Raw genomic sequence first — 102288 nt, 5'->3', positions numbered from 1 at the left:
GATCCCACTTTAAACTGTAGGTCCAGTCCCGATTAGCCTTACTGTGCATAAAGTGGACTTAAAACACCAACTCAAAACTAGGGAATGTAGCAGCTTACGAAACTTGTGCAGGTAATAAAAGTATTACATCTTCATCCACCGATTTTCGCTTATAACTTTCGACTAAGTCGTTTCCGGACCAGAGTTCCTTATCTCAAATTGATACATATGCCCTTCTCCATCGTTCCTGAAAGTTTGTATCATCAGCCCGGAAACACCCTGTATATGCTGAGTGCCGCTTTAGAGCCTCGGCTTTTAACCCACGTAAGGAGATTTTTAGTTCTGAGAGAGAGGATGTTCATTTTAGTTATGATAAGGGGTTGGATTATACCCCGTATAATGTGACGGAAAATAACCCAAGTGTTGACGCACCCAAAAATTGTATTTCAATCAATCAATATTCGCGATTTTGCAAAAACTGGCAGAATAGTAAGGTAAAAATAAAGGAAATGAGCCGAGTATTTGTTTCTCCCATTTTAATTAATTGCGTATCTCTTCAGGTACTTGGTTAAGCGAGACGTCGAAGAAGAATGATGATAGATGAAACTGATGGACGAGTCCTGTAAATAAAGGGTCACGGATTTGAACTCCTGTGTTTCCTCCTGAACAGGGGCGATTCCTCCATGTTGGAAACACTTCATTTGTACTTATTTAGAGTTCTCTACCTTTTAGGAGTTTCATGCGTGCATACGCATATATGAGCGCAATTTACGTACGATTGCCTAGGTTATCTACTGTCAAGAGTTCACTGCTTTCGCTCGCACCAGCAGCAGCCCAGAGAGGATGGTTACAGGCTTGCTGCCACTCGCTGAGGAACATCGGCGGTCATTCTACAGACAGATGGGTGAGTGGTGGAAGGAGCAGTGAAGAGCAAGGTGGTTGCATAGATCGCTGAGGAACATTGGCGTTCATCCTACAGACAGATGGGTGAGTGGTGGAAGGAGCAGTGAAGAGCAAGGTGGTTGCATAGATCGCTGAGGAACATTGGCGTTCATCCTACAGACAGATGGGTGAGTGGTGGAAGGAGCAGTGAAGAGCAAGGTGGTTGCATAGATCGCTGAGGAACATTGGCGTTCATCCTACAGACAGATGGGTGAGTGGTGGAAGGAGCAGTGAAGAGCAAGGTGGTTGCATAGATCGCTGAGGAACATTGGCGTTCATCCTACAGACAGATGGGTGAGTGGTGGAAGGAGCAGTGAAGAGCAAGGTGGTTGCATAGATCGCCGAGGGCTGAGGAACCAGCAAGTTTTTCCTCAATCAGCGGTGCCAACCCCAGCAAAATGGTACTAAACCAAGCACAGTTTGATCTTTGTTGACACTTTGCACCCTGCTTTTGGCATAATGGTAAAATCTAGCATAATCTGCAAACGCCAGTCCCTAGGAGAGGGAAATCGAATTAAAAGAAAGGTGTTTTCAGGAAACAGAAATAATAAAGTTATATCCAAATCTTATTTCTACTTCACCAGCGGACATGTTTCAAACGAAAGGGAGTATGCCGATTCAGAGAATTTTTTACAACCATGCCACGATCCATTCTCTATATTTTCTTCATCCTGCCCGATTTAGTTCGTCAGGAAATTTAATGGTAGAAAACCTTTTTAAGTTCTATGTTGAACCCATGTCGCTTGTTGCACCATTTTAAACAATTTTGGGAGAAAATTTACACTATTACATTTGTTTTTTATAGGTTCACATTTAAATATTTCATAGTTCTAAGTGAGGAACAAGGGTCCTTGTGCATGAGCCCGCAGCTAACATTCTAAATGCAAAGGATACTACAAGCGTTACGTGTGACTGTAAATGAACGCATTTTTAAAACTTTCCTCAGTTTACCATAACTTCTTCCTACATTCCGAGAGAGCCATGAGTCGCCACTGCTCCTGAATGTGCTCTGAATGCTACTTAAAATCCCATACATATCTAATGCTCCAGCAAAAAATGATGTGATTAAAATGGTGAAGAAGAATCATGCTATCTGTTAATTGCGTGTATTTTGTTTGACCTGTGTCCTGCTCTGAACTTTGGCAGACATGAAACATTCCGTCTGGCACAGATTATTCATGTTGTTTTCAATCTGTTCGTGATTTCATTGAAGACTCGTGTCAATGAAGAGACTTTGAAGTGAAGTTTGAGTGAGTTTGAGAGCAGAAATTCTATAGGTAAGGTTTGTTAGTTTCTGTACGTGCGTGTATAATGCATGTAGATCAGTTGATTATTGTGACGTGCAACTACAATACACTTTGATTGAAGATACAAGGGCTAACCCAAGCATGATATTTACCAGCAGATCTCGTCATCGTTGAGGGATTGTAGTTATAACTCTAACGCTATAAGATTGATTAAAACAGTGCGTCATCTCTGACGTTACTTCCTCGTCACGTAGAAGGAAAGGTATCATGTACTACAAACACACTATAAATTCACAAATTGTTTCAGTAGAGTATTTTTGTGACTCCCACCACAACTTTGATTTCTTGACCAAACGACCACAAAAAGTTAAAAAACTCACTTTCTCTCCCCGTTCCGCGCCTCATTTATTGCGCTGACGACGTTTCACGGGGGCAAAAAGGCAGTGATGAGTGAAAGATGAGCTCTCGTTCTCTCATCCTCCTCATCTTTCTCATCTTTCTCGTTGTTCTCTCATTCTCTTTTTATTCTCCTCTCATCCTCTTATATTTTTTTTTATTCTCTCATTTTTTTATTCTCTTATTTTCTTATTTTTTGAAAGATGAGTGCATCTTATCGTAATTTTCCAAGTCTGGGACCAAATGTTTATATATCGTGACCTACGTAAACCTCTCCTCTCATTCTCTCATTCTCTCATTCTCTTATTTTTTGAAAGATGAGTGCACTTTATCGTAATTTTCCAAGTTTGGGACCAAATGTTTATATATTGTGACCTACGTAAACCTCTTCTCTTATCCTCTTATTCTCTCAATCTCTCAATCTCTCAATCTCTCATTCTCTTATTCTCTCTACCTTTAGAATATTGTCGTCAACATTTTAGAGAGATGAAGTTGGAGTGCTGGAATCAACGGGGCCAAATGTTTATATATATCGTGATCTTCGTAAACCTCTTCTCTCATCCTCTTATTCTCTCAATCTCTCAATCTCTCATTCTCTCATTCTCTCTACCTTTAGAATATTGTCGTCAACATTTTAGAGAGATGAAGTTGGAGTGCTGGAATCAACGGGGCCAAATGTTTATATATATCGTGATCTTCGTAAACCTCTTCTCTCGGGGAGGGAACGATGTACCACACACACATACACACACACACACACACACACACACACACACACACACACACACACACACACACACACACACACACACACGCGCGCGCGCGCGTATGCCTCTTATTATTTCCGTATTGTAACACAAACAAACAAACAAAATAATAATTGTTGTTTTTAGGATGCCTGGCCCCTATATAACCTCACCAGGGATACATGGTAACGGCGAAATCATCACGAGTTTAGATTTGTACTGCGAATGTTGTCAAAAATTTAATCAATGTTGTTTATTCTCGATGCTAGAATCTTACATAGATTATTCTCTAAAAACGAAAATCGATAATCCTATGCCAAGCCCCCCCAAGGCATTCAGGCAATTTCTAATGTTTGCGTGGATAGCGACGCCCGGTAGAATTTTTCCTGTCCCTGTGGAGAAATTGTGTTTCGTCGCTCAATGTAACATTTTCATCACGAACCAAACTATCCACAGCAACCCCTCCCCGAACCCATTCACCTTGCATCCTCTTTCGCCCGAAGAGATTCTATTTTTTTCAGCTTTCCCACGGTTCTGAATGAAGAATCCATCACATCCCTGATAACAATAGAATCAGAGGGGGATGTGGCGGAAGCAAACACAGCAGCATCTTCCGCTTTTTGAGTTTTATACTGGGAATCGTTTGTTTCACACACCACACCCTGACGGGGCGTGGAATAGAGGCCGAGGGGAAATGATCGACAATACATACATGGGTGGAACTATCAACGTCCCGTTTATTGTTATTTGTCCCCCACAGGATATTGTGCATATCACAAAAGTTTTTGTTGAAAAAATATAGCATGAATAAATCAGTCAACAAGGGTTTTATTTGCTAGGATATTGACCATAGCCCTTATTGTGTTTTCACCAAAGAGAGTCGCGTGGAGTAGGGAGGAGAGAAGGAGAAAAAAAAAGAGGAGTTCCTATATAACGTACTAGTTTCTTCTTTTGTACATCATTATCATAGTGAACGTCAATCGTGGCAGTTCAGTATTCTTAATTGTTTGTCTGGCAGTATACATATATATCATCGTGGAAGTTTTAGTGAGCTACAAGTTTTTATTTTGAAGTTTTTCTATCTCTCTTGAAGGGTGAACGTCAATCGTGGGAGTTCAGTATTCTTAATTGTTTGTCTGGCAGTATAGATATATATCATCGTGGAAGTTTTAGTGAGCTACAAGTTTTTATTTTGAAGTTTCTCTCCATCTCTGTTGAAAGGTAAGTTTTTATTTTCATGATATATTAATATTTTTGTTTTGCGTCTGACACACACATATTCAGAGGAGCCATAAAAAATTGACACACACTTACATGTCGTATATTTTTAACCTCCTACAACAGTGCACACACACACACATACATACATACATACATACATACATACATACATACATACATACATACATACATACTGTTTGCGTCTAATATATATGTGGAAGGAAAAAATATCTAGCATTTTTTAACTTTTTTTCCTTCTGTTTCAGTGCACTTTCCACTACCATCACCACAACCCCCCCAAAAAATTTCTCTGTGTATATATAAATAACAGAAGGAAAAAATGGAACCGCAACCAGGTCCCTCCGGTCTTGTGGCATGTCGCAACTGTCGAAAGTTGATTTCTAAACCTAATATTGCTAGGCATTTAAAAAAATGTCGTCTACCAGATCATGATGTCGTAGCCTCGCCGGCAAAAAAATCTCGCACTGATGGGCATGAGGAGGGTGCTTTGAATAAAAGTGCACGCATCATGACTTATAAATCTGGAAGCGATGAAAAGTGTGACTCGAGCATCTTCCTCAACAATGTGAAATCTCTGGTAGTCGATAAATTACGTGATTGCCTCGTCAATGTTGCAATTAAAATTCATCTCGTCTTGACCCTGCTGTATGAGAAAGTTGTCTCGTCCGAGTCAAGCACTTTCAGCTTTTACGTAGGGTGTGAGAGCTTACACGATGACAATAACGAGAATCTTGACGAGATAGTGACACGGCTATTTGAGCACTTGACACAAAAACAAGAAGAGTTTGAAGGTAGAGGAAGTGGATGGAGTCTTTGCGGTCACAACCACATGTTAGAACTTCGAGTCTGCAATTTCAAACCATTACGCAGCACTAAAAAAAAAACAAAAAAACAAAAAAAGCAAAATGCAGTGTTGAACATACAAAGTAATGATCAGAAGAGTTTCCTATGGTCTGTCATCGCCGCATTACACCCGGCTAATAATAATAACCCCCAACGCCTGTCCAATTACAGAGGATACGAGGGGATATACGAGAATATGATGAGAGGAATTTCCTATCCTGTGCCCCTGAATAAGATCAATCAATTTGAAAAAAACTATAGAGAGGAAAAAGGAAAAGATATCAATATTTCTGTGTTTGGGGTTGACGATTGCGACAACATTCGTGTGTTAAGACCTGCGAGAAGCCAGAATAATGTAATTCGACTCTTGCTTGTAGATGGTCGTTATAGTTTGATACGAAATTTCTCAGGATTAGTAGGAAGACAGATCACCAAGAATCGCGATAAGATGGAAATTTGCGATCGGTGTTTGAGAATTTTTCGCGGGGGTAAGAAGATAAAAGAACAGCACAAGTGTTTTGGCTCCGTGAATGCAGAACCCGAAGATGTCATGCCGGAACCCGGAACCAAGATGAAATTTCAGAAACACCAGGCTCTTCTCCACCATCCCGTCGTCCTTTATGCCGACTTTGAAAGCTTCCAAGTTCCCATGACGTCTTGCGACCCTGATCCCTCTACCTCAAGCACGACCCAAATTTTTCACCACGAGCCTTGCAGTTTCTCCATCTACGGAGAAAAATTGAATGATGTCATCTTGTATTGCGGACCTGATGCGGCAAAACATTTTGTTGAGAAGATAGCGGAATGCGCGAGAGAACTTGCACCCAGCCTGAAAGGCTCTTACGTTTCTCCACCTGCTCTCACAACAGAACAACAACAGAGACATGACGCGGCGACAAGATGCGAGGAGTGTAACCAGGCTTTCACCGCCGAAAATTACAAGGTCGTCCACCATAACCACCAGAATGGATTATTTCTAAGCACCATCTGTAATTCGTGCAATCTCAAGATTAAGGAGTCGCATTTTGTTGCCGTGTTTCTGCACTACACGGAGAAGTACGACACACATCTCTTCGTCAAAGAGCTCCACAACATAACTTCTCGAATCAGCATCATCCCGAGAACGAGCGAGAAATATATTGCGGTGAGAGTGTGGATCCCTCTCCAAGAAGGAGGAAGCGTGGAAGTGCGAATCCTGGACTCTTACAATTTCCTGTCCTCCAGCCTCGCAAGCCTTGCATCTCAACTTGGCGATGAAGATCTTGTGGCCACCAAGCAAAAATGTTTTTCGGGGAGAGATGAGAATTTGAATCTGTTGCGTCGCAAGGGTGTCTACCCCTACGAGTACGTCAACAATTTCGACAAATTTGACGAGACGGAACTTCCACCCCGGGAGGTATTTTATTCTTCTCTCACGGAGGACGTCTGTTCCGAAGAGGACTACGAACACGCTCGTAGTGTGTGGACGGCATTCAATTGCCAAACTTTTCGCGATTATCACGATCTTTATCTGAAATTGGACGTGACACTTCTGATGGATATTTTCGAATCGTTTCGTAAGAGATGCATCGCGATATACAAGTTGGATCCTGCGTATTTCTTCACCACGCCGGGATTGACTTGGGAATCGATGATGAAATACACCAACATGGAACTGGGACTTATTGCAGAGAAGGAACAGTATGCTTTCATGGAGAGTGCGATACGGGGTGGCATCGTCCAATGTCCCCGACGCCATGCTCAGGCAAACAATCCTCATACGCCTGGTTACGATGCATCGAAGCCCAACACCTACATTGTCTACTGGGATGTCAACAACCTGTACGGCCACTCCATGTCCCAGTGTCTTCCCATCAGCGACTACGGGTGGATGACCGAAGAGGAACTCTCCTGCGAAGATTTTCTCAACTGGAGCGAAGATAATGAATGGGGCTGTTTCTTGGAAGTGGATCTCGATTATCCCGAAACGCTTCACGAGAAACATCACGGATTGGCCCTGGCCCCCACCAAGGAGAAGCCACCTGGAGGATCGGAGCCAAAACTCATACTAAGCATGGAGAACAAGCGGAATTACGTTCTGCACTACCGACTCCTCCAATTTTACATAAGTCACGGCTTGCAGTTGAAGAAAGTTCATAGAGGATTGAAGTTCCGACAGAGCAAGTGGCTCGAACCGTACATAGCCGAGAACACGCGCCGCAGAGCGCAATCGACATCGCCTGCAGACAAGGATCTGTACAAACTGTTCAATAACGCCATCTACGGCAAGACGATGGAGAACGTGCGTAATTACATCGACGCAACGTTGGTCACGGACGAAAAGAAATTTGAGAAGATCGTCGCGTCACCCTACTTCAAAAACTTCACTATTTTCGACGAGAATCTAGTATTTGTTGAGAGGAACAAGAAGCAAGTGATGCTCAACAAGCCGATTGCCATAGGTGCCACCGTCCTTGAACTATCAAAATTGCACATGTACCAATCGTACTACGGTCAGTTTCAACCTTTTTATGGAGATAACATCCAAATATGTTACATTGACACGGATAGCTTCATTTTTCTAATCCAAACACCAAGCCTCGAACATGATCTGACTAAGATGAAGCATCTGTTTGATTTTAGCAACTTACCATCAGGCCATCACTTACATTCGGCAGAAAACAAAATGACGATTGGAAAGTTCAAAGATGAAGCGGCTGGTAATTACAGCAGGGAATTTGCGGGGCTTCGTGCCAAAATGTACTGTGTAAAGATTACAGAAGAAAAAGAGATCAAGAAGGCGAAGGGGGTAGGAAAAATAAGTACCAGCAAATTTAGCATGCAAAACTACAAAGAATGCCTTTTTCATGGTAAAAGGCAACTTAGCACCGATCATCGCATTGCAAGTAAATTGCATGATTTGTACACGACGCGCGTAACCAAGGTCGCATTGGATGGCAGAGACAACAAGTTACGCGTTCTCGATTGTCAAATCCACACGCGAGAGTGGGGGCACTACAATAAAAGCGATAAATGTGACGTGTGTTAACCGTAACCCCATAGTCATGAAGTCCACTGTGTTTTTGAAGAAGAATGGCAGACGGAGGAAAAGAATAAAAGAGGGAGCCCTCGGGCGATGAAAAATAAGAGTTGAATTTAATGAGCCTCGGTTTGAGTGGGCTTAACAACATAATAACAGGTTGCAACTTTTCATCGCCCGAGGGCTCCCTCTTTCATTCTCTTCCTGCGTATGTTTTGAAGAATAGCAAAAAAGCACGATGTGTTAAATAACTAACAAGAACAATGAATCTCTTTGGTTTTCGCAAACAAAGCAACATGGACACTGCAGCACCAAATTCCAATAACCTCTTACCTTCCGTGTTATCTAAACTCAGCGGTTTGTTAATCATTCACCTCAACAGCATTTGGACGGAAATAAATAACGATGTGGGCAAGATGTTTTATGTTTTTAATAACAATTTACATTTCTATGAAATTCCGATCGACGGGAAACTTCAAATCACCGTGAATCCGGAAAACGCAGGCGAAATCAAAATTTCTACCGGCAAGAACATTTTTCGAATGAAGCACGACAAGCTACTTTCTAACATGTCGTACGATGTGTCTGCAGGAGATTATCTTTACGTGGAACTCCTAGGAGATTACGACAAACTTATTCCTCTCTTCGTAGAATTACGAATCGTCTATCCTATTATAAATAACCGTTAACCAAAATGCCTAACGACATTTTCGGCAACACTAAGCGTGTAGACCATGCAGAAGAGATTCTCATGCTGGACGTTCGAGTTAAGAAGTTGAGGACCGATTTGATCGCTTTGCAGGAGACCTTAAACAAAAGTTTAGAGTCTGAGATCGCTACGCTCCAAACGCAATGTCTCGATCCCATTCTGAAAATCGATTCCGAACTGAAAACACTGATAAAAAATTATGTTGACGTACCTTCTTACGACAACATTCAAAATATACAGTTGAGCATGGATTCGCTTCAAAATGATTTGGCCAAATTACAGCAATTTCAATCGAAAAATGAAGATTTGGAAAAATTGAAACTCGAAATCGAAGAGCGAACTTCCGCAATAGAAAAGAATTTCTCTGAACTTCAAACCGTCGTGAACGATATTGATATAGAACGCTTGCAGGTCGTTGTTTCTAAATTACAAGAAGAATTCACTGGCACGTTGGGAGAAATCAAATCCAAGTTGCAGACTTTGGAAGATACAATGACGAACCTACCATCGTCGGACGAACTGCAGGTCATCGGTAAAAGCGTCGCGAACATAAAAATTCAACTGGAGGCTTATCAAGATTTCGAACACATTCAAACCACCATCGCTACGCTTCAGGCGTCCTTGGAATTGATCAACGAAGAAATTAAAAATATTCACGCTGAAGCAAGTGTGTTGACGAGCATTCAAGACACGTTGAGCACTGTTCAGCAGAAGATCGAATATTTAGAAAATTTGAACGTCGAAACGAATCTCGCTCATTTTCATCACGTACTGGACAACATACAGGGTGACTTGGAATCGTTACGAACGAGCGTGCCTTCAAGTGAAGATTTGGAAAAATTGAAAACGGCGGTGACGGCACTATCCGATTCGAGTGACATCAAAAGTTCATTGAGCGATCTCGAGAGTAAAGTGGCCAATCTCCCCACCTCCAAAGAATTACACGCTTTGAAAAGGAACATATCACGTATGCTGAAACGACTGGAAACGGAAACAGCGAACGTGGAACAGATTCGAGACGAACTTGCTTCGCTGGTGTCGACGCTGCCCACTTCGCAGAGCGTCGCCGACCTTCACACGCAGTTTACAGAGATGCGAATCATCGTGAACGATCTTACCGAGAAGAGCTCGAAATTGAATCAAATCGAGAACCTTCAGAACATTGTCGTCAACATCAGAAATCAAGTTGGAGTGCTGGAATCAACGCAGGAATCGACGCTGGCCTCTTTCGGTGCCAAGTTGCAAGAACTCAACGAAAGCTACAAGCAGTTGAACGTGGAAGTGAAAATCAAACCGTCATTTTCTACCGTAACGGATACCATAGTCGAGCATTTGGTGCCCGTACAAAACACACTGGGTCAGCTTCACAGCAACCTCGTTAGCATCGATACTAAATTCGCTAAACTGCATTCTCTGCAAGCCATCGAAATCAACAGCGTTCCCAATCAACAGAGAATCTCCACCTTCGTCGAAGGTAACAAACTGTACATGCTACATCCTTATCATCCGTACTACAAGTTTCTCCTCGATGGCACGATTCAGATAAACGAATTTTCGTACTGGTCTCACGGCAGAAAAGCTAGCGTTCCCACCATGACTTTGATATCGAATCGTGGTGTCCAGAAAGCAGGAAACATTCCTCTGGCGCGTTGGAACGAAACGCGCAACATATATGAAATACACGAAGACGAAGATCTTACTGTTTTCGACGTGAGTGCCGGCGATAAGCTGATCATTCAAAACACGAGCGAAGTGCCACCCTCTTTGAATCCCATCACGCTTGTGCTTCTTTTGAAACGTAATCTCTAAAAATAATAAAAAATGTCTAGGCAAGCCATCGTCCAAGAATTACATAAACCTGCACGCCGCAACTACGAACGTTTGGCTGTGGTAACCAAGGGAATCGACGACCTCTGGGAAAGCGACCTCGTCGAAATGAGTAGCGGCAAGTTAAAAAACGTGCATAAATTGAACAAGGGCAACAAGTACCTCCTCACCGTCATAGACACATTTTCGAAATTCGCATGGGCTCTACCTTTGAAGGCGAAAACAGGAACGTGCGTCACGGAAGCATTCAAGACAATTTTTCGCGAAAGCGGCGGCAGACGACCTCGGTTTCTGCACACGGACAAAGGGAAGGAATTTTACAATGCCGTATTCCAAAAGTTTATTCGGAAACACAACGTTCATCATTACTCGACCTTCAGTGACGTCAAGGCCAGCATTGTGGAAAGATTCAATCGCACTCTGAAATCGCGCATGTGGTCACGTTTCACGCTTCAGGGAAGCTACAAGTGGGTCATCATTCTTCCGGAACTTGTTAACGACTATAATCACACACGGCACGCAACGATAGGCATGAAGCCAGCTGACGTTACCAGGTCTGACGAGCAACATTTAATTTCTAGCGTTTACTGTCCAAAGTACACGCCCACGACAAAAAAAGCTAAATACAAAATTGGAGAACAGGTGAGGGTCAGTAAATTGAAGCGAACGTTCGACAGGGGTTTTACACGAAACTGGAGTACTGAACTTTTTACCGTGGTTCGAGTTCTACCTGGGAACCGTCACACGTATATAATAAAAGACAGTGGCGGTGAAATTTTATTGGGGCGCTTCTACGAGGAGGAACTCTCTAAAACTAAATACCCTGACACGTACCTTATCGAAAAAGTTTTGCGCAAGAGAGGCAACAAACTTTTGGTGAAATGGCTGGGACTTCCGGAAACAAGTTGGATCGATTCAAACGAAGTGATTCTATGAGTACGTGGAATGTTGTGAAACGTTTACCTAATTCGGAAAGTGGAAGGAAGAAAAAAAACGGCGAGTTGCTCCCCGACAGCATCCGCTGTCTGATCGTAGGACCTTCGGGGTGTGGAAAAACGACACTGCTCGTGGACAATTTTCTCCTTGCACCGAATTGGTTAGATTGGAAGAACAGGCACCTGTACGTGTTCTCGAAAAGTTTAGAGCAATCCAAATACCAGCAACTGATGAAACTGTACGATGGTCTGGACATTGCAACGTTCGCCTCGGAAATAAAACCACTCGACGATTGTCGTGAAAATTCAGTCGTTGTGTTCGACGATGCCATCCTGGAAAATCAAAATGAAATTCGCAACTTTTTCACGCAAGGTCGTCACAAAGGAATGGATTGCTTCTACCTAGCTCAAACGTTTTCCAAAATTCCAAAACAGTTAGTACGCGACAACGCTAATTTCATATGTTTGTTTCGTCAAGATCACACCAACCTCAAGCATGCGTACGATGACTACGTAGGCGGAGACATGAACTACAATCAATTTTCGGAAGGCTGCTGCTCTACTTGCTGGAACGGTGACGATTTCGGATTCGCTACGATCGACATGACGAGGAAACCCAACGACGGAAAATACAGAAACAAAATCAACGACTTTCTAAACGTTGCAACGTTGTGAGAAACGACATATATAAATAACGTCATGACGAAACGAAAAATCGAAGACGAAAATCTTAAGCTTCGCGATTACCTCGCAAAACGCTTCAAAGGTTGGAAATCCGAAAATCGCGGATTCTACGAAGAGAAGAAACGTCAGGATCAACCTGTGATCGATGCCATCAGCGGTCTAGGTAAAGAAATTAAAAGTGTCACGGAACAAAATAAAAATTTGATTAACGAACTCGTACCGCTCGCAGCTAAAAGTTACGCTGTACCCACGCCTATTTCAAGCATTCCTTCGACGCCGTTCGAACTGAAGGATGCACCGGCACGACGTCGAGCTATTGGTAGCACGTCCTCGTCTTCGGATAAAATTGAGTTGGGGCCTTTGGCACGAGACTACCTGAGTACGGGGAAATTCGACAAGGATGAAGTGTTCGGATTGTATCCCAGTATGGAAACCAGCGAAGGCGGCGGTGTGGTGTGGAAGATTGGGAAATCGAAGGTGACCTTCGAAGGCAACGACATTAAAGTCAATTTAGGCGACAAGGATAGTTGGAACAGGTATCCGGGTACGGTGGGACTGTGGGAACTCGTTGCCAAAAAGCAGCCGAAAGATTACACCGACGAAGATTACCAGAGTTACAAGGAAATTCTAATCATGACGGATGCCTTGTACCAAAACAACGACGCCTCGCAGAATAGGGTGAAATCGAGCAGCGGCGAGAAGTACAGGAATCTCATCAAACCGATTTGGAACCAGGTCAAAACAGGCAGCGGGGTCAAACGCTACAACACGTTACCCAAAGAATTCGTTTGGGTGGACGACGTGAGGAAACTCGTGGACCGATTGTTGGTGATAGCCGGCGAAGAAAATGCAGGCAACCGTAATTTCTACAACGAGAAGGTTGGCATCGTGGACATGATCAGCACGAAACTTTCCAACTTCATCGTGAACGACGACAAGGGCATAGGTTACCTCATCAAAATCATCAACACGCTGCCTCCGAAATTTTGGAACGTGGCCGAAGGAAAGGGGCTTGTGAACGACATCATCAACAAGTTACCTTTCGAGATGCATCTACCTGGCTACCAGTACTGCGGACCGGGTACCAAACTCGAGAAAAGATTGGAGAGAGGAGACAAGGGTGTGAATCCGTTGGACGCAGCATGCAAAGATCACGACATCGCCTACAACACCACGCAGACGGATCTGAATGCACGTCACGAAGCAGACAGAAAGTTAGAGCACGCAGCTTTCGAAAGATTCGTCAGCAGAGACGCATCGTTGGGTGAACGGGTCGCCGCACTGGGTACCACCATCGCCATGAACACGAAACAAAAATTGGGGTGGGGTATATAAATAACATACAGTAAAAAAATAAACATGTCTCGTATAACTGATTTGCCGCACGAACTACTATCTAAAATATTCAAAAAGGTAGTTAACGGAGATGTTAATAAACTTCTGATCATAGCTAGAACGACGCCGGAATTTCGCATCCCTTGTGAAATGGTTCTCAAGGACCATCTTCGGGAGATCAGCGGCCTGAGGTGCAGTGATCTCAACATTCTGCTTTCGGCTGCAGGGGAGAAATTAAACGAGAGGTCGGAGGAACTGCACGAGGCGATGCAGGGAAGAAGACGGTATACTGATGATTGGTACAAGTCTATGCAGGAGAAGGAAGATATCATTACGCACATCATCGCGTTTTCCGAAGCACGGACTTTCTTCCTCTGTTAAAAAATAATAATATATACGCATCAAAAAAACTTGATATATAAATAACGCACATCGTGAAAAATATAATCTTCGGTATATATAAATAACACACATGGTGAAAAAAAAACAATTAAATTTCCCTAACACACACACTGAAAATTTCTCTTCTTCAATATGACAACTGAAAAAATAAGTGATCTCCAAGCATTAAAACAAATGCTAAATTTGTCAGTCGAGTATGTAAAAATTCGGGAATTGGAAGTCGACAAACCTTACACGATAACTTCCGGTTCAATCGTTTCTACCCAGTATGGTCCCAAGGTACGCCTGTTGCTCAACGCACAATACAGTTTATTTTTACCAGATCGATACGCTAACATGTTATCGGACGAGAAGCTATCTATTTTAATCGAGAACAAAACTCGAATCGTGTACAAGGGGACAAAGGAACTTCTTGGCAAGAAAACAAAGCACGTAATAGAATTTGTGTAGCGACTGCGAGGCCTTGAAAATATATAAATAACATACCGTAAAAACTACACAAGAAAAAATCTCAGAATATATATAAATAACATACTGCGAAAATAACGCATAGAGCATCAACATGAAGCCCAAGGGTGTCGTGTACCAGATACCATACTCCAATCTGAAAAATCTAGGTGCCCTTGATGGGTTACTCACCAAGAAACAACGCGAGAAGAAACGTTCTTGCTTGTCGAAAGGACATGGAATGAAATTACTGCTCAGCACACCTCAATTGAAAAGATTGCAGCGTTCGCGGAAACAGCAAAAGATCGGAGGTTTCATATTCAGCATCCCGGCCATCCTAGCAGCATTGGGGGCCGTTGGAAGTTTGGCCGGTGGAAGTGCCGCCATCGCGAAAACCGTCATCGACTCGAAGAAGAACAAAGCCGAGTTGGAAGAACAGAAACGTCACAACCTGGCCATGGAGAAGAAGGGGAAGGGCGTGATGAAGAAGTTTAAAAAAAAGAAACAGAAGCACTCACCAACCGAGACATTGAATCTCTGATCGAACCGTTACGAATCAAATACTTCAGAGGAGTTTTCATGTCCGACTCGTTACCTTCAAGCGTTAAAAGAAGAGAATGCGGAGTAGTCAACTTGGACGGTCAAGAAAATCCAGGCACGCATTGGATATGTTACCACAAAAACGACAATGATAAAGCATTCGTTTTCGATTCTTTCGGAGGTGTTCCACCTACAAATTTAATTCATTATCTGAAAACGAACAAAACCTCCATATACTACAACGACGAACGCATTCAAGATTTCGGAGACGTGAACTGCGGTCATCTCTGCCTCTCCGTGCTCGCGTTTCTCTCTAAAATAAATAACCCTACGATCGAGGATTTCCAGAAAGCATTGTGGAACCTCAAACAGCATCACTAGGATGGGCGTGTTCCATCTCACGAGTGAATCTTCAATCTTGAAACTCACGCTGCACGACGACATTGTCTATCCTAAATCCGTGGCTCTGCGTGCATTCTACAGCATGTACCTCATACCTAATGTTACGCAGCACAACAACAAAATTAGCGTAGGAAGCGAACACATCGTCGTCACACCAGGCCAATACAATCTCTCCACTTTGCAAGCTCAGTTACCCAAAGGCACGTATCTTTCTCAAAATTCGGTCACGCACAGAGTGGAAATCCTATCCGCGACGGAGACTGTGGACCTGGGCACCATAGGAGAACTTTTAGGTTTCGAGAACAACACAAAACTCGAAGCTGGCATCAAGCACACAGCAACCAACATTCCTAAATTCTTGGCCATAGAGACTCTGAACGTACACTGTAACGTGGCCGAAGGCATGATCACGAAATCTTCGGACGGATTGTTAGGAAGTCACAAACAAACGGGAATCATCGCCACGTTCAAACCAAGTTCCGAGTTCATGGAACCGATCATCTACACGCCCTCTTCGCCGATCTATTTTCCAGTATGTCGCAACCGCATAGACGACATAGAGTTGGTGGTGACGAACGAGAAAGGAGACGTGGTGGATTTCGCAGGTGCCACTACGACGGCCATCGTGGAGATCAACGTATAATAAATAACACACATAGTGAAATGGAGCAAATCGAAAGTTACGAATTGCAATCTTTCCCTCCCAACCGTCGCACGTTCGCCAATCTGAACGAAGCGAACAGGGAGATCGAATACGACGTTGACGTAGGCGATGGGTTTATTCATCCTCACAGAGCAGACCTCTACCTTCAATTCGACGTGGTGAAGAAAGAAAGCGAAGACGCGTTTCCCGCAGCAGCAAACTTGATACTCGTGGACAACTTCGTGCCTCACCTGTTCTCGCAGGTGGAGGTGAGGAAACACAACACCGTCATCGACAGAATAGATTATCCAGGCATCACGTCGACGGCAGTGGGAACGTTAAAATTATCCAAAACGGACGCAGCGTACTACCAGGCGGGAGGATTCGAAGCGGGGACCAAAATATCGACGAAAAGTCACACAGTGCTCTTTCCCATGCGTCTGCTTCCGGGATTCTTCTCCGATTACAAGGAGATCATGTGGAAGGGAGGACTGAGAGTAACGTTTCGAAGAGCGGCCAACGATAACAACGCAATAATGCGATACACCAACTTGAATGCCGACGGCACGCCGATAGCTAACACTTTACCCGAAGCAGCCAAGTGCATCATCCGAAGCATGGAATTGAGAATGCCAGTGGTGGAATACGAAACAAACTACGCCCTCAAGTACAAAGCGGAGATCTTGAAAAGTCCGCAGGTACCGATTCACTTTCACGGTTACCAGTGCGTGCAGAAGATGGCGACGGGAAGTCACATGGAATTCGACGTGACGACGCAGTTCAACAACATACAGTTCGACATGCCAGATTTCGTCGTAGTGCTCTTTCAGACCGGGAGGGACAAGAATCAGGAAAAAGATTCCAGCAAATTCGACGACTGCAAGATCAAGAACGTATATCTCAAGAACGGAAGGAACGAAGTGTTCCCGCGCGAGAATTACAACCTCGACATGACCAAAAACGATTATCTCAAACTTTACGAAGCGTTTTCGGCTTACAAACGCGTGACCGAGGGAAGTGTGGACATGTACTACACGCCCAGCGAGTTCAAAACACGGAGACCCATGACCGTCATCAACACATCTAAGAGAAAGAAGGTTGTGGTCAACGATCGAACCAACATCAAGGTCGTCTGCGAGTTCCACGATGCCTTGCCCGAGGATACCCTATGCAGTGTCATCCTGATTGCAGAGAAGTCCTTCGCCTACGACGTGAAGAATGAGAGGGTCACAGAGCAGTTTTAACAAGTTTTTATCATCTATTTTCTTGCACAATAAGAAATTTTCTGCACTAGCACAATCAGTTACAATGGCACAATACGAATTTCACTAGTTCAGATTAGTTACAATGTCTTTTTGCACTATAGCACGAGAGACAATCAGAAAATTTGCACAAAAAAAAATTGTTGTTGTTTTTACACGTGAAAATTAACAATAAAATTTCTTTTTTTATCGTTTCAGATGCTGTCGAAACATCAAAAACACATACACACACACTAGAAAAAAAAGCATGCAACTTTATTTGTAACACGCACATATTCTCCATCTTCATCAAGAAAATATTATAATAAACATAATTATTTTTATCTATATCTCACAATAAAACTCTATATCCAAAAAATATCACAACATCAAATAACACTAGAGTCGTTAGTACACGTTGCATGCATTACGGAGGTCCTCTGTAGGGTTTCATGGAAGTTTGGGGGAAAAAAAAAACACGTGAAACCCTACAGAGGTGCGGTTATCTAGAGCCGTAGCCGTTAGAACCTTTTTGGGTTGGGCACCACGCACCCTGGCGAGTTAGGGGCCAGGTATTCTAAAAAACAACAATTATTATTTTGTTTGTTTGTTTGCGTCACAATACATACGCGCGCGCGCGTGTGTGTGTGTGTGTGTGTGTGTGTGTGTGTGTGTGTGTGTGTGTGTGTGTGTGTATGGTACATCGTTCCCTCCCCGAGAGAAGAGGTTTACGAAGGTCACGATATATATAAACATTTGGGTCCCGGACTTGGAAAATTACGATAAGATGCACTCATCTTTCAAAAGATTAGAAAATGAGAAAATAAGAGGATGAGAAGATGGGAGGAGAGGTTTACGAAGATCACGATATATATAAACATTTGGCCCCGTTGATTCCAGCACTCCAACTTCATCTCTAATGTTGACGACAATATTCTAAAGGTAAAAAGAGAATGAGAGAATGAGAGATTGAGAGATTGAGAGATTGAGAGAATAAGAGGATAAGAGAAGAGGTTTACGTAGGTCACAATATATAAACATTTGGTCCCAAACTTGGAAAATTACGATAAAGTGCACTCATCTTTCAAAAAATAAGAGAATGAGAGAATGAGAGAATGAGAGGAGAGGTTTACGTAGGTCACGATATATAAACATTTGGTCCCAGACTTGGAAAATTACGATAAGGTGCACTCATCTTTCAAAAAATAAGAAAATAAGAGAATAAAAAAATAAGAGAATAAAAAAAAGATGAGAAGATTAACAGGAGAATAAAAAGAGAATGAAAGAACAATGAGAAAGATGAGAAAGATGAGAAGGATGAGAGAATGAGAGCTCATCTTTCACTCATCACTGCCTTTTTGCCCCCGTGAAACATCGTGAGCGCAATAAATGAGGCGCGGAACAGGGAGAGAAAGTGAGTTTTTCAACTTTTTGTGGTCGTTTGGTCAAGAAATCAAAGTTGGCCTCAGAAGTACAAATACTATCTACTTGTTTCACTGACCTTAAGATGAGAACAAAATAACCAATGTAGTGTTGTAAGAAAAGGTGGGGTAGGGGGAGAATTCGCCCTCTTGTTGCTTAGCAAGAGGGGCCATATGTTTGATCTATGTAATATCCCGATTCTTCCAGACTATTTCCTGGAATTTCCCTCCCACTGGAAACATTGAAATACCATAATGGCTATAACTGCTATCCATGTTTAAGATAGAACCAAAGTACGATTAAAATTAGGAAATTACATGACTTAATTGTTTCGTGACAATTTTGATTAACGATATAAATACAATTAAGAATAATGCTAAAATATTTTTCAAAACTGCTAAAGAGATAGGTTTGGAAGTTAACAAAGAGAAAACTAAATATATGCTTACAGGCCGAAACCAAGTGTTAGGTAATAATCAAAATCTAATTATTGATAACAACTCGTTTGAAACAGTTTCCAAATTCAAATACTTAGGAGTAATATTAACAAATGAAAATTATATTAAAGACGAAATAAAAAGTAGGCTTAATTCAGGAAATGCATGTTACTTCTCTCTTCATAAACTTTTGTGTTCTCGTTTAATATCTAAGAAACTAAAAGTTAAAATATACAAAACAGTAATTTTGCCTGTAATATTATGTGGATGTGAAACTTGGTCCCTTACATTGAAAGAGGAACATAAATTAAGAGTATTTGAAAATAAGATCCTTAGGAAAATATTTGGACCTAAAAGAGATTAGGAGACAGGTGAGTGGAGAAGGTTACATAATTTAGAACTACATAATTTGTATTCATGTCCAGACATTATTAGAATGATTAAATCAAGAAGACTTAGGTGGGCAGGCCATGTGGCACGAATGGGGGAGAAAAGAGGAGTTCACAGGATTCTTGTTGGGAAACCTGATGGTAAGAGACCTATAGGAAGGCCAAGACGAAGATGGAGGGACAACGTTGAGATGGACCTAAAGGAAATCGGTAGGGATGGAAAAGAGTATATAGATCTTGCTCAGGATAGGGACAGATGGAAGGCCTGTGTTGCTGCAGCCATGAACCTTCGGGTTTAAGAAGGCTAGAGAATTTGTTAGTTAGTTAGTAATGCTGAATGCATTTTATGTTGTTTTTTCCTGGGTACAGTTTCTGAACTAGGACTTCCTGAGTTGGGAAAAGCCTTTCGGTACAGGGTCAGGCCGTCCCCGATAGCGCAGTGGCAGTGGCGTGCGGTGACATTTAAACTAGGGTACGCAACATGGGCCAACCGAAATGAATTATGGGAGCCAGAACCCCCCTCCCCTCCCTGGCCATCATGTTATTCAGAAAATAACTTTTTTCTACAATTTTATAATGGGAAATTTCTCATCCTTGTATCAATATCCAAATGTAACGAGGTAAAATATATGTATGATATTTTATACTCGCAAATATATTCTGATAGTAGCTACGTAGAGTCCAAGAATTCAACTTCGATTATTTCCTTCATGCAGTGCGATGAACATTGACCGGGAAGGAAATGGCTCAATCATTTTCCGTCCTTTCAAATTTCATGTAATAAATTTGATAAATCTCAGTATCCTCTACTATTTCACACCTTTCGCAGAGGAAACCAACGAATAAGGCCAACAATAAATTTTTACTGTTTTTCTACTCAGTCAATTACTCTGTAGAGATATTTTTTCTTCTTCTCAAAAATCAAAATGCCTAATATACTGCTTACCATCCTTCACAACTCCTGCCTGAAACAATTTTTCCAAATCAGAAACACACCTTCCATTTCGGATTGTTTACACTTTTTTCGTAAATTCCGAAAATCCCTTCTCCAGTATGTCATCAATAACTCCCGGTCCCCCTATTATATCACTTCACAGCACCGCCAAACAGTAGAGATCCTGTAATGTAAATAATATGAACGAAACACTCGCTGCAAATTTCACACGACAGAAGAAAGCAAAAGTCAACCTCCCACGGTACGTTGTGTCCGGTCCTTCTATGCCCGAAAACCACGCGTTCTTGTGGACGAATGAATCGGAGTTGCCAGTCGACAAAGTATTTTGTAGAAGGGAGATAATTAAGGACAAGTAGAAAATACGTCAGCATACATCCCAGAACACTTCAAAAGCTAAACTACCGTACATCAATTTGCAATGTCTGGCGGGAGGGAGGGGGCTCATTCGAATCCCATTGTAAGCATTGTGTTTTATTATGTTTTTCTTTTATCATTCATTCATATCGTTGGGTCAACAATCAACACCCATGCTATGGAACTCAAAGGAAATGTTGATCCCGAAAGGAGATAAACAGATACTCTCATACTCTGAGAATTGTGCGAAACTTGCAATTCTTCACATATTTTCCCCTCGACACAGTGACAGTCCATTCTGGTCCTCACCTCCCTATACGAAAAAAAAACTTGGTAGTGTAACTTTAATAATAATAATAATCCTTTGCGCTACAGCCCATGAAGGGCCTTGGCTTACCTACCGACTGCCGGTCTCCCTCCCACACTTTCCTTCGTCACCTCTAAGCGTGGAGATCTGCAACCAGTATTGGAATAGTCGGGGGGTCGGCCCGACGTATCCCCAGCCGTTGTTGTAGGTCTTCTCGACCGGGTTACCGCTCACTCACTCGGAGCTTTCCAATTTCCTCACGATGATGGGTTGCCACCGGCCCTATACGTAGGCCGAATAAATTCCGACCAGAGCCGGATTCGAACCTACGCCGTCCCGCAGCGAACGATCTCAAGACGAGTGAACGCCTTAACCCGCTCGACTACGGAGGAGGACAGTGTAACTTTAACCTCACATAAATATTTAATATGTGATATACGCGTATATTAAATATGATCTTCCACCACTACATATTCTTGCCCTCCTCTCTGATTCCTGTATCACTTTTTATAATGTATTTTTATTGCAACCCAACAGTGATCTATCTACGCGTGGCTGCTAAATGCTAGTAAGCTAAGCATTCCAGAAAAAAATATGTTGACTACTGTCAACACTGCATACGCTGTCAAAATCTTGGGTACCCTCGATGCTTAGAACCGGGAAAGAAGTGACACAGAGGGTAAGCGCGGGCAGACCCAAACACGTGGTCGGGGCTGATATGAGCCAATGGGGTTACCTTCCGAATTTCTAGGGTACCAAGCAGAATAAACAGCGTCTTTCTGCGGAAATCGGCAGGAACGCGGATCGGGTGGGTGCCGAAGTCACAATCGGGATCATTCGGGACTGCCTTCAGGAAGGCAGCAGCGTGTTCGTGCGGAAATCGGAATTTCTTGCAGTGGAACTGCTTTCGGAGCGATAATTGTTGAATTTTCATGTTCGGGGAAGACGAAAAAATGTTTATTTTTTCTTACTATGTTGTGGGTACGCAGTGCGTACCTTGCGTATCCTGAATGCACGCCGCTGCGCAGTGGTACCGTCGTCGCCTTGTAATCAAGGGGTCTCGGGTTCGATACCCGGTGGACGCACATAGTGGTTCGGATCCCACTTTAAACTGGAGGTTCAGTCCCGATTAGCCTTTCTGTACATAAAGTGGACTTAAAACACCAACTCAACTAGCCAACTCGGTACAGTTTCAGGTCCAGCAAACCATTGCCCAACACATTTGTCTTCGTCCTTCCAGGGAGCCGCAATGCCTGCAGAGGAAGAGGATGCCTACAAGGACCTGATGGAGTCCATCGGCCACTACGGATTCTTCCAGAAGCGCTTCCTCTACCTCTTCAACTGCGTCTTCGTGGCAACGGTCTCCATGCCCTTCATGAACAACCTCATCAGTCTCGATGTGCCCGACCACTGGTGCCACCTACCGGGAAGAAACGGAACTAACTTCACTATCGAACAGTGGAAGAACTTAACATTACCCAGGTATACTTTGCAGTTTGCATGGTCAGAGTCAGGTGCAGATCCACGGGAGTGCCATGGGGCGATCGCCCCTACCAAATGGTTGAACTATTAGCAAACATTATATTCAATCTATGTTGTATTTGTATCTCAGTATCGTTACGTGTAAGCTGTAAGCTATGGTTATCATGGATATTTTGTAACTATTGTAATACCGAATGTCAATTATTATTATTATTTGTTACTAATTCTGTGTTGAAGTCTTCTGATAATAGTATACCTTTGAAAAGAAAATAATAATATCCTTAATGTATATTTTTACATTTTCAAAAGGGGCGGCATGATTCTAGAGAAAATACTCTTGCTTCCTTTTTTTTCACTTTTCGCCGTATCTTTATATCATTACGTATGTCACGACAATGGAAAGATGTAATAATAACGGAAGAAGGTTTTAAACATCCGTCATTGTCCGGGATTCAAACCCAAGAACCGTATAGAATATAATAGAATTGAATAGAATGGTCTTTATTTAAGCAGGCGTGTTTCGGCCTCGTGGGCCGTTCTTACAACCAACCCTTGTCAAAAATACAATAAATGAATAAAAACGAAAAGAAAAAAAACAGATAATGATCATGATAATACAATAAAGATAATTTAAAGATTATACAATTATAAACTAATACATTGAATAGATTAGTATATACACTGTGGAGTAAAGATAAGTAATAAGCCTTCGGTAGTTCAATGTGTGTGCGGGGGGGGGGGGTAGGTTAGGTATGCATTATATGATGTATAAGTGCAGGTGCAATTGTTAACATATAAAGGTTAATGAAGTTGTTGGGACAATAGTAAGTTCTTCACATTTTTCTTAAAACTTTGATGGCAAATAATGTTAGTCAATGGTGCAGGCAGTTTGTTCCATTCCCTGATCCCTGTAACAATGAAGGACTTGTTATATGTGGCGGTTTTATGTTTGGGGATATTTAGATTGTGCTTCTTGCGGATATTATGTTCGGCTGATGTTCTACGAGAACAGATCTTATCGGATAAGTATTTTGGGGAGCCACTCTTAAGTATTTTGTGCATCAAGGTGAGTGTTAAGTATTTTCTTCTATTGTTAATGTTTAGCCAAGAAAGTTTCTTTAAATAGGGGGATACATGTTCCTTTCTGTTTAGCTTAAATATGAAACGTATACAAGAATTCTGAATTTTTTGAAGTTTATAGTTTAGGCCCTGGGATATATTACTGTACACTGGAGTGCAATAGTCTAATGTGGATAGGACGAGTGCTTGCATAAGACGACCTTTAACATTAGCGTCCAGAGTATGTTTTAAATGATACAAAGATTTAAGTTTCCCCATACAGTTTTTCACAATATGTTCACCCTGTGCACGTTAATCCGTATAGACCACGGAGTAGTTCTATACAGGATGTTGCAAAATACCTGTTACAACGCTTGGGAGGTGATTCGACAAGTAAAAACAAGGAAAAAATGCCATGTGAAAAAATGTCGAAATCGGCACCGTTTTCGAGTGACAGGCGTGCGAAAATCGCCTCACACCATGTTTATGGCACAATAACTCAAGAAGGAAGAAAGATATCAATGTCGGAATAAAATAATACAAACAAAATCGTACGTGGCGAATACAATGGTGCATCAATTGAGGCCCAGTGTAAATTGCGCAAGGGGACTCTCAAAGAAAGTGGAGAATCCCCTGATGGAAAATACAAGAAATTTACTACTATCTTCTACATAATGTTGAGATCGGAATGTAGCCAGTAAAATATGGCGACGTATGTCCACATGTCTCACTACTTCTGGGACACCATCCCAAATGGAAAAAAATACGGGAAAATCATAAAAAAACGTTTTCAATCCCTTAATGTTGACACACTACTTTGCAGTACGAAAAACGAAAGTTAAACAATGGCCGCATGTCGTCAGGCTGTACATACGTATACTACAAGAGAGCTCCCCAAAGAAAGTGGATAATCCTCGAAGGAATGAAGACGGAGAATGGCGAGAAAACGCACACAATGGCATGTAACATTTCCAGGCACAGCACATCTGGAAGGGATTCCACTGAGAAGCGCACAGCCTCTGCACATGCAGATCGACGGTATGAAGTACAGCGATATCCAGCATCTTCACTCGCACCTTTCCTAAAGGACACTATGCGGTGCTGATAGGGGCTCACAAACACCGGTATACTCAGAGACTTCGTTGAAAATGTCCGCCATTGACTTGAAGACAAAGATGACATCGGCGAAGCACTGATTGTCTGGTACGCGCAAATTCCTCTTTCATGTCAACAATTGTCCCAGCATCGGCACTAACACGAGCAACGAGATCCTCAGCACTTTCCACGGGGGTTTCATACACGAGCCTTTTCATTTCTCCCCACACAAAGAAATCCAGTGGTGTGAGGTCGGGGGAACGAGGTGGCTACTGTAAAGGTCCACCCCTGCCAATCCAACGATCGCCGAAAATACCGTTGAGTAAGGCCCTGGCTTCCCGGTCGAAACGTGCGGGGGCGCCGTCGTGTTGAAACCAGATACGTTGTCTACCTGCCAGTGGCACGTTTTCCAAAAGTTCAGGCAATACGTCATGTAGAAACAACCGATAATTCCCACCACACAAAGTAGAGGGCAAAATGTACGGGCCTATCAAGTGGTCACCTACTACGCCACACCACACATTCACTGCGAACCTATGTTGATGATGGCGCACAATGATTGCATGCGGATTGTCCATATCCCAGACGTGGCTGTTGTGGCTATTGAACATGCCGTCCCTGGTGAATATTGCCTCATCGGTCCACAAAACTCTTGTTGGGAAATCTGGAATGGCAAGAGTTTGTTGCACGTACCATTGGCAGAAATCCAAGCGTAGAGAAAAGTACGTGGGCAGTATGTAGTGCACCTTATGCAATTTTTTATGGGTGCAACCCCTCCTCTTGAAGAACGCGGAACACATTGCTATGGTGGGTTTGTTGAGTACGAGCAATGACACGTGTGCTGGTGTCAGGACGGACTCGTATCGCGTCCAACACGTCCTCTTCAAATTGCACAGTGCGGGGTCTTCCACAATCCCACCTACGGGCTAGTAGAGATCCAGTTTCACGCAGTCGAGCATCAAGTCTTTGAAAGAGTGCATGTTCTGGTAACCGCCTATTGGGAAAACGTTCGTGATACGAATGCCGTGCTTCACGGCTGTTTCGGTTTGCCTACCCATAAACGAGATGCATATCAGCAAGTTAGTGGGTAGAATACTCCACCATTGTCCTGTTCGAGAACTGCCCAGCAACAGGGGCACTGTCCCTCCGAGTGACGGATCACAACTACCGTGATTAGCACCCACGTAATGTCACACAGGTGTCCACGCAGTTGTTGCAAACCGAGAAAGAACACGGAAATACGTACTCTACGTACAATATTCCTTGGCGCAATTCATCCATACACACACGCCAGACTAAACTCCACGCTGCGAGACGCAGAACAGACAGGAAAAACAACGGTCGACTACACTCTCTACGTAGTATCCACCAACACTAATACGTAACAGGTGACCTACACTCACAGCGCCTCTAGTGGGGCTTTCTGTATCAATTAGTTGAAATCAATCTGAGCGTAATTTGATGGCATAGCGTCATTTTCGAGTGAATTTCCTATTTCCCGAGTGTGGGACGGTGTCCCAGCAGTAGTGAGACATGTGGACATACGTCGTCATTTTTTACTGCCTACATTCCGATCTCAACATTATGTAGCAGATAGTAGTAAATTTCCTGTATTTTCCATCAGGGGATTCTCCACTTTCTTTGAGAGTCCCCTTGCGCAATTTACACTGGGCCTCAATTGATGCACCATTGTATTCGTCAGGCACGACTTTCTTTGTATTCTTTTAATCCGACATTGATATCTTTCTTCCTTCTTGAGTTATTGTGCTTTACACATAGTGTGAGGCGATTTTCGCACGCCTGTCACTCGAAAACGGTGCCGATTTCGACATTTTTTCACATGGCATTTTTTCCTTGTTTTTACATGTCGAATCACCTCCCAAGCGTTGTAACAGGTATTTTGAAACACCCTGTATATAGTTTATAGTGGAGAAAGTGCTCTTTGTGGTGCGGATACTACATTCATTCCTGAACCTAAAACGCCCCAGACCCCACGATTTTTGTCTGTAATGGCGTCATCAAAATGGCGGTCATGACGAAAAATCTATTCCTGATACCTGTTACTTCATTGCAGTTATTTATCATTCATGGCATCTTATTTTCACATATTTTTCAGTTTATAACTATATTATGATTATTAATTAGAAATTAAAAAGACCCATTTTATCACATAATATTAGATATGGTAGCCAATATGTCCACCAGAATTCTAAAAATATTTATTTCAGCTGTGTGATGATCTTTTGGACCAAACCCTATGTTTTCGAGGTTCCAGAACTCAACGGTGGCATCAAATATAGTGTCACACAAAACCCATGAAATAATAATAGTTCACTTTTTAACAATCTGTAAATATACAGGGTGGTTCTAAAGTCCGTTACCATAGGACAACTGCGTTATTAGTGCAGAAGGCGGTAAATGGAAAGAGGTGAAAGTTCTTGGAAATATAAGGTTATAAATATAATGTGCTTGAATTTTCATCGTAGCATGCACCGTTCAGGCTGTACATTGATACGAGCCTTAATGAGAACGGGAATTACCGTTTTGCCATATACTTCGTCCTTAAATGGAGCATTTACTTTACCGCAACACCGTACTGTACTAGGTAAATTGAGAATGATGGCGCATTATTAGAGGTAAAGTAAGAATTGTGAGTGTGTGTATGTGTGTGTGTGTGGGGTGTGTGTGTGGGGTGTGTGTGTGTGTGTGTGTGTGTGTGTGTGTGTGTGTGTGTGTGTGTGTGTGTGTGTGTGTGTGTTAAAATATGGTTAAAATATGTATGTGTAATTATTGATCTAACTTGCTGTGTTAGCCCATTTTTCCTACAATTTTATGGAAATCGTTCAGACCCGTAGCTAGAATTGATCTCCAGGGGTGAGGCTTTGTAAACCAAGTCCATTTTCCAAAAGCTTAACAGTATTAAATGAAGGAAATTATGTACAAATATCATACAAATACTACAGTTTCTTTCTATATCTTCTAAAACATATCTTAAAGTGTTAATTGACTGCTATTGACATAATCCTTTACTACACACTTCATGCTACTTTTGATGATACAGATATTTATATCATGCAAGAAAATGCACAATATTCCATCATAGTGTCTACCATACATTCCACCCCAGCCAAAACAAATAAAACTCCCCTTCGATCCCAAAACTTGGGATCTGTTGACCTTTGACGCAGATGTGGAAGGAATGTAGATGATGATCTCAAAGTCACAGATTTCTGTCCAAACGGGAAACTGAAACAGGAGCAGCGAAGGTACAGATAAAGAAGCTGACCTAGGAAAGAACTTTCTAAAGTCTATAGAATCTTCTAAATATTTTCCACCAGTTAGAGTTCTACCCATAAACAAGATGAAGGAATGTAATAGCTGCTGTTCATGTTCTGTGAATTTATCCTTCACCAAATAGTGAGCAAATATCTGCTGTCTACATTTTCACTCTTCACTGCAAACAAATTATACAAAATAGTTTTACCTAATGTCAGGGGGCTGACGGCAGCCCCATCCCCTGGCCCCTGCCTGGCTACGGGCTTCATGTCTATCAAGTAATTATCCAAATTATCATCAAATTCGTTGCTCTTCTTTCAGTGAAACGGACAACAGGGACCAGTTGGCCTACAGCAAGTGTAGGATGTACGACTTGAATTCCACCTCGCTTGACGACGCGGAACTACAACTGGAAGTCATCAACAGAAGTACTATCGGTTAGTGGCTAAAATTCATCACATAAAGATTAATTGCAGTTTGTAGCGGGACCCGAACCACTTTGTGCCTTCATCGGGTATTGAACCTGGGACTCCTTAATTATAATGCAATGACTTTACTACAATGCCATCAGTGATGCCCAAATAATCAATTTTGCCAGCGGTAACCAATTCCATCATTGAAGTTTCAATCCTTTTACGATAATGATTCTACTGTCTCTTACATGTGGAGGAATTATAGTACGATAATGAAATCTAACGGAAGATTTTCTGCTGAGTACGTATTGATTTCATCTACAACTTCTTTCCAGGCTGCCGTTACGGATGGGAATACGACACCACGTGGTACTCCTCCACCATTCCCTCGTCGGAAGACTGGGTGTGCGAGGACGACATCTACGTGGCTGACACCCTTATGTGGGGGAGGGTGGGATCCATCATTGGAATAGCTATTTTCGGGCACCTGGCGGACAAGTGAGTGATTAAAAAATGTTCTTTATTGTATGGCAGGCTTTTGCTGGTCCAAATAACTGTGTTCCTCAGATTGATCGAGTGGCTAATTGGTGCATAAACCCTCTATTTGCAACCCTCAGCTGATACAGGAACGTACAAGAGGTTGATCTGAATAAGCAAAATACAATAACGAATTAACTCCCTTATCAACAGAGTTTTGAAGTTGATAATCTCAAAAGTTTCAAAATTAGCCTTAGAATTATATTAAACAATAACCCAATAACATGGACCACTTTAGATTTTATCACTCAAAATGCTGACCAAGTCCGAATTTATTGTAAAATAAAACACTATCAACGTAACTTTTCCACTTTCTAACAGGGTCTTATTCAAACATTCATACAAAATGTTAACAAGTATTTTTGTGTGAATCTTTGTCTGAAGAAGATCCTGTTAGAGGGTGGAAAAGTTACGTTGATAGTGTGTTGTTTTACAATAAATTCGGCCTTGGTCAGAATTTTTATTATTATTATTATTTATTATTGTGAAAGTAGGGTTACAATTAAGATTACAATTTTCTTTACATTGATTATTTAACTACAAAAACAGCTTTTTACCCTACATGAATTAATATACAGTTATGCTATTTGTTCATAAGTATACATAAAATGAAATATTATAACTTTATATAGGCCTAATTGAAAAATATAAGAAATAGAATAAAAATAAACATTTTTGCAGCTACGTTATATGAAGGAGGCAATGAGGTAAGTGAGGCAAGGTGTCAGTATTCATAGATTAATGTCCTAATCTGTCGTTTAAATTTGGCCAAATTTCTCTCCTTTCTGCAATTTACAGGCAGTTTATTCCACGCTTTACTTGCCAGAGATGACAGGGATTTTGATCCGTATCTTGCCAATAACATACTGTTGGTGTTATTGGATCGCAGACTGGGATAATGCATATTACTAGATATCATTACTTTGCCCCTTAATAAGTGGTGGTGCGTGTTGATTGCCTGGTGAATTTTTAGTAGAAATGCATATTTTCGCCTAGATTTCAGCGTGGGTAATTGGAGCTCTTCTCTGCTTGCTCGTGAGGTGTGTGTGCCGTATTTCTTATGCTACGAATAGCACAATTTTGCATTTTCTCTAGTTTCGTGGTGTTATTTCTATTAATCCCATAAAGTACAGAGGAACAGTATTCAAGTAACGGCCTAATAAATGCTTTGTAGAACGCTAATTTGTGAGCAAGGTGTAGGGGAAGGTGGGGGACTTTGCAACACTTTTCAGTTTATTTTTTTTTATTCAAAAACTGTTACAGTTGGAACAAGTTACAAATATGCTATGAAATGGTACATCTTTTGGCTACTTAAGAAACAAATATGAAATTTTAATTTTGAACCTCAAGTGAGAAAAGTCTGTTAATTTAAAGCAGGTCCGAGTGTTGCTATGTGCCCCATGCATGGGGTAAGTTGCAACAGTGTTTGGGGTACGTTGCAACAGGGATTATGCGTTGTCTGAATGACACTATTTGCAATCAATGCACACATAATAAGGATTTCTCTCTGCGCACAGCCAATGGGACCACATTTTGCATTGCTTGCACTGCACCCAGTCTTCTTCTTCTTTGTAGGATTCTCCACACACTAAACAGTGATATTCTTTGCAAGAACTTTGGAATAATGTTTTCTTGCACATAATTTTCTTCTTGCCCTTTTCCTTTGCACTACTTTTTTTTGCATCTTCCAAAGCCTTTTTTCAGGTGTGTCTGTTAGAATGGCACTTCGTTTACGTTTACGATTCGTCGTTTTCCTGGGTTCAGCATTTGGGTATGGACGAACATTTTCAGGAGAGAAGAAAACTTTAGGTCTACTCACTACTGAAGACATTTGTGTGCCACTTGGACCCGGCATTTCAATTTGCGAAAGCAAATGTTCATTTTGAACATCACCTGAAGATGATTTAGTTGGCAGTGCATCGCACCTGGCAGTTTGGACTATGTCATCACTATCAGATACGGGAGACCTACTATCTACCTGTGCTGCTGGATTTGGTCGATCTGAAACGAAACACGACGCAAAGTCGCTTTCTTGGAATACCTCAGAATTGAAGGGAAATATTCCTGTTTGAACAAAACCTGATGTTATGTTGGTAGTGGTAACTGTATTAAAAAATGCTGTTTTAACTATCTGTGGAATGTCGTAGATTGTAAGAGTTTTTCCTGGATTATTCTTATGCCAAGAATCAATTGCTCGGCCACACACTTTCTTAAATGGACCAAAAACACTGACATCTAACGGTTGTAGTCGATGCGAACAGTGTGGAGGAAATGACAAAAGGGTAATATTATTATTTTTGCATTCATCTAGAGCTTAGGATTCACCTGAGAAATGAAATGTCGAATGAATTGGACAAACGTTTCCTCAATCATCCAACCTGAACCAGTAACTGCTCCAATGCAGTCTGTTGGGCCATCTCGAATGAAATGGTCCCGAAAGTTCTTACGTGGAAATATTAGCATTGGAGGTATAAAAGTCCCTTGAGCACTAACTGTCACTGCAACTGTCACAAGTTCACCTCTTTCTGCACTGCTCACTATGCCAACCTGTTTTGTTCCTTTTCGAGCTACAACCTTATTTGGTTTCATGACAGTTGTGACACCAGTTTCATCCATGTTCCAAATTCTTGAGGATGAATAATTGTTTCTGGACAGAACTTCGGAAACTTTGTCAAAAAACATGCGCACATTTTCTTTGTTGAAACTGGACATTCGTGCTAAAGAAGTTGATTCAGGAAAGCGTACCGAAAGATCTTTTTTTCTCTGTAGGAATCTCCTGAACCATTCAATACCAGCCATTCCTTTTACAGACCACGATGAAGGAGCACTTATATCAAACTTAACTGCACAGAGATGAGCCAATTTTCGCACTTCCTGTGGCGTTAATCCAAACATAATCTCACTGGAACGCTGCAAGTACATTTTGAAGATATTCTCTTCTTCCTCTGAAAACACTTTCCACGGTTTGTATAAGAATAAATAAGTGAAAATTGAAAATGTGTGTTGGTTACTGAATATAGGACTAAATATATGCGATCACATTTTTCTTTTACTTGAAAATATTGTAAAATTAGTAAACAATACACCGTATTTCGATTTATCACATTCGGGACAGTGAACAATTACATTCAATATCTTATTCAAGCGCTGGTCTGTCATGGGGCAGTTTGTAACATTGTGGGGTTAGTTGCAACATCTGTTGCAACTTGCCTCACCGACATGTTTGATTACGAAAGCTATTCTTGCCTCCACAAAAATTGCATAACATAAAAAGCAATATCACTTTCCACACCTTCAATAAACATGCTTTCAATTTACCACATGTCGCATGCTGTGGTCATTTATAGGATTTGCGTATTAAAAATTGTAAGAGATTCTTAAAAATTACTCACCGTCCTCAAAATTCTTCTTTCTTCCTCCACTCTGACAACATCTGAAAAACTGGTGTAACGAACGGTTCATCAGAGACACCTACCAACGTGTGTTGGAACGACAGTAAGCGCAACGCTGTAGAGCTATCCTACATAACAGAAAAAGCACTGTTGCAACGTGCCCATGTTGCAAAGTGCCCCACTTTCCCCTACATATTTCCAGACAAATTGAAACTGCTTGATTCTAGGTGCTGCACGCGCACACATTTTTTTCACATGTTGTGAAAAGGATAAATTCTTATCTAGTTGCATACCGAGATATTTTAGAGATTCACATGGTTTTATATTGGATTCACCTATTTTAATGTTGTCAATAGCGTATTGTTACTATTTTCACTGGATAGTATTAATACTTGCGTCTTAGGCTCGTTCACTTTCAACATGTTAGATTGATACCACTCAAGAACTTCGGGCATGTTTTTCACAATATTTGCAATTACTTTATCTAATTTGTTTGACGCGCAGTACAGAAGACAGTCATCTGCGTACAAATATAATTCAAAACCAAATTCCCTGTCTGCGATGTCATTCACAAACATATTAAACAGTTTGGAACCTAGAATATATCCCTGTGGTATACCGAGAGGTACATTTAAACTGGTTGATATCGAGTTGCCTACTTTTGTGTCGATACTCCTATTGCATAAATAACTTTCGATCCAGTTGCATGCAGCAGCAAAGAAATTGAATTGCTGAAGTAATTTCTGTATTAATATATTTGGTTGAACACTGTCGAATGCTTTACTGATGTCTAGAGAAATAATGCCTATGTATTGCTTTCCTTTACGATCTAATGTACGTATTTCGCCAGTTATGTAACAGTTCATGGACGAATAATTCTGTCGAGCGATATTTTCTAAAAGCGAACTGTCTGTCTGTCTGTCGATTGTTAGAATGTAAGTATTGTTCTAATTAAGAATCCTGTTTTGTGGTGAAGTTATTGATATGGGGCGATAATTATTTACTTGCGTCGGGGATCCACCTTTAAATATAGGTGTGACCCTTGCGTGTTTTCATGTGTTAAGAAAGATTCCGCTTTTTAAGGATGAATTAATTATATCTGTGAGAGGTTCGACAATCCATGGGGCGAGTAGATATATTATGCGATTACTTATTTCATTGAAATCTGGACCTTTTCTGAGGTTAAGTTTTTGAAGAATTTTCATAACGTCATCACTTGAGACGGGCTTAAAACTGAAGCTGGTTTCTTTATATTTAGCATCTTTTTCATTTTGTTTGTTATTTTCATTTTTCTTTGCCCTTAAATCGTTAGTGAATGTGTTGGATATGTGCTTACCGACGTTAGCAAAGTGGTCTTTGAGGACGTTCGACACCCTCACATCTTCCGTAATTGTTTCATTGTTATGTTCAATAGATGCGATGGATTGCCTTTTGCCATAATTTCCAAGGGCGTCCAGAAGGGGGGCAAGGGGGGAGTGTGCCCCCCTGGAAAATGAAAGTCAACCAAAACTTTTATGTTTTTCACATATAATATAATTTCATTTCAGCCACAATAATATGTGTTAGTTATTGCATGAATATGGTAAAATCAAATTTAAGAAATGTTTTTTGAGGGAACGACACTATTATTTGGGAAAATGTGCCTTGTTTGCCCCCCTGGAAAAAAATGCCTTCCTTGCCCCTCCCTGCAAAAGATCCTGCGGACGTCCATGATCATTTCCAGTTAAGAACCTGAATATCTTGAATTTGTTATTGCCTGAATATTTATCGCAATAGATCTGCGTAAGGATATAATTTTTTCACATCTTTTACTGTATTTGTTACGTAGTTCCTTTAGGTCTTATATTGTTCCCACGTGTAATTATGATTTGAACTACGTGCGCGCTTAAACATCCGGTTCTTGAGTGATATCAATCTAAGAAGACTACCGGTGATCCAGGGGCGCTTGTTGGCCCTAACGCGAAACGTTTTTATTGGCGCATAGACATTAAGATCTTCGGTTATTAATGATTGCAAATATGTTACCTTATCTTTTCATTGTTTAATTAAACATGACAACTAGGCTTAATAGTGTTACTTTTCGATTTTAATAGATAAGCTTGAAGTTTTCATAAGTGACAAATGAGTGACGTACTTTTAATATAGCATCTGAATAAGTCCACACAGTGGGATGATTGGTTCTATTTAGAAAGCCTTAAATATTTTTAAAAATTCAAGAGAAACCTGAGGTGGAAGGGTTGACCCTTTATGAAGGCACCCCAATGTCAACATATCTTCCACGTAGTTAACCCTGGATTACGTTGTTGCAGACTAACGAGGCTCTGGCGTCTGGACTCAGCCAGCATAATTCTCTGTAGGTTTTGTGTTATGTGTTGTCCATGTGTGTTTGTGATTGTCCCTTCACCCATTTCATCTTACCAGCACCATTCATCGTTGTCTTCGCAATAAGCCAAAAGTGGTAGATTAATTGGTTCGTTTAGTTTATTTTACTTCCCCTTTCTGCAACATTTGGCTAATCGGAAAGATAAAGATTAAAGATGAAATGAATGAAGAAAAATCACGAACACATAATTATAACACAAAACACGAGCCCCACGCAGAATGACATTCCCCGTGAGTCCAGAAGCCAGAGCCTCGCTAGTCTGCATAAAAGCAATCCAGGGTTAACCCCTCATAAGTGGTAGATAGGCTAAGTAAGATCAATCCAATATTTAAACTTTCTTGTTTCAATCATGTATAGTAGTTGTATTTGCTATAATACCAGCACAGGAAAGTATGAACCCCCCTCAAGCAGATTTGGCTACACTTAAAACTAGCTCAACATGCCCATATGAGCTTTTTGCTCAAGTGTGGAACCTTGTCTAATCCAAGATTTTTGTAAAAAATGCCCCTCGGAAAGTATGAACCCCCTCAGATTGATTTGCCTATACTTATAAAAGGCACTTCTGTGAGATTGTTGTCCATAAATTTGTTAAAAATATGCCCCTCTTGATATTTTTTTTTGGCCACACTTAAAACTAGGCCACCCACACCCATACACACCCACCTATACACACCTACACCCACCCACACCCACCCAGACATATTTACTTCCGGTCCACTTCCGGTCCACTTCCGGTCCACTTCCGGTTTAAGTTCAATTGGACACCAGCCTCAATTTGTTTATCTAATATTAAAACAATGTAATATGCAGAGACTTTCTAGAATTGCTCTGTGACTCTCTCATTTCTTACATCATAAACATATGATTTTTCACCTATGAGAATAACACTACATATGGTGTCATCAGGTAATGCCTCATGGAATTCACAGATAATTTTAATGTTTGTCCTGTCATTCACCACAACTTGTTTTCTTTTTGAAGTGTTGATTACAAACATGGGTCTCTGTGTTTTGAATTCATCTGGTGTGTAATACATGTCAGTATTGCCAGTAGTGACCCTTTTGTATGCTGTAAATGCCTCATATAATTTGAGGAAATCATCCTTGGAAATGTCTAAATTATAATTTTCTCTAGGAAATACCTCATTTCTGCCATTTTTAAGATATATGTTCTTGATGTTGCAGTTATCAAATCTACTTGAATTTTTTTCCTGATTATTGTGTCTTCCAGTCTGAAACAGTACTACCACAAAATCCGGCATGTCATATTGAATACTGGAGAATGAATTTGTAGCATCAAACTCATAATAAGAACCAGTTGCGGGCTTCTGTACACATTGATATGTATAAAATTGCAGAGGAATCTGTGGATTTTTTATTATATCAGCTTTGTATTTAAGAGCATAACTGGCTTCATATTCAACAACAGGGATTCTTAACTCCATAGTCTGAATAATGCATTTGCCTTCATCAGGTAGGGTATTAGGCAGAGCTTCCCCTGTAGAATTTAATGTACTGTACCTCATCAAAGCATTGTTATCATTTGCAGCTCTTCTAAATGTAATTCTTAAACCACCCTTCCACATAATATCTTTGTAATCTGAGAAGAATCCTGGCAACAGGCGCATCGGGAACAGCACTGTGTGATTTTTAGATAATATTTTCTCACCAGCCTCAAATCCACCTATTTTGTAGTAAGAAGCCTCGGTTTTGGATAATTTTAATGTGGCCAAAGCTGTGGAGGTAATGCCGGGATAATCCACTCTGTTTATAACAACACCATGTTTTCTGATCTCAATTTCAGAGAACAGATGCGGCACAAAATTGTCCACCAATCTTATATTTGAATTTACCGGATAATCTGTTCCATCCAGCTTTACAACATCAAATTTGATGTATAGATCTGCTCTGTGGGGGTGTATAAAGCCATCCCCTACATCAAGATCAACCTCAATTTCTGTGTTGGGTTGATTTAAATTTGCAAATGTCCTCCTGTTTGGGGGGAATGATTGTAGCTCATAACTCTCAATATTTTCCATTGTATGTATTTTTATTTAAATGTTAATCTCTATGATTGCAGTTGTTGTGGCTCCAGCAAAATCAACTAATTCTTCTTTTTCATTAGTGACCATCAATTCAATATAATCTATTCTATTATGGCACACAGGAAAATATAATGTTGGGGATGGATTGTAGATGATTGGCTCCATAAATTCGGAATTAGGTTTGAATGTTGCAATGATGCCGGTTTGTTTGTGAGTGCCTATGCCATTTGATTTGGTGATCATACCCTCCGCCACATTACAGTGAATATTCAGAGTCTCTATGGCTAAGAATTTAGGTATATTCATAGCAGTGTGTTTGATTTCTGGTTCAAGTTTTGTGTTGTTCTCAAAGCCTAACAGCTCTCCTATAGTACCCAGATCCACTGTTTCTGTAGCAGATACAATCTCTACTCTGTGAGTGACAGAATTTTGAGTTAACACTACACCTCTGGGTAATTGAGCATTTAGAGTGGACAGATTATATTGCCCTGGAGTGATGACAATTTTTTGATCCCCTACTGCAATTTTGTTGTTGTGGTGCGTAATATTAGGGATCAAGTACATGCCATAAAATGCTCTGAGAGCTATTGTTTTGGGATATACTATGTCATCATGTAATTTGAGTTTCAATATTGAATTTTGGCTGGTGAGATGAAATACCCCCATGATGTTTTAAATACCACAAGGCTTTTTGAAAATCTTCAATTGATGGTTTATTTATTTGAGACATATATCTAAGAACAGATAAACACAAATGTCCACAATTAACATCTTTGAAGTTTTGAACACGGGCATTATTGTAATAAAGATTAGGTGATTTTAAATATTTTATTAAATTTTCAGGTGGAACACCTCCAAATGAATCAAACACAAATGCCTCATCGTTTAAATATTTAAGATAACAGATCCAGTGAGTGCCCTGATTTTTGTACTTATCCAAATTAACAATGCCACACTCTTTGTTGAGTGGTTGTTCTGGCAAAGAATCAGACATGTACACACCCCTAAAATGTTTGATGCCCAGTGGCTTGATTAAAGCTTCAATATCTTGGTTTGTAAGCGGCTCTTGTTTTTTTTAAACTTACTCATGGCTCTCTTAACACCTTTGCCTTTTTTCTCCATGGCCAGGTTATGGCGCCTCTGCTCATCTAAATCTGCCCTATTTTTCTTGGCATCTATTACTGTTTTTGCTATGGCGGCTGATCCCCCAGCCAAGCTCCCCACAGCCCCGAGAGCTGCTAAGATGGCCGGGATAGTAAATATGAATCCCCCCACATGTGATTTTTTCTTGATTGCTGTAATTTTTTTAATTGGGGGGTACTAAGCAACAATTTCATACCATGGCCCTTTGCAAGACAAGAATTTTTTTTCTTGCGCTGCTTTTTGGTCAAGAGACTGTCAATAGTTTTAAGAGATTTGAGACCTGCATAAGGTATTTGATGCATAACACCCTTGGCCTTCATTGTAGGTTTATTATATACATATTCACAAACCCCACCCCAGTTTTTGTTTGGTGCTCATAGCTATGGTAGTTCCCAATGCTGCTATTTTTTCACTTAAAGAAGCATCTTTGCTTACAAATCTACCAAATGCAGCCTCTTCCAATTTCTTGTCTGCAACATGTCTCTTGTCAAGATCAGTATGTGTGTTGTATGCTATGTCATGGTCTCTATAAGCAGCATCTAGGGGATTTACACCAGGATCCCCTCTGTTTAATCTATGATCCAGTTTTGTACCGGGACCACAATACTGATAGCCTGGAATGTGTAGTTCAAATGGCAACTTGTTTATGATGTCATTAACCAACCCCCGGCCCTCAGAAATATTCCAAAATTTAGGTGGTAGAGTATTAATAATTTTTATGAGATATCCAATCCCCTTAGTGTCATTCACTATAAAATTAGACAATTTTGTGCTTATCATGTCCATAATTCCAACCTTTTCATTGTAAAAATTGTTGTTGCCAGCATTTTCCTCCCCAGCTATCACCAATAACCTATCTACAAGTTTCCTGACATCATCAACCCACACAAATTCTTTAGGCAGGGTGTTGTATTGTTTGATTCCACTGCCTGTCTTGACCTGTGACCATATGGGCTTGATTAAATTATTGTATTTTGCCCCACTGCTAGACTTGACTCTTTTTTGTGTGGGATCATTGTTCTGGTATAGAGCATCTGATTTTATTAATATTTCTTTGTAATAATCATAATCTTGATCTGTATAGCTGCCAGGTCTTTTCCGAGTCATCAATTCCCACAATCCAGGTGTTCCGGGGTACTTAACAAAAGCACCTTTTTCTCCGAGACGAGATTCTGAATATACAATTATATCATCTCCCATAAATGTTACTCTGAAATTGCCAATTCTATGTATGATGCTACCATCAAGCTCTGTGTCAGCATATAAGCCAAAGACCTCATCTTTGTTGTCTTTAGGTGTGGTTAAATATTTTTGAGCAAGAAGACCCAATTCAATAGGATCCTGAGTAGCTTCAATTCTTCTAGGAGCAAGAGGACTAGGTGTATGAATACTGGAAAGTGGGGTGAATGGATAATCTAATATGTTCCTGGCAGCTACAGGTACAAGCTCTGTACTCAAATTTTGATTTTGCTCTGTAACAGTTTTGATATTCTTACCTAATTCACTAATAGCATCAATGATAGGCTGTTCTGTTTGTTTGTGTTGTTCATAAATTCCTCGGTTCTGTGATTTCCATCCCTTAAATCTTTTTACAAGATAATCTCTTAACTTAAGATCATCAATGATTGGCCTTTTCATGTTTATTTATTTATATTTCAATGTCTAGAAAATTGTTGATTTTATTTCTATATTTGCCACTATTAGGTGTTCTTGTCATATCAACTGTGACAAACCCATAACTGTCCTGGTTCCAGCACCTGCTGCAAAATTTAGAAAAGTCATTGTAGCTCAAGTCCCCACCTACATATTCATCATGTATGTGTTTGAGGTTGGTATGATCTTGATGAAACACACATATAAAATTGCTGTTGTCTCGGATCAGCTGCTTCGGTATTTTAGAAAAAGTCTGTGCCAGGTAGAAACAATCAATGTTTTTGTGTCGGCCCTGTGTAAAGAAATTTCTAACCTTGTTTTGATTATCCAGTATAATGTCATCAAATACAACAACAGAATTATCGAGACATTCATGGAGTGGCTTAACATCTGGTTCAAAAGTGGCTATATCCAATCCATCATATAGCTTCATCAGCTGCTGATATTTTAATTGTTCCAAGCTCTTAGAGAAGACATACAAGTGCCTGTTTTTCCAGTCTAACCAGTTGGGTGCCAATAAAAAATTATCAACCATTAGTGTAGTTTTACCACAAGCAGATGGCCCAACAATAAGACACCTAATATTATCAGGCAGCAAGTTGCCATTTCTCTTATTCTGCTGTTCAGGTTCTGGCAGCCTTTTTATAACATCCCAGGTGCTCATATTATTATTTTGTCTGCATCGATCCAGCTGTGTTCTGGGAGTCCTAGCCATTTGACAAGTATCTTGTTGCCTTTTCTGCGGATGATTTTTTCTATGAGATATGTGTCAGGCTGTTTAGTTTTGCTGAGTTCTTGTTCATAGAATCGGCCTTTGAGAATTTCTCCTCGATGATCTTTTATTATATATGTGTTAAGGGTCCCGGGTTTAACTTGAACCACTGTAAATAATTCAGTGCTCCAGTTTCTTGTAAAGCCTCTTTTGAATAAGTGCTTATATTTGCTGATTCTTACTTGTTCACCCACCCTGTATTTGGCCTTTCTTGTTGTTGGCTGGTATCTAGGATAATAAACAGTCCTGATCAATTTTTGCTCATCAGATGAAGTTACTTCAGAGGGTTTCATGTTGATTGTGGAATGGACCGAGTTGTTATATTTATGTAGAAGTTCTGGAAGAATATTAATCCATTTATAATTACCTTGGAGGGTAAATTGTTTATACATCAGATTTTTTAGGGTTTTGTTGAATCTCTCTACAATAGAGGCTTTGAGGTCACTGTAACTCGAGTAATGTTTTATTGCCTGGCTTTTAATAAATTGTTGAAACACTGAATTATAAAATTCTTTGCCATTATCTGTTTGCAAATAGCGCGGGGATCTTCCACTCTGATTGATGATTGTCCTGAAGGCTTCTGTAACACATGCCCCAGTCTTGGATTTGAGTGGCAGAGCCCAGGCAAATTTTGAAAATGTGTCTATCACAGTGAGTAGATACTTGTAGCCCTTGTTGATTTTGTCTAAGTTTTTCAACTGTCCACTTGCCATCTCAATCAAGTCGCTCTGCCATAAATCATCTATGCCCTTTGTGACTACTGGGAGCCTCTTAAAATTATGTCTGGCCTGTCTGTGTAATTCATCAACAATAATTTGTCTAGACATAATATGTAAACAAAAATATTGCAACTATGGGGTGTTCAGCAGCTGAGACTGCAGGATTTTCTAAATATAATTTGTCCCCTATTTGTATTTTAAATTCCAAAGTGCCATCATCTTCAGTATAGGCTGTTTCTAATGTATTGGGATCTGTAAAATCCTCAAACTCTACACTGGTGATTTTTGCTTTGTTATCAGCATTTGTTATTGATAAGGTGGGGTAGTGGTGTGCCTGTGGTTGAAGCCAATATTTGATCTTGATTGGTCTCAGTGTGCCCCCAACAAAAAACTGGTAATAAAATTGTGCAGGGGACAGCATATATATTTTGCCACCTGGTGTAAATGGTGAATCATATTCTTTGTTGGTGATGCTGTACAATTCAAGAATTACTGTATGTTTTGGATTCTCGATTATGCCTGTTATTTCTTTTTCTGCTGTAAGCAATCTGCTTGTTACAGATTCAAGGTGCTCATTGATAGTCCTAACAACATCATCATGCCCTGGCTTGATTTTTATGTCCACAATAAGTTTCTTGTATTGTTGCACAATCTCTTGTAGCTGCGTGGCAAAAACAGACAGAGCATTTGCTTGATTGGATTCCATGGTCCCTAGCTGTTGCTTGATATTAGCTACAATTTGCTGTAAATTTTCAACAACTGCCAATTTTGAATTTTGAGCAGTAAGATCATGGACCTGTCTTCTGATATCCTCAAACAGGGCATGCAGTTCATTAATATGTTGATTGGTTGGTAGAGTGGCCACTGTCTGTGTGAGATGTTTGATCTCTGCTTGGATATTCTTGATATCTTCTGATTTCAATATGCGATTCACTGCCCTTTTAATATTTTTAAGTTCCTGTGATGTAGGAAGATTTGATACTGTATTTTGCAAAGATTCAAGTGCCAATTTCACATTGTTTAATTCAGAAGCATCAGCCACATTTTGCATAGCATTTTGGAGCAGGGCTATATCTGCCTGAGTGGGTGTTGATTGTTGTAAAATTTCAAGCTTTGTTTGGATATCATCGATCAAGTGATGAAAATGAGATAGTTCAGATTCGGTGTTGAGGTTTTCAAGCTTTGTGATCTGTTCCTGGACACTAACAAGTGTGTCTACAATACCAGGCAGGCGAGATTCTAGTACATTTGCCAAATCATTTTGCACTGCTGCTATTGTACCTTCAAGATGGGTTATGGAACTTTGAATTTTTCCAAAATCTTCATATGTTTCAAGTTGCAGCTTAATATTTGCAACACTCCGAGTTATTGCATTCAAAGCATCAGAAGATGGCAAATTGTTCATAAAATTTTCAAGTGTCTCAATTTTTTCTTTAACCTCGGCTATGGCATTGTTCAAGGGGTCCAGATTAAGTATTTGGAGTGATTGAATCTGTTCTTTTAGAGTGGAAATCACTAGATCAAAATCTTCTTGTGATTTTATGCTTTTGACAATTGTTTGGAGCTGCGTCTGGACATTATTTATTTGCTCTTCCAATTGCTGTTTCAATTGCTCAGAGTTGTTAGCCTGGGTCTTAAATTTGGCTTGAAGAGCTGCTACAGCCTCTTCTAAACTTTGAAAATTATCCAATGTTGCCAGATCAGTATATTTTTGAAGCAACAATTTGAGTTCAGAATTAATTTTAAGAAGAGGGTCCATGCATTGTGATTGTACATTTGTAATTTCTAATTGAAGACTGGCATTGAGTGTGGTTTGTAAAGCTTGTAAATCACTTCTTAATTTCTTGACTCTGACATCAAGCATCAGAATCTCATCACTGTGATCTTCATGTCTTGTATGGCCAAATATATCATTAGGCATTTTTGTTTTAGTGGTTATTTATTATAGAGTATCTGATTCTTAATTCTATAAAAAAAGGTATAAGCTTATCATATGATCCAGGGACCTCAATATATAAGCAGTCACCAGCAGAAACAGTATATACAGTGCCAGAAATCATGTTTGAGTGCTTAATTCTATAAATATTTCTCCCTATTGAAATTTTAACATCACCCTCAGGGGTTGTAATAAATTGCAATTGCCCACCTACAGGTAATTGGTAATGATTTAAATTATTGTTAAATATGTACAATATTTTGCCCGTTTCATCATCAACATCTGTAAGTATGCTGTTCAGATGAATAATTAACAAGCCACTCAGTTTAGATATCATATCAGAAGAGGGTTGTGGTGTTGGCAGCTCCATAATAGCCTGTTTTTTGAACCCAAATAAGTTCATAGGCATGTTTATTTATTTCAAATCATGCTCTGTAATTGGGCATTGATTTCCATTTTTCAAATCACAATGACCCCAAGGTAAAGTATGTATGCCACATGATAAAATGCATCTCTTATCATCATGTGGGTCCAGGGCCACTTTTCTTACAATATTGCTAGTCAATAAGTGATCCACACTCTGAATTCTGGATTCTGATGTTTTGATTAAATTCTGGGATTTGAGGCAATTTTTATAATCTTCAAATACAAGCTCTTTTTCAACAGTTACTTTGCCAATACCCTTGGCCTTTTTGGCAACAGCGCCACTACATGTTTCAAAAGTGTACATCTTGGCACTTAACCCAGCAAATTTCACAATAACATCACCAAGTGTCTCATCTTTTAACTTGCCAGGCACCTTTTTGTTGTGGTGTTTAATTATTGTATGTTCACTGGTATCAAAGTATTGAAACAATTCAGGCTGTGACATATCTTGATAAACATCTTCTGTTTTAATATCAAGAATAAAACTATCCGTGTCCATGTACATCAATTTTATATTATCACCATAAAAAGGTTTCAACACATCATAATACAATGTTAACATATGTAATTTGGCCAATTCCAATATCACAGCCCCTACATAAATAGGTTTATCAAACTTAATCTTTGTTTTTTTCATGTTGAAAAGTGCCATATTTTCATCATAAATTCTTCTATAATTGAAATTAGGCTTTGCAACCAATTTTTTGCTCAGGCTGGGGTCAGTAATTATTTTAACATCGGTATGTTTTCTGACATTTTCAATAGTTTTGCCATACACTGAATTCACCATCAATTTAAACAAGCCCTTATCAAATTGGCTCTTTGCAGATGTTCGAAGCTCTGTATTTGTATCAATGTATGGTTTCAACCATTCTGAGTGCCTGAACCTCAAAACTTTTCCAATTTTGGTCACTTGAACACCATGTTTCATCAGGAACTGGAGGTTTTTGTAATATATGACATAGCCTTGTTTCGGCTCCAGAGTCATCATGAGCTTCTTCTGTTTAGAGCCAGGTGAGTACTGAACCTCGGGAATTGGGGGCAGATCAGAAAATTTATTGTGCAAATCATCAGGAATTGTCAGATCAACCTCTAAGAATAGGCCATAATTACTGTCATCAAAATCCTTAAGATCTTCAATATTGAAATCTTCAACCCACTCAAGCCCTGCATATGGCAGTTTTTGCATCATAGCATGACCATAGAGGCTGTTGGCATCTACATACACTATATAATTTGATGGCCGTGCTGGATCATAATCAGGCATATATTTGTTATTTGCTCTGGCATATCTCTGGGAACATTGCACCATCCCCCCTCTTATACATTTCTCCATAAACAGATACTTATCTTGATCGTGGATCAGATCCAAATGCATGTTAGTGTTCAAAAACGTTGCAGACCATGCTAGGCTCGGGGCACTGAAAAAATATATTGGATCCAGTCTATAATTTTGCATGGAAGATTTTCTGAATGCCTGCAATATATCAGCTAAGAGGGTCACATCAAGTTTCAAATATGCCATGTGATAATCACCAAATGTCTGGCAATTTAAATTGTTCCACATCAATTGGGCATGGTGATAATCTTCATCAGTGATTCCAGATCCTCTGATTTTGCTGTAAAACTCTTCTTGTGGTGGCAGGGAACACTCATCAAATTTAGAAAAATCTGTAACATAGTCATATGGATATACACCCTTCCGCCTAATTAATTTCAGGTCCTGATTTGGAAACAAAGCACATGTGATTTTGAATTGATCATCAGATAATTGATTTGCCAGTGTAGCCAGGCTAGCAGATAAAATTCTGTAAGAATCAAGAAATCTTATGTGAATAGGAACACCATTAACTTTAATTATCTTGCTAATAGATATATATTTTTCATCATTTTCAGCTAAAATGTTTAAATTCTGCTTGTCAAACCCCTCATACCTGATCAGATGATGGAAATCATAATTGGATGCTCCATGGCAAAATATGGGGACAAATCTTGGTCTCTTGATCTTAATATTACAGCTATTACACAGGGCCATTAAGAATTTACCATCTGTATGAGAATGGTGTTTCACCTTGATATTTGTATCTGAAAATTCAGAATCACATACCGGGCATTTTTCTGCATTGTTGAAATCTTCAATCTGTTTCTCTGTTAAAGGCAACATAGGTTTTGATTTTAATAAGATGTTAGATGCTATGTCATGGCACTCATTTTCTATTCTATGTGCAAATATTTTGATGGCATCTGGTCCCATGTATAAGTGTGGTTCACTAGCTACACCATCCCGTATAACTATATAACAAAAGCTGGAAGGTTCATGTAGCTGGTATGGTATAATTGAAGATTCTTCAGGATCTGGATTGCAGAATGCAAGAGGTTTGAGGTTCGATTCAAAATCACAGACAATATATGCTGGGTGTTCCAACAAGGCTTCAAACTTTTTGAATTTGCAATTTTCACTTGGATTGGGCATCACCATATGAACAGGTTTATGGTTGCCACAGTATTTCAGATGCTCAATTAACTTGTTTTTAGCAATTTCTGTGTTACATTCAGGAACCCTATTTACCATTTTCCTGCCATCAAATACAGTTAAACATCTTCTGCACAACTTGAATATTGTCTTAGATTTGTCTAGTTGTTTTCTGACTAAAGCTTCAAGATTATGTATCAGAGTGTAATGATATGTGCCATCCCCTTCAATTAAGAGCAGATCAATCGGAACAGCAGAATCATCATCAAATGTACTGATTCTGAGAGGTTCTATCGAGCAATTGCCAGTGGAACAAATAAATACATTAATAGATAATTGTTTGCCATTGATATGCTTGGCCCTTTTTTCAAATTTATCAATATTCTGAACAGACATTGGATATTCTAAACCCTCCATTGCATCATCAAATTTGTGTTCATGTTGTTTGTAATAATTTATTCTCTGAGGATTCCTTGAAACTGGAAACAAAGCAGCTAAAATACACCACAAAAAGCATTTCTCATCATTATTTTCAATATTAACCACGGCTGTTTTGTTTTTAATATTGGCAGGTAATGGCAGATATGTAGAACCTTGTAATGGGCTGAATTCAGAAATATTAATATATAACTTGTGTGGAGAGCCGCATAGGCTCCATCCAGACTCTTTTGCTGCAAATTCAGAGTGTTTAATATTCAATTGATTTATCAAGCTGCTTATTATTGTGTCTGAATTTGCGTTTGAATATACCGGTACAGTTTCTGTTATGTGGGGCTGTGTAAATTTTGTGCCATTTGGTTTCTTATATTGTGCAAACAATTTAAGGGACAGTTTATAAGAGCCATTTTGTGCATTTAGAATTGCCTGCAGATCAGAATTTATACTGTTCAAAAAATTCTTAATGTCACATCTTGGCTCTGATACAAACCGGTAATCCCTTAATTGGCCGTTAAAACTGCTATGGATGGGTGCATGGCGTGGCTGCTTTGCAGGTCCAGCATTAACAGGTGCTTCATGCTTTCTTTTCAGACCAGATGTAGATGGTTGTGAGGGCAATGTTGATGACTGTACAGAGCAAGTATCTTTATGTGTATATGTGAAGTATTGCATGCTATATTTTTTATGGCATTTGGGGCATATTTTTGTGGGAGTTCTGTATTTGTCTGGGTTACAAATCTTTTGGTGCTTAGCCCAATTGGGGCTGGATATATTCTTATTGCATTGATTTCAATATTTTTGACTTGGCATTTTTGTTGTTGTTTATTATATACAATTTCTTGGGGTTCAAATCAAAACTCTATGCTGGATAAAAAATATCAGCTGGGTTCAGCACTGTGCTTTGTATGTGTGTGTATGTGTGTATGTGTATATACACTTAATATTTTTGGCTTTGGTATTTATATACAATTTCTTGGGGTTCAAATCAAAACTCTATGCTGGATAAAAAATATCAGCTGGGTTCAGCACTGTGCTTTGTGTGTGTGTGTATGTGTGTATGTGTATGTGTGTGTGTGTATGTGTATGTGTGTGTGTGTGTGTGTGTATGTGTATGTGTGTATGTGTGTTGATATTTTTGGCATTGGTATTTATATACAATTTCTTGGGGTTCAAATCAAAACTCTATGCTAGATAAAAAAAGCAGAAATAGGCCACAACTTGGCCACAAGTGGACCGGAAGTAGGCAAACCGGAAGTGGACCGGAAGTGGACCGGAAGTAGACCGGAAGTGGACCGGAAGTGGACCGGAAGTGGACCGGAAGTAGACCGGAAGTGGACCGGAAGTAAATATGTGTGGGTGGGTGTGGGTGGGTGTAGGTGTGTATAGGTGGGTGTGTATGGGTGTGGGTGGCCTAGTTTTAAGTGTGGCCAAAAAAAATATCAAGAGGGGCATATTTTTAACAAATTTATGGACAACAATCTCACAGAAGTGCCTTTTATAAGTATAGGCAAATCAATCTGAGGGGGTTCATACTTTCCGAGGGGCATTTTTTACAAAAATCTTGGATTAGACAAGGTTCCACACTTGAGCAAAAAGCTCATATGGGCATGTTGAGCTAGTTTTAAGTGTAGCCAAATCTGCTTGAGGGGGGTTCATACTTTCCTGTGCTGGTATTATAGCAAATACAACTACTATGTATTAACAATGTAAATATTTAAATAAGTTTTTGGAAGACGTGGCCCACCCAAATCTTTGCCAGCCATCCAGTGGTGCGGTGCACCCACGGCAGAAAGTCTTGTGGCACCACTGGCTTTAGTGTGATGGAGACAGTGGCATGCCCGGGGGGAGGGTCATAACCCCTTTACCCCAGTATTCCTTGACACGCCACTGGATGGAGACGAACTCTTTCAAGAAATGAACGATTCTTTATTTCAGGGTTGGTCGGAGGCCCGTCCTGTTCGCTTCCCTGGCAGCGCTGACCTTCGGGAGGCTTCTGAGCACAGGGACAGCCCACATCTACCCCCTCTTCGCCTTCTCATGTGCACTGGCGGACTCGGCTGCCCTCGCCGTTTACCAGACTCCGATCGCAATAGGTAAGTCATCTATGCGGAGCGTCTCAAAAACTAGAATAGTTAACGCATGTGAAAGTCTGAACAGTCGAAAATTATCTGTTACGTTCCCACTAAAATGTTTTCTATAAATTACTGGTTATGTACCTAGAATGCAAAAGATCGAAATCCATGTTTGCAATGGGCAATTAATTATATGAAGGTAAACTACAGGGTGTCCCATAAGTATGGATCCATAGGAGAGAAACACGAAGAATTGCAGAGTCTGTTTAACCCATGAAGTCCCAGAGAACTTTTTTTTGCTTGGATTTTAATTTATTTTCGTATATATACTTCTGAAGATGGAATATGAGCTACCTAATCGAAATTTTTTGTTTGCCATGCGTTATTCCCTAGGGAGTAGGTGATCTCATATGAGATCACTGGGACTTCGGGGGTTAAAGTTAAACATGAGAAATAGAAAATGTAACACAATATATATACAGGGTGATTTCGAACTCCCATTACAAACTTAGGGGGGTGAATCTAGAAGGAAAAACAAGCCGAAAGTGCCATGTGGCAAAATTACGAAAACGGCACCGTGTGGCTGCCAGAGCCGTGAGAAAATCGGTTCACACCTCTTTCAAAGAGCAATAACGTCTGAACCACGAAAGATACGAAGATCGGCTCTGGCGGAAGTGGAGGAAGTCGTATCCAAACAATATCAGGGCGTTGAAATTGCGGCGCTTTTCATAATGCGCAAGGGGAATCCCCAAAGGAAATGGGGAATCCCCACTGCATGTGAGCGGAAACTCGCGCAAAATGGAGAAAGACGACGAGGGAACATGCTGTCACAGGACGGTCGAAAAGTGACACATGGAGGGAGTCCCCAGAGGAGCGCATGAAGTGCGACGAATGGAACATGCTTGGACAGTGACTGTCGCGCATCCCAGATGGTACGCAAAACGGAGTGATGGATGTACACGTGCATGCTACGTGGAACGCAACGTGCAATTACAATTGCGATATGAACCACTACGTGCCCCCTCCCACCGGGAATTCGTTGAACCCGGGAGTACAAGGTCAGCCGGAAGTCGGCTCTCTGAGGAGCAGCACCAAATACGTATCCACGTGCCCCACGAATGCTGGGACACGTTCGTATTGTTCTGTACTACATTACTGCAGAGCGTGTAGAGGTATCCCATGCGAGTCCGACGTTAGTCATTAACGTTCTCACGTGAAGGACATGGAACGGGAGCGACCAACCCGTACTCAATGGCGCCGACTTTCCAAAATTTCTGTGGGTGCATATCAATGGCGGTTAGATCTGTAATTATCAAGTATTGTATACTTTAAACAAGTTACATGCACAATGATTGCAAGAGGCAATGATATTATCAACACGTTACTAACAGAAAATACCACATTCATACAAATTAAAATGAAAAAATCTTCATAAATGCAAATAATTTTATTTGTATTGCAGAAAGAACTATGCAAGGATTTTGTTGTGAACAGAAACTACAAAATGACTAACTTTATGTACCAAATAATAATAATAATCATGACATGTTAACTTTCAATACAAAACACATTCCTTCTTACGTCATTTGGACTTATGAATTTGTTTGCAATTTTGGCAATGTCAATATACTTCCATTGTTATTGTGGAGACTGCCTTTGACTTGGCCAGAGACAGGCAAGGAAGGAGGGAATGTGTTGCTTGATTACTTTTGCACAAACACATTTGAAACAATTATGTTTTAGACGTTAGAAATTTTAACTTCCATCTCAATGTTTTAATTGCTTATTATTTTTTTAACAATAGCAAGTGAGAAATATTTATTTTATTTTATTTTTATCAAACTAAAAATCTTGTGGGTGCGGCGCACCCACAAGATTATTTATGTGGGTGCTCGAGCCCCGGAGCACCCACGTAGTCGGCGCGCATGGCCGTACTTACTGACGTTCCTTCCCGTTCGTAGCCTCTGTGATGCATGAAGGTGTGCGCTGACGTCATACTAGGAGTCACTCGCTATCCCTGGTCGAAGTTGACCCTTGCGCCCTCTGGGTATTGCAAGACTGTATGGAGAGAGCGCTGGACGTGACACATTGGTTGAGTACGTACACACGACGTATCTTCTGGGAACATTACGACGTTGTGGGTGTGTGTGGACGTGAAAACTCCCACGATGGTGCAATACAGTTTCGAGGAGTATGCAGACATGATGCTCATTTACGAGGAAGCGAGATGCAATGGAAGGGCTGCCCGTGCGATGTACCAGGAACGTTTCCCGGAACGTGTGACGCCATCACACACCATATTCGAAAAAGTGAACCGTCGTCTTCGTGAATCTGGAACATTTGTTGTGAGTAGAGTGGACACAGGTGCCCCAAGGACGAGGCGCACGCCTGCGGTGGAGGAGGCAATTCTTCATGCTGTGCACGAAGACCCTGGTACGAGTACCCGAATCGTAGCGCGGGATGTTGGTGTATCTCAGTCTGTAGTGTGGAATGTCCTTCATGATCAACAACTGCACCCATATCACCCCCAGAAGGTGCACGCCATGGGTCCCACAGATTTTGAACCACGTGTTCGCTTCTGCACATGGTTTGTGCGTCGTTGCGTGAATACGCCTCAGTTTCCACAGTTGGTGCTCTTCACGGATGAGGCGAAATTCACCAGAGAGGGTGTTTTTAATTCCCGCAACAGCCATGTGTGGGATGAAGAGAACCCATTCGCAACGAAAGCTCGTGGGTTCCAGCAGCGAATGGGCATCAACGTCTGGGCAGGAATACTGGCCGGTCGTTTAATTGGCCCATACGTACTTCCCACCAATCTCACAGGTCGTGCTTATCTGATTTTTCTCCAAGAGACATTGCCCGAGATGTTGGAAAATGTGCCATTGGCCATTAGGCAAAACATGTGGTTCCAGCATGATGGGGCGCCACCCCACTTTGCACGGGACGTACGGGACCATCTGACCCACAGATATGACAGGCAATGGATAGGGCGTGCCGGGCCCGTGCCGTGGCCCCCACGATCTCCCGACTTAACGCCCCTGGACTTTTTTCTATGGGGGCGCATGAAGAGTCTCATTTATGAAACCCAGATCGAGTCTGAGCATGACCTGGTTGCTAGGATTGTGGCAGCAGCGGACTTCATTCGCGAGAATCCACTGGTCTTCAATCGTCTGTATGAGAACATTCTTCGAAGGTACAATGTGTGCATCGATGTTGGTGGTCGTCATATTGAGCCCCTGTTGTGAGTTTCCGTTCTGCACACGCCAAAGGATGTTTTCATACTGTCCTTCGCAGTGCTTACGTGCTGCATTCCGAGTTCATCGTCGTTCCTTCATACCATCGGTAATGAACAGAAACATCAAGCAGCAATGATTCAAGATTTAGCACAAGTTGCCTATTTTTCAGGACAAAGGGTCAATATCTGTGTTACTGATTTTTATCTGTTTGTGCTACTCTCTGTTTTCCTTCCGCCAAAGTGATACTGTACAGACGGAATCAAATGAAATGTACTTCCCTTTTCCTACCAACTCAGAAGCGAGTTGGAAACTCTTCATTGCTCCTGTATAGATAACAAAGTGGGGGAGGGCAGTAGCAGACAAGGCCATCACGGAAACTTGTTTCCGGCAAACTTTCTGTTGGAGTCTTGGCAGTTTATGGAAGGATTTTGTGTTCCTATCCCCCCTCTCTCTCTCTCTCTCTCTCTCTCTCTCTCTCTCTCTCTCTCTCTCTCTCTCTCTTTCTTCGTGAGGGCCAGGTCTTACCTACCTACTGCCGGCCTCACATCCACCTGCTAAGGTGGGAATTATGGGGAGACGTGTGGTCAGCAAGACAAGCCTTCAGTCGTTGTAGGTTTCCGTGACCAAGTCACGCTACTCATTTTTAGCTCCCCAATTTCCTCACGACTGTGGGTGTCCAGCGGTTCCATACACAGGTCGAAATGTCGGGTTCGAATCCCGACCTGGGCATGAATGTTTGTGAGTGTCCATTTATCAATTTCATCATATCATCACTCATCCCCATCTTCGCAAATAAGCCAAAATTAGCACAAAAAGCTAAGTCAAATAAAAGCAAATTAATCAATGAAGTGTTAGGGCAGAACCATATATCACACAATTCAGGTGAAAGTGTTGTTGGTTGACGTGAATTGTTAATATGCCTAAACTCTTAAAATACTCTAATATCAGGTTTTCTGTTGCAATTATTATTTCAATTTTGAGAGCCTCCATGACCTAGTGCTTTGCATACTGCTCTATGAAACTGGAGACCCTATGTTTTATTGATTGATTGATTTGCTTTATTTTAATTCGCTTCTTGTGTCACTTTTGGCTAAACGCGACGATGAGGATGGTCGATGAAATGATGAAATTAATGAAGGGACATTCACAGTGAACACCGAATGAACACAATGCCAAGGTCGGTGATTAAGCAAGCTGTGCTAACCACTCTACCACGGAGGCCGCAATCCTTTTAATTAGGAGAAATCGTTATATGACATCGATCTAAGAACAGTTAATATTCGTCACGTCGGAGTTATTATATTTTAAATTTCGAACAATCAATTCAGAATTATTCTTAACCATTATTTTGCCTACATCAAAACTTCCACACAATAAGATCAATTACACTAAGGACAACAGCGTTAGAGTCTATGATTTAAGGAATGATTAAGCACGCGATGATGACGGAAAATAATTCACATGATTATAATGATGCATTACATCAGTGAAACATTAATTTTGGTTCATGAAGAAAAATTGAAAAACGCAGGGACACAATAACCGATTGATTGATTTATTTTATTTCACATTTCTTCCACTTTTGGGTAATCACAAAGATAAGGATGAAAGGTGTGTTATGATGAAATTTGTGAAAGGACAACTACAAACGTAGTTGGATAGGACACAGTCCAAACCCCACAGAACACTATACGGGCCTTATGTCTAGACGCCAGAACCTTGTTAGTGTGCAAAATGCACTTGATGGTCGCAATGACGTAAGCATTCGTAGAATTGATTTGTGTATCCTTCCTTCTTTTTTTCGAAAAACCCGAGCTAAACTATTGCGCATTAATCTATGTGATATGCTCATTACTTCTCAGGAACACTCGCGGCCTTCAACTAGTTTTATCCTTAAACAAAATCGCTGGTTAGGATGTTAACAGATACTTCCAAGACAATATCCAAAAAATACTGTCACATACGCAGAATGTATTTTTTTTATTTCTACTAGCCGGGCCCTGTGGCGGAGTGGTTAGCATATCGCGCTACGACGCTAGGGATCCCGGGTTCGAATCCTGGCCTGGGCATGGATGTTTCTGAGTGTCCATTCATCAATTTCATCATTTCCCATCTTCGCAAATTAGCCAAAAGTGGCACAAAAATCGAAATAAAAATAAAGAATCAAATCAAAATCGTTTCTACTATATCCCTGGGGAGTAAAGACGGCTGGAGCATGGTGCTGATCATATGACCTCCAAAATGGCCGGATTCGAGAATATACGGCGCCCTACTGCCACATCCCCTAAATGTGCCTTCATGGCACGGTTCTATACGCACGACGAACTTTACTTTACCTTTACTACTACTAACAATTTATGCCAGGAGTTTTTGTATTTTTGATCTTTCATTATGTCTGCATTGCTAACCTGGTTCATACCCAGTCGGGCCAGCAATTAGTCAGTGCAATACAAATAAGACAAACTTAATGAAACAGGTGTCGTGCACGCGCAAACACACACAAACACAAGGAGAGAGAGAGAGAGAGAGAGAGAGAGAGAGAGAGAGAGAGAAAGAGAGAGGCGGAGAGGGGGGTGGTAGGAACACAAAATCCTTCCACAAACTGCCAAGACTCCAACAGAAAGCTTGCCGGAAACAAGTTTGCGTGCTGGCCTTGTCTGCTACTGCCCTCCCCCACTTTCTTATCTATACAGGAGTAATGAAGAGTTTCCAACTCGCTTCTGAGTTGGTAGGAAAAGGGAAGTACATTTCATTTGATCCCGTCTGTACATTCCAATGTGAAACCCTTCATACGTACGTGCCAATTTCTTTCCTTTTTTTTTTTTTTTTTTTTTGTGCCTTTTAGGGAGGTGTCCTTGCATTCGTGGGGCACGTGGATATTTGGTGCTGCTCCTCAGAGAGCCGACTTCCGGCTGACCTTGTACTCCCGGGTTCAACGAATTCCCGGTGGGAGGGGGCACGTAGTGGTTCATATCGCAATTGTAATTGCACGTTGCGTTCCACGTAGCATGCACGTGTACATCCATCACTCCGTTTTGCGTACCATCTGGGATGCGCGACAGTCACTGTCCAAGCATGTTCCATTCGTCGCACTTCATGCGCTCCTCTGGGGACTCCCTCCATGTGTCACTTTTCGACCGTCCTGTGACAGCATGTTCCCTCGTCGTCTTTCTCCATTTTGCGCGAGTTTCCGCTCACATGCAGTGGGGATTCCCCATTTCCTTTGGGGATTCCCCTTGCGCATTATGAAAAGCGCCGCAATTTCAACGCCCTGATATTGTTTGGATACGACTTCCTCCACTTCCGCCAGAGCCGATCTTCGTATCTTTCGTGGTTCAGACGTTATTGCTCTTTGAAAGAGGTGTGAACCGATTTTCTCACGGCTCTGGCAGCCACACGGTGCCGTTCTCGTAATTTTGCCACATGGCACTTTCGGCTTGTTTTTCCTTCTAGATTCACCCCCCTAAGTTTGTAATGGGAGTTCGAAATCACCCTGTATATTGACATTTTATTTTTATGCATAATATACAGTGTGTGGGTATGTGTGTGCGCACGTGTAGGGGTGTGTGCGTGCGTTCGTGCGTGTGTGTGAGTATGCGCGCGCGCATGAGCGCTGTTACAAAAGGACAACTTAGATTAATTTTATTTTATTCATTTTAGAATTTTATTGTTTTTATTTTATTCAAATTAATAGCACATTTATGGTATTAATAATTGGAATAGTAACAAAAGAATATTATAATGTTATTTTTCATACCTCATCTACCCAATATTTGATGTAATTTGAAGTCTTAAAATAATACAAGTCATACAATACAGTATATCTATGAGAAAGTAAATTAACACATTAGATTCATTTTAGAAATAATATCAAAGAAATTTTCTAGCTTCACTGAAACGTCTACAACTTGGTATGATATGGCACATTGCATTCCACGCAGAGGGTAACATTATACTTCATGCAATAAGTACGAGGTCGTCCAGAACAACCTTGCCTCTGGCATCGTCGTTGTTGATCTCTTCTCGTCAGCAAATGGTCCTTCTTGTCGAAGCGTATTTCTGCTAGAGAAACCAGCCTGGAAGTGACTCTTGATGACAGAGCGATTGGGCGGTGTTGCTTTATAAGAGCCAAGGTCACTTGCCTGCGAAATTCCAAAAGCGAAATTTCTTTTTTGTTAACAGTTCTATATATAAGCCAGCTGTTTACCACTGCCATATCTAGAGCTCTAATCACGAGAGGCCAGTACCATTTTTTCCCTCGAACACTTACTGCATGTTTTGCACACAACCAGTCATGGAGGTCCACCCCCTCCCATTCCCTTGTTGTAACTCCGGATTAATTTTGGCTGGCGCACAGTAATCCTTTGCTTCTCTTTCCTGGAATATCGAACTACATTACCTAGTGGTTCCACTGTATCAAAGTTTGTGGCAACAGTAACTGGACTGTTGTCATTCCACCTGACAACCAAAATGTCATTGTTCTTGTCGAAACGATAATCAAAATCCCCACGTTTCATCTTCTTCATATCCTTAACATTTGTAATTGGACACTTGTGCATCTGTTGCTCCCTAACTGTATCACTTGCTCGGAATCCTATTTCTTTTAACTCAATCAGAAGTGGAAATGTTGTAAAGAAATTATCAAAATAGACTTCATACCCTTCTGGTTCATCAATGGTAGTAAGCAAGAGTGACTCCACAACACTTGGTCCAAGAGGAGTTTTATCATAATTGTCTCTTCGTCCTTGGTAAAGTTCAAAGTTATAGCAGTACCAATTTGAACCACATATTGCCCACAATTTGTATCCAAAACGCACAGGTTTTCCTTTTATAAATTTCTTCAGCGTGTTGTGCCCAAATTATTTTACAATCATTTCGTCTATGGATAATTTAGCCTGAAAGACACCGAACTGCATGAAATTTCGGTTCAGTATGTCTTGCAGGGGACGTATTTTAAAAGATTTGTCAACAGTTTTTTGATTTGTCAGTCTGTCATCATTTCTTTTATTTGTCTCTTCACTTAGTTTGCTGTTATCATTGAAGTGCACAACAGATTTCAATTTCTGAAAACGATTACGAGTCATGCTTTCCCTAATCAACGGAATGCCTAAGTCTTCTTTCTCACTCCAATAATGTTTCAAGTTTGGGAGCTTATGGTAGCCTGTAAATAACAAAATGCCAAAGAAGACCTTCATTTCTTCTACACTACACTCAAAACCGGTATCATTTTTAAACGTTGTTGCATATTTGACAGTCTCACGTACGATATGATCAAACAAGTCAGGAGAAAAAAAAAGTTCAAACATTTCTACAGGAGACAAATTCTTACACTGAGATACTAATGCAGCCTCCTTCTGTGATGCAATATCAGATTTACGTGGCAAATCATTATAATTGGGGCTGCACTTCCTCCACTTCGCACAGGTTAGGGTGTCAACGCATTTCCTCTTCTTCACTTGCACTGCGTCATTTTCAACAGTTGAGCCATCTAGGTATAATGATTGAACTGGATCCCCTAAAACTGCATTAGAACCATCTTCATTGACTTCCTCTTCTTCATTGCACGTACCAGCATGATCTCTGTTAACAGAATGGGTATAACACACTTCTAGTGGCCCTGGCACCTCACTGACATTAGCTGCACCAATCTCATCATCGTCACCTTCATCTTCATCAGTAAGACAATCTACTTTGTCCGGCGGAAGAACGACAACTTCGGTATCACTAACTGATTCGTTTTCACTAAGATCACTTAGGATAGCCCTTATTTCGTCAATTGTACATGCTTGTATGTGCGAAAAACACGACATTGTTCTTCGAACAATCACCAACAATAAATGCAACAGCTGGCTGTGTACATAAACGCAGCAGTACGTGTTGCTAATCGTTCGACGAAAACAACTGCGGAGTATGATAAACCAAACATCATTGTTGCCAGTTCCGAAATGTCGAAGTCCCAGTGATCTCATATGAGATCACCGTTTTCTTGGCGAGGAAATATCTAGGATGTTTTTAATATAGAATGACCAAAATTGCTTTATATATACTTCAAACTACTGATGATAAAATAAAAGCAGAAATACGTCAGTATACCACATTAACAATGAATAACAAAAATTCTCGGTAACCCTTCTGTGAAACTTAATAGAATGAAATTTTTGAACACTAAAAATCATTGTCTTAGTAGAAACTAGTAAATTATGTTTACATTATACACAATTCATGGACCTTTGAAAAAGATATGAAAGAGCATTTATAAAAAATTATTGCAAAATATTTACTAAAATGTCAGTTTTGTTAGGTGATCTCATATGAGATCACTGGGACCTGATGGGTTAATGTGTCCACCATTGTATCGCATGCACAGTTAAAGAGAAATTCGCACTATCTGCAACATATTATGGATCATAGTCGCAGAAATTTGCTCACGCGCCTGCACAGTGGTTCTTTGAGAAGGAGAATGCCATGAATTTTGACCTTGTGCAGGACAACACCAAAAGGGCAGGGTGAGATCTGAGTTCCTTGGAGGCTACATTCATTCTTAGCGTACAGTCCAATATGCAAGTTAACTGTGTGTGTTAAGTTAATGTTGCACTTTAAGCACGTTATGCGGAGTGGCGTCATCCTGTTGAAAACTCCTATGTATAAGAATGAATTAATCATAATAAATTGCACACCTGTTGCTGTTGCAGGGATGGAGATGACCGACAGCGAGCGGAGGGCCACGTTCGCCATGCTGCAGTCCGTCGGGTGGAGCCTCGGCATCTGTACTTTGCCACTGGTGGCTTGGCTGGCCAGGGACTGGATACTCTTCCAGGTGCTGACGACGCTGCCATGCCTCGTCTTCTTCTTCCTCTTCAGGCAAGTTTGCAACAACGTTTCCAAACTCCCGATAATAAAAAGTTCTGCTTAATCTGCGAGATTATGCTAATTGCTGATCTAGGATCTACCATGATGATAATGATTTTACTATGGTTGTCTATTATTATAATTATTTTCAGATGATTGTAATTTTATGTCATGCATCAACTTTCTGAGATGTGTTCGACATGGGACTAGAGAATGTTTGACATGATTCGTTGACCACAGAGCTGAACATTTGTTTTATTCATGACCCACAAGTTTCTACCAATTTCTTGCCATGACACGTTCGTCGCGAGGTAAAATGAAGAGAATAGAGAAAAAAGATGGAAGAGAATAAAATGTAGTTGGAAAAGCATGTCCCTGGACAGGAAACAATTGATTCGTTCATTTGGTTTATTTTACTTCGTATTTCTGCCATTTTTGTCCAATCGCGAAGATGAGGATGAACGATGATGAAGGGACACACAAAGAACACCCACGCCCAGGCCGGGATTGAACCAGGGACCTCTGGCGTTGTAGCGCGATTTGCTAACTACTCTGCCACGGAGGTCGGCGACAGGAAATAAGGTCTGGATGTAATTTTATCCAGAGAGGTGGCCCTTCCTTGTACTGGTCCCCTTGCACTACTTTCTACGACATAACGTATAGCTACTCCTTTTCTGGATACCTATTATACATGTATCAATAAGGTTGATGATGTTATAAGATATCTGGATATGGGTAATCTATCAGCCATATATATCGGTATAAGTATTATTAGCTCAATTTTGACCTATACGTTTAATTTCATTCTGGCATTTGCTATCCTTTATTCGTTTTTGCATTTATTAATCTATTTATTTATAGATCTCTATTATAAACGTGCGAGAGTAAGCCGATACTAATCTGTTCCTGTAATTTTCGCTATGTTGGCCGTACTGCTTTCTGCGAGTGCGTGTCAATGGACTATATTAGTGATGACGTCACGAGCAGACAACTGAGCAAGATTGAGTCCAAACAAAATTGTCACGTGTGTTTCCCTATCTGTTAACTTTGGATTTTTCCATTGTAAGCTGTACCTTTAAAATTGGGACAGCAGTTATGAAACGAAATTGTTATGTGTATCGTACATTCATGCGAGATGAGAATTCGCAGAATACGTCTATATGTTACACATACCTTACAGAGCATAAGGTAAAAAATAACTTCAGTAAGGAAATCATGCATTTTAAACGAAAATCGAGATATTATAGCTCCGAAGGTGCACTGCCGCTTTGGATGATGGGAGTCCAGCAGCCTCACGTGACTGCAGTGGCGTCGCCTATTGGCTGCGTTTCCGGATCGTAAGCTACTAGGGGCATTCGCTTTACTCGATTTCTAACTACATTTGTTCTTTACCTTATCCTGTGTAAGATATGTGTAATACTCGTATATAGACGCATTCTCCGGATACACATCACAATTTTGTTTCATGTCTGCTGTCACAATTTTAAAAGTTTTCCTTTGCGATGGATTTTTCCACTGCTATAGCATATAAGAACACCACGTGATGGGTTTGTTTGGACTCAATCTTTCTCAGTGACGTCACACTAATATGGCCCATATAGTGTGAACGTGTCGTTCTTTTAGCTCGTATTCTCTTTACTTGTTGTTGCAGGGTGAACATGACAGCACCACTTTTCATTTGCTAAGGAGAAAGCAAGCAGTGTTACCTTGTACACCTTCAGACCAAAAAAAAATGAATCATATTTCGCGTTTTTCTTTGGCACTAACCATGGGTCTAAGACTAATAGGTTGGCTCATCCGGCGGACGACTTTCGTCCCTTCCAGCGCATTACGTCATCTGGTGAGCAAATGTCGTAGCCAGCGGGTAGAAAACACATAGCAGGGGTTCTTTTTCATTGAATGAAGTTTTCCGGGGAAGCTTTAAAACCTTATTTACTGCTTAAAAGGACTGGTATTTCTTTGTGCACAAAGTCAGTGAAAGTAGGAATGAATAGAGCGTAGGGGAGGCACATGCGGAAGAAAACCTGTAACTAATTTAGTCCCTTTTTCCTCTGTACCTCAAGTTAACACATGTTGCATTGATCCTTGTAAGTGTTTGGACATTGTGTTAATATTTTCGCATTTTCAGCATGGCTGTTGCTTTTTCTTCTATATTTCGCAAAGGCAAGTAACAGAAATGCTTTACCCGGTATTCGAACTTTTGTAACTCACTAGACACTACTTGCGTTTACTAAATGATATATTGTCGGATGATACGTACATTTAAAATGAAGCCTACATATTTAAATTCCTAAAATGTAACGTGTTAAAACACATTCTAAGATCCCTCAGTGTCATTGTTACTAATTTTAGTTAGTTTCATATACCCATATCAGTGTTTGTGAAAAGTAGTAAAAGAAAGTTAAATATAGTACATAGGGAGGTAGTCACGGTAGTGATCCAAGATACAGTTTGTCGGGTGGAAAAAGGTATCAATGAAACAACAAAAATCTAAATTGAATATTTTCTTTAATGGAAGAATGAAGAATATAAATATAAAATTTTATAGGTGCAGTTTTTCTTTCTTGTAAAATGATATTTCCTAAACGCCAAATGTTTAGTTACATTATTTCTAATGTAAGATTGTACTGCAATTTTTTTTAGTTTAACACAAATTTTATAAAGAACACAAACAACATTACAGTACTACACGTACGTACAAGCACAAGGACTGACGTAATCCTTCTTAACATAGAATCAAACCCATAAGAACAGTGGCGCAGGAACGGGGGTACATTGTACCCCCTAAATTTTTGATTTCTCTAATCAGTAAAGTTAAGGTTCATGGCACTGGTCCCGCTTTCACACTCAGCTGTAGATATTAGTACAGTTTGGATTGGATTCACAAAGTCTTTGAGTGAGGTGGGAATGTATATTGAATTTTCTTTGTAGATGCGAAAATCTTCGACTGGTGACGCATACATGCTTTCGCTTAGATTAAAGTTCACTTTTTGATATAAACGAGGAATTAACATGTCACCATAAAACACAGGTATGTATCTGCATTTAATACGACAACACCCGAAAAGAAACATAGCTTTTCAAACCGGCTCTTCATATTGTCCACCAACTATTGAAAGAAATTATTTCGAGCGTATGGTTTTCCTCTAACTTTGCTTGCTCTGAGATATGAAGGATTTCGGTTTATGCAATGATAGTACTTACAGAGTTTGAAGAGCATCATAAGGTACAGCTAATTACATTACAAATAATTACTATGTCAAATGTTTTAAAAAGTTTGCAAAGTTAGATCTCTTGCGAGTTGATCACGAATCATGTCGATTCAGCATTTTTTTTAAAGGCAACACAACGCTATAGCTGCCAATAAACGTTCGAAAAGTGCTGTTAACATACGTCAAAGTTTTCTTATTTGATAGAAAAGTACTTGTAAAACACCTTCTAGAAGTCTGAGAAAATATCGAATACATGGCTTCTAAAGGGCACTGCATACGGTACATATCTGACATAAATTAGTTTAATGATATTTTATATATAGTTATGGGGCTCTAAAATGAACTCAACTGAAGTAGAATTCTGTAAGTAGGATATATTTAAAAATATGATTTTCATATTCAGTGGGTAGGAAATGATTATTCCTAATTTGGAATGAATCAAGTTAGAGGAAGGGGAATGCTCCTCACCCCATAGCAACCTGCATTAAAATTAATACATGTAGCTTTGCTCACAATTTTCATATTACAAACTCCTGATTTTCCATCCCATTAAATTCAAATCAAAGTGAGCTCAGAATAAGCTCCAGAGCTTTATATGTTTTGGAATTGTTATCTGGTCTTGAAACCGGTTTTAAAAGAGTCATACATTGTAAAAAGTAAATAAAAATAAATAAATACAAATTATTTAGGCAAATTTTGCATTAAAAACTCTATATTCGCGTCTAAAATGGAATTCCGCATGCTCCACATCTTACAGAAGTATACCTGTATATGTGTGAAGTACACACGCTTCTACAAAGCGAAATCCACTGCTTTCGTGCATTTTCATCTCTCGGAAATCTAAAATACCTAACAGCTCCTCCTCTAGTCTTACTGTTGTAATTATTACATCCGAACACACCACAAGCCATTTTGAAGAAAACTCTCAGTAAAGAAAGAAACGTCTATTTGTTAGCGAGAGACAAAGATTCACTTCCAGATGTAGCGGGCGAAATCTCGAGTTGCTCAACAGTTGACGTCACAGCAGCCCCGGGGAACCCCCGGCGATGCGCACGAGTCTACCATGTCTCTTAGTATCATGGCACTAACGGAGAGTAGTGGGGTCATCTACACCTTGCAACAACAAGGAGAGAAAATGACCGATGAATTGTCGATTGGATTGGATTGATTTGGTGTTTGAAGTCCAATTTATGCACAGTAAGGCTAATCGGGACTGGACCTACAGTTTAAAGTGGGATCCGAACCACTATGTGCCTCCACCGGGAATCGAAGCCGGAACCCCTTGATTACAAGGCGACGACGCGATGAATTGTCGAATATGCGCTACAGCAACCACACACTCTATTCTCTATTGACACGTACGTGCTGAAAATAGTAGGGCCAACTACAGCAAAAATGAGGATAAGCATTGTCCGACCCTGTATTTCTTATTAACGCTAATGTGGAATATGTCTCACGCTGATGTTTTCATTTCTTAAAGGCTTGTTCCCGAGTCTCCTCACTGGTTAGCCTCTCAAGGAAGAGTGGACGAGGCAGGAAAAGTTCTTCAGGAGATAGCGAAGGCAAATAAAAGGAATTTGCCATCGAATTACAGGGCCACCTTGGAAAAAGTGGCACAAACAAATGAGAGGACATACGGCGTCGCCAGTCTGTTCAAGACCAAGAGGTTGGCACTGTGGACATTCATTATTACCTTGGTATGGTAAGTGTTTATTTAATTATTTAATGAGATCGGTAGGTCCATACCTCCTTACAGAGTCGTTCATGTAATACTACAGTTACATTTGGGGTGTAAGGAGTGACATTATAATAATTCCCTTTATTACATTATAATTTTACATTACATATTGAATTTGCATTATCATATAATTTAGACAATTATCAACTATAAGCAACAAATATACACGTATTACAGCTATTCAATACATGTAATAAGGGGGGAACCCCCGAAGTAAGCCCGCCTACATTCGAGGGTATGGTCTTATTGTCCTGGTTCCTAAAAATATACCAGGACGTCAGTTGCTCCGAATTTGATAGTTCCCCCGACTTTATTTCCTCTATTTATTACTATTTGATTGCATTTTAAAATAGGTATAATAATAAATTGTAATGCTATACAAGGAATATATACATGATATAATTGATGTATACAATACTTTATGTGATATTACGCGTATTTCTGTTCTGGGATCCATTCTGGGATCCAGAACAGAGGACATGAACCTCGTGAGTGACATTACATTACATGTACACATTTTTTTTTCTAAACCAATTGTGAATAGTGTGAATATAACATTTTCCATTATTGTACTGTTTCTAATTTCGACTCTTATGTTTACATGGTAGGACAGTATTAACAATATTAATAATATTATTTTAACATCATCATGAAGAACATCTTCAATAACATTCTCGATAACGTTTCCCGGGCAGTGAGACAGGCATGCATAATCTCGGAGTCGCAGTGGATTCCGTTCCGGCATTCTAGAGCGGTTTGATATACAAGATTATTTTCCTCATCAAACCCACAGAACCCAACTCACAAGTCCTGAACCCCAGTCTGGCATACCAGAGCAGGGAGCCCAAAAAAAAGGCCGCATCCTGCGCCCACACTGATTGCTATTCATTTAATAAGAAAGAAGAGATAAAATTAAAATTTTGGAGTGTGATATTTGTATTTGAATTCTTTAGGGTCGTTGCCGCCGCGTGCACAACTGCTTATCTGGCACACGTCCATGCAAGAGTGCAGCGTCTGCATTCCAGGGAGGGGACAAGGGATCACGACGGACAAGGAGCAATGTCCGTGTGAAGAACGATGCTTTATTGTCGTTGCGTCTCCACATTATTCTAAGGGTGTAAGGAGTACCCACCCATAGGTCAACCTCGCTTCCACGTAGTACACACCGGAAACTGCAATATTTCAGGCCAACTAGGTTCCGGCGCCTGAACCCACGGCCAGGCGAATCCTCTGCAGGGCTGTGTTGTCCTGTGTAATGTCCTTATATGTGCTGAGTGCCCTTTTACATCCTCGGCTTTCAACATGAGTAAGGAGATTTTAGACCACAGAGACATGTTTTTATTTCATTATGGTAAGGATCTTGACCGTGTATATGTGACGGTATCAAATAACCAAAGTGCTGACGCACCCACTTTTTTTCCATTTCATTCAATCACTATTACAAGTTTCATATCTTTAATAAGCACTGCGTAAGCATGTAAAGACCTTATGAAACAGAAATACAGGCCATTCGGTTTAGCTTGAGCTTTGGCCTTCAGTTGCGCAGAAGCATGCCGTCAGCGCGACGATGCGAGTTTTCCACTGAGAGCAGAGTTGCTAACTGCCTTAACAATTACCTATATCCATAATCTGACTTCAGAGCTTATTGGTAGGTGTGTTCGGTACTTACTAGTTCAAGGAAAAGAATGACAGAGGTCTTGCGTTGAACGTAAAACAAGAGCAAAAGCGTGTTTCCGCAGCTACTGATATGTCAGTAAGTACTTTGAAACGAAAATGATTGCTACAAAGTAACTTGGAAGGGATTGGTAACGCCTAACAAACCACGCAGAAGAAAGACATTTAAAAGTGATGTGGACGAATTTGGCAAGTGTGTTATTCGTAGAGCAATTGACGAATTTCACGATCGCGAAGGACAGCGTGCTACTTTAGATTCGTAAGTGTTTTTTAATGAGACAACAGCATATAGCTTTGCCAATTTTTGGCTAGTAGAATTGTAACTTCCGCGTATTGCAACACTGCTCCTATGAGTCACGTGACGTCTTCTGCAGACGACAAACCTTTCCCGCTTTGCGCATGCCAGAGCTCAGGCTAAACCAAATGCGCTGTACACAGAATATGTAAACACAGTCACAAATGAACTAATTACTAATGCGAAGAGATTCTGGACATCGATAAATTCACGGAGGCAAACCAAACGCAGCCAAAATTTTAAATTTAGTCATTCATTCATTCTCCATAATGGAGATTTCGTTTGAATGTCAGATGTAGCTTTCTTGGGGGGAAAAAAAGATTAATTACTGCACCTAGTTTTCGTTGACGTAATCGAAATTTAATTCGAGACCTTACATTGCTAATGTACTACAGTTAAAGATGCTTCTGGGTCTTTCCGATACCATTGAAAATCATTGGTATTGTTACAAGCCAGACTGTACGCTAGGGTGCTATTGGCTCTATTAAAAGTGCGTAAATATCATCCAGGAAGGTTATGTCGAACATGTTATACATTAGAGAAAATTTTCCAGGTATTTGTAGATTAATTCTACACCGAATCAGTACCAGTTTTGTCAAGAATATGCCAGCAATACATAAAACAAATCTTATGGACATTTCGTGCTGTGCAACATTATTTCTACTTCGGTCTCTATAATTATTATATTTGAATTCTCAGGGCAGTGAATGGAATGAGCTACAACATAGCTGTCTTGAACATCTTCAACATGGGAGGAAACCCCTTTCTGAACTTCTTCCTGTCGTCCCTGTCAGAATTACCTGGATACATCTCCGGGAGGTTCTTCACGGACCGATTCGGACGACGATGGACTCAGTGTGTGGTTTTCTTCTTCGTGACTCTAGCAGCTCTGGCTGCAGTCGGAGTCAGTACAAGTAAGCATTAATGCTAGATTAGATTAATTTATTCCACGAGGAGTGTAAGGGGTGACCTTCTGGTAAGGTACCAAAAAGTCTACCTCACTTCCACGTAGCACATCCCATTTTACGCCAACGTTGAATATTTTGACACAAACCAAACAGTCTTCATCACTGTGTGAATTAAGTTTTTTTTTGCTTTTTGGGGAGATGCCCACTCACTGGCGTATTTGTGACTTCATTTTGGGAAGTAGATATTTTGGGGTATGCAAATTTGTATATAGGTATCAGCCAGTAAATTAACTACAGTTGAGACTGCTTTACACGTAACTCAGTTCTGCGTAATTCTGTTTTATACGTAAATGACAGTAGGTCTCGGCAAAATATAATTTAAAAACGTGTTAATTGATCCTTATTTGTACGTAATGCATTTATACGTAAATCGGTGTTATACGTACTAATTTTCATGAAGTACAGTTGATTGGTACGTAACCAGCTATAACAATGTCGCTTGTCATGGAGAACAGCAAGAGGAAAAGTTACACACTCGGCCAGAAAGTAAAATTTATACGGGAAGTGGACGCTAATTCACATAATACTAATATTGAAATATCTGCAGATTTAGGTATCGCTTATGCCACAATTTGCACAGTCATTAGTGCAAGAAATGCTATTTTAGACGATTTATTAAAATTGGGTAGTAAAACTATAAAATTATAGTGTCTACTGTAGTATTTCAGTGTCAAAGCGTTCACTAATAATGTGGCAAATGTAATGTATTTAAGAATCAAACTTTTAGATTCCCCAATTTACCACTTTGACAGAAATTACCTGCATTACGTATATATTACAGTACAATTACAGTATTTTAGTAATGGTATGACATGGTATCTAAATCTGATCTGTAAGTAATTCTCAGTTATTCGTATTATTTTCTCTTCACCTTGACATACGTATAACTCAGGTTCAACTATACCTTAGAACATTGGTTCTACCCTAGGTTATTGAATACTATGATAACATTTAGACGTAACTTAGAAACAGTTAGTATATTTACATTCTAAGAAAACCAGACTCGTGGATAATAAGAGCTATCGAACTTATAACACCGAAAGTAGTATAAAATACAATATTATAAACTCAACTTATAAGTGTAGAAAAGAAGAGGTTATTTGATTGAACAATCCGATTTGCCTACACTTAAAACAATGCCAAGAGGGGCTTATACCCCAATTCTTCAAGTGTGATATGCTCTTAATTTTAAGAATTCTGAATTCTAGTGTAGAAAAGAAGAAGCCTCAACAGACAGTTTTGCCTACACTTAAAACTATGCCAAGTTCCCATATGATCTTATTGTTTACAGTGTGTTTTTCTGTCAAAATCCCAGGAATCTTGAATTTAAGTGTAGAAATGATGAGCCCCCCTCAGATTGATTCCGCCATGTGTATATTGATATAAAGCTCATAGCTCCTGGGTTCTGAGACCCAGTAGAGTGTGGTGCATAGCTCCATGGTTTTTATTGCATTGTAATCAAGAGGCTTCTGGGTTTGAGTCCTGATAAAATGTGAAGCCTCCCCTGATTGCAAAGTGTTAATATTGTTGCCTTGTAAACAAGAGGCTCGAGTTTGAGTTCTGATAAAATGTGTAAGATTGAAATACATGTGGTAAAATAATATCTCCACGCGTGAGATTTTGAGAATAATTACTGCTAGTTGATATACAACTGATAGCTCCCAGATCTGAAACCTGGTAAAGTGTGTTGTACAACAGCATAAAAGAGCAAAACTATTTTATATTGGGGATCACCAGAGCCTAGTTATTGCTGTTGTCTGGGTATAAAAGCACCAGCTCAGCCACTAGCTGCTGTTATAATTGTTTTGGCATATTGTCCATATATAAACAAACAACAAAAATGCCAAATCAAAAATATTGCAATCAGTGTAATAAAAATATATCTAGTTCTAATTGGTCTAGACACCGGCATATTTGTGACCCTAAGAAATGCAGAAAGGCCACAAAAATGTGTCCAAGATGCCATAAAATATTAAGCAAGGCTTATTACAAATGGCATAAGTGTAATTTTTATGCACAGTCATCAACATTGCCCCCACAACCATCTACATCTGGTCTGAAAAGGAAGCATGAAGCACCTGTTAATGCTAGAGCAGCAAAGCAGCCACGCTATGCACGACCTATCCATAGCAGTTTTAATGGCCAATTAAGGGATTACCGGTTTGTATCAGAGCCAAAATGTGACATTAAGAATTTTTTTGAACAGAATAAATCCGGATGTGCAGGCAATTCTAAATGCAGAAAATGGCTCTTATAAGCTGTCCCTCAAATTGTTTACACAATATAAGAAACCAAATGGCACAAAATTTACACAGCCCCACATAACAGAAACTGTACCGGTATATTCAAATGCAAATTCAGACAAAATAATAAGCAGTTTGATAGATCAATTGAATATTAAACACTCTGAATTTGCTGGGAAAGAGTCTGGATGGAGCCTATGCGGATCTCCACACAAGCTCTATGTCAATATTTCTGAATTCAGCCCATTACAAGGATCTACATATCTGCCATTACCTGCCAATATTAAAAACAAAAGAGCCGTGGTTAATATAGAAAATAATGATGAGAAATGCTTTTTGTGGTGTATTTTAGCTCCTTTGTTTCCAGTTTCAAGGAATCCTGAGAGAATAACTTATTATAAACAATATGAACACAATTTTGATGAATCAATGGAGGGTTTAGAATATCCAATGTCTGTTCAGAATATTGATAAATTTGAAAAAAAGGCCCGGGACATAAATGGTAAACAATTATCTATTAATGTATTTACTTGTTCTACTGGCCGTGGCAATTGCTTGATAGAACCTCTCAGAATCAGTACATTTGATGATGATTCTGCTGTTCCGATTGATCTGCTCTTAATTGAAGGAGATGGCACATATCATTACACTCTGATACACAGTCTTGAAGCTTTAGTCAGAAAACAACAAGGCAAATCCAATACAATATTCAAGTTGTGCAGAAGATGTTTGTCTGTATTTGATGGTCAAAAAATAATAAATGGGGTTCGGGAAGTGAATGCAGAAATTGCTAAAAACAAGTTAATTGAGCATCTGAAATACTGTGGCAACCATAAACCTGTTCATATGGTGATGCCTAATCCAAGTGAAAATGCAAAATTCAAAAAGTTTGAAGCCTTGTTGGAACACCCAGCATATATAGTCTGTGATTTTGAATCAAACCTCAAACCCCTTGCATTCTGCAATCCATATCCTGATGAATCTTCAATTACACCATACCAGTTACATGAACCTTCTAGTTTTTATTATGTGGTTGTACAGGATGGGGTTGTTAGTAAAGAAGATTTATACATGGGAGCAGATGCCATCAAAGAATTTGCTCATAGAATAGAAAATGAGTGCCATGACATAGCATCTAATGTCTTATTAAAATCAAAACCCATGTTGCCTTTAACAGAGAAACAGATTGAAGATATCAACAATGCAGAAAAATGCCCGGTATGTGATTCTGCATTTTCAGCTGCAAACAGCCTCTATGGTTATGCTATGATGGATAAATTGCCATATTCAGGGCTTGAGTGGGTTATAAATTTCAATATTGAAGATCTTAAAGATTTTGATGACAGTGACTATGGCCTCTTCTTAGAGGTTGATCTGACAATTCCAGATAATTTACACAACACATTTTCTGATCTGCCCCCAATTCCTGAGGTTAAGTGCTAACCTGGCTCTAAACAGAAGAAATTGATGATGACTCTGGAGCCAAAACAGGGCCATGTTATATATTACAAAAACCTCCAGTTCCTGATGCATCATGGTGTTCAAGTGAGCAAAGTTGGCAAAGTTTTGAGGTTCAGGCACTCAAGATGGTTGAAGCCATATATTGATACAAACACAGAGCTTCGAACATCTGCAATGAGCCAATTTGATAAGACCTTGTTTAAATTGATGGTCAATTCAGTGTATGGCAAAACAATTGAAAATGTCAGAAAACATATTGATGTTAAAATAATTACTGACCCCAGCCGGAGCAAAAAATTGATTGCAAAGCCCAACTTCAATTACAGAAGAATTTATGATGAGAATATGGCACTTTTCAACATGAAAAAAACAAAGATTAAGTTTGATAAGCCTATTTATGTAGGGGCTGTGATATTGGAATTGGCCAAATTACACATGTTAAAATTGTATTATGATGTGTTGAAGCCTTTTTATAAGGATCGTGTAAAACTGATGTACATGGACACAGATAGTTTTGTTCTTGATATTCAAACAGAAGATGTTTATCAAGATATAGCACAGCCTGAATTGTTTAAATATTTTGATACCACTGAACATTCAAAAATTAAACACCACAACAAAAAGGTGCCTGGCAAGTTAAAAGATGAGACACTTGGTGATGTTATTGTGGCATTTGCTGGGTTAAGGGCCAAGATGTACAGTTTTGAAACATGTAGTGGCGCTGTTGCCAAAAAGGCCAAGGGCATTGGCAGAGTGACTGTGGACAAAGAGCTTGAATTTGAAGATTACAAAAATTGCCTCAAATCATGTAGCACAATCAGAACATCAGAATCCAGAATTCAGAGTGTGGATCACTTGTTGACTAGCAATATTGTAAGAAAAGTGGCTCTGGACCCACATGATGATAAGAGATGCATTTTGTCATGTGGCATACATACTTTACCATGGGGGCATTTGTGATTTGAAAAGTGGCAAACAATGCCCAATTACAGAGCATGATTTGAAATAAATAAACATGCCTATGAACTTATTTGGGTTCAAAAAACAGGCTATTATGGACCTGCGAACACCACAACCCTCTTCTGATATGATATCTAAACTAAGTGCTTTGTTAATTATTCATCTGAACAGCATATTTACAGATGTTGATGATGAAACAGGTAAAACATTGTACATATTTAACAATAATTTAAATCATTACCAATTACCTGTAGGTGGTCAATTGCAATTTATTACAACCCCTGAGGGTAATGTCAAGATTTCAGTAGGGAGAAATATTTATAGAATTAAGCACTCAAACATGATTTCTGGCACTGTATATACTGTTTCTGCTGGTGACTGCTTATATATTGAGGTCCCGGGATCATATGACAAGCTTATACCTTTTTTTATAGAATTAAGAATCAGATATTCAATAATAAATAACCACTAAAACAAAATGCCTAATGATATATTTGGCCATACAAGACATGAAGATCACAGTGATGAGATTCTGATGCTTGATGTCAGAGTCAAGAAATTAAGAAGTGATTTACAAGCTTTACAAACCACACTCAATGCCAGTCTTCAACTAGAAATTACAAATTTACAATCACAATGCATGGACCCTCTTCTTAAAATTGATTCTCGACTCAAATTGCTGCTTCAGAAATATACTGACTTGGCCACATTGGATAATTTTCAAAATTTAGAAGAAGCTGTAGCAGCTCTTCAAGCCAAATTTAAGACCCAGGCCACCAACTCTGAGCAATTGAAACAGCAATTGGAAGAGCAGATAAATAATGTCCAGACACAGCTCCAAACAATTGTCAAAAGCATAAAATCACAAGAAGATTTTGATCTAGTGATTTCCACTCTAAAAGAACAGATTCAATCATTACAGATACCTAATCTGGACCCCTTGAACAATGCCATAGCCGAGGTTAAAGAAAAAATTGAGACACTTGAAAATTTTATGAACAACTTGCCATCTTCTGATGCTTTGAGTGCAATAACTCGGAGTGTTGCCAACATTAAGCTGCAACTTGAAACATATGAAGATTTTGGAAAAATTCAAAGTACCATAACCCATCTTGAGGGTACAATAGCAGCAGTGCAAACTGATTTGACAAATGTACAAGAATCTCTAGAATCTCGCCTGCCTGGTATTGTAGACACACTTGTCAGTGTCCAGGAACAGATCACAAAGCTTGAAAACCTCAACACTGAATCTGAACTATCTCATTTTCATCACTTGATCGATGATATCCAAACAAAACTTGAAATTTTACAACAATCAACACCCACTCAGGCAGATATAGCCCTGCTCCAAAATGCTATGCAAAATGTGGCTGATGCTTCTGAATTAAATAATGTGAAATTCACACTTGAATCTTTGCAAAATACTGTAACAAATCTGCCTACATCACAGGAACTTAAAAATATAATGAGAGCAGTGAATCGCATATTGAAATCAGAAGATATCAAGAATATCCAGACAGAGATCAAACAACTTACTCAGACAGTGGCCACTCTACCAACCAATCAACATATTAATGAACTGCATGCCCTGTTTGAGGATATCAGAAGACAGGTCCATGATCTTACTGCTCAAAATTCAAAATTGGCAGTTATTGAAAATTTGCAACAAATTGTAGCTAATATCAAGCAACAGCTAGGGACCATGGAATCCAATCAAGCAAATGCTCTGTCTGTTTTTGCCACCCAGCTTCAAGAGATTGTGCAACAATACAAGAAACTTATTGTGGACATAAAAATCAAGCCAGGCCATGATGATGTTGTTAGGACTATTAATGAGCACCTTGAATCTGTAACAAGCAGATTGCTTACAGCAGAAAAAGAAATAACAGGCATAATTGAGAATCCAAAACATACAGTAATTCTTGAATTGTACAGCATCCCCAACAAAGAATATGATTCACCATTTACACCAGGTGGCAAATTATATATGCTGTCCCCTGCACAATTTTATTACCAGTTTTTTGTTGGGGGCACAATGAGACCAATCAAGATCAAATATTGGCTTCAACCACAGGCACACCACTACCCCACCTTATCAATAACAAATGCTGACAACAAACCAAAAATCACCAGTGTAGAGTTAGAGGATTTTACAGATCCCAATACATTAGAAACATCTTTTGCTGAAGATGATGGCGCTCTGGAATTTCATATACAAATAGGAGACAAATTATATTTAGAAAATCCTGTGGTATCAGCTGCTGAACACCCCATAGTTGCAATATTCTTGTTTTCATATTATGTCTAGACAAATTATTGTTGATGAATTACACAGACGAGCCAGACATAATTATAAGAGACTGCCAGTAGTCACAAAAGGCATAGATGATTTATGGCAGAGCGACTTGATTGAGATGGCAAGTGGACAGCTGAAAAACTTAGACAAAATCAACAAGGGCTACAAGTATCTACTTACTGTAATAGACACATTTTCAAAATTTGCCTGGGCTCTGCCACTCAAATCCAAGACTGGAAAATGTGTTACAGAAGCCATCAGGACAATCATCAATCAGAGTGGAAGATCACCGCGCTATTTACAAACAGATAATGGCAAAGAATTCTATAATTCTGTGTTCCAACAATTTATTAAAAGCCAGTCAATACAACATTATTCGAGTTACAGTGATCTCAAAGCCTCAATTGTAGAGAGATTCAACAAAACTCTAAAAAATCTTATGTATAAACAATTTACACTTCAAGGTAATTATAAATGGCTTAATATTCTTCCAGAACTTCTACATAAATATAACAACTCGGTTCATTCCACAATCAACATGAAACCCTCTGAAGTAACTTCATCTGATGAGCAAAAATTGATCAGGACTGTTTATTATCCTAGATACCAGCCAACAACAAGAAAAGCCAAATACAAGGTGGGTGATCAAGTAAGAATCAGCAAATATAAGCACTTATTCAAAAGAGGCTTTACAAGAAACTGGAGCACTGAATTATTTACAGTGGTTCAAATTAAACCTGGGACCCTTAACACATATATAATAAAAGACCACCGAGGAGAAATTCTCAAAGGCCGGTTCTATGAAGAAGAACTCAACAAAACTAAACAGCCTGACACATATCTCATAGAAAAAATCATCCGCAGAAAAGGCAACAAGTTATTTGTCAAATGGCTAGGACTTCCAGAACACAGCTGGATCGATGCAGACAAAGTGATAATATGAGCACCTGGGATGTTATAAAAAGGCTGCCAGAACCTGAACAGCAGATTAAGAGAAATGGCAAGTTGCTGCCTGAAAATATTAGATGTCTTATTGTTGGGCCATCGGCTTGTGGTAAAACTACACTAATGATTGATAATTTTTTATTGGCACCCAACTGGTTAGACTGGAAAAACAGGCACTTGTATGTTTTCTCTAAGAGCTTGGAACAATTAAAATATCAGCAGCTGATGAAGCTATATGATGGATTGGATATTGCCACTTTTGAATCAGATGTTAAGCCACTCCATGAATGTCTCGATCATTCTGTTGTTGTGTTTGATGACATTATACTGGATAATCAAAACAAGGTTAGAAATTTCTTTACACAGGGCCGACACAAAAACATTGATTGCTTCTACCTGGCACAGACTTTTTCTAAAATACCGAAGCAGCTGATCCGAGACAACAGCAATTTTATATGTGTGTTTCATCAAGATCATACCAACCTCAAACACATACATGATGAATATGTAGGTGGGGACTTGAGCTACAATGATTTTTCCAAGTTTTGCAGTAGGTGCTGGAACCAGGACAATTATGGGTTTGTCACAATTGATATGACAAGAAAACCCAATAGTGGCAAATATAGAAATAAAATCAACAATTTTCTAGACATTGAAACATATATAAATAACCATGAAAAGGCCAATTATTGATGATCTTAAATTAAGAGATTATCTTGTAAAAAGATTTAAGGGATGGAAATCAGAGAACCGAGGAATTTATGAACAACACAAACAAACAGAACAGCCTATTATTGATGCTATTAGTGAATTAGGTAAAAATATCAAAACTGTTACAGAGCAAAATCAAAATTTGATCACAGAGCTTGTACCTGTAGCTGCAAGGAACATATTAGATTATCCAATCACCCCACTTTCCAGTATTCATACCCCTAGTCCTGTTGCTCCTCGAAGAATTGAAGCTACTCAGGATCCTATTGAATTGGGTCTTCTTGCTTAAAAATATTTAAGCACACCTAAAGACAACAAAGATGAGGTCTTTGGCTTATATGCTGACACAGAGCGTGATGGTAACATCATACATAGAATTGGCAATTTCAGAGTAACATTTATGGGAGATGATATAATTGTATATTCAGAATCTCATCTTGGAGAAAGAGGTGCTTTTGTTAAATATCCTGGCACACCTGGATTGTGGGAACTGATGACTCGGAAAAGGCCTGGCAGCTATACAGATCAAGATTATGAGCATTACAAAGAAATATTAATAAAATCAGATGCTCTATACCAGAACCATGATCCCACACAAAAAAGAGTCAAGTCTAGCAGTGGAGTAAATCAAGCCCATATGGTCACAAATTAAGACTGGCAGTGGAATCAAACAATACAACACCCTGCCTAATGAATTTGTGTGGGTTGATGATGTCAGGAAACTTGTAGATAGGTTATTGGTGATAGCTGGGGAGGAAAATGCTGGCAACCACAATTTTTACAATGAAAAGGTTGGAATTATGGACATGATAAGCACAAAATTGTCTAATTTTATAGTGAATGACACTAAGGGGAGTGGATATCTTATAAAAATTATTAATACTCTACCACCTAAATTTTGGAATATTTCTGAGGGCCGGGGACTGGTTAATGATATTATAAACAAGCTGCCATTTGAACTACACATTCCAGGCTATCAGTATTGTGGTCCAGGCACAAAATTGGACCATAGATTAAACAGAGGTGATCCCGGTGTTAATCCCCTAGATGCTGCTTGTAGAGACCATGACATAGCATACAACACACATACTGATCTTGACAAGAGACATGTTGCAGACAAGAAATTAGAAGAGGCTGCATTTGGTAGATTTGTAAGCAAAGATGCTTCTTTCAGTGAAAAAATAGCAGCATTGGGAACCACCATAGCTATGAACACAAAACAAAAACTGGGGTGGGGGCTGTGAATATGTATATAATAAACCTACAATGAAGGCCAAGGGTGTTATGTATCAAATACCTTATGCAGGTCTTAAATCTCTTAAAACTATTGATAGCCTTTTAACCAAAAAGCAGCGCAAGAAAAAAATTCTTGTCTTGCAAAGGGCCATGGTATAAAATTGTTGCTTAGTACCCCACAATTAAAATAATTACAACAATCTAGAAAAAAATCACATGTGGGGGGTTTCATATTTACTATCCCGGCCATCTTAGCAGCACTTGGGGCTGTTGGGAGCTTGGCTGGGGGATCAGCTGCCATAGCAAAAACAGTAATAGATGCCAAGAAAAATAGGGCAGAATTAGATGAATTGAAGCGCCATAACCTGGCCATGGAGAAACAAGGCAAAGGTGTTAAGAGAGCCATGAATAAGTTTAAAAAAACAAGAGCCGCTTACAAACCAAGATATTGAAGCTTTAATCAAGCCACTGGGCATCAAACATTTTAGAGGTGTGTACATGTCTGATTCTTTACCAGAACAACCACTCAACAAAGAGTGTGGCATTGTTAATTTGGATAAGTTCAAAAATCAGGGCACTCACTGGATCTGTTATCTTAAATATTTAAACAATGAGCCATTTGTGTTTGATTCATTTGGAGGTGTTCCACCTGAAAATTTAATAAAATATCTAAAATCAGCTAATCTTTGTTACAATAATGCCCGTGTTCAAAATTTCAAAGATGTCAATTGTCGACATTTGTGTTTATCTGTTCTTAGATATATGTCTCAAATAAATAAACGATCAATTGAAAATTTTCAAAAAGCCTTGTGGTATTTAAAACATCATGGGGGTATTCCATCTCACCAGCCAAAATTCAATATTGAAACTTAGATTACATGATAATATAGTGTATCCCAAAACAATAGCTCTCAGAGCATTTTATGGCATGTACTTGATCCCTAATATTACACACCACAACAACAAAATTGCAGTAGTGGTCAAAAAATTGTCATCACTCCAGGGCAATATAATCTATCCACTCTAAATGCTCAATTACCCAGAGGTATAGTATTAACTCAAAATTCTGTCACTCACAGAGTAGAGATTGTATCTGCTACAGAAACAGTGGATCTGGGTACTATAGGAGAGCTGTTAGGCTTTGAGAACAACACAAAACTTGAAGCGGCCATCAAACACACTGCTATTAATATTCCTAAATTCTTAGCCATAGAGACTCTGAATATTCACTGTAATGTGGCCGAGGGTATGATCACCAAATCAAATGGCATAGGCACTCACAAAACAAACTGGCATCATTGCAACATTCAAACCTAATTCTGAATTTATGGAGCCCATCATCTACACTCCATCGCCAACATTATATTTTCCTGTGTGCCATAATAGAATAGATAACATTGAATTGATGGTCACTAATGAAAAAGAAGAATTAGTTGATTTTGCTGGAGCCACAACAACTGCTATCATAGAGATTAATATTTAAATAAAAATACATACAAAAAAAATGGAAAATATTGAGAGTTATGAGCTACAATCATTCCCCCCAAACAGGAGGACATTTGCAAATTTAAATCAACCCAACACAGAAATTGAGGTTGATCTTGATGTAGGGGATGGCTTTATACACCCCCACAGAGCAGATCTATACATCAAATTTTATGTTGTAAAGCTCGATGGAACAGATTATCCGGCAAATTCAAATATAAGATTGGTAGACAATTTTGTGCCGCATCTGTTCTCTGAAATTGAGATCAGAAAGCATGGTGTTGTTATAAACGGAGTGGATTATCCCGGCATTACCTCCACAGCTTTGGCCACACTAAAATTATCCAAAACCGAGTCTTCTTACTACAAAATAGGTGGATTTGAGGCTGGTGATAAAATTATATCTAAGAGCCACACAGTGCTGTTCCCTATGCGCCTGTTGCCAGGATTCTTCTCAGATTACAAATATATTATGTGGAAGGGTGGTTTAAGAATCACATTTAGAAGAGCTGCCAATGATAATAATGCTTTGATGAGGTACAGCACATTAAACTCTACAGGAGAAGCTCTGCCCAATACCCTACCTGATGAAGGCAAATGCATTATTCAGACTATGGAGCTAAGAATCCCAGTTGTTGAATATGAAGCCAGTTATGCTCTTAAATACAAAGCAGATATAATAAAAAATCCACAAGTACCTTTACAATTTTATACATATCAATGTGTACAGAAGCCTGCCGCTGGTACTTATTATGAGTTTGATGCTACAAATTCATTCTCCAGTATACAATATGACATGCCGGATTTTGTGGTGGTACTGTTTCAGACTGGAAGACACAATAATCAGGAAAAAAATTCAAGTAGATTTGATAACTGCAACATCAAGAACATATATCTTAGAAATGGCAGAAATGAGGTATTTCCCAGAGAAAATTATAATTTAGACATGTCCAAGGATGATTTCCTTAAATTATATGAAGCATTTACAGCATACAAAAGGGTCACTACTGGCAATACTGACATGTATTACACACCAGATGAATTCAAAGCACAGAGACCCATGTTTGTCATCAACACTTCAAAAAGAAAACAAGTTGTGGTAAATGACAGGACAAACATTAAAATTATCTGTGAATTCCACGATACACTCCCCGATGACACTATATGTATTGTTATTCTCATAGGTGAAAAATCATATGTTTATTATGTAAGAAATGAGAGAGTCACAGAGCAATTCTAGAGGGCCGGCTCAAACACAGAGCTCTTGTTTTACAAGATAGCAATATTAATATTTTGCCATCAGGGAGGCCCATATACTCTACTAGGTTTGAAACCTGGGGGTCTTTTTATTATAAAACATATAAGCCATGGAACTATGTCTACAGCACTTCTGCTCGTGGCAGGGAAGCTCAAATACAGCACTTCTGCTCGTGGCAGGGAAGCTCAAATACAGCACTTCTGCTCGTGGCAGGGAAGCTTTTATATATATTACTTACCTAAATTTAACAGCACTTCTGCTCGTGGCAGGGAAGCTCAAATACAGCACTTCTGCTCGTGGCAGGGAAGCTTTTATATATATTACTTACCTAAATTTAACAGCACTTCTGCTCGTGGCAGGAAAGCTCAAATACAGCACTTCTGCTCGTGGCAGGGAAGCTTTTATATATATTACTTACCTAAATTTAACAGCACTTCTGCTCGTGGCAGGGAAGCTCAAATACAGCACTTCTGCTCGTGGCAGGGAAGCTTTTATATATATTACTTACCTAAATTTAACAGCACTTCTGCTCGTGGCAGGAAAGCTCAAATACAGCACTTCTGCTCGTGGCAGGGAAGCTTTTATATATATTACTTACCTAAATTTAACAGCACTTCTGCTCGTGGCAGGAAAGCTCAAATACAGCACTTCTGCTCGTGGCAGGGAAGCTCAAATACAGCACTTCTGCTTAATGCAGGGAAGCTCAAATACAGAAATATGCAATGAATAATCTGTAAGTCCCACTCGTGTTTATATTATCAGAACGAGACAAAACCTGAACCCAATTCAGGCTTATATGACATGACAACATGCAAAAGGCCAATGTTCTCTTTACTAAGAATTTCCCTTGGAGTTAATGACATGATGGATGGCATGCAATTTTCCCTGAAAGGGCACAGTGTAGATTATATCTCTTGCATGCCAGCAGATATAATCTCCCAGGCGTGCATGATTTATTGCTGGCCGGGACATGGGACTGATCAAAAGATTAGAAGAACATGAAACAGCCTGCCCTTGACCTATTGTATTGATCGGGAAGTTTTGCTTGCATGAGAATATAAGTATTTTTCGCTTAATTTCAAGTGTAGCCAAAACAATATCAAGGGGACATATTTTTGACAAGCTTATAGACAACAAACTAAGAGATTCAGCCTTTGTACACATGGCGGAATCAATCTGAGGGGGGGCTCATCATTTCTACACTAAAATTCAAGATTCCTGGGATTTTGACAGAAAAACACACTGTAAACAATAAGATCATATGGGAACTTGGCATAGTTTTAAGTGTAGGCAAATCTGTCTGTTGAGGCTTCTTCTTTTCTACACTAGAAATCAGAATTCTTAAAATTAAGAGCATATCACACTTGAAGAATTGGGGTATAAGCCCCTCTTGGCATTGTTTTAAGTGTAGGCAAATCGGATTGTTCAATCAAATAACCTCTTCTTTTCTACACTTATAAGTTGAGTTTATAATATTGTATTTTATACTACTACCGAAAACTAGATCATTGTCAGGTTCAAACTTAATGTCCATTTAACTTACCTACAAGTTTCTTGTGAACATTTCAATACATGTTCGGTTTGGTTGGTCAGTTGGAGAACAGTTCCCTCCTTTAATCCTTAATCCACATGGAAGATTGATTTAAAATTTTTTGCTCATGTCGAAGTCTTATTTACATAGTTACCTCTTACACATAATGCAGCAGTATAGTTCCCAAATAATTTACTGATATCGGAATTCATATTATAATCTTACACACATTTATACTCAATAATAAATACAACCAATACTAATAACATACAATAAACACAGCAAATAATATTATGATAATGTTAATTTAGCACCAACTTACATTTTTTTGTTTCTCTCAGCTCCACGTGAAAACGAAAGAATCTGTGCATTGCTTTAGGTTAGTGGTTATCCAGGTGCTCTTAAAAATACGTCATGTTAGCGAAGTCTTTGGAACTGTCTAGTTCGCTTCACTTTTTGACACCAGGGGCGCGTCGAGTATCAGAGCGATGCTCGCTGAGCAAGATTTTCGCTCGTTGAGCAGGCCGATCATTTACTTGACGGTGGTTGTTCACTGCTCATTGATCAAAACATCAGTGCCATCGTTTGTGATTGCGCGTTGCAAAATTATAAAAATCATTGCTTCTCAAAACAATGATGGGTACTAATGAATGAGAACCAAATTAAACATTTTTCACCAAACATTAATCGAAATTTTCGTTTTCACACACTTGGACGACTTTGCAAAAACTACGGTATATGCAACACTTTCATTTTCATACAATTACAAAAAGTGGAAATTTATATTACCTTCTGTTACTTGAACTTCCTTTGTAATTACGCTAAATACGCCATATTGCAAGCCGTTAATCACAAAATACTTCTTCATTAGCTGCCATCTCACGAGATGGAAACAAAAAACGATTATGTGCCTTAAACCTGTGGCGAGCAAAGGTTCAACTCGCTCAGGGAGCAAGTGAGCAGCGCTCGCCGTACAACGCTTATTTGGCCGTCAAGTAGCTGAGCGATCACATTGCTCGCTGAGCGCTCAGACACTTGACGCGCCCCAAGTGTAGTGCAGGTGCATCCCAGTGTCAGGCTGATGCAAGGAAATTACGTTCACATAAGTAGACGCTGTATGCAAGAATAGCGGTGTAGATACAACAACAACAAAGCATGTCTGCTGCTTTAATCGTTTATTTGATTGGTTTGCACACATCACGTGACCATACACCACACTGTACATTGCTCCAGAACGTAGTGCAAACGGCGCAGACACCAAATACACTACATGGCACACACCAAATCAACTCGGTGTTGCACTTAGGAATGAACTCAAGTGGTTCCGGCCAAAGAATGGACTTGGAAATTCTATTTTTGTCTTTTCTGTCGAAAGCCAGAGAGGGTTACATGAACAGCTGAATCAATCGGCTTTCTCCAGTTGCCGTGGTGATGGGAAATTCTCGTGGTATTCTGCGTTGCCAAATTTTCGTTTCGACTCGTTTTCGAAACAAGTGGCACCTTCAACATAAAGCCTAATGTTGACGCCCCGCAGCAAGCGAATTTGTATCTGATCCCCTGCCTCTCCCTGACATGCGAGGAAGGGGGCATGTTGACAGGAAGAGGTGTACGACTGGGCAATAATCAGGCGTGTAGCAACACCGCTTTTCCCACCTTGAACTGGAAGTTGAAAGTCTGGATTTCCTCAAGTCCACACTTTGGCCGGGCCGACTTGAGTGCAAAGATAGTCAAAAAGTGCAGCAGACTAGACAGGGATATTATAGTCACTACAAGGTCTTATTTAGGGGGGTACGGACCCCCCTCACCGCGAAAGACTTATCAAGTACTAAAACTACGTAATGAAAATATTAGCATTTGTTGCATAATCTATGGTTATTAATTTCCTCTGAACTTTTTAGAAGGCAAGGATTATATTGGGATCAAACGGCATTACAAGGAAGATTTATGTACACTACTACTCAAAACAATATGCATAAAATATTAATCAGAAACTTCCTTTTTTCCAACTACATGTAACATCATTTTTGTTATTCGATATATATTCAATTGTTTGTTTATTTGACATTAAATTCATTGCCAGGGCACTTGCTTTTATGTAAATTATTCCGATCTTAACTACAGGTAAGCTACGTAATGAATATGCACTGTTATATATCTATTCTTATACAGCATTTTTACCTAATCGTGTAATAATAATATAATATTAATTTATGTATTGGAATTAGTATTAATTTGATTTAATATATTTATTTTCATTTAAACATTATTATTATTATTATTATTATTATTATTACTACTACTACTACTACTACTACTACTACTACTATTCCTGAGACACTTGGTTCGGAACCCGCCCCCCCAAAACATATTTCTAGATACATGCCTGAGTCACTAGTACAGTCGTTACAATTTAAAGCTTGGAACTTACAGTTGATGTTACTTTCTGTTGTGTAGATCCAGACTTGGATGCCACTCACGTGGCACTGGCTGTGTTCATCAGGTATGGAAACTCCCTGACCTTCTACGCCATCTACCTCCACGGGATGGAAGTGTACCCCACGTGCTTGCGACAGACAGGAATGGCCGTCGGGACGGTGGCGGCAGCCATTTTGGAGGGGGCGGGGCCGTACGTCGTGTACTTGGTAAGTTCGAAGCTTTAGAGGTCTTATCAGTGTTCGGAAGCAGTTGCTTTTTTGCGGAATTTTAACTGTAACTGGCTACTTTTAAAGTAGCCGTAACTGTAAACGAGTTATTTTCTACAATAGAAGTAACATTATCAATGGTTTCTGAACAAACTTAAATTGTTATCTTGAAAATTTTTAATGTACAGGAAATGTGCTGAGTACCTCTTTACAGCCTCAGCTTTTAATAGGTAAGAATATTTTAGTAGTCAGCAATGGCCACGATTAAGGGGGCGTGGCTTTTACCACTTAGGCTATGCCCCCGTACTGTGCTAAACCTTAACTACCAAGCGAAAACAAACTGCCCTTGCCGCCTATTTTTTTTTTTTTTTTTTGGCAACTGGCCCCCCTTCCCCCAGTTTTGGAACCCAATCGCCGGCACTGCTACTCAGATATAGTATAATTTCAATTTAATTTAATTAAATCATTCATCATTCAATAAGCATGAATAAATGAATGTTTTAAAACTTGAATAATGAAGCTTTTAATATGTGTGTGTGTGTGTGTGTGTGTGTGTGCCGGACCCCATGGCCGAGTGGTTATCACATCGGGCTGCGACGCTAGGGATCCCGGGTTCGAATCCGGCTCGTCATGATTGTTGTAAATGTCCATTTCATCCTCATCCCATGGAAGGCAATGGCAAACCACCATAGCCACCATATATATATATATATATATATATGTATGTATGTATGTATGTATGTGTGTGTGTGTATGTGTGTGTGTGTGTGTGTGTGTGTGTGTGTACATATATTTGAGATGTCTGTCCTCTATTTTGTTTTAGTTAAGGGGCCAAAATAGCCTTTGTGCTGAAGTGCCCATAACATGAAAATCAATCAACAATCAGTTTTTGAACCAAGTAACTTTAAAAACACTTATTTGGTCATACAACGCTGAAAATGCACTCCATTGCTAAACTAAGCAGCTTCAAGTTGTATCGAAAAAACTAGCTTTGAAAGTTTTGTGACAGTCTACAACTCTATCTTCTTTCACAGGGAACAGCTTACGATATTCGCTACCCCTACTTGGTACTCGGTCTCATCAACTTCCTCGCTTGCTTTGCGATCCTCTTCCTGCCAGAGACGCTGCACCGGTCGCTGCCTTCGACGCTCGCGGAAGCAGATGCGATCGGGAAAGATCAAAGTTTCTGGAGCTTTCCGAAGAAGCACAGTCCAACTACTTCTGGATCAAACCAGGACCAGCGGGAAATGAAGGACTTTTCCCACGAGTGATTCTGTTATTTGTCAAAAGAGTTCATTGTTTCCTTTACACCTGGCTTATTCTTTATTTCTCCTTGGTATTTCCTAATTGCATGGGCGTATCAAACGGGTGCAAAGGGGGATTTCGATCATTGTGATTTTTACATGCAAAGTAAAATAAATGTTATTATTACCTTTTCAGTCATTCAAAATAAAGCACTGACAAATTTCGAAGTAAATATTCCTCGCCCTTTCTGTGGAAACTGTTTATTATCCCCTGAAAAGTCCCCCCACCCCGAAGGAAGAAATTCTGGGTACGCCCCTGTCTAATTGTAAGATCAATTGGGGTGTAAGGGGTTCACACAAGTTGTCAACCTCTCTTCAACGTATATTCTATCGAGGGGATCTCTGAAGCAAGGCCACGCATAACGGTATAGAAGAAGAGAAAGCGGATAGGCAGAACTAAGTTAAAAAACGCTGCTGCAAAGGCTGGAAGCTGCAGTCGTTTTAACCCCTTTAGGCAATCCATTTTCCTCGCACGTGTTCATTGGTCGAGCCCTCTCGAGTCACTACTTGCGCAGAGACTTGCTTTCGTTTGTTTGCTCCAGACATTCCCGGGACAGAGTACAGGTTGGATCGACTGCCATTTTGCAGAGTAACGAGGCTCTGGCGCTTACACATGTAGCCAGGACATCCTCTGTAGGAACTGTGTCGTCCACGTGTGTTTGCGATTGTTCCTTTGCCTATTTCATCTTGTCACTATTCATTCCCATCGTCGCGATTAGCCAAAAGTGGAAGAAATGCAACATAAATAAACCAAATTAATCAATGTAAGGTGAATTGATTGAGCCTGTAACTTAAAACGACACAAGTCTTCCTTCAACTACAAGAGTTATATTGAACCAGGTTATTACAAGATGAAATATTTTGACTACAGCAAATTATCACCAAGAACAATGAAAAAAGGAGTTAAAAATTAAAATCATCACGTCGATAAAAGTTTATGCTGAAACGGAGCACTTTACACATACGCGGACAAGACAACTCGCTAATTATAGAGTGGATTATTTTTGTTGTGTCCAGGCACCAGGCATCGTTAGCCTTAAAACTTTAGATTGCAGGCAGGCATGGATATACGTATGAAATTCCAGTGGCGAACATGACACATTCTTCTCTTAACAGGGGTGTGAGGGATGACCTTCCACGTAGTACACCCAACTGTCAACCTCACTTCCACGTAGTACACCCTGGACTAACGAGGCTCTGGTGACTGGTACTATGGCTAGTATAAATTTGTGTGTGTTGTCCTGTTTTTTGTCCTTGTGTGTGCTGAGTGCCCCTTTACAGCCTCAGCTTTTAACAGAAGTCAGAATATTTTTAGATTTTTAGTTATGCAACGTTAGAGTTGTTATTTGTAATGGTAAGGGGCTGGACCCCGTATAATGTGACGTTTGCAAAATAGCATAAGTGCTGACGCGCCCAAATTTTTAAAATCAAATCAAATCTTCTCTTAACAGCATAACAATATTTTTTTAAAAAAAACACAAGAACATATGCACATGAGGAGAGGACTCGCAGCATTCACTATATAGGTCTCAAGGTATGGATAATATTTCTTCTTTCGTGGTTAAATTAAATTGAATTCAAGCATTTCCCGAGATAAAGATGTGTGTGTCACTTCTTTCCAAGCAAAATACTTATATGTGTAATACCGATTGTTTCTGTGAAATTACAACGTCTTACAATTCAGCTTAACATATAACGTTACGTATGTATATACAGGGGTGTAATGGCTGAACCTTCCACGTAGTACACCCTGGACTGCTTATTGCAGACTAACGAGGCTCTGGCGACTAGCCCTGTGGTCAGTATAATTCTGTGTGCTATCCTGTTTTTTGTCCTTGTGTGTGCCGAGTGCCACTTTACAGCCTCAGCTTATAACCGAAGTCAGAAGATTTTAGTTATGCTACATTACATATATGTTATTTGTTATGGTAAGAGGCTGGACTCCGTATAACGTGACGGGTGCAAAAGAGCCTAAGTGCTGACGCACCCAAAATTTTAAATTCGAATTCAAATTCAAATATATATTTGTACAGTGTCTCTCAAAAGTCTTAGAACAGCTACATTGGATACTAGGCAACCCAACTTACACACGGCTTTGGTGGGTTGCGTGTAGAATTAAGCCGGCTTTAGACGAAAGCATTTCCTTTAACATTTTTACTAGCATAAATGTTATGCAAATGCTTCCAGAAATCTTATAATAGATAGTACTATACACCGAGGCATTTCATGTAAATTTTGGGTTAGCTCTTGCGATTCACATGTATAATATATACAGCACGAAAGGAATATCGAGTTACACGGTGTTTACAATTGAAACAACTAAAATATTCTTCCATACGTCTACTGTATACGTAATAAAGTATGTATTCAAGCAGCGCCATTGTTTTGTACCTAATACCGTTTTATACGTAACGTTATTCATCTCGGTTGAATAGTTATCGGCTTTTAAAAATGTGAAGCGATACATTGTTTTACATCTCACGCGGCTGCCATTACATCTGCACTAGTGTTGCCCACGAGACGAGACGAGACGAGACTTTGGTCTGTCTCGTCTCGTCTCGTGGAAATGCTGTCTCGTCTCGAAAATATTTGTTTGTCCCGTCTCGTGTCTCGTCTCGAACGGTTGTCTCGTCTCGTTCCGTCTCGTTTTGTCTCGTCTCGTCTCGAAAATTAATGCAGGATATTATACCAACAAAAATTAAAACTGGGAGACATGACAAAATATTATTCTCGAAAATGGGTTAAACCTTAAATCACTTTGCTCACTGTATAGTAAAAGTAAATATGATTCCTTAATCATAAGAACATGAGTATTTCAAATAACGTTTGTTGATCAGTGGCTAGATAGTGTATAGAATCTGCTTTGCTTTTCTGGCTCCCATCCACTCATTATCCATCGTACACGTAAGGAGCTTTCAGACAGAAGGAACACGCGACAGGCGACAAGCCATAGGGGGTTTACAATGAAGTGACAAGCGACAGGATCCCCTTCCGTTCCGTCTATGATAAAAGTATTCACCGAACGGGCAGTATCAACAGATCGAGGCGATTCTACGCTCGGTATTAAGAAAACGACCCAATTTGAGCGACACACAAGCGACAAGAGACACGTGGTGCTTCGGTTCGGAAAGTTACGTTTACTGAGAGTTCGTTTCCACGCGAGACATGTTGCTTGTCGCTTCTCTCCTGTGGCTTGTTGAATGTGACAAGCGACACGGAAGTATCACACTGCAGCAACGAACAACAGGGACACTTCAGTTTATAAGCAAGCATTCACCGCGCATGCGCGGATAACAACCCTCGCGACTATACACGGTATCCAGAAAACGGCCTAAGCAGAACAACATGCAAGCGACAAGCGAGACGTGCAACTTGTTGCATCGCTTCGGTTCGAAAAGTTTCCTGTGAGGAAGATTTCACACCAAAGTTACAGGCGACAAGCGACACGAGTCGCTTGGAAGCGAATGCAACCTCGAACAGAAGACACACGAGAAGCTGCACGTGTCTCATGACGACTCAGTCCGTTGTTCACGGATGCGGGGTGAATGTTTTCCTTCAGACTGAATGGGATTGTGTCGCTTGTCGCTTGTGTGTGAATTATATCTGTCGCTTGTCGCTTCGGTGTGAAATTGCCTCAAGATAGCTTTCAGGTTGAAGCAACAGGCAACAAGCGACACATAGTTTTCGCACCAAAGCGACAAGCTCCTTAGGGAGCTTTCAGACCGGAGCGACAAGCGACACGCGACAAATGTCGCTTTGGATCGAGCCAATCAACAGCAACGTTTCACAGCGTAGGGACATGGCAGGCCGCACAAACCTGCGTTCGATTGGTGAAATCCTGAAGCGACACGTGTTACGGGTCGTGGGTCGCTTGGATGTGAAATCTCCCTTACTCTATACGCAAGCTTTCACTGTGAATTCACTACCAACAGACAGACACGACACTATGCATGCTATTAGAAAACGGGCCAGTACGAACGACACGCAAGCCACAAAGCAACCCGTGCCGCTTGTCGGTCGAGTCGCTTCCGATCGGAAGGAAGCATTTATTACTGAGGGTTCATTTCCAAGCTATACTTGTTGCTGTCGCAAATCGCTTATTACTCCTATGACTTCAGGCAAATTTATGTTCCTTACGTCAAAGTAGAGTATCTAAGCTTTTTACTAGGTTTTCAATGCCGCGGTAGTGTAGTGGTTAGGGCGTCTGACTGCCAGGCGGGAGACCCGGGTTCGATTCCCAGAGTGAGTGAATAAATGTCAGATTTTCCCAGCATAAAGCAGCTCTGGGGTTCCCAGCCTCATATCAATGGGTGCATGGGGGCAATCCTGGACGGCAAAAGCGGCCGGAGTGTGGTGCTGATCACTTCGCCTCCAAAATGACCTTTCCCCCACATCCCGTAAATGGCACTGTGCTATATGCACTTGGAAATTTACCTTTACCTAGGATTTTAGTACGAAATCTTAGGAGTTTGCAACCAGTACTCGAGGCTGCTGTGGATTTTGAGAAAGGGGTTGCAAATGAAAGAAGGGTCTGTTTGGGCGAGAAATTTTTTGACGATTGTCGCCAGTATGGCTGGAACAGGGCCGTAGAAAACAATGGCAGTGACTACCTCCGGATCGTTTTGCGCAAGGATGAATGGAAGAGAAATCTTGACACGAGGCTAAAGTCTAGCAAATTCGTTACAGACAACGTGTGACGTATTAGGATTTTTTGAGGAGGAATCTTACAGATTTTTTTTCATGTAATAGAAACTGATTTGGGTTTCCAAAGGAAATGCTTTATTCCGAATAAATAAATATTTTCTGCTGATCTGCTGATTTGCTGTTTTAAGTCCACTTTATGCACAGTAAAGCTAATCGGGACTGGACCTACAGTTTAAAGTGGGATCCCAACCACTACGTGCCTCCACCGGGTATCGAACACGGGACCCCTTGATTACAAGGCGACGACGCTACCACTGCGCCACGGGGAGGCCAAAATATTTGCAATTGATTAGTTATTTTTTTAATATTTTTTTCGAGACTTTCGAGACGAGACGAGACTTTTCACGAGCTGTCTCGTCTCGAAAACGAGACGAGACAGGTAGTCAGTCTCGTCTCGTCTCGAATTTTGAAAAGCCTGTCCCGTCTCGTGGGCAACACTAATCTGCACTCGTGACCTAGAGGCTTCTGATTAGTTATGCTACGAAAAATGGTACGGAAATAAAACGAATCATATCCTTGACAAATGCCACGAAATATGCCATTGTATTTCAAGTGCCATAAGATTTTTCACTTTACACGGTAGCATTTTGGTCATGGCGTAAATGTTAAGAAAAATGCTAAGGAAAATGCTTTCGTCTAAAGCGAGCCTTAGGCTGAATTTCAGGGTTGCCACATACACAGTATATATGTATGAAATACGTGAATGGAATAAAACAAAGTATAGTGTATTTAAAAATATGTATAAAAAATCAGTATTAAATCGCAAATGACAAAATATTTATGAAAGAAATAGAGTTCCTCTACTTTAAAAAAATAATGTTCTACTATTTCATCGCTGATGAGTCAACACAGGAAAAATGAGAGGACTGGAAACAAAAGAGGAGAAGATAAGATGATAGGAGAACAGAGGAGGCGAAAGGAGAAGAGGGAAAGTATAGAAAGAACGAAAGGAGAGGATAGAAGAGGAGAGGAGAAGTAGTGAGAAGAAAGGAAAAATAGATGCGATGAAGAAAACTGGAGCAAAGAGGAGAAAACCGAGATGAGAAGAGGAGAAGACGAGATGAAGAGAGTGGAGAGGAGAAGAGGAGACAAGAAGGAGAGGAGAGGAAAAAGAAGAACGAAGAGGAGAGGAGAATATTGCAGTGGAGTCGGAAATGTGACAGGAGAGGAGAGAGACAAGAGGTGAGAACAGGAGGCAATATGAGATATAAGCAGAGGAGAAGGAGGGACGAGAAGAAGGAGAAGAGAGAAGAGGTATTTCCAGAAAATATCGTCTGAGCGTGAAGAATTGATGCTTTGACCAAATTATCAACATGTAACAATCAAGAAACATTTTAAAATTTTGATCTAACACATTCTCGGAGCGAAATGTCTTTTGACTAAGTTCGTAGAAGATAGGATCTTGTGAGATCTTCGATTTTACCTGCGATTAGACCACTAAAAACATGAATGTAGTTTTCATATGTATAAGACCTATCCAAAATTTTCTCCACTTCTCAGTTCGTTGAAATAATGGAGATTTTTATTCTACAATATTTCATGCTTCATGATAAACAGATTGATTCCATTTCACACGACGTGGATAACACTGGGGAACAAAAATAAGATTTTATTTTGTGGCATAAAGTTTAATAACAGTTTCAGCACACAAAACAGCTGTGATTGCCAATTGTATGATTGGTTCAGTTAAATTGACTCCAGTTATAAAAATAAACACACCATGGAAAATGTAGGAGGTAAAATTACTCCACGCTTTTCTCGGTAATATCAAAATTTGATAATAAGCTGAAATTCCCATCAAGAAACTTATTTATTTATTTGTAAATTGTTGCTAGGCAACTTATGAAGCATTGCTAGGCAATATCAGGGGGTGCTCGTTGCTATGTGCAGTACGTATGCATTACGTCATCTGGGAGGATCGGGTTTGACGGTGCTCGTTGATATGTGCAGTAAGTTTGGTGCGGGGTACATTTAGCTTTTAACACGTCGGAAAAAATCGGAACAAGCAAGTTGTTGATTTTGTCGCGTTCCATATATATTTTTATTGTATTATTTCTCTTGAAATGAGATTGTTTTGTTCATTCCACCTTTAATCATGCCTAATTGTGCAGTAACAAGCTGTGAGAATTATAACAAAAAAAACTAAAGGAAGTGATATAAAATATCATAGATTTCCAGCTGATAATCGTGTAAGTAAACAGTGGATTCGTGCTTGGGATCGAGAACATAATATTAATATTAAAAATGCGAGAGTGTGCAGTGCCCATTTTTGTAAAGAAGACTATGTGCGAGATCTAAGAGCAGAACTTCTGTGTTTGCCAACAAAGAAAGTACTGAAGCCAACTGCAGTGCCATCACTAAAATTACACCATATTACTTCAGTGCAAAATAATAGAGAATGTGGTGTAGCAAATTCTCCTGAACCTTCCTCTTCAAAACATGAATCATTTTTAGGATGTGCTGATAAAGACTGTGGAGATGTACGCTACGAAAGGCGTGAAATAAGGAAACGTTCCTTAAATAAGCTAAATACTATGTCGCCGAAAAAAGAAAAATAGACGTAGGTACAGAAACTGCTAGGAATGTTTCGTTGGAAAACACTATTCATCGCCTACAGAAGAACAACACACGTTTACATAAAGAAATTAATAAGTTAAAGATTAAGAACAAGCTCTTACAACTTGCTTTAACCAAAAAAACTAAACAAGTTCAAAATCTTCAACATAACCTAACCGAAAATGTAACAACAAAACTCACGAATATCTTGGGGAAAGTGTTCAGTGACACTCAAATACAATACTTAGTACACGGTAAAACGAAATCCCTATGGACTAAAGATGATATAAGCAAAGCGTTGACTCTTCGAGCCGTTTCAAAAAAATGTTACGTTTATTTGAGAAATACAGTTGGTATACCTTTACCTGGACTTTCTACGTTAAGAAGATGGGTGTCGAATTCATTTCGTTGCCGGCCAGGTATATTAGGTGATGTTTTGCAATTGAAGAAATATGTTTGAACTCTCTCTAATTGTAAATCACATTAAACTAATAATTTGTTTAAAAGTTTGTTTTATTTAATTTCGTATTAATTATGTTCGGGTCTCTGAGTTCCATATTTTCGGAAATTTTATGTATAGGAGGATGAGGAAGTAGAGTGTAAGATTGCCATTTCGTGCTACAAAATTTCTGTAAATAAAACCCCAAACCTTGAAAACGCAAGTCCAGTTTGTAATTTCCATAAAATGTTAATTTTCGATATCAAAGTGAGGTTGTACAAGTTACCGTGCTGATAAGTTACAGTTGTGTGAAATCGTTTTGCGTATTAAAAGCTATAATACGTGTACGGGCAAGCGAAGAGCGAAAGTGTACAAATACGAATGCAACACCCTTAACTAGCCGAACCTACTCGAAACTGGATGCTAAGAACACCAAACCTAATTCACCTAACCTACTAATTCAAGCGTACAGGAAGGGATTTACGAACACACAGAAAATTTAGCTCATTGATAATATTAAGCAAAGCCAAAGCGAGATACAAAGGACAACACGGTAAGCTCACGTATAGTCAGGAGAATGTTGCTACTATTTCTGCATTTTTTTGTTTTCAATTCCATATAATTTATATTCCTTTGCGGTGGACAATCCAGGTAATGGTAAAAATCAAACAGTAATAATGCCTTTGAGGATAGGGCGTGAGATGTAGAAATTTCATGAAGTCCCTAACATGACAACGGCAATCTACTTCTGGCATACATACAGTCATATAGTACACATGTACCGAAATCTTGTCATGCGATTTTGTGTGTAATGAAGAGATTATCACTCTGCAATCTAAACTTGGGCCAAATTACGAATTCAAAGGACATAATTAATTCTTCAGAGAATAGTTTTTCTATTAACTCTGTCCATTTAATTGATAATCATTAATTAGATTTAACTTGATGTTCACTGACATTAGGTTAATAATGTTGATAATTATATTTCTCCCTTGTACATGTGACATTTAGAACAGGTTAAGATAATATATCTGAAGCATAAATGAAAATATAGCAAATAAGTTACAAGAAATCACAATGAAGGACTGTACAAGGGTATGAATCGTTAAATAGTAAAATTTCATTTTTGGACTTTGTCTTGGATTTTCCTATTACATTTCCAAATACATTTTAGTCGTCTATAACCAGGAAAAACTATTCTATATGCCGAGCTCGTGGCACAAGTATATAGTTCGTCAACTACGCCACAAAGAGCTTACTGTTTTAAAGAAAATTTTCCACGAAAGGAGAGTATGACATCCATTGTTTACACTGAGTAGAAAGGTACAAAATCTTCCACATTATATTTGTGAAATATTATGGAGTGAACCAAAAAATCATGTTAATGATTGTAATCACAAAAAGAAATATTAAATTGTTGTTGGAAGTTCATTTATATGTATGTGTTATGTTTCAGCCATTTTGGTTTAGTTGCATTTATTTCATAAATTAGAGCCAATTCAGGAAATATAGTATTATATCATTATTCAGCAGCATGAAATCGCATTAAATTAGCTCTCAAACACTGTGCCGCAATTTCACTGTTCCCCAGTGTAATTAACACAATGTAATATGTCTAAATCTACGACCATCAGGTTGACAATTCTGAACGGTAACCATTACCTTACAAACTTTCGTTTCTGATACAGTTAGGTGGAACTGGCCATTGTGAACTGTAACTAGCCTCCTACATGTATCGTTTAAAGAATATTTCAAACGATTCCAGAAACTTTTCGTAAGTTTTAGCAAAAAAAAGAAAAAAAAATGAATGGTGCCCTAGACTTCAGCCTCCTAGCCTACCCCTCGCCACAGACCAGACCTGCCTTATTGCGTATTTACTGCTACTATTTTATGTCATTATTATGCAGTTTGTAAAGCGCACCCTACTAGCCTATTTATTTTACTACTCCACCATTGCAATAATGTTCTTTAAGCACGTGGTTAGTTCTTCCAGGAAGTGGCGCCATTGTTGGCACTCTGCCAATGAACGGATGCAAAGCACAAACAAGTTTACATCTCACGTACAGTGTAGCCTCAGCTTTCAATCTTATCAAACGCTTAATCCTGGCTGCTGGGTTTTTATTGTTATTAACGGATTGGCTCTTTATGAATTACATAACCAGCCACGTTGACGCGCTAACACAGAAATTGCGTCAATTGTTCAACGTGACACAGTTCATACATTTGAATGCAGGTCGGATGGAATATTGTCGTGGAACTAAACAATACTCATTCGTTCGATGCCATCAACTCTTCGACAAACATAAGAATTATCTTGGTGGAACGTAGGTTAACATCAATTTCAGTACAAACCAGAAAATTATCCAAGGTTTTAGAAGACGGATGTTGTAGGTAGTACATTGCAGTGTTTGGAAGTAACTAGTTACAAGTAACGAAGTTGGAAGCAACACTTACTTTTTTTTAAAGGAATTCCAACTGTAACTAGCTAATTTTAAAACTGTAACAGAATTAATACTTTGTCCAATAGAAGTAATGTTATCAACAGTTACTTGCATATTTTGTGACGAGTGGCAGGAGCTAAATTTGGCAAATCTGTTTCCAACTAAGTATCCAACTGGATGTTAAGGTGAAAGCATATTCGTGGAATCGTCTAAGGGAAGGAAGCTGTGCTCTGTCGCATACTAAATTCAGAATATCCACGCTTTATTGCAATTCTTCATTTCTAATTGAACTATAGGACTTCGGTGTTTTGATCCATCTTATTTTTTATTTGTTGTAATAATAGAAATGGATACCCGCGTAGCCAAATGGTTGGCGCTCTCGCCTTTGGTGCAAGCGGCCCCGAGTTCGATTCCCAGGGGAAGTCCCCAGAATTTTGTCGTTGACCCAGCGTTGTGGAACATTTGAGGAGATGCTTGGAATGGGGTAGCGGGCTCCGGTCTCGAAAACAGCGGGGATGGGAATCTACGTGCTGGCCACACGTCACCCAATGAAATAGCATTCGTGCACGAAAACACTCGTTCGGGGGGGCATTAGTTCCAGGTAAAGAGAATAGAAACTCCAATATTTTCTTTCCACCGGCGTTTGAAGCCAGGACTCTTTGATTTCCACCCTTCTAATACCCTGTGACCACGTCACGTGAGGCTGTTCCTTGCAGTCATCACAGCGAGGCCACACCGCAGTCCTTCAACCGTGCAATCAGATTCTTGACCGCCGCAATTTCACATGACTGTTTCTTGAATAGGAAAATTGTGGCACCAGTTTACGGTTGTGATCAGTGTGGGACTAATGTTATCTAATCGCTCCTGAATGCTGGGTCCACATGGATTGCTGGTCGAGGTCATTCCTTAAGAGAGTGGGGGACCCAAATCACTATCCACGACCACTCCGGCAGCTGGTAGAGGAGCCTCTTCTTAGAGATATCTCTTCAAGGTAAGTGGAGGCCCCTTTCTCTACAACGGGTGCATGTTTTCTGTTTATCTCATTGCGTTCAGATTACATAGTAAACAATAAGGCTGTTATTTTGATACATTTTTCTTGGAAAGCCCAATACCTGGCTCAGTTAGTTGCTCATGGGTCTCACAACACAAGGAGCCGCACAAAGCATATTTTAACGGCATTTTTTTCATTTCTTGTCCATTTTGCAGAATATTACATATTTAGGAGGTTTCATGGCATTTTAGTGCATTTCTAACATTTTTTAAAAGCATTGTGTTACTCTTTTTATGTTATCACGAGGCTAGGGACATTTCTTAGTGTTTTTGTTTATTTTCTTAAAAATCAACAACTTTAGTTACAAGATATATTATAAATCCTTTCTTCTGGAACCCAGTGAAAAAAGTGTCAAGTGACTTAGATAAAGTTCATGGGAAAGAATGTAGCGAAGAAAATTATTCTGGTTTTGAACAAGAATATGTTCAATTGTTGACGTCTTATCTGAAGACATTTTTTCTAGCGTAGTATTACCAGGCACTGCCGTACGCAGAAGGGGACTGATTGGGCTACAACCCACTCCGAAATTTTGATATAATCAACATTTGCATATACCCTAGGTTAAAAAAGTGAATATGTCCGGGGAAAATCAGAGTGGTAAATGCAAACTCCACTTAAAATGGACTCCGATTCCCATTTTGAGAGTGGTAAGTTCTAAAAATACTATCCACCTCTGCAATTTCAGCCCCTCCCGAAAAAAAAATCCTGCGTACTCCATTGCTACGAGGGGATTTGCAAGCTGATAACCGTTTACTTCAACTATGCTCCTCTAGCAGTATCTGTTGAGGTGGAAAGGAGCTTCCCAATGTTCAAATCTTTGTGAAGAGGCTGGTGTGTGCGGTCCTGTTGTTCGAGCACAAATGTGTGTGTGTGTGTGTCTGCTGGACTGAAATGTGAGCTTTGTGTAAGTTTGCACGATGCACGCGAAAGGAAATGCATTCATTTGCTGCTCATCGCGCTGTAACATAAATCTTCGTTCTGGAGTGGAGGACCGTAATGTTGTATTACGACACTCACCGCTATGAAACGATAATATATTCTTAAAAACACAAACACTACATGTTTATACAAACCTTTCTGTCTCGCAAAGTGATGAACGGAATGAAGCACTGCATATGCTTCGCCCTATTGTCTCGCGCACTGATCGAGAGTTACTGTTCTGGGTTCGAGAGTATAAGCATTGGAAATGCAAAATGCATTGCCCTGACATCTATAATAACAAACATATTAATTGTGATCATTGAGCATTGTCTGATATTTTAGTGTGCATTAAAATTCTAACCATAATAAACAATAATTATCATTCCATTAATTTATTAAAAGACGAAAGAATTAATTATTCAACTATTTTCTTTGCTAAACTTTTCACTCCTATTATTACATTTTAAAAAAATAAAAATAGCAATATTGCTTGTTGCTGATAGTTATATTTGGTAGTCTTAATCTGACTGGATACATATTTATCTGTGTTTTTGCTATAATACGCCACTTTTGGTTATCACAACGATGAGGAGTATTGATGAATAGATGTACAATTGAAAAAAGGAAACTCACAAAGAACACCAAGGCCGGGTGACCTGACTGCCCAGGTAATTGTTACCCGCCGATTTCCTAGGACCATTCGAGGTACCCTTTGACCCTGTGTACCCCTAGAGAAAGTGCAATATTTTATATGGTATATGAATATTTCGTTGTTTATGAACGTTCTCAGTTGATTTTAGCTCGCGGAGATGTGTTATTGTGAAATAAAGTACGTCTGTTACCTTAGCGTGTTACTTTACTGTGAAGAAGAACAGCCCGAAGGCTTGGCGCAAGTGAATCTAGCACCCAAAACGACATTCCACAACAGCAACTATAATTTTACGCAGTTAGGTTAGGGTTGCTAGGTTTGGTACCAATAGTTATTATCGACGTGTTCTTTGGCTATTTGAGTGTGCATAGAAAGGATTCTAATAATAAAAAGCTGCGAAACCACTCAGAAATGGCAAGTTTTTGCTTACGCGAGTCATATTTTGTGATCGAATATCTCCGTTATTTGTGTTTTCCGCGCTGGAACTAATTTTATATTACGTAAAACATCAAAATCTGTCGATTAATACAAATTTCAACGTAATTCTCGAGGGGGTACGGTGGGTAAACGCCCCCCTCCCATTCGATCCACTGAAGCGATAGTGTCTGGCTTAGTCGCACTGTGGAGTGAGCTGCTCAATCATTGTTGACACTCCACTTCTAAAGTTTGTCTACCAATCGCACGTGCTGAGGCAACACACAGGAATCCCCATACTGCCCAATCATCCTTTGATGAACGTCTGTTGGTTTTGCATCTCTACGACCCCCATAAAACGGAAAACAGCCCCCTCCTCCGTGGTGCAAGTCTCCAAGGGGGTGGTGAACCATCTTGCTGTGGTCCCTGACGTCACATTTCCCATCAGACCGCGAGTGCTGGTACTTACAACAGAAGAGTATATACATTGGGTATAAGCAATGTACAACTGTGCATTATTCTGATTTTTATTACTAGAGTAAGGTTACTTTTTGACTGCCTCGTAGTATGAATTTTCTCTGGGTTAACACACCAATTTGAACTTCCCGCCGGGATTGAACCGAAGGAATGAGCGATAACCATTCGGCTCAGTGGTGCAGGAACGTTGTTGATTTGGTGTGATACAACGTGATTCCTTCACATATATGATTTTCTTCTGCGTTTGAGTGGATATGTGGAGTGTAAGGGGTGACTACTCTTCCTTAAGACATCCAAATGTCATCGTCTCTTCCACGTACTGTATTTTGCAGACTGACGAAGCTCTGGCGCTTGGATTCAAAACCAGTATAATCCTCTGTGCTGTTTGTGTATTTTCATGTCCACGTGAGTGTGTGTTTGTCTTCTCATCAGATTTATCTTATCGCCATTCCTTCTTATCTTCGGGATTAGCCAAAAGTGGCAGAAAAGCTAAGTGAAATAAATCAAATCAACCAGGGTGAGTTAAAAGTACTTTAACACCTCCTATAAAATCTAAAGGAGTTATGCTGGATACAATTGGTCATGATAGAAACAGGTTAGGTTCAAGGGAACCATATTTGTGTGTGTCAAGCCGAGGTCCGCCATATTGAATTCAACTCATTCTCGTAGCCAGGCAGGGGCCAAGGGGAATCAGCCGCCTCTAGCACTGCCGTCAGCCCCCTTGACATGATGTCATTAGGTAAAACTATTTTTTTGTATAATTTGTTTGCAGTGAAAAGTGTAAATGCAGACAGCAGTTATTGCATTCATTCATCTTGTTTATGAAAAACTCAATATGCTGATTAAGGCAGAAATGTATTTTATTATAAAACATAAACTAAACGTAACGTTTCAACCTTCTAGCAAGGTCTTCTTCAGACTCTGCACCAAGTACAATTGTTTGTACAAATAAATTTCTGCCTTGGTCAGCATATTGAGTTTTTCATATCATGGAAATAAGGCTTAATCTTGTTTATGAGACGAAGTCTAGGTAGAATATTCTCTAGACTTTAGAAAGTTCTTTTTTAAGGGAACTTCCTTATCTGTACCTTCGCTGGCCCTTCCACATTTGCGTCAAAGGTCAACAGCTCCCAATTTTTTGGAACGAAGGGGAGTTTTATTGCTTCGGGTAGGGGTGAAATGTACTGTAGGCACTATGATTGAATATTGTGTACTTTTTCTTGTATGATATAAATATCTGTATCATCAAAAGTAGTATGGAGTGTGTAGTAATATAAGGGATGATGTCAGTAGAAGTCAATTAACACTTCAGGAGATGTTTTAGAAGATATAGAAAAAACTGTAGTATTTGCATGATATTTCTAAATTTTATGTTTTACATTAACTTGACGACCCCTCAACCCACCCACACAAACACACGCGCGTAATTTACCTTCATTTAATACTGTTAACTTTCGAAAATTGGTCTACAACCCCCCCCCCTGATAACCCGTGAGTCCCCCCTGGAGATGAATTCTCGCTATGGGCCTGATTCAACTAATAAAAATAAGTGTAAAGGGGGTGATTATACATATCCAGATATTATTAGAATAATTAAATCAAGAAGACTTAGGTGGGCAGGCCATGTGGCACGAATGGGAGAGGAAAGAGGAGTTTACAGAATTCTTGTTGGGAAACCTGATGGTAAGAGACCTGTAGGAAGGCCAAGACGAAGATGGAGGGACAACGTTGAGATGGACCTAAAGGAAATCGGTAGAGATGGAAAAGAGTATATAGATCTTGCTCAAGATAGGGACAGATGGAAGGCCTGCGTTGCTGCAGTCATGAACCTTCGGGTTTAAGAAGGCTAGAGAGTTAGTTAGTTAGTAAAGAGGGTGATACGATACATCAAATCAGGGTAGAATTTCACTAGAAATTCAGTGGTGAAGGTTTTTCGACGTATCTTTAACCAGTAAAAAGTTGTGAATGAATGCTTCTACTCATTTACTCCGTTTCGAGTTGTCAGAAAAAAAGCATTAAAATGCCTGCAACGCATCGAGGCCATGCTGACGTCTAGGGTGAGAAGTTCGCGTGCCATTGGAATGATTTTAATCAGCTACATTCCCAAAGAGTTGAATACTATGGATAATTGTCTCGAACAATTAAAGTGTGGCGCTTCCATTGGAATGATAAGTGTTTTACAGTGACGAGGATAATGTTTATGTTCATTGGGAAGTTAATAAACAGAATATGTGATACTTGTCATCTGTCAACCCACTTTGGACAGAAACTGTCTCACAACGTTTCCGTAGTCTGATGGCGCACCGTCCTGTTGAAACAACTCTGGAAAAAGTACCTTAGTCCGTAAACAAGGATGAAAAACCTGTTCATTTAACAAATCCAAGTAGTCCTCAGCATTTAAGGATCCATCGATGAAAAATGGACCAACCAACCGCGCTCCACACACCACACTACACCACCTACCATTCGTTTGGGATCTGTCCAATGTGGGTTCATGACCAACTGTACCCACACTTCTTCACGTTTTATAGGGGTGTTGAGGGACTTTTGAAGCACCCTGTACATGAACAATGTCCATTACATCTTACAACAAGCCACATAGCTCTCGATTTTTAAAGTAAAATTACATTAACCTGTACTGTCAATAAAACAAGGAATATTTACAAAATCATTTTGAATGTTTTACAAATGTTATGGCTATTTTCAATGTATTTAACACGTTTTCAAGAAGATGTACAATTCAGGAAGAGATCAGTTCGAGGCTTCATTCTGTTGTTTGTTTGCACTCATTTTAAACACCTTTTACTTCCTGATAAAGTTCCCAAGAGCACGGATCAAGTGAGGTAAATAGTTCCATAATGTGGTTCACGGTTATATGAATTGCTTTGGATGAGCAGATAAGGTAGACCAATGAAACCTTTTTCTTTTTTTTGCGTGAGGTTCTAAAAACGAGATTCTTTCAACGGCAGTATGTTGCGTCTGAAAATTGTGTGAGGGAGGTATTGTACCCTCTCTCAACACTCTGAGGGGGGGGGGTGAAATCACTGTCGCCTCTAGGGAGGGGACACTCGGACACTCTGCCCATGACCCACGCTTCTTCAACTAATATCGGACATTTTCCAGTCACGAGGCACCGAACGCTGCTAGCGGGACCAAGCAAATGAGCATCGGATGCACCACATGTTGCCAAGCGTACCATAAAGCGAGAGAGTTATCCGACACTGATATCGTCAGCACCAGAAAACAGCGGTACAACTGCATACATGGTCATGCACAATGAGGTTTCGTGAGCGACCACCCACAGGCTGGTATGCAACTGGTAAAAAGAGAATTGCGAATGTCAACGGTGCTTCGGGAGACCGATGTTACCCCTACAGCTTTTACTTCGTTACTGAGTCTGTTGCCATCCATCGAACCCCCCCCAAACACGACTGGAGGACAGAAAGGGCCATAAATAGCCATGAAAGTCAGCCGCCAGTTGTAGATGGGACCAGTATAGTGCTTCCAATTAAGAAACTAACCTCGTATTTCCAGAATTCATGGATTGTTTTGACACACTTAAAGTATCCACAATTACTGGGATCACATTCTAAACAAAGTCGTACTTAAAAATAGTGTTCAACTACGTGGGTCGTTCAATATATAAGTTTCCGTATGCTGTAAAAATTTTTATTTTTAAGATACATTAGAAAACTATACATACATGTGTAGGAGGATCCTTCCTCACTTCTCCACATAATCCCAATAGAGATTCAGGCATTTGTCCCACCGTTGCACCAATTTGTCCATACCCTTTGCAAGAAAATCAGGGCTCTGGCTGTTGAGCACTATTCTCA

General features: G+C 39.8%; 1 protein-coding gene across 2 annotated transcripts; it reads left to right on the top strand.

Moving 5' to 3' along the window:
• Positions 1–2089: 2089 nt before the first annotated feature.
• LOC145996389 (carcinine transporter-like) lies at positions 2090–84804 on the top strand. 2 transcript variants are annotated; one of them, XM_083132819.1, is made up of 10 exons: positions 2090–2198; positions 22684–22925; positions 28677–28792; positions 29104–29266; positions 48620–48777; positions 58685–58853; positions 63534–63755; positions 66460–66674; positions 83309–83496; positions 84531–84804. In XM_083132819.1, exons 2-10 carry the CDS (start codon positions 22693–22695, stop codon positions 84765–84767), a joined length of 1701 nt encoding a protein of 566 aa, XP_082988945.1. In that variant the 5' UTR covers positions 2090–2198; positions 22684–22692; the 3' UTR covers positions 84768–84804. The 2 variants fall into 2 exon arrangements, with proteins under 2 accessions (XP_082988945.1, XP_082988946.1); XM_083132820.1 differs by having other exon boundaries at positions 2119–2198; positions 22634–22925.
• Positions 84805–102288: the final 17484 nt, after the last annotated feature.

Source organism: Lepisma saccharinum, chromosome 12, assembly GCF_977018435.1.
Source record: "Lepisma saccharinum chromosome 12, izLepSacc3.1, whole genome shotgun sequence".
Taxonomy (NCBI): Eukaryota; Metazoa; Arthropoda; class Insecta; order Zygentoma; family Lepismatidae; genus Lepisma; species Lepisma saccharinum.
Note: the sequence above shows the minus strand (reverse complement) of the source record. Positions and strands in the feature narration are given on the sequence as shown.

What these genes read in the sequence shown, in the direction of transcription:
- LOC145996389 (XM_083132819.1), top strand. Translation starts at nt 22,693, where the DNA reads ATGCCTGCAGAGGAAGAGGATGCCTACAAGGACCTGATGGAGTCCATC. An exon ending in TTCATTATTACCTTGGTATG is followed by an intron (nt 63,756 to 66,459) that starts GTAAGTGTTTAT and finishes TTGAATTCTCAG; the next exon opens with GGCAGTGAATGGAATGAGCT. An exon ending in GGCCGTACGTCGTGTACTTG is followed by an intron (nt 83,497 to 84,530) that starts GTAAGTTCGAAG and finishes CTTCTTTCACAG; the next exon opens with GGAACAGCTTACGATATTCG.